The sequence below is a fragment of the Xiphophorus maculatus genome, chromosome 20 (genome assembly GCF_002775205.1).
Source record: "Xiphophorus maculatus strain JP 163 A chromosome 20, X_maculatus-5.0-male, whole genome shotgun sequence".
In the NCBI taxonomy this organism is placed as follows: domain Eukaryota; kingdom Metazoa; phylum Chordata; class Actinopteri; order Cyprinodontiformes; family Poeciliidae; genus Xiphophorus; species Xiphophorus maculatus.
In genome coordinates this window covers 3,507,737-3,629,632 of record NC_036462.1, presented here as the reverse complement: position 1 = coordinate 3,629,632, position 121,896 = coordinate 3,507,737, and the positions used below count along the sequence as shown (strand labels likewise).

General features: G+C 38.7%; 2 protein-coding genes across 8 annotated transcripts; one reads left to right on the top strand and one right to left on the bottom strand.

Annotated features, from left to right (window-relative positions):
• Positions 1–1,603: 1,603 nt before the first annotated feature.
• On the top strand, positions 1,604–39,795 carry LOC102227102 (R-spondin-2-like). Its single transcript, XM_023324581.1, has 5 exons — positions 1,604–2,505; positions 11,500–11,688; positions 15,098–15,235; positions 17,769–17,969; positions 37,997–39,795. The coding sequence occupies exons 1-5, from the start codon at positions 2,421–2,423 to the stop codon at positions 38,110–38,112; spliced, it is 729 nt and encodes a 242-aa protein (XP_023180349.1). The 5' UTR covers positions 1,604–2,420; the 3' UTR covers positions 38,113–39,795.
• Positions 39,796–48,254: 8,459 nt separating this feature from the next.
• On the bottom strand, positions 48,255–114,538 carry chd6 (chromodomain helicase DNA binding protein 6). Of its 7 annotated transcripts, none has more exons than XM_023324714.1 (45): positions 114,062–114,538; positions 106,887–106,936; positions 92,214–92,826; positions 90,487–90,601; positions 87,852–88,005; positions 86,845–86,994; positions 85,444–85,509; positions 85,265–85,323; positions 82,769–82,886; positions 82,106–82,192; positions 81,888–82,025; positions 80,777–80,898; positions 80,455–80,698; positions 79,642–79,818; positions 79,406–79,549; positions 79,220–79,318; positions 77,774–77,930; positions 77,494–77,704; positions 76,542–76,737; positions 75,458–75,622; positions 74,016–74,195; positions 73,819–73,929; positions 69,397–69,599; positions 69,217–69,297; positions 67,830–67,948; positions 67,588–67,747; positions 67,275–67,364; positions 67,060–67,163; positions 65,823–65,952; positions 64,385–64,463; positions 63,998–64,088; positions 62,306–62,678; positions 62,022–62,230; positions 61,722–61,819; positions 60,832–61,584; positions 59,981–60,235; positions 59,038–59,281; positions 57,241–58,506; positions 56,583–56,734; positions 55,641–55,886; positions 52,220–52,846; positions 51,076–51,315; positions 50,363–50,503; positions 49,973–50,077; positions 48,255–49,594 (listed from the first exon to the last, which is right to left on the bottom strand). In XM_023324714.1, exons 2-45 carry the CDS (start codon positions 106,914–106,916, stop codon positions 48,590–48,592), a joined length of 10,107 nt encoding a protein of 3,368 aa, XP_023180482.1. In that variant the 5' UTR covers positions 106,917–106,936; positions 114,062–114,538; the 3' UTR covers positions 48,255–48,589. The 7 variants fall into 7 exon arrangements, with proteins under 7 accessions (XP_023180482.1, XP_023180481.1, XP_023180487.1 ...); XM_023324713.1 differs by lacking the exon at positions 114,062–114,538 and adding an exon at positions 113,443–114,029; XM_023324719.1 differs by lacking the exon at positions 114,062–114,538 and adding an exon at positions 113,443–114,029 and having other exon boundaries at positions 52,220–52,780.
• Between the last annotated feature and the right edge of the window lie 7,358 nt (positions 114,539–121,896).

The following is a 121,896-nucleotide window of genomic DNA, read 5'->3' as shown; positions in this document are numbered from 1 at the left end:
GATAACAAAGAAATATTGGTAAATGTGTGAAATAAATGAAATTTTAAAAATATTTAAATAAACTATTATTATTATTATTATTATTATTAATTAATTTATTTATTTTCTATATTTAATTTTAGAAACTTCATTCTTTAGAAGTCAAGTCTAGGTAACAAATAGAATCAGATGAAAAACTATAACAATAAAAAAGTTTAATTAATAACATTAACAAAAACAGTAATGTATTTCATTTTTGCAGGCAAACATTGCATTTATATTTTCAAATAAAAGAAATAATTTTATATACAGTTTAAAATCTCATTTTAGCACTGAAACTATACTATGATTGCTTACGGTTAGCATTAACAATCAGCAACACAAAACTGTCATAAACTCAAGTTACTTCTTCTGTCAGCTTTAATTTTACCGGGTAATATGGATTAGTGGAAAAAAGGAAAGACTTAAATAAACTTGAACTGTGTCAGAATAAAGCTTTTCATTTACAGATTCAAATCTTGACTGGCTATTTACAGAGCAGTGAAATAGTTCAGTTTAATTAACTAATTAACGCTGAATAAAAGTCTTTTTTTTAAAAAAACAAAGCTGAAAAGGTTTTCAGGAGCAACATACTTATTTCACTTAAAACACAGGGAAATTATGTTATGAATACACTATATAATCAGCCAGTAGAACTAATTCTTTTTAAAATTAATATCATAGAATTATTAATTTAAAACAACTTTTCTTGCTGAAAAGCTAGTTTTGTCTTATTTCAAGTGTACTAAGATATTAAAACTACAGTTAGACAGTAAATCAATAACAATGTATTTCACGATAGACATGTGATCAATATCAATAAAAAGTAAATCTGATATGATAGAATATTCATTATAGATTGTTCACTGAACACCGATCCAGAACCGCACAGCATTCTGGGAGATTTAAACAAAGCAAAGATGTTAGCTGCTTAACTTTTCACTGCTAGCTAAGCTAGGTTGGTGGCATCAGCTAACTCTCTCACTCTTTGGGTACCTAGCAACTCACTCATCATTTGGTTACCTAGCAACAGCTTGTTGAGTAACTTGTGCAGCAGCAATTTAAAAGTTTGGCTTCATAACTGCTTAAAAATAAAAAACAACATTCAGTGAAAACTGGATAAAACAGGAAATATCACACCACCAGTTTGGCAGCATTTAGGATATTTAAAACCAAAAACAAACATAAATAATTATCTATATTGACTGATATGAAACAGTTATATACTGATATGTTTTTCATGCTTCATCCTACTGTAATGAAGTAAAGTTGCTTGTTTTTTTTTTGTTTAGTTTTTTTACACCCAATTTCTACACTATAAAAACACAAAATCGTGAATTGTTTTAGATTCTAGTACAAATATGTTATTACACCTTTAATAAGACAAATCTAACTTACAACTAACTTTTTACCAAGATACATTACCTTTATTAAGTCAATACTGATTGAAGTATTGACTTGGAACTAGTACTTTTTCATCAATATTAAGGAATTATTGACTCATATCTTGCTGTAACATTGCTAATGAGTTAGTTTTGTCTTATTTCAAGTGTGATATGACGTTTGCATTAGAAATAGACCCAAATACTGGGTAAGATTCTGTGTTTTTGCAGTGAAGTAAAGCCAGTTCAGCTAGTTTTCAAGGTATTTTCATGGCTAATTTATCTGATGTACTTTACCTGGAGGTTCGTAAGTCGGGGAGGTAGATTTTTTTTCTGTGCTTACCTGACTCCTCAGCCTAACAAGAACAAGCCTCTTTAGAAAAAACCAGCAGGCTTCAATTAAATCGTAAACTCTCCTCTCTGTTGCTCTCCAGCTGCTTTTCTCTCAGGGTGGTCAAATTAACTTTACTCTATGCTCACATTTAATAGCATCGCCGCAGAAAGCAAACCTGTAGAGTGCGAGCATGAAAAACAAACGTGAGATTGAACAACAATAGGTAGAGCCAGGAGGAGGGGGCTGCAAATGTGGAACCACTTAAGGTCCGAGCGCGCTCGCCCTGCAAAGGGTTAAAGATGGCGATGGGATAAGTGGAGCTCGTTTATCCCAAATTTGACAGTGGTAGTTAAATGTTGAGTTTTCCCTCCAAACTGGCAGTCTGGACGAGGCTTTCTGCTCCCCTCAGCCTCCCTGGTGCTGCGCTCGTTTATGACCGTCTGTCTTCTCTAAATCAAATCCAAGAAACGGAGGACGATTCCGCAAGATTATCTCCTCAGCTTCACCTCCATCCATCCCACCATTCCTTCAGCTTTCTCACAGCCGTTCGCCTCTCCTCTCCTCCGCCCCCACCAACGCTCCGCTTTGTCTTTCACTGTGGAGCTAAATTTCCCAACCTGCCGTCGCTGGGATCCCCACAGATGTCCGGAGCCTGGCGCTGAAGCGGGCGCTCGCCAGTAGCCCAGATGCATCTGCGACTCTTTGCCTTTGGGATGACCTTGCTTTGTGAGGTGATCAGGATGGGGTCGGGCGTCACGCAGAAGCGAAGCGGTGAGTAGACGTCCAAGACGACCAGAAAACCACAACTGGCTTCCTAATTAATGAGTTATTATGAAGGATAAAGTTTAATATGTAATATTTGGCAAATGGACTTGAAGGAAAAAAGAACATTTTACTTCATAAGGTAGGTTGAAGTGTTTTTGTCTAGTTTGTAGTTTAAGTTGTCATCTGTCATGATAACAAATGTTTCTGGACGATAAATTGTCCCGGAAGTCAAGTAATGCAAGAAGACATTATCAAAATTCAATAAACTTTAAGCTCTAATGAACTTTGAACACTGGAACTGGAAGACATTTTAAATAAAAATAAAATAAAAAACAGCAGAAAAAACTAATCAAATACATTATTAAGTGTTTAAAATCAAAATTGTCCTTTAAAAAAGATTTAGTTGAGGCCAAAGCCCTGGAATGCAGACTTATCATCCAGTTTTTAGTATAAAGAGAGAAAAAAGAAAAACAATGAATTATGCAAATGGAAAATATTAAGCTTATTTTAATTTATCATGCAATTAATTGATTAATTACAACAGGCTGAGTTCAAATATCTCCGTCCACTTTAAACAAGATTAAACTAATTTACAAGCAACTTTTCAGCAAGAAATAGGAGCTTGTTCCAGTTTACTTATAAAATGTGAAAAATGTTATAAATGAAATAATCTGCCAGTGATACCAGAACTTTTTATCAATATTAAGGGATTATTAACTTAAAACGAGCTCCTATTTCCTGCTGAAAAGTAACTTGTAAGTTAGTTTTGTCTTATTTGAAGCGTAATAAGATATTTGCATTAGAGGGTAGACCAACAAAACTTTGATTTTGTGTTTATTCTGTATTTTCATAAAAGCCAAGGTCACTTCATATCTATCTACAGCTAACTTGGGATAAAAATCTGAGTTTGTGCTATTTTTTCTCAAAAAACGTTCAACCTGAGCTGTCGCTCAATGTGCAGCTGGCTTCTCCAACACATTTAGAAGGTTTAGATTTGTCTCCAATGATTCTGCTTTTTGAAATCGCTGCAGCCAGACAGGTATGTGGCGACCCTGGCGCTCACCAGCGACCTGCATTTCCTCAAGAATTTGGCAATAATGGAGGAGAATCCTGTCCCAATCACACAATCTGTCGACCTGAAAACGCCTCCATAAAAACACAATTACCTCCATAATGTCATACTAACTATTGTAAAATTAGACGATCGTTAAAAGTAAAAGCTGAAGGCACATGAAGGAGTCTAAAGGCAAACTGCATCCATCTCTTCACTGCAAAAACACAAAACCTTAACATCTACTGTTGTGCAAATATTTTATTAAATGTAAAATAAAATACAACTAACGCACAAGCAACTTTCTAGCAACATATAGGAGTTTGTTTAAGTCGATAATTTATAAATATTGATAGAAAAGAACTACTTCCACTGGATTAGCTCACTTATAACAAAACATTTTTCATATTTCCTTCTTATAAGTGAAATAAACATCATATTTGCATATTTGAATCTAAACCAAAAACACTTGGTAAGATTTTGCAGTGTTCACAAACAACAAATTTACGTTGGTTCACGTTTTCCCTCTCCGTCATCTGCGCCTGACATTTTCTACTTTTCGTCGTCTGCTCGGGTTGCCCATCTGGACCTGGTTCCTCTATTTTGCCTCTTAAAACAGAAACGGAGCAACAGAAGCAGCAGGAGTTTTGTGTTTCAGTGTGAAAGCTGCAGTGCAGAGGTCAGAGAGAGCCGAGCCCATTATTCTGTCCATCAGGGCTGGCTCTCTGTTGCTATGGTTACTGTAGGTAATTGCGAGCATCTGTGGGCGTTTTTTAAAGAACAGGGAGGAAACAGGGAGAAAAATAACTGAAACTGTAGACAAAGTGTTTCCAGTGGGCTGCTTTAACTTCCACTCTGCAAGATGTTAAAAAACATTTTTCTTCTAGTAGTTTCTGTAAAATGTTACTGTTTCCCAACAACAATTAACTGGACAAACATTACTGCTGTTTCTGTTTTTGTGTATTTATACTGTATATATAATGTGTATATAAATATATATGTAATTTCTTTATATTATATATAGTTATATATGTTTTTATATTATATATATATATATATATATATATATATATATATATATATATATATATATATATATATATATATATATATATATATATATATTATATTATATTTATATATATATATTTATATATTTTATATATCTATACATTATATACTGTATATACGTATATAGGCTGTCAGAAACAGCAACAATGTCTGTCCACTATTTTCTTTTTCTAACTTTTTGCTCTTTACAAGAAAAAATATTTTTCATATATGTATATATATGAAATCATGTCCAGAGTTGGGCAGTAAAAAGTTACATTTACTTGAGTAACATTCTGGTTAAATGTTGCCTTTACAAGTGTTTTTGTTCTGTGCTTTTAACTTTTATGTCATTAACTTTATTGTGAAGTACTGTTACTTTTACTCGAGTACAATTTCTGGATACTCATTGTGAGTAATTTCACTAGACCAGACAGTTTTATTTGTTTGTTAAAGTCTCATAAGTTTTATATTTATAAATCTTTTTATTTTTCCTTATTGTGTAATGATGTTATTCATGTTAATTATTTTTTCTTTTAGGACATTTAGCTTTATATTTTGGTCTGTCAGATGATATAGTTTTTAAAATATTAAATTATTGATGCTTTGATCAGTTACCCAGTACTTGAGTCACCTTTTTACTCTTACTTGAGTGATTAAATATTAAACATCTTAGGTTTGAAATATTAAATTTATGCTGTTAATTCGGGAAAAGTCAAATCTTTCTTTAAAATTGTATGACTTTTTGACATTTTTTTCTTGTAAATATGTAAAATTATTCTCAATTTTGTTTTGTTTCTTGGCAAAGATTGAGTTCCTGGTGGCTTATTTTTACATTCTGACCCTAAATATTCAATTGTTGTAGAGTTTAAACTTTATATTAATTTGAAAATAAAGGGTGTTTATAAATTACTATTTTTAAGCTGTTGATTTGATCAAAAATATGTATAATAACACAAATTAACTTTTAAACAAGGTTGATGTAAAATTTGATTTATTCAGAAGGAAATCAGAAAGACGGTATCGCCATAAAAACTTTTGTTTTTTCAAATATAATGAAAATGATCAGAGATATGTGTTCACTTCCAAAAGTTAATTTACACGAATAAAAAACTGTATACTTTGAAAAGAAACAAAATCAATACAATTATTGAATAATATAACGATGGAATACGCTATTTGCAATTAATCTGGTATTTTGAGATTGAACAGTTTTAATATTTAGGTGCGGAACTAAATGCGCAATGCAACGTTCTCCAGGGAAACTTTATAAAGTGACACCAAAACACAAAAGAGAGGATTCCGGCTTATTCATAAATTTGATATTTGGGGACATTAAAGTCCCTTGTGCTGCAACAGTGGAGAAAGAAGGCAAACCGAACCAGATTTTCACTGAATAACTCAGTAACTCAAGCTGAATGTAAGTATGACAGGAACTGAAGAAAATCAGCTTCCGGTAGCGGCCGGTCAACGGTACATTAGCTGACCGGGCTAGCGTAGCGCCTGGTTAGCCCGAACTCCGTGAAGGAGGTTTCCCCAACAGCTATGCATGCTGCATTCAGGTGCAACTGGGACAAAATACCTAAACACTCTTTAGGCATTTTTATTTTAAAATTTGAAAACGTTAACATTGAACGTTGTATTTTTTTATTTTAAAATTTGAAAACGTTAACAGTGAACATTGTATTATTTTTTTATTTATAGTGAGACATTATTCCCATGTTTAAAGTAAAAAAAACAAAACGTGGCATTTGAAACAAGTACTACTTTTGACTATTTTATGAAATCGTTGACTTTATATCTTGATGAAAAGTTAGTTGTTAGTTTTGTCTTATTTCAAGCGTACTCAGATATTTATACTAAATGAAAGCAAAAACACATTAAATATTAAAATATTAACTCTAACCTGGTAAAATAACTTTAAATTAATGAAAACAGTTTAAGCTGTTCTCCTGAGGTAATTAAACTAATTTAGAAAAAGCCTTAAATGCCACCCACAGGAATTTCACATTTCTTTCCACTCTGACATTATGCTACCTCCTGAAAAGCAGCAAACTGCGAAAACTCACATTTATTGATAATTATTGTTAAATCGGGTGCATTTAATCAGCAGTTGCTGGCTCCTTTTTTCCCTTGTTAATCCCATCAGCTTTTTCCATGTAAGCATGAGTTTTTACTGGCCTTTCATCTAAATTAATCCCAAAACACGATTTTAAATCTGCACCTGAAGGGCTAAAACATAGTTTTCAGTAAAGAAACATTCCAGACCCGACTGGCATTAATTGCCTGCAGTTGCAGAAAGGCTATTAAAGACAAAGGACACACACAAGACACACACAGTGAGTATTATTTTAACACGGCAAGGCAGCTGGCACCTTTTTCTTGTTAATACACGCGTCCTGATGCATTGTGGGAATTCTGCTCTAACGACTGCTGATTGATGTCACAGACAGTCTGACCTGAAAGTAAATTAACACTTTTAGCAGCGTGACAGAGGAGGGTGAACCCATCGAAACTCTCATTAAGTAAACTGTTTGCAATCTGTAAAATATTTGGTTGTGGCGCTCCAGTGAATTCAGTTTCAGGTTAAAATTCCTTCCTGTTTTCCCGAAACACTGACTGAGCTCATTACACATGGAGCTTGTTAAAATAAAACACGCGCACTCAAGAAGAAAAAAAAAAGGCCCAGGGTAATCCCATGCAAGTTCAAAGGTCACGGTTTTACGCTACCTAAACCTGCAGCTCCTCTGAAAGTCTGTTAAGTCTGCAGATCCGTAGCACATGTGTGCGGAGCGGCGGTTTAGACGGCCGGCCGGGTTGAGACCTCAGCGGTTGTTCTGGGGGAAAATCCGCCATGAACTCTGAACTCCTTCAACAGATCCGTCATCTTTTTGAGCCCAGATTATTTAAACACAATGACTAACGCAGAGTATCCTAAAGTAATTACAGATCTGCATGAAACTTTTGAGTCGTTTCCAAATGGTTTGGAGAATTTGCCGTTTCTCAGTCATTTGGCGTCCTTCTTAGTCAAAACTGAAAAAAAAAAAAAAAAAAACTAAATTTTTATCTTCAGTTATATTGTTGCAAGCGCTCTATTAGAAATATATCACTTCTGTTTGATTTTCTTAACCAATAAAACCCAGAGGATCAATTTTACGGCACACAAAGATGCAGTTCCTCAACGATTTATTTGCTGTATTCTGTTTTCAGTTCCTTTGTCTTAAAATGGTTAGTTCTCTTCTAAATTGCTTTGTACATAAACCCGGACACTGCAAAAACACAAAGTCTAAAACAATGGTGCACTTTAATTAAGACAAAACTAACTTTTTAGCAAGATAAAGAGCTTTACTTAGGTCAATGATTCCTTCATATTGATTTTTAAAAAATACTATTTCCACTGGCAGATTTTTTTTCACTTATAACAAGATATTTTCCCCATATTATAAGTGAAATAATCTGCCAGTGGAACTAGTATTTTTTCAAAAATATTAAGGAATTATTGACATAAAATGAGCTCCTTTTTTTGCTACAAAGTTGCTTGTAAGTTAGTTTTGTCTTAATTCAAATGTACTGAGATAGTTGCACTAGAAATTAGACCAAAAATACTCTGTAAGATTTTGTGTTTTTGCAGTGAAATAGTTCATAAAAGAAATCATTTACAAAACTGCCAAAGTCCAAAGAAAGACTTTCAGAAACCGCTGCTGATAGAGCGAGGAAGGAAAATATAAAGAAATGAGAACTGGGTCAGGATGTCAAATGTCTGCTTTGACTTTTTATTGTTGTTTGTTTTTGTTTTGTTGGAAAATTTCTCTTTTTTTCACACCCTGGAGAAAATTAACTGTCCAGTCCTGAAGATCTTCTCTCCTGCCACTTCAAGACGCTTCCCTTCTTTAACGCCTCTGAACCGGGTTTTCAGAGCTGAATCACTGGATAGAAACTCTTGAGGATTTTGACGCCACTGATTTTCCTGGTTCAAAACATCTCAATCAATGCATAATTATGTTTTATTTATTATTTTACAAGCGATATTCTTCCTAGAACAGCTTAGGATAAGTTTATGGGTGATACTAAACATGTTCATTACATATTTTTGCACAAAAACATTTTTAGGTAATGAGATTTTAATCTGGTTCTGCCTGTAGTTTTAGGGCCTCTTGTCTCTTTCAATCCAAATAAGCAGCTGCTGGCCTCTGCGCCCCAACTCAATGTTTGCACTCACACCTGAAGATGGCTGCAAACAGATGTGCAATTATACAACAGTACATCTTTGAAAAGCATTAGTGAAGCCTCCTGCACAACCAACAGGTATGCAGCAAGTGGTTTCTGGATGGTAAGTGAACAAAACACTTGTCTTTTCCAGCAACTGTTAAACATAACATACAACACTAAAACTAATCATGCTCCAGTTACGCTGCGGTTGCTAGGTAACGGCGCTGTACGTGTTGAATGTGACTCAACAACCTAGAGATTACTGGACCGGCCAGACCAAAAAGTTATTGCCTATAACCAGCTGGGTGTTTTTTAAAGTGCTTAGTCTGTTTTTAGAAGCAGTAGAGACCCAAATGGAACCGAATCTCTGTGAGATGTAAAGCACACACAGTATGTTTACAAAAAATTAATAGACCTAAAACAACATCACTGGTATTTCCAGTGTGATTTCTGTCCCAGAATCTCAATTTATTCCATAAAAAACACTGTTTAAACCAACATTTGTTCTTAAATTTATAGACATGAACCATTTTCTGTGTTTTTAGTGGACATTCATTGAAAAATTAGTAAAAAAAAAAAAACAAACAGAGAAGAAGTACAAGAGGATCAAAGCAGAAAAGACACAGTAACAGTTGAGGCAAAATGAATTGAAAAAAAAAAACATTTCCACCTGGTTTGGAGTGAAACAACCAGGCTTTGCAAAGCGTCATTTTGTCAGATGTTTACGCTACACATGATGTAATAAAAAACACGTAGAGGCTGTATGCTCAAAAAAGGAGAGAGATTTTCAATAATGTCAGCTAAAATTGTCGATGTTACAATCTGACAGACATAAACAAAGAAATGAAGCTGCAATGCGACAGCAATGAGTTGGCTAATCTGATCCTGAAAATGTGTTTCCATCTCCCATTTAGTCCTTAACGCTATTTCTAAAAAGCCAAAAACCACCACAAGCGAGTGTGAAATTAGCTTTGCACTTACTGGTTTGTGAAACAGCTGAGTCAGACTGGATGGAAAGTGTTAGTGGAAATCTTTCACCCGACTCTTCAGCGAGCATCTGGAGGTTTACCATGAGGAGGGAACACGTGAGTTCACTTCCTGTTCAAAAACACATTTAGATCTATGGCAGAGTGATCAATCAGATTAATCATGATTATTGAAATACTTATCAAATAATTTACTAATCGATTCATAGTTAACTGGATTACAGAGACACAACAAGACAAAAGAAAAACACACTCAGAGCAGTAATTAAGCCAAAACTACAAAAATACATGCATTTTGCATTTAAGATGAAAAACGTTGTTTCTAAATATTAGCTTCACCTAAAGCAAAATCTCAACTCTTTGAAATATTGCCTGAGTTATTTATGGATCTACTCCAATTTCGACACAAACTGATTCAAAAGTCAACACAATAGTGTCCATATGAGGCCGACACGTTTTGTGTTCATTTGACACATTTACTGTGCTAATAATTCAACATAGTAAATGTGTTAAAAGCATTTAGCACCATCGTTGTGTTTATTTACACAGTTATTGTGCTAAATAATTTTAACACAGCAGTTATTAATGTTAAAATTATGTGGCCATTTGATTGAATAAAACGGAAAAATAAAACATTTATGAGTCCTGGAGACTGACTTAATAACTAAACAAAAACAATTCAATCTCCTAATTCAGAAACTCTGCTTATGCTTTATTATCATTTTATTGTAAAAAACATTATTTATCACTTGCTGCTGCGAAGAAGAAGTCCAACCCAGGAACCACAGATGGAAACTAGCTTGAGCTTAATCTGGTGCAAAGTAACTTTTATTAATGTTGTTTTGCACATTGTTTCTTTAATATAAACAGAAAAACAACACTGGCAGTTGACAGTCCTCCTGTGGAAAGTTCAAGAACTGCAGACGTCCAGGAAGTGACATCATTGCTCAGTGGTTTGACTGGTATTCTGTGGGTCCAGTTGTTGGCGTAAAACAACACAAAGTATAGAAAACAAGACAGGATGTGTTTACTGGACAATAACAGAAAATGTGTAACTCTTGCATTGCATGTTTCTGTACCTTCATTTGGGTTTCTGTTGCTTTTAAGAGCAGACCGAGCGCTTTAAAAAAAAAAACAGCTGGCTTTTGGAAATAAGTTAATAGTTTTTAGTTTATGGAAAATGAGACATTTCAAAAAACCTCCAGAATGTAACGTCACAAATCAGTAGGCATTGACCCTTCACCTAGTAAGCCCGGTGAGGAGCAGTCCGGTTTCCTAGCAACCTGAGCAGAATTCCGCCCGTTACCTAGCAACCCAATCTGAGTTCCAGGACATTGAATACACAAAAATTTCAATATCTAAGAATTATTTTGTGAAAAAAATGTAATGAACATGTTTTAAATGGCCAGCAAACATTTTCTAACATGTTCAAGGAAGCATAATGGTCACCTTTAAGAGTACATGGAGTGAATTCGAGGTGCAGAGGAGTTTCACTTCCAGCAGAGTGGAAGCCTTTCAATGTCTACAGTTTAGTATTTCAGACAGCTCTGTCGAGGATTTCCAAGGAGCCCAGATAGTATCTCGGCATCTCGAGGATTTATGGAGTCTTCCTTCCCCCATTGCTTTCCTTTCTTGCCCTCGTCTTATTTTTGTTTTAATATCTCCTGCGAATAATCTGGATCTGTCTTAATGTGCTTCCTGCAGCTCACAGAGAGACGTCAGAAGACTGTCAGAGTTGTCTGGAGTGTTCGAGGGACAACGGCTGCGTACGCTGCCCAGAGCGACTCTTCCTGTTTCTCCAGAGGAAAGGGATGTCTCATCATGGGACGTGTCTCCATTCCTGTCCAACCGGACACTTTGGACAGAGAGGGAGGGACGTGAACCGCTGCATGAGTACGTATTAATGTGTTATAAAGAAACAGCAAAGACAAGACCTTAAAAAATAATAAAAAGACTCGTTTTTTAGGAGGGTTTTACCTTCAATCAGCCTGACTTCCTTGTAATCTGTTGAAGCAGTCTTGATCAATAGTTCAATTCATCTTTTAAAGGTTTTCTTTGATATTCAGTTGCTTCAGCTTAAGTTATTCCTGAGCATGATACCATAATTTTAAAATTATGAAAGGAAACCCTAACTGCTCCACTGTACCACCCTGTCTTATCTTTTAATAAACACCTGCTTCAATTATTCCTTCTCTTTAAATCAACATGAAAACATTTCAGCTGAACATTTTCAGTGCAACAGCTGCGATTCCTTTGGTAAACTTTGGTTCAAGTCTGACTTTATTTCTGTCCAGAACTCGTTTCATGTCAGTGTGTCCGGAGTTGCTGGACTTTTTAATCTTCCATCCAGTTCCCTTTTTATAAGATTTTTTAAAGCATTATGTTTGAATTTAAATGTTTATGATGTAAAACCACTTGCTGCATTCTTGTTGGTTGTGCAGAAGGCTCTACTAATGCTTTTCAAAGATGTACGGTTGTATAATTGCGCATCTGTCTGCATTCATTTTCACGTGTGAGTGTAAACATTGAGTGGTTGGGGGCGTGTGGTCAGCAGCAGCTTATTTGAATTTAAAGTGGCAGAGACCCTAAAACAGCTCAAATTAGACAGAACTGATTAGACTAAAATGTTATCTGAAATGTAATGAGCATGTTTCGTATCACCCATCCAAACCTGTTCAAGGTAGGGCTGAGGGATATGAGGAAAATCTAATATCCTGATATATTTTTGCTATATCACGTTACATATCACGATATTCTTAAATGAGCTCCAATGTTATTTTAAACTATAGATCCCTTGCAGCATGATGTCACCCACGCAAGTTCCCGCCCCCATTCCCCTTTTAGACTTAAAAGTAAGATCATATGAAAAGGGATTCAGTATTTTTCTATGAACTGTCTACACTATGACTACATAACAAGGTGAGAAATAAGTTTTAACTAAGAAAAAATAGCGAGGGAGAAGGAAGTAGGTCAATTATGCTTGACTTTGATAAACTTAACAAATAGATGTGCTGTGGAATAAGGTGTGTTTTGGACAGATCATCAGTAAAGCAGGTGTTTAAATTATCTAATCAACCACCGCTGTGTTACAGTGGCTAATTAGCTAATTGTTTGATTAGGTGCAATAAATTTGCTGTAAACCTTTTGTGGCAATAGTTTCATAACCTGTTTCTCAAATTGCCTCATTTTGTTCAACATCCTTCATATAAAATCCAAACCGCTGCCAGATTATTGATCCTGCTGTTTCTCTTTGGACCTGGACAGTTCATCTGATTCCTCTTCAGTCACCGTCTCCTTCACGGCTCAACTCTCGCTGTCTCCATGTTGTTTGTTTTCTCCGCACAGCGTGATTGGTAGAAAAATTTCAGGTTGGGAGGGGGGAGGAACTAGTGATGCATTCATAGGGTGTCGGATAAACCATACGCACAGTGAATTTGACGGCGAAAGTTTATTATTTGAACGACAATTTATACTCTATAGTTGCGATATAGCAGTTTTAACTATGGTAAATTGAAAATATCGCGATACATCGAGCAATGTTCCCTCTAAGCTGTGCGCCTGCTCAATCGCGCACTGCTCGCATATTCTCAGCACACAAGAAAATCTGTGTAGCGCATAAAATAAAGTCCAGCATAAACTGGACCAATACATTTTTTTCTGTACTACTCTGCGATCTAACTCAGTGAGTGCCAGGTGTCCAGCCAAGGATACGATATGTTCATGGTAGGGGCCCTGGTCATACGCGCTGTGGCACCGTGCAGATTAGCTAGGTAAGAATAGTGCGGCGGAGTTAAGAGACGCGAAAGTTACTTAACACCTTATCATGGCTAAGCGAACGGGCAGTGGGACATCCACTCACCAAGCCAAAGTAAAAAAGAAATGCGCTTCTTTTAAGATGAAATGGCTGTCGGAGTTTGTTAAAATAGCAGAACAGTACAGTGGAGGCAATGGGGACCTCATCAGGTGATGGCAGAGATACTAGTGAGATTACTCTTTATTAGTGATCACACTGATGCTCGTTTGTCCGAGGATGAATTGAAGGAATGGTCTGCATTTGTACATTGAAGTGAGAAGGGCAGATATAAAAAAAACTGTGAAATTAAATATTTTACAAGAATTTATACTGTATCACAAGCTAGAGCGCACATTTCATTGTGCAAAATGTGATTGTTTAAATGTGAACAATAAGTTATGTCTGAAAGGTGCAATGTCTCATTTCTCAGCCTGGCTAAAGCAGGACTCTCACTTATAACATACTACGCATCTCATGAACAGCAATGGTTTTGTTTTTTCATTTTACAGTGGGGCAAATCACTTATATTAAAAGCAAACAAATGAAAATTGCTGCTGTAATCTGATTCTTTTAATAAGCCATGCAACTTACTACAGTCCCAGATTTATAACAGATGTAATACTGGTGCGTGGCCACGGCGTGCACATCCGATGATGCCCACAGTGGTCCTCAGTGTACTCAGGAAGCTTGTGTGTATGCCCAGACACATGACAAATTAGAGGGAACGTTGACATCGAGTATACTCCATACATTGCCTAACCCTAGTTCAAGGAAGCATAATAGGTCACCTTCAATAAACGTCTCTCAGCATCAGTTTTCATGCACCGTTACTGCATTTAACTTGTAATTAGTTTTTGCAGTGGAGAGCCACAGAGGCTATTTTAATAAACACAACAAAATATATTAAGGAAAAAGGAAAAAGAGTTACAATTTAAATGTATCCTGAACAAAAACTATGAAATTTCACCGCTCTTACAGTCTGTGTTTCCTTGAATATTTTAATTGTTCTACTAACTTTAATTAGAGAAATCTTGAAAATTTTAGAATTTCAATGTGTGAGTTTGTGAAAGATAAACCTGCAGTAGTAAGTTGTATTAACTTTATTAAGATTGTCATATCTGTAAAAGTAAACAAGGGTTTTTAAGTTGGCACTTAAAAAAATGAAAGAAGAAAAAAGCGGGATTAGGAAATATTTTCAGGGTGTTTAGCGGCAGGTTATTGTATCTTGTGTTATTGTATCGAGTTTTATTAAAGCAGATATTAATTTTAAAGCAACTGTTGCCTTCTCTCATTATTTAAGCGCTATTCAAAACAAAAATTTGATTGTGATGTTTATTAAAATATATGATCAGATATTTAGTTCTCGTAAGTTGAATCAAAAATATAAATTCTTCTAACTTAAAATAGTCATTTTAAACAACCACCAGCTGTGCCTCTGGAGCTGCAGGTTGCAGGTAAAACTCAGATTTTCAGTTTGTGATGTTTATCCGGCGCTCTGCTGTCTCCCAGAATGCCGCTCGTTGGACTGCGAGCTTTGCTTCAGTCGGGACTTCTGCACCAAGTGTAAGCCTGGCTTCAAGCTGCACAAAGGCAAGTGTTTGATCCACTGCCCAGAGGGAACCTTCGCTCACCAGACAGACTGCCTCGGTAAGTAAAAAAACTGCAATATTTGAAGATATTCACAGAAAACTGATGTATTTTCTTTGTTAAGCAACAGGAATTCCAAGCCAGGTTAATTTCCTCTAAAAACATATCAAGATTCAGATCTTGTTGCCTTAGGAACAACAATAACCAAATGTGTTTTTCTTTTTGATTTAGTTTGCTAAGATATGTACAAATAATCGAGATGTCTAACAATGATATGAATATCACTATTCAGTGATGATCAGATAAGATTAATAGTGATGATTGTGCTATTAATCGCAGTGATGTCCAATAATGATATGAATAGCACAATTAATCACTACTGCTGTGATTAATTAAGATTAATTGCAGCACTAGCACTAGTGATTACTCATTACCTCTAAACTCACTGACTCTAGTGAATAGTGTTGTGATTAATCACTAGCATATTCTCTTAACTAGTGATTAATCAATATTAATCACAGCAATAGAGAGTGATTAATCATGATTAATCATTAGCACTCTGATTAATCACAGCATTAGTGTGATATCACTGTGATTAATCGTAGTTCACATGTGAGTGTAAACTCACACAAATAATGGCTCTGATATTGTTTGAGCTTCTGAGATGCTAATCAGCCACTCCCAGTTGTAAAAAAATACCTTAACGTGGTTACAACTGTCATAAAGTAAAAACGTACAAGCAAAATCCTTGAAAAACCAGACAAATATGAAACGCTTTACAAAAAAATTAGCAAAATTCTAAAAAAAAAAAAGAAAAAAGGAAGAAATCAGAAATAGCCAGCCTTATTGTTGCATAAGGATTGCAGAAAATGACAGACCTGTATCTGCATTGCTAACATAAAAACGTATGGGGTCTGCATCCTGTTCCAGGTTTCTGCAGGCTCTGACCTAATCCGAGCCACCTATAAAAAGATACTCAGAGACATCAGTGAAACTAAAGCTGGTAGCACAATTAGCAGCAGACTCTTTTCTCTGAGAACTCAGAGTGTTCAGCTGTTTTTATTCCACCTTAAACAGCCTGTGTGACTTCACCTGCAGGTTTTTATGTTCATGTTATCGGGCTCTAATGACTCGTAATCCCATTAAGTGACAGCCTAATGGCATCTGTGTAACGTGCTTCTAATTTTGTTTTTGCCTGCTAACGTCACCTGGAAACACTCGTTTGTATTTTTATCGGAGTTAAATCCGTTTGGATGGGGCCAGGCTCTCAACATAACACACGATACACATTAAAGACCTTCAGAGTGGTTTTGGGCTTCATCTCTCCCTTCTCAGTAAGTGAGATATATGACTGAACTCGGTCATTATTTGATGCTTTTCTTTTCTCCTCCGCCGTCCACCTGCAACATCTGCAGCTACGGATCTTTGCTGGCAGTCGAGCAACATCTGGTATTAATGGTGCTGTTGGGGTTTTACGTCCAACTGTTGGTACACACCTTAACAAAGCCTCTGCTTTCAAATCTGACGGCCGCGATGACGATCATAAAGATACTCTGGCGCCGTTTGGCTGAAGCTGCAGAGCTGCATGACATCTCTCTTCCTGAGTAACCGGCTAATGTTCAGCTGGCATTCATCTACCTTAAATAATTGCACCGTTGCTGCCAGAAATCCAGGGAAATCTTTATGTATTAGTCCAATTCACCACTGCTGAGTTATAGCTGCAGTTTATTTTATTGTTGCTGTCACATTCACTCTCTGTAATATGCGATCTCCAACATTTATGTATCCAAGCTTGTTTTTATGTTTTTATCCATATTTAATGGTCTTTTTGTCAACTGCTTCATCTGGATTTAATTACATGATTCTGACTTTAAAAATCATTTAAAGGAAAGTTTGAATAAAAATTAGTGCTGTCAATTAAAAATGTAATCACGATTAATCACTGGGTCCATATAACGCAGCTGTGAACCAGGAAGTCCTCCGCAGGAAAGAGGCTTTCAGGTTAAAATAGTAGTTTGATTAATATGCAGTGTGTAATATCAATGTGTTAATATGATTTTCAGGTTAATCGCATGAATTAATGCGTTAACGTTGACAGCCCTAAAAAAAACAGCTTCCAAGTTTTTTCTAGATCAGTCTTGAAATTTCTGAGCTTTTTCTTGCAAATGTTTCACTTTTGGAGCTTTGGGAGTTTTTTCTTGAAAATTTTTTAGATCATTCTCAAGATTTCACATTTTTTTGGTGGAAATTTACTTGTCCTTTCTTTTTCTACCTAGAGTGGCCCTAATACCCCGTCGTAGATTTTCACTTTAGAATTTAAAAATGATTTAGGGGAAGCTAAGATTAGCTGAACTTTGCTAAAGTGCTAAGCTGAAAATTAGCTCCACTATTAGCAGAAGTTTGCCCACTACTGATGTCCTGAGATATAAAACTAAAGAACTGAAAAGATTGTGCTTTGTTTTAACAGATAAATAGTTTTTTATTTGTCTGAAATTCACCGGTGTTCTCCTCTCTTCCCAGGCATTTTTTTTAATCCATTATTACCACTTTTTCTTTCACGTCTTTTCTTTTTTGCATTATTTGTTTTGTCTAGAGGTCTGTCCCCTGCTTCTGCTGGGAGAGTGGAGCGAGTGGAGCGTCTGCGTCCGTGACGGCGCCACCTGTGGTTTCAGATGGGGAAAGCAGACCCGGGTCCGGGAGAGCAGCCAGAGCTGGAAAGCGACTGAAAAAGCGCCGGTCTGTCCGCCCCAAAGCGAAACACAAAGGTGCAGGATGAAGAAAAAATGTCCCACAGGTGAGAAAGATCCCACAGTGTTAGCAGCTGCGCTAAAATGAGCAAAACATGCAATATGTTTGTTTATCTTTGTTTAGTGAACTGCCCACATCTGTTTTGACACACTCGTGCAATTAATAATGCCAAGTTGAGGGGAATTGGACCTTTTAAAAACATTCCAGTCTCCTCGGCTCAGCGCTATGAGGTTATAGATATCCTCTCTCTGCATCACACGAAACACGGCAGATCTCATCTAACCTTTTAAAGGTCATATTTGGTCATCTGGTACTATAAAACCAAAGTTATAAAGTTTAGTAACTTTAGCATTGAGTGACTGATATGTAGCCATGCAAACGCTCTATGTTACAGCAGCTCCCTCCTTATAAAACGTTTGTGTCCAGCTGGTCTTTATTACTGCTGCACTGTGAACATCACAGGCAAATATAAAGATAATAAAAAGTACTGAAGAATCCAATAACCTTTGTCTTTTTAAAGCCAACTCATAAAAACCTCTTCAAGCTAACGTCTCTTCATAATAAACACCAGAAAACTGCAGTTTGGGCTTCTGTTAACGATGATCATGGCGAGTTAATGCCTGGAAATAAATATTTAGTTACTGATTTTTAATCATTTGTTTTGAACAAGAACTCTGGACTCCTGCCATTCAGAAAGTCGTTACTGGTCTCAACTCAACATTCATCCAGGGGCAGATCTACACAGAAGCAAAGGGGGGGCTACTGCCCCTCTGCAGTTGAACCTTGCCCCCCCAACTGTATTTTATATTCTCCAAAACTAAATCTTAATTCATCAAAAGTATGTAATTGTACAAATAATCTTAGGTTGCTTTCACACCAGCCCTGTTTGGTTCGCTTTAATCGAACTCCAGTCCGTTTCCTCAGAAAGTCCGGTCCATTTAAAGAGGTGTGAATGCGTAATTGGGTGAAAAAAGAAAACTCTGGTCTGTGTAGAAACTTTGGTCTCAGTTTGGTTGAAGTGAACTCTGGGGTGGTTTGAATGCATATGTGAACGGCAAGCGGACCAGAGACCGCTCCAAAAGCAGGAAGTAGACTTTAGCGCAAGGCATTCTGGGTAAATACAACCAAAACAAACACACTAGGCTAGCGCTAGCGGGAGAAATGGTTCCTGGTCTTTAACTAAAGATAAAAGAGAAATCCTAACCGCTAAAATCTGACACCACTCCTTTTTTTTCATTTCGTAAAGAAGGAAGTTAGGATTTATGTTGCTTCCCTCCCCTGCGACTCCTTCAGACTAGCCAGCAGCAATTAGCAAACAATAAAGTTTATGATAAGACACATTTTTATTATTGATTTTTTTAGGTAACTGTATGGCACAGCTTTCATAGAACCACAAACATAAATATTGTTCTTGAAAAATATTCCCACATCCAATCAATTTCTTCAGGACGCAACTTGAATTGCAATAATGGCCGCACAGAATCGTTCCGAGGGCTGCAAATGGCTCTCAAGCCGCATTTTGGACGCCCCTGAAGTAAAACAAACATATTCAGGGTTTAAAAAGTTGACATCCAGCGTCCTGGACTTTTGCATTCAGCTTTTAAGCTGCTAATCGTCTCCTGCAGAGTAACCGCAGGCTGCACATCCATCTGTGTACATTCAGGCTAGCAGCATCGCGCTCCTTTTCAACCGCTGCATTCTTCTCTGGAGCGTCATCTGGAACCAACATCTGTCCAGACTGTTCCCATTTGTGGTTCCATGATGGCAGAACAGCCTACAAAATGCTAGCAGGGAAAGGGATTCCCTCGTTCCCACCCACCTCACCCCCCAAGAAATGCGTGAAACACCAAAAACGTGCTCAGTTTGCACCTCGCTACCTGTTCTGCTACATTAAGGAGCAAACCAGCCGAGGTTTCTTTCAGGTCTGATGCCTGCATGCTGTTTCTCGCTCCGGTTCTGCTTTGATCTTGTTCTCTGTGGTGGAGGCTCCGACTGCAAATATTTTGAAAGCCTCTTGTTGTGTAAATGCTGTCAAACCCAGTTTAGGTTGTAAAAAAAAAGGGAGGAGAAAAAACCAGAATGTGCGCTCGGTGTCTTCAGCAGCTACAGAAGTATTGAAGTGACAGCGCCTGGCTCTGGATTCAACTAAGGATTTAATTAATAATGAACCCCAGACGGATTAAAATTAAACGTGGCAGCTGGTTTTGGCTTTCCATCAAACCAGAACAAGAAACTGTGAGACACAAAGCAGAAGATGAGACTGCAGCAGGTTTTTGTTTTTTTACAGTAATTCCTTTAATAGTTCAGATATGCATTGAGTGTTTGAACTTTATCCACAATATAAGGCGTGTCATTTGAAGTATTTATCATTATCACCAACATATTGTACGTCCTGAAGAGATCTTCTGGGATTGGACACATCTGGGATAAAAGAAGTATCTCCCAGATTACACTGCTTTAGTTTTATAATTTTCCGTCTCCAAAAATGTACTCAAGTAAAAGTAAAAGTCTAAGTTACCGAGTAACTGATCAAATTATCAGTCATTTATTATTTAAAAATTACATCAACAGATGGACCAGATTATAAGGTTTAGTGCAAATTTTTTAAGTTTTAAAGACAAAAATGATTATAATTCATAATATTAACAAGATCAGGCATAAGAAACATTTTCCAAATCAGTTTCTTTCAAAAATAAAACATAAAACTTTAACAAAAACTGCAGGTGTTTTGGTTAAAACATGATTGTTTTTCATTCATTGGGTAGAAAATCCAGAAATTTTACTCAAGTCAGAGTAGAGATACTTTATAATACAATTACTCAAGGATAAAAAGTACAGTGTAGTCAAAAAGTACACTTTTCAAAAGGTCAGTCAAGTAAATGTAATTGAGTAAATGTACTTAGTTACTCCCAGTTCTGCCCGTCTGTGTTATGGTCCTCAGATGAAGTCCCTTATTTTCCTCTAAAACAAGAGATTATCTTCTGCTTTCTGTCAAAGTTTTACTAACCTGGAATCTTGTGCTGTTGCAGTTGATTTTTTAAAAATAAACTATAACAGAACTCGATTGAAAACTAGAACATTTTCAATCGACATTTGAAATTAAAAAATTTCCATGTTTATTAGTAGAAAAGTTCTTATATTAATCTAAAAGTTTGATTTTTTTTATTTTATTTCTGAGATTACTCTCAAATATTTTTGGCAGAAATGAATTACTTACTGCTACTTTAATTTTGCATGTTTGCTTTATTAAAAGAAGGACATCTAGTCTTCAGTTTCTTTTGGGCCTGATTGATTAAATATATTTTCAGTAAAAAGAACCGGATTTGGGTCACTTTCTATCAAATGCTTGCTATATTTAGCCAAGATTAAGAAACAATAAGAGCTGATTTGGGTGCAGCAAACTTAGCTTTTCAGCAGTAGCTGTTTCAACTTGGTTATAAAAATATGAATACTTTGTGTTGTACTTTACATTTTCCTGTATAAGAAAATTATGTTGGTAACAATTTTTACCCTGATTACAAATTGAAAGTCTCCATTTGCATCTATGAGGCAAACTTGTATCATTCTTGAATTGCAGTTAGGGGCCACACAAAATTAGTCCAAGGACCATAAAAGGCCCCCTGGCCACACTTTGGGCACCCCAGCTTTACAGTCTCTCATCTCATAAAGTACTGGGGAAATTGATTTATTGATTGATGTATAGTGAACCAAATAAACCAAAACTCCCTTTGTCTTTTTTTGTATTCGTTGGCCAGAGGAGAAAATCAAAATCAAGTTTCAAATATCTAGTTTGCAAAGTCTCTTTGTAGTTACAGACACATGTTTAGTGTTAGTGTGACAGCTTATTAAGTTGTATTTATGTGGATGATAATCTCCCATAGTGAAACAGATTAACTCAGGCTGTGTTTCACGAGGACAGAGCAACCGTGTGGCTCCCATTTAGGACAATACATTTCCCCTGCTGCAGAACCCAAAGACACTCATGGAGGTTTGTTATAGGAAACACTTGTTTCTCTAATAACTGTGACCGAGCTCTCCAGCAAGTCAATTTTTCATTGTTATTGTGTTTGTGCTGCAATGTGTTCTCTCCCATGTGAAGGAGAAGCGAACCAACATGAGTTATAATATCAAACTGATGTCTCTGGTGGCTTGTTGCCGGGTCGTTACTTTTGTTCTCTGGCTGATCAGAAACAGAGCCGGGATTAATTTGTACAAGTGATTCTTCTTGGATGGGGAAAGCAGGACAACAGCAGCTTTACCTCAGCAGATTTATGAACTCACAAATCACGGTGCTTTCATAGTCCAGGTTCTAAGCCACTAAACGGACCCGAATGGGTTAGCTCATTCCCACGGGACATTAGTGTTTTACCCTTTACACCAGAGATGGCTGTAAGGTACATGTGTCAAATTCAAGGCCCACAGGGTTATTCTCACACCTTCTGATAGTCCAGTAGATTCGGTTCGATTGGGAATTAAAATTACAACATGTGTTCCATCTCAGCTGCACTTTGAGCAACCTGTTCCCCTCCTGGCCTGCGGGGGCGCTGGACCTAGAACCACTGAAGGAAAAGACCCAAAAACCATTGAAGACACTGAGAGCAACTTCCTTCTTCACAAAAACCAAACCAAAATGGAATCATGCCAGATTTTAGTGGCTGCAGGATTTCTCTTTTGTCTAATAAAAACATAAATCCTTTCTCCTGCTAGCTCTAGACGTGCTAGGTTGTTAGGGTTGTATTTACCCAGAATGCCCTGCGCTGCAGTCCACTTCCTGATTTTGTAGCGTAACTAGTCCGCTTGGAACCTGAGGAGGTAAAATAATTTTCCCTTCTGCAATAACTTCATCAAACAAGGTTCGACTTACAAACTGGTTTAACTTGGTTATTTTGTACAAACATGGGTCTAACTAGTACTTGTTATGCATTAGTCTATTTTTTTTTTCTTGAATGTATTTTTGACATGGAGCCCTGTTAAAAAGAATTTCAGTCACATATGGCACAGAGTAAAATTTATCTATCATAACTAGACATCTGGACATCTAGCTAGCTGGCTAGCTAGCTAGCTCCAATTGCTACATTATTTATTATTCATGCTTATTACATAGATAAAATGACCATAAATCTAGATTTCAAGAGCCACATCAAGTGTATTTCTATATCAATACCTGTAAAAAATGACATTACAATAAACAAGTTTATTAACAAATAGTTTAACAGTTTAAGAAGTTAGTTTTATTATCAATAAATTAGTAAAGCAGCTGCAGCTCCTCAGAAATTACATTTTATTGTCTGTTTCATGAAGTTCGCAATTTATTTCCATATATAAATGTTACCTGTGCAGACAGTTTTCAAACGATGAATCCCACTGACTGTTTCTGCAAAATGGCAGGGCTGCCATGTGCTATGACTGATTTGGTCCAGATTAAATAACGATCACTTTGATGTATGGCGTGCAATCTATCTACGAGGGAAACGGATCAGATCAATACCATGTGGAGAACAACATATTCGTTGTACTCACGCCAGCACCCAAACTTTCTTCTTTTCTACCCCATTTCTTTGGCGTCTGTAAGCACAAACACTAGAGTCCCTCAGTTACGGTTGAAACTGTCGAACCAAGAGGCCTCCCTCTGTGATTTGACAACTTCCATCCCATCTGGGATCCTCCAAGAGATTCCTGAGTTAAAATATCAGATCGTCCCTTTAACCTGCAGTCCTGACTGAGAAAATAGTCAATCATTTAACAAAAACTGAACCAGAAATCTCCCATCCCAGAAGACTCAACCTTCCTATTTAACTGTAGTTTTATTTTATTTTAAAGCAAATGGCATAGAGACTAAAACAATGTGGTGTTTCTTTCGTAACAAAGGGTCAGAGTTGAATGAATGGGAAAATCAATGCCAGGACATTCAGAGGGTCGATCTGGTTTTCATTCTGCTGTGGAACGTCGGAGCATCGGAACCGTTCTTTATCTTAATAAGAACATTCAACAGCGATTTGGGACCGGTCCAACAGAACTTCAGATGTTTACTGAAGTGGAGAAACCTCTCTCTCATGGTGGTCTGTCGATATTACTTTGGGTTTTTTGGGCCCCTGCTGAGCAGCATTTGGTTCCTGTGTTACACCTTCATCTGTCACCACCATATATTGTGACCGTAGGAGGCGCTGTTGCAGTTTGACACTTTGCCACACCTCGGCCTGACGCAAAAAGAAAAATAAAGAAAAACAAAGAACAAGTAACATCTTACCACTAATATTGGAATTATTATGGAAATATAAATGGACACAATATGACAGTGGTCATCAGATATTGTGACCACACTGTAACTTAGTGTAAAATACTAAATATTTGAACCAAACTGTTTCTGTTAAGTAATTCAGTAACGCAACAAGTTACTACACAACTCTGTCACTAGACTAGGCTAACGCGCTTGTTTTGTTTGTGTTTACCCAGAATGCCCTGCACTGTAGTCTACTTCCTGCTTTTGGTCCGTTTGGTGTTGAAATATGAATTTGAACCGCACCAGAATTCACTTCAACCAAACTGAGACAGAGGTTTGTAGGTGGACCAAAGTTTGGTTACGGATTCATACCTCAAACTTTAGTCTCTAGGCGAACAAACTGGAGTTGGATTAACGCGGATTAAGCAGGGCTGGTGTGAAATCAGCATGTTTAAATATGGTGGCGTGGGAGTTGGAGATGAATAACCGTGTGAAACAGTTGGGAATAAAATTCCCAGTGAAGCCCAATGGTTGTCAACAACGTGAACAGAGGTCGTCAGTCCATCAGTGGGTTGGTGGCAATGGGTCAGTCTGGGTCGTATTTCCAAATCCAGTCATCTGTAACTGAGACCAAACGTACAGCATGTGCAGTAATCCAGGCGCTTCAAACAACCTGAAATATCCTCGACTTCATTCAAACGTATAAAGCAGAACTGGGCAGAGTAAATCCAAACTCTGCTTTGGATCAAATCTCCTGTTTCTGCTGGCCCTTTTTGGGTTTCGCTCGGTATTACAGATGCCACTTTTGTTATTCGTTTTGCCGTTTGTTTGTTACTCTGACATTTCATACAAGATCACGGCGCCGACAGCCAACTTACAGAACATCCAGACAAATCCCCATAGATTGAAACAGAGTTACTGAAGATTAGAGGCTCTCTGGTACTTTAAAGGGCAGACCTCGGTGTCCCTCTCATTCAGAAGCTCATGGATCAGGATTTAAACCCAACATAAACACGCATCATGTTCACAGACAGACCCTCAGGCACTGTAAAACCCTGGACAACAAGTACTGATTACACAACAAGTTGGTTTTTCTGCCCTCACTTTCACTCCATGAACATCACTAATGTAATTTAGAGGCATGTCTAAGCAGAGAAAGCAGGTTTTTCTTCTTTCCTTTTGGACACAATGTGGACAAAGATGAGAAAAATCTGTTTCAGCAAATTCCAAACATTTTCGCTTGGATGGAGGTTTTCTGCTTGCATGACCGATTCAGTTGGAATCTTTTTATTCGAATTTACTTTTATAACATTTTCATCAACTCATCAAGAAATTGGACAGTTGTTATAGACCACAGCTGCTCGCTGATTTTGATCAGAGCGAAGATGGAGTTTGTCGTTAACCCGTAAAGAGCCGTAATCTCTGGTTTGTTGCTCTGCTGCTAGCTTCAGTTTTGTGCTAATTTTACAAGATATGCCAAGATCTAACAGAAATTCAAGTTTGCACAGATGTGGAATCAAAACGGGATTTTTTTCAGTATTTTACACATTTACTGACAAGCCTCCTGTACGGCTGCAACTAACGATTATTTTAGTAATTCATTATTCTCTCAATTACTCTGATTAGTCGGTTATTCGCATAAGAACTTTTGCTTGTTCTGCAGATTTTTCATTTAACCACTTATGATTATTTGATACATTAGAAATAAATTAAAAGATGCAGATGAACAAATTACACAGATACCACCTTATTGATGCATTTGCAGCTAATGTCCAATATCAACATGTGAAAAATTCAGCTTAACATAAAGTGTATGGCCAACCTGTTGAATATTTTTTGGATTAACCAGTTAATAATTGGGCAGAAAATGATCATTAATATGAATATTTCACAGAATATGAAGCAGGCAAAGCTAAAATTGATGAGTTCTGGGTAAAAAAAAGTTTTACAAACAAATAATGTTTTTTATCTTAAATGCAAAATGTATTCATACTTGTATAATTTTTGCTTAATTGTTGCTCTTAATTCGTTGTTCTTTCAGTAATTTGTCTTCCTTTAAAGTCTTTATACTCCGTTTAAAGATGATTCATTGACAATTATTTCAGTGATTGATTAATCACGATTAATCGTTTCAGACGTAGCCTCTTGTGTTTTCATCTCTTCAGTTTTCTTTTGGATTACGTATCAAGGAGAAAGTTTGTTGTTTTCTATATATTTTGGATCATTGTCCTTCCAGCAGATCCATTTATGCTTCCATATTTATTTGAAATCTAGTCTTTTGTGAAATTCTTGAGCCTTTTATCCTAACAAGGAATATAAACCACCCCACAGCATCACAGATCCTCCTCCGTATTTTACAGTGGGCATGATTTTCTTTCCTACATGTTTACTTGGGCTGTTTTTTGCAGAAAAGCTGAGTTTTAGTCTAATCTGACCCAAGCATATGGTTCCAGTTTAGGTCCCAGAAGAGTTTAGCAAACTCCACATGTTTACATTTAGGACGTCAGGAGAAAAAAGCCTTTCCCTGTCATGCTTCATAAACAACCAGTTATTTTCTATATAGTGACTAATGCTTGTTGTGGATACTTGGTGACCCCAAGGTGCTGCAGTTCACTAAGCTTTGGAGATATTTTCACCTCCCTTACAACCTTGATAATAATGGATCCTGTATATCACATAGTTACAACCCATTCAAACAGGAAGTGGTGGTTCTGATCAGCTTCAGTGTTAATTACATTCATTTAGAGCCGCAACTAACGATTATGTTAGTAATGTTAGTAGTAAATTCTGGCGATTATTCTGGTGACTAATCGGATTTTAAAAATCGGCCCACAGGTTTATTAATTTAACCTTTTTATACAATGTTAGAACTACATAAAAATATGCAAACTATGAGATTCATTTTTAAGTGAGAAAATTAATAATTTTTTTTGTTGAAAAACAGCATTTCTTTAGTGAATCCTTAATCATTTGTAGCAAAAGATTCATCTTCGGCTAAAAAAATACATCTTGCATCAACATGTGACAAACTGAGCTCTTCTGCTGGATGCAACATAAATACAGATTAGGGATGATCTGTTAATTATTTTTTGGTATTAAATGACTAATATTTGATAGAAAATGTTATTTTTCAGTTAGTTTTTTCCAGAATTTGAACCAAGTGAAGCCAAAACTGCCACTTGATGAGTTCTTGGGGAAAACATATTTACAGACAAAAGGTTTTATTGTTTTTTTAAACCTTAAATTCAAAATGTATATTTTTTGGTTTAATTTCTCCTCTGAATGTTTTTTCAGCAAATGACCTTTTTTGTCTGTATTCTCCAGTTATTGATTAATTGATTGCTAAATTAGTTGACGATTATTTCAATCATTTATTTGTCGTGGCTGATCGTTTCAGCCAGAAATTTATTTTTAAATGAACAATTGAGGTTGGAGTAATTATATAACTGAAAATAATTTATATTTGCTCAATTGAAAAAAATGCCCAAATTTAAGGTAAATTTTCTTGCCGTGTAAATTGATCTGCAAAAATATACTGTAAAAGTATTTTTTAAAATATTTTTGCTGTATTTCTGTTCTCAGGAGATAAAATCAGATTTTTTTAAGGGTAGTATATGAGTTCATGCAGTAATTATGTGGAGTTGTGCAGGTTCTTAATGAAAATCCGCAGTTTTTGTCTCAGTGCCACCAAACCGTACGTCTGGCAGATCTCAGTGCCAACCTGGAAACCGCACAGTAAAAGAGGTGAAATTAAAGCAGAGCTACGTTTCGTAGCGCTAACGGGGGCTAATCACGACCCCCGCTTGCTATTTGATAATGTCTGGCCTGCAGCACATTCTGCACTTCAAACGCAGATCCGTTAGTGGCAGCTGGAAATCGGCTGGGCTGTGGTTTTTGTTTTTTTGTTTTAGGGGAAGGCCATCGTTAGCATTGCATAAAAAAGCCTTTAGCATGTTTGTTTTAAGGTTCACAATCAAATAAACAACCAAAACAGACCAACCTGTATTCAGACTTGCACATACTGGTGATGATGCGTGTTCTGGTCTGCGTGACCCGGCGGTCGGTTCCCCTGTTCCCAGTTCCTGCGGCCCGCATGGCTCCATACCGTTTAAAGCTTCATGCTGATTTATTACCTGTTATGCCCATGTACAGTGCTTTTCTTTCTTCCACCGCAACATGTGGTTCTGACTACGACTGTTTTCCAAAGAGTCTAACGGATTGAGAGGATAACACCAGCATTTTTGGAAAATCCTCAAAGTTTTTATCCCTGTTTATGGAGTTCTGGTTGTTGTATTTAAAAAGGTCAGTTTGGGTTATGAAGGCATCGAGGATCAATGATTCCAACAAATTGCACTGAAATACGATTTTTATCTCTGTGTGAGTTTTAAAGTTTTTGACTGTTTATCATGTAAAGGTTAAAGGTCTGAAAAAATCTCCTGTTTGTAAAGTTACAAAGTCAAAATTTAACAATAATTTGGGCTATTTAATCTGTCAAAGCAAACAATAACAAGCTTATGTTATTGATTCATTTATATATTAAATTTCACAAACTAATTAGCAAGTTAAAATAGTTAGTTTACAAACTAAGTTGTCCACTTTCTGTTAACTACGGTGGCCGACAGGTGCAAATGCGCAGCAAAAGAGAAAACATGCAAACAAAAAAGAAGACACCCCCGAATGAAATGCAGCAAACAAAAAGAGAGACGCAAACACCCCCAAATGAAATGCAGCAAACAAGAAGTGTTGAAAACGGAAGTGCTCCAGACCACTAGGGGGAGTCAAAGAAAATAGTATTCATTTCTATGGGACCAGATGCAAGATTCAGAGAAAGAAATTTGAAAGAACGTAAAGGTATCTCTCTGAATCTTGCATCTGGAAAGTGTGATTATTGTGAGAAGTCTGAAACAATAGAGCATGTTATTTTAGAGTGTTGTAAGTATGAAGAAGAGAGAAGATGCATGCTGAGAGAGTGTGTAGGTATTAAAGAAAGGTTTAATTTAATAGAATTTTTGAGGAGAGATTTCGGGAGTAGACATATTCAAATAATTATTCGGTATCTTAAAAAAACAAAGCTATTTCATAGGATATGAGTAGAGCAAGTTGGGTGTGAATGTGTAAAGAATATCAAAGAGGGGTATATAAAGCTATAAGCAAGTTGGATAATATAAGCAGGTGTGTATGTGTGGGGGTATGTTTAATCAGGAGTTAATGGAGGGAAAAGGTAGAAAGTGAAAGTTTATAGACCATCTCGAACCACACTCCATACTGGTAAGTGGCGGTAATGCTACTGTAAGTTTGTTGCCAACCGCCAATAAATACCAAGAAGAAGAAGAAGAAGAATCTTGCATCTGGTCCCATAGAAATGAATACTATTTTCTTTGACTCCCCCTAGTGGTCTGGAGCACTTCCGTTTTCAACACTTTTTATTTGCTGCATTTCATTCGGGGGTGTCTTCTTTTTTGTTTGCATGTTTTCTCTTTTGCTGCGCATTTGCACCTGTCGGCCACCGTAGTTAACAGCCAGTGAATTTGCAAGTTAGGGTTAGCTAGCTAGCTAAATATTCTGATTGGAGCAAAAATATTTAGATTCCAGATTCAATATTCAGATTTCTAATTAAATATGTAGCTTGAGCATAGAGATCTGGATTAAGGAGTAACATTTAGTCTTAGTTCTGGTTCCTCTCTTTAATGTATTTAACCATTTTTACAAAAACAGAAACTACTACTAATGTTTGTGCTGCCAGTCAGAGTTGTCTGAAATCTGTAACCTGCTGTTGTTTAGAGAAAACTGGACCTTAAAGACAATCGTCCAGGTTGTTGCTCCAAAACAGACCCAGTTCTGGGTCCTGCAGCATTTCTGCTAACACGATCAATCTAAGCACATGCTATACAATAACCAATATAGGCATATTGCATATCTATGTAATGGACAAAACCTCATCGAAATGATAACATTTTCAACTCCCAGCTCAAACACTAACAATTTTTTTAAACATAATTAGACATTAATGAGTCACACCTGGTAAACACACAAACTACCAGTCAGTTTAAAACCCAGACTCTGCTGTTTCCAACAGGACCAGAATCACCATGCAAAGTGCAAAACTCACTGAACCAGCAGCCAAAGAAGACAAACGAAACAAAATGTCTATGCTTCAGTTTTTGGAATGAAATTTGGTCCAGTAATTGGTCAGAACCTGTATTGTGAATTGCTAGAGGTTTTGGGTTTCCACCGCATGCTTTTAAGGAAAATCCACATTACGTAATGTATTTTATTAGAATGTATTATTTTCATTTTGTTTTTTTCCCTGTGTGCCATATGTGTTTGTTCTTTCTCAGTAATACAAATGTTGATTTTTAGACCTCTGGAGTATTCTCTGGAATATTACCTTTATTTTGATACCTGAACCAGTCAAATACACCTGGTAGTTCCTGAGATATAGGAAGTTCATTTTGAGGGTGTTATTTTCAAGACCTCTCCAAAAAATTTCCCAAAAAGAGGTTCTGTTCGGAAGAGGCTGAAAACTGGACCTTACAGACAATCGTCCAGTTTGTGATCCTGCAGATAATCTTGTCTTTTCTGATCATTCATGGAGTTCGGCTGAACTAAACAGAAACCAGAGCCACTTTCATTCTCATGTAGCTCCATAAAGTCCTCCTATGTTTTCCTGAGAGTTTGGTTTGAGGTTTGGTCACAGCGCCACCAGCTGGGCGGTTTTCCAAATTTCTGCCTGAAACAGTTATGATAGTCGCTGAGGAGTTTTACGATGTGCATGTTTGGTTTCCTGAAGCATGCATCAAATTGTAAAAACAAGACTGTGTTTACTTCACTGTTGCATGTAAAACTGGGATTTCTTCTTTTTACTGCTGTGGGTTGGAATAAATTTAAATCTGACTGATGTAAAAACCAATAATTGGGTATTTAAGATGCCAAAAAGACCCAAAACAGAGAGAGATCTTAATCGCTGCAGCTGGATACAACAGATAGTTATAAAACATTTGCCAAGATTCATAGTTTTCAGGAATATCCTGGTTTTACTCTCATGTTGAGGAGGTTTAAATTTTAAGGGTTGAGTTGGACTTCACTGTAGAAAGTTAAAAACATTCACAAAATTGTTTACTTTATCACACAACACTGATCTGCTGAGCAATTTTTTAGGTTTGACAAAATTATTGGTTAAATTTTAGGATCTTTACAGGAATGTAAAGTGGAAATGTTGACTTTTCCATCCGCTTCATTTCATATTCTGTCTTAAATTCAGTGTACGAAGTTAATACTGTTTATAAAGATTTAAACCACTTTCACTCTTTTACATTAGACAGTTCATTACATAGAAAGTCATGAAGGTTCGGAAACGCTGAACACATTTTTGTTTCCCAAAACCTGCTTAGTAAATAAACTTCAGATTTATGTCAAAAAAGGGCAGAAATGATTATATTAACCATCTATGTCTCAGAAGGAAAGAATGTAAAATGAAATTTAAACATTTTTCCAGCCTTAACAAGATCTAAAAGACAAAAGTCCCAGGAATGAGAAGTAGTGCTCAGATTCTGGTTCAGGACCAGAAGTGCAAAGGTCAACAGACGAATTAGAGAATTGGACTCGCCAGCTGCGTTTCCATTACAAATCTGAGCAAAACTTTGTTGATATGAAATATCAACATTTGTCCACTAATGTCGAAAAACACAATTTTGTTATTGTGGTCTTTACATTACGAAAGAAACGTAATTAAGGTCACAAGTGAATAAGTTTGTTCAGGCCATAAGTCATTTAAAAATTGCTTCCACTTCCTGTCGTCATCTTTGTCGTTTCCGTAGTAACAGCCGGTTGTTGGTCATGTGACTCCTGTGATACAAAAGAAATGTTTCTGTTGCAGTTTTGAGTAATGCACATCTTTTGATATGGCTGAAAAGTCGCCTCATCCTAGTGCAAAAAGGTTTTGTCGAAAACTGACTTTTTTCCCAAACTGACGTGTTTCTATTTAGTAAATTTAATCCTATTTGCCTAAATTTTTACCAATGGCGAAAAATCGAAGAATTGGTGGGAGGATGATTTCTATTAACTTATCGCATGAACTAACTTGTTCATGTCTGATTTTATTTTCATTCTTATTTAATACTGCAATTGCGAAATTGTGTTTTTCCAACATCAGCAAATATGGACAAAGTTTTGTGCACATCTGCACTGGAAACAAGTTTTTTAGTTTACTTTATGAATAACATTCTGGACGCCTCCTTGCTGCACTTCCTCTGACCATAAAATTGCACCATTGGCTGTAATTGCAATTTGAGCACAAATTTTACGCAGTTTGGCCAAAATTCCGATATAAAATTTTTCTATTGGCTGAATTTTCATTAACCATAAAACTGCACAACTGGTCGTGATTCCAATTCGTGCAATTTCACACAAATTGAAACATAATTCTAATTTTATGGTCAATGAAAACACAATGTCATTTCGATTGACCATAAAATTATGAAAATTAATTTGCTTTATGGAAACACTGCAATTTTGGAAAAACATGATTTTTTGCTTGACTCTTTTTATTAGTTTTTGCGCTTGAGTAAGGTGGGTTTTTGTTGGCTGTATCAAAATTTGTGTAATTCTCAAAAGTGCAATGGAAACACTTTTTTTCACATCACACGTTACATGATCAAGAACCTGATATTACTACTGGCAGAAATGACAAGGAAGACGACAGGAAGTGGTAGTAGGATGATGGCATGAACAACGAACATGTTCTCATGTGATTTTAATTACGTTTCTTATTTATAGGAAACACTTCAGTTGCAAAAAATGGAAATGTAGCTACTGAAAACATTGTAGATGCAGAAATCCAGCCAGGTGAAACTTTCATCCAAAAAAGAACTGAGGTATTTTAAAATTCAGCTGCGTCTCATTGCATGTAAGATAAATAAATGCTATTCATAATTTAACCTACATTTTAAATACAAAATTTAAATGCAAAAAAATTCTCTTGGAAACTCAAACAACGACAAAGAACATGAGGACCGAAATCCTGAAGAGTCATGAAAGCTCCATGCTAGGCGATCGTAACGAAGAGCAGACGGCAACGTCTGCTTGGATAAACTCCTGATCATCAGCAGCATCAATCTGCGACAAATTAAACTTCACCAGGAATCACTCCAGCAGAAAAATCAGGTCAGGGAAAAAGATTTGACATTTTCTGCTTCCTTTGTATCCTATTCTCAAAAAAACAATATACGACTGTTCAAAAGACCCGTAAATGGTTCAAGTTTGATGTTGAGTACTACTGTTTGTATTACTTGATTTCTGTTCAGCGGTACTTTTGTCCCTTAAGGCATACCGTAGTTAGGGCAGTGATGACGTCAGCTCACTGCTGTAACCAACGTTGCTGATATCTGGTTTGCAAGTTCGGTAGCTGAGCCGCTGTGCTAACATGGGAGAGATTTGCAAAAGATGTGTGTTTTCCTTAGAAGTGCGTCAATGATAAGTGTTGAGACGCATATCAAGGACACACACTCACAAGCTTTTACACACCTGGCATGTTTCACTTTCACACTTTGTAGAAATAGAAACTTTAGCTGATGTAACACATGGGGTGACCACTGGGCGTGTCTGAGATATAAGGGATGGATCGTCCGTTTTTGAGCAGATGCTGTATAATTTCGGTTATATTCACTCCACAACAAATTAGCCTGTGAGGGTAAGCGTCTCTCTTTTCTAGCGCTAAAAAAGAATAAAAAAAGTAAACTCTGATTATTCTGTGTTGGCTGATTTCCTGTTCGTGTGCTCACACGCTTTTGGTCCGTCGAGTTTAAATCACAACATAAGTAAGTTGCAATATTTGAGTGTTTACTGCAGCTAATTGAGTGAGTTGAAGTTTATTCGTTTGCTATTATTTCACCAGTTGCTAAGTCCGAGCTATCTGCTATATGTGTGTATTGTAGAGCGTTGTGCTGAACAGAGGCATGGTTATTAGTTAACTTGTCTTAGTTTGCTTATTAATAGTGATTCAGAGGTTGAGATTAGTTAGGTTTTATTTATTTCTTCTTAGGTCATCTAAGGTATAATAACTTGGTGTAATGTCTAATGATAGGACACTTTGAACTTATTTTCTATATTTTTGTTTGTTCTAGGAAACCACACACACACACCCTCACCCAGACACACCGAAACACACATTTATGCCCATCCATGTTCAATTGGATCAAGATCTGTAATACAGTTTGGATTACAGAACCGTTAAAAGATCCTGCCTGGTGTCTTCATTATTCCATCTGCTGCACCTCATCCTGACATCTGGTCCTGAACTGAATCCTGGCCTAACTGGTGTTCTGGCCGACACTCCAGGTTGAGAGCAGTGATAAACACAAACAGTGACTTACAATCCTTCACCCCTAGAGCAAACTCACCTACGACGACACAAAAAAGAAAACCTTCAAATTGTTCTCACTTCTGCAGTAAATCTGATTCTTTTTAAACTGCAGCCAAAGCAGGTGAAGCCAGAGCAGCAGCTTCTCCATCCAAGCCGGACCCGAATCCTCACACCTGACCTCATACATGATTTATGATGTAAAAATGTGAAAATATGTAGCAGTGTGATCTGGAGTCCCTATGCTGTAAAAGCATCGTATAATACGACCTCTGCAGCCAACCATCAAAGCAGCGATACATCACCCAGAATATTTACCTGACACTCCACCTGGAGGACTCTTCTTCTTCTTCTTCTTCTTCTTCTTCTGCTGCTGCTGCTGCTGGCCAAATGATGGATGAGTTCCCAAAAATCCTGCGGGTGGCGGGCCTGGACCGCCATCTGAGGATGGAGAACCTGAGACGCATCAGCAGAGCCAGAAAACATTTTTCTTCCCGACGTTTGAAGAGTCATTAGAGGAAAAAAAAATTTACCATTTCATTTATTTAGAAAATAGGATCTTGTAAAGCCTTATTAAAATAAACTCCTCTTGTTATTGCTTACATCTGGAAATGTTGCGCATGCCCTCAACGCTGGAAGGCGAAAAGACGATTCTTTACTTCTCATCCATAGCCGCACTGCAGCTGTGGAACAAACCGGTCACTGAATGAAAACCTGCAGATGTTGGCATCATTAATTTAGTGCTTTGCGCCACAGCAAAGGGAAAAATAAAGCAGAAAAACTGTTCAACTCAAAACCACTTTTGTCTCGCTGTCTGTGTCGGCTACGCTACACACAGACTTGTTGCCATAGCAACTGACAACAACACTACGGTACTTTATGTTTCAGGATTCAACACCAAAAACCATGAAAACATTTCTCACACTGCTTATTTTGCTATTATTGATAAATGATTGCTGTGGTAGATTAGCTACCGCGGCTATTAGTTAAGCTAACACAGCGGTGGTAGATTAGCTACCGCGGCTATTAGTTAAGCTAACACAGCGGTGGTAGATTAGCTACAGCGACTATTAGCTAACCTAACACAGCGGTGGTAGATTAGCTACTGTTAAAAAAGAGGATAATTTAACGTTAACTTTGGACAAAATGTTTGGCTCTTTCCTCTTTAATTTTCCCGGATCCTCAGCGAGTGGCGGCGGCGTGCTGCTAAAGCGAAAACAACAACAAAGCGTGTTGACGTCACAGATCACAGAGTTTAATCTCATACAAGGCAATCAACAACAAAACTGCAGAGGAACAGAGATATGCATTTTTCTCATAAAAATAAAGAGACAAGGGGAAGACTGACAAACACAAAACAGAGACAAAAAGGCAAAGACGCGTCTTTGGAGAGAGCCGATGCAAAAAAGGCAAAATGGTGGCCGCTCTCTGCATTTTCTCTCCTGACACGTAATCTTATAGTAAAGAGGTGTTTCTCTATTTAATTTATGCACTCAAGGCGTTCCTCTTGTTGACCAACTGGAAACTCCCTTAAGCACTCAGAGAAACTTGGAACTCCCCTCAATCTACGGCCAAGATCAAAGGACCATCTGTCTTCTAGCGAGACAAAGAAGCAAACCGCTGCGCTCTGACCCCCCGTGGCTCCCACGGTCATTCTGGGCAGAACGATCCTGAGATAAGACTTCACAGATACCTGTGAAATCTGAAGTCTCTGTCTCCCAAGGAAAATGCTAATTTTATGGCTTCGTGTGTTCTGACCGCACAGCGGGGGTCCCATTGAGAGATCTCCCTTAATCTGCATTTGGTTCCTGTGTCTCTGAATGCTAACCCATCTGGTTTAGTTTTAAATGCTTAACACGAACCTGTTCACAATAAGAGTGTTCCATATACCTTTTAAGATTAACTGTATCAAGCACTAAAAATAATCATTTTTCCTTAACACTACCGCAGCTATTAGCTAAACTAACACAGCGGTGGTGGATTAGCTACCGCAGCTATTAGCTAAACTAACACAGCGGTGGTGGATTAGCTACCGCAGCTATTAGCTAAGCTAACACAGCGGTGGTAGATTAGCTACCGCAGCTATTAGCTAAGCTAACACAGCGGTGGTAGATTAGCTACCGCAGCTATTAGCTAAGCTAACACAGTGGTGGTAGATTAGCTACCGCAGCTATTAGCTAAGCTAACACAGCGGTGGTAGATTAGCTACCGCGACTATTAGCTAAGCTAACACAGCAGTGGTAGATTAGCTACCGCGGCTATTAGTTAAGCTAACACAGCGGTGGTAGATTAGCTACCGTGGCTATTAGTTAAGCTAACACAGCAGTGGTAGATTAGCTACTGTGGCGATTAGTTAAGCTAACAGAGCGGTGGTAGATTAGCTGCTCTACTGATGATCTGTCAGACTTGGCGTGTGGGTCAGCTGTTTTTTATTTTTTAACTGAACTGAAACACATCAAATTCCACATCACATCTACATGCTAAGGTTGTCATAGTCAAGCTAGCGTAACTGGCATACTTCCCTCTCCCTCACTATTTTTTTCATGATTAAAACTTTTTCCTGACTTGTTATCTAGATGTCATAGTGTTGACAATTAGTAGCAAAGCACTGCATCCCGTTTTCTTTTATATATCACATACATTTTAGCTTTAGGACATTATATTGACAACTTGACGGCTAATGCTAGTCATTGTAGGGTAGCAGCTTTTTGCCCTCCAGCAGGGAGATGGGGCGGGACGTTACGCTGCAGCGGGTCTATAGATCTTTTTTATCATGTTTTCTGTTTTAATGTAAGCAATTCAAGTTCAATTCAGCATAATTTAAACCATCAGTGGTCAAACTGGGCAATTTAAACTACTGACAAGCCAAAAACTATCAAATTAAAAATGCAAAAGTTTTTAATTTACCCCCTTGCCCCTTAGCCCCCCTCCGCCAATTTTTGGGGGTAATCAGCTGTTTTCTGTTTTGTTGGCCAAAATATTGATCATTTTTGACTTCTGGTCAAAGGCCGAACAAAATCCTTTCCTGGGCTAGAAATGGACCCCATTAGGAAAGGATCATGAAATGTTCTGAAATATAGAAAAATTCATAACTTTTAAGACACAGCTAATATAAATCAGTCAATAAAGTTTATTTGTAGAGCATATTTAAGCAACAAGGCAGCTTAAAATGCTTTACATCATAAAAACACAAAAATAAAGTAATAAAAACGTCTTACAGCCACCAATAAAGAAACCAGAAACAAATATTACATTTTAGCAAGTGCTATCATCAAAATCATGTTTCATTTATTATGGCTCAACTATAAACAGGTAAATTTTTAGTATCTGTCTGTCTGTGAGTGATGCTAACGATGCTAACAATGCTAACGATGCTAACGACAGATCAAACGCGGTTTACCTGAATGAGGTGAATCGATGGGAGCCGCAGAGAGAAAAGACAGAAATATTTGACCTTCATAGTTTTCATGTCCAGTTTTTCTCCTCCGCCTGTCAGAGAGAAGACCGAATAAAAAAGGAGGACTTGGCAGAAAGAGGGAGAGAAAACGACTGCGGCTCCTCGCCAGCCTCTCGGCTAACGCAACAACAGACTCCATCAGCGGCGGCGCCTGAACCGGATCCAGTTCCATGTTGGCCCGCCGAACCAAAACCAGAACCACCGAGGACAAAAACAACCTGAACCGACTGTTCAGTTTATCCCCATGATGTGTGAATAAAATATGTTCTCCAAACATTAAATCAAAGTAGGAGCTGCACTGATCTGAATTTACCTCTGGTTCGCTGTTTAATTCAAATTTTGGTCAAATTTATTGCAAACATCATCATCACAAAAGAACCCAAACTGGGTTAGATTACATGAAAAATAAATGTTTGTATAAAAGCGTCAAAGTGAAATATTATCCACTTGATTTGGGAAAAAATGGCCCAGTAATCTCGGGTTGTGATTACATTATTGCTTTGGGTGCTAAAATGGCCCAGTCAAAGTCCAGATTTCAACCTTATTATAAAAAACAAGAACAAAAAAATCAAAGTTAGTGCCTTTTATTTATCACTGAAAGATTGGAGATTAGACTCAGCCTGAGAAATGATGCGTTCAAAGCAGTCGGAAAACTGGAACGCGGATCTGGGAATAACAGAGATTACTGTCATGAATTTAACAGGATTTACTGACGAATAATGTTTCCCCCCCAGAGCCGCCATGTTGGATGTTTGAGGAATGAAACTTAAAACTTCAGGAGGTTCCCCAGATGTTTTTATCCAACTTTGAACTTGTAAATTTTGAATATATTGGAGAAAAAATGGGCAAAAGTGCAAATAGTCTCTTTTTTTGGGCATGAAAATTGAATAATTGACTAATTTTTATTAGGTTAAAATTGACCAAAAATATTTTCTGCTGCAGTATTTCCCACAATCCACCAGTAAGCCAGTAAAATATCTGCAGAACTCCAGCTGGATTATCTTCAAAGGTTTTTATTTTGTAGTTTTGGTTTATTTCCTCTAAGTTTGACCAAAGATGAAAGAAAGGAGTTTTTCTGGTGCATCTTAGTGGCTGATAATAATAAACGCTGCATGTTTAGTCCAAACTATCTCACAGTTTATTCGTTTGTCAGTTTGTGTGTAATATAATTGAGCTGTATACATGATGTAATATTTTGATGCAGGATGATTTATTTGATATTGCACAAGTAAAGCTTGCATGACAACATGTGAGTTCTCTTACTTTTTTTTCTCCAGAGCAAATAAAATCTCTTCTTTTTTCCCACCAAATGAATATTTATCACTTTTTTAAAAGACGAAATGGGAAATTTTTCCACAACATGAATGTGTTGCTCTGTAAATGTGTATTTTTATATTATCACAGATTATTTTGGGTTCAGATGTTCACAAGCTTTAAAAAAATCATTTAAAAAATGCCAAATTTCAGACAATTTGATTAATTTCACAAAAACTGCACATTTCATAACTTTTCTTCTCAAGCATTTTTCCTTGAACATGTAAGATTTTTGATTTTGTTTGTTTTATTTTCTGATCACCACGAAATAATCTGACAAGATTAAAACAAGCTGCTATTGTTTTAAACTTTTGGGATGGTGTGATTTCTTTCTCAGTCATTTCATTGTTGGCCAACAGGGGGCGCAGTTGGTAGCTGTGGCCTGGCAGCCAGTTTCTGATTATTTTTTCTTGCCTGATAACTGCTGGAGAAAAACCTGCGCCATCTAAGTTGTAGTGCGTTTTGGTAATATCACAGAGTAATAGTATAAAAGTATTGTTAGATGTACGCCATTGTAGATTAAAAAAAGTAGGACATTTCTTCAAAAAAAAAAAAAAAAGAAAAAATGTGAAATTTTGAGATTAATCTCAGAAATCATCCAGAAAAAACTCCAAGTCAAAAGTGTCTGACAAGAAACTCAGGACATTTTTAGAGATTCTACTAGAAATGTATATAAAACAAGTTTTTTTCTACACTTTTTGCTGAGATTAATTTGAAAATTTCGGAGTTTTTTTTTCTTGCAAATTCCCAATTTTTGTAGCTCAACAAATTCAAAGGTTTTTCTAGAGATTTTCTGAAATTAATCTAAACATTTTTTGAGTTTTTTGTCACAAATATTCGACTTTTGGAGCTCAGCAATTGCCAAGGTTTTTCCAGAATTTTTTTAGATTAATGTCAAAATTTTCTTTGAAACTTCCTAACAGTTTATCCCAAATTTTCAACTTTCAGAGCTCAGAAATTTCCACGTTTCTTCCAGATATTTTTCTGAGATTAGTCTGAAAACCTCTGAGAAAATTACTCGTTTTTATCTTTTCTATCTACAGTAGCTGTAAAACGCCATCGTAGATCTGAGATACAGAAACCCAGTTGAAGGTTAAATATTCACCAAACCTTAAATTTAGTCACCAAGAACATAAATTAAATGATCTACGACAGACGAGGAGAACTTGAAAGTCATCTTTTATTGCACGATAAAAGATCACACATACCATGTTTCGACTTGTCAGATTGGTCCACATGGGAATATAGAGCGCTATAGAGAACAATAAGAAAGAAAAGTAACCAAATGAGATAAAACCCCCATGAAGTCCAGGTGATTTACGTATTCTAGCTAGGATGGGTTTGCAGCGTCAGGATCAGATGCTTCCTGTGACCTTTGACCTTTACATTGCACTTCGTTCAGCAACGCCAACCTGACTGAGCGGTGAGTTTATTCAGACACCAAACTGCATTTGAAACTATATTCATCACTGACTGAGGTTTTATCGATTTTAAGACAGACCTCTGTAAAGATTAAAACAGGCACAATAAATTGATAAAACTTTCAGATTTGATGTTTTAAAGATAAAATTTACACGGTAAAAATAAAACCAATCTAAACTGGGAGAAGAGTCTGGTCTCTGCTGGGAATCTGGCAGAAAACAACAACCTGACCCAAGATTTTTATCAGAATATTTAAGAATAACCAGGAATATTTAAAGGTGAACGGGACTAAATCTATTTTCTCAATGTGAGGTTTTCCAGATTTTATCCTTTAAAGCCAAAACACAAATAAAAGCTGCAAAATGTTAAAAAGAAAACTCAAAACGAAAGCTGAAGGATGGATGAGGAAACGTACAACCTGCCTTCTCATGAATTTAAAGTCATATTTTAGTTGTTTCTGCAGCCAGTTTTTTTCTTCTGGGTCTGAATAATCTTTGTACAATGGAGTTTAGGGCCAAAATAAAAAAAAATAAAATCTAAAATCATGAAAATAAAGTCGTACAATTATGAGAAATCGCAAAATTACGAGAATAAAGTCAAAATAAAACGAGAAAAGTTGTAAAATTATGTGAATAAAGTAATAATCAAGTTTATTTGTATAGCAAAGTCAAAATAAAACAAAATTTATCTTTATTCTCATGTGAGTTTATTCTCATAATTTTATGGGTTTTTTATTAATATCTTCTTAGCATGGTGCTAATACAACGTCGCATCTTTCTGTATATTTATTATTTTCGGCCATTTTGGTGCCTAAATGCGAACAAGTCTTGAGAGCATAAAGGAAAAAAACCCAGCTGAACATTTCCAGCTTCCAGACTGAGATTATCCGTCAGGCAACAGAAACACAGATCCGTTTCATTTCCATGTGAACCAAAATGTTTCTGTATTTCAGGGTAACAAAAACAGGAATCAATCAGTCGTGAGACAACAATGTAAAGACAAGAACTGTACAATAAATACATCAGAGTTTTACACGTTGAGGTGACTTCCATGAAAAAATAAACACTGTTGACAGAAAGCACGTGGTCGCCACGAGTCCGTTTCAAGTCTTCACACGAGAACAGGAAGTGATGCGCAGCCGCAGCTTCATCTTTATTTAAAAAATAAAATAAAATAAAAAACAGATTGGATGAAACAGAAGAAAACAGAAGGCATCGTACAGCTAAGGAATGCAGTGAGGGCCAAACTACCGACTTAACAGATGCTACTTCATGTTCCTGTGCGGTTTTCCTGCCGGTGTCTGAATTTCAGAGTTGAATTTAACCTAAAAGTGCGATTTAAAATGTGGTTATGCGGTGTAGCTCTGAGCAGTCAGTATCTTAACTGCAGCAAATTCAATTTGAAAAATACTTCACAAGAACTCTGAACATGTATGCATATGATCCTAGATTAAAGAATCAGTAAAGAGCAGGCATGGCAGGACAATAAACGTATCACAATATAAGCGTTTCATATCAGTCAATATTGATAATTACTGATCAGTTTTTTGTCCGTTTTAAATATGTGAAATACTGCTGAACTGGCAGTGTGACGGCTCCCGTTTTATCCAGTTTTCACTCAACTCCGTTGTTTATTTTTAAGCAGTTAAGAAGCAAAACCTTAAACTGCTGCAGCGCCGGTTACTCAACAAGTTGTCGCTAGGTAACCAAAGAGTGAGCGAGTTGCTAGGTAACCAAAGAGTGACCGAGTTAGTTGATTCCACCAACCTAGCTTAACTAGCAATGAGAGGTTGAGTAGCTAAAGTCTTTCCTCTCACTACATCTCCCAGAATGCTTTGCAGTTATGGATCTGAATGATTGAATATTCTATCTATTGATATTGATCATCTGTTTATCACAATATATGTCTGTGTCCGAATTCAAGGTCCTGAAAAAGGACCGGTCTACGTGGGACGGGTCCTTCACAGACTGAACGACGACCAGAAGAGAAAAGCTGTGAATTTGGACAGGTCTGGTCTTCACCAAATGCCCCAACTGCCCCAACTGCCCCAACTGCCCCCGCCCCAGCGCAACTCATGTTGCCTAGCAACCATGACAGCATGAAGCAGAGAGCAGCAAAGACAATAACAACGCAGCCAAAGTTTGTTTTTCAGTCATGCATTACTCCTGATTTCTGTATTATTCTTCACCTTTTATAGTAAATGCTGTTCCATGGGAAAAATTAATCTGTTAGTTTGATTCTAAAATATTCAAACATGTAGTGCACATTTCTACCAGGAATAAATATAAGCAAATTATTCAATTTCAAATATAATACTCTCCAAATCTCGGATAAGCTATTAGTTAAATAAAACTAGTTTGTTTGAAGGCTTAACTTTAATCAATCAAACTGATTTGATCAGGAATAAATTAAATACTTTAGTAAACCAAACATTTTACAACCAGATATTACCTGTGTGAATAATATCAGTGTTTAACTTCCACTCATTAGGGAAAGCTAGTGGGAGTTTTTGTAACAATGTGCCGGGAGTCAGGCGTTCTGCTCCGGTAAACCCAACCTCAACTGCCGGCCAGCTGGCTGCTAACGCAGCAGTTTTGGTGAACCGAGCAGATATTGGAGATTTACACACTGACATTCACTTTATGTCATTTAAAGTGTAAAACAACTAAATCATTTGCCGCTCTTCACCGCCATTGACGCTCTGCCTGACCGCCCAGTTTGGACCCGCAATGAATTATGGGATATGGCGGGCCATGAAGGACACACCGGACCCATCCTTCAAATCGGGGGAAGAGGAGAAATCATTTGGAGGAGTCTTCGAATTCAAACAGGCCTTTTCGCCACGCTATGACATAATCGGCCTACAAATCCGTCCTTCGCAGGAGGCAGACCCTGAATTCGGACCCGGCTCTTATCGGACCTGATTTACTGTCCAGCCTAGGAATAAACGTCGGCATTTATCGTATTGTTTAGCATTTATCGTGACAAATTTTGTGATAAGCATTTTGATTTAACTGTAAATTTCAGTTAATATTTTTTAAAAATGATTTAAAGTGTTTTTACTATTTTCAGGTTTTTTTTCACAAGAACATCAATATTTCTAAACCCAATTTAGATACGCTTATTCTTTCTCCTGGTGAAAAAAAAAGTTTAGATATAAAAATAGAACAAATGAAAAAGAACAAAACTCCTGGAAATGCAGCTCACACATTTATGCTAGATTAGCATAAATGTTAATCTAGCATAAATGTTAATCTAGCATAAATGTTAATCTAGCATAAATGTTAATCTAGCATAAATGTTAATCTAGCATAAATGTTAATCTAGCATAAATGTTAATCTAGCATAAATGTTAATCTAGCATAAATGTTAATCTAGCATAAATGTTAATCTAGCATAAATGTTAATCTAGCATAAATGCCAAGTTTGCCAGTTGAAATAAATCATGTTTTACTTTTGAGGTGTTTTAGATGGTGATTTTATGAATATATTGCTCTGTCTCGCTTTCAACTGCATGTCAGATACTGACTGCTCAGAACTGCACCACACAACCCCACACAATACTGTAAAAAAAATAAAAAAATAAAAATAAAGCGTTAGGTCAATTTGTACGGAAACTACAATGGTGTATTAGGACCGTAAAAAAAGAAGAGTAAAGGGAGTAAATTTCCACCAAAATTTGCTAGAAAGAACTCAAATTTGGAGATTAATCTCAGAATTTTTCTAGAAAAAACTTAGGAATTTATGAGTTTGAAAAGTCAAATCTGAGAGAAAAAAAGTACATTTTGAGATATAAAAAAATATATAGAGAAAACAAAAGATTCTAAGTTAAAAACTCAAAATATTTTAGAACTATTTAGAAAAAAATCTCAGAAATCTTCTAGAAAAAAAACAAACAAGGAACTTTAAGTTTAGAAAGTAGAAAAATTTAGACAATTTTAAACATTCAAAAATTTTCTGAAATTTTTGAATTTTAAATTTTTCAACTTTGAAAAGATGAAAATTTTCCACCTTTGAAACTCGGACATTTCCATGTTTTCTAGAAAATTTCTGAAATTAATCTCAAAATTTATGAGTTTTTGTACCAAATTTCTGACTTTTCAAAAAAGTTTTGTGGCCAAAATTTACCCCTTTTTTTCTTTTCTTTTAAAAAATCCACAATAGCCCTAATGACGCTGTGGTAGAAAAAACAGGTCATTTGCTCCTTCTTCTACCATTATTAACGATCTCTTATTTGGTGACCCTGTCGCCATGGAAACAGGACAAAATGTGCAAGTGAAGCCACACGAGGGAAAGTGTTTTAACTTTAGAGGCACTGATACGCAGCAAACGTTTGTGCTTTGAGGGACGACTGATTGGCCTTTTAGGAGTCGATGTACTGAGTTAAAAACTGTTATGTTTTGTTTCTGTTGGGTCTCCATTAAAAAAATAAAAATAAAAATAAAACAAAACAAAACAAAAACGCCACTGGGCGGTGAGATGTAACAGACCAGCTATACAAAGACACACTAGCTAGAAATAAGGCATTTCACTTTGACGAATACAATGAAACTGAGGAAAAATAATATTTGGTGAAAGTTTGGCAAAAAAAAACAAAAAACAGAAAATATAATAAATTATATGGAGCCACAAACTTGTGACAAGGCAACAACAACGGACTTTTTCTTTTTTTTGTGACCTGTCAGGACGAAACACAGCAGAAAGTGTGCGCATGCATGCACACATCCAAACTTTCTCCCAGTCGCTCGCAAGCCGCCACAGAAAAAAATTATAATAAAAAATAACAGGTTCACAGGATGCTGTGCAAAAAAACCAAAAAAGACATTTTCATGGATGAAAACCGGAGATACGGAAAGCCGTCGACGGAAACATTTCCACCCTGTTGTGAAAATCGGAGTAGAACCAGCGACTTGCATCCTTTTAATGTACAGTACAGTCGGTTTGCTTCCCGGCGGAAACAGGAAAGAGATGCATGGAGCACTTAAAAAAAAGACAGCAATGTACAGCGAGAGATTTACAGATGAAATATTACATGTTTGAACTGCAATCTGAGGAAACAACGAGGCGTTCAGTCTCTCTTTTTCTCTTTTCTAAAATCAGGACAAAACCTCAAATTGGAGCTTCAGATCAAAATTCGAGTCTTTTTGCACTTTTCCCAATGATTTCAGGAGGAAAACTCACCCTCTTCTACCCACTGTTTGCATCTACAACTGCCTGCTGCTGCCCCCTGGTGGCCGGACTGAGCTCCTGATTGGACTGGACCACTTTTTTAAAGGGGAGGAATCTCCCAAAGTGACTCTGTGGCTTGATCCGAAACAAATCCCATGATTGTTCTGTGCTTTTGAATTAAAGAGCAGGAGTTAATTTAGCTTTTCATGTTAGCAGTGGAAAAAATATTAAAATAAAGTTTAAGTTTAAGGTGCAGCCTTTTAGTATGGAAGAAAATTAGTGCCATAAAAAAAAATTCAAAGTTTTTTTTCTCAGAATTTTGACTTTAATCTCAGACAATTAAAGTCAAAATATTTTTTTTCAAAGAGGCACTAATTCTGTTCCGTATTTTAGTGTTATGTTTTGTCACAATATATGTTATAGCTAAAAAAACAATAAGAAAACTCGGTTTTAATTAGCCTTGGCTGCACTTTTAAATGATTTTTTTTATTAAAAATGTTGAATGCAGGAACTTTAGAAGACATTTTTCTGCAGCGTTTTATGGTTTAGCGTCGGTCAAATCTGGTGGGATTATATTTCAGATTAATTCGGATGGCAGTTTTCTTTTAAGTATTGCACATGTTTTACACTGCAAAAACAAACAAAATCAACATTTTCTTGTCTAGTTTCTAGTGCAAATATGTTTGTAGACTTGATTAAGACAAACTAACTTATAAGTAACTTTTCTGCAAGATATAAAAAACCAGTAGTGTCCAAACGTTTTGCCAAAAACGACAAATTTAAATGATTAGTGTTCCACAAATTAATTCAATTAAAAATGCAAGAATTTGTCTTTTTAATTATTTTATGGTAACATTTCTATGAAATTCTTTAAATCATGAAAAAGAAAAATAGAAAATTTAAAATTGTCAATTGTTTATTTTCTTGATCAAATTTTTACCACTCTTGACTAGAGGGCCGAACAAAATCATTTCATGGACCACAAACGGCCCCAGGCCCACAATTTGAGCACCCTGTTTCAATTCCTACATATTGGTGAAAAAAATACTAGTTACAAATGAAACAAGACATTTTAACTCATAACATGAGCAGATTATTTCAGTACTTTTACATCAATATTAAGGAATTATTGACCTAAAGAAATGCTAAAAAGTTACTTCTAAGTTAGTTTTGTCTTAATTCAAACGTATGAATATATTTTCAGTAGAAACCAGATGAAAAAAAATAGTTTTGGTGTGAAGTTTTTACAGTGCAGAGGAACCATTTTGGATCGCTCCCTCCTTTCGGTTCTCCCTCCTGTTTTCAGTCTGGATGCAGGATGACGGGGAAGAATATGGAGATTATTTAACTCTACTCGTGTTTTCTTTTCTTTTTTTACAGTGGAGTGGAGAGGGTGGGGGGCGGGGTTTCTGGTATATAAACAAGTTGAATATAATCATCATCATCATCATAATAAAAGTCTTTACATGGACGTTGACTTACAGACTCGGCACAAACTTTACACGGCTGCTCAGCGGAGAAGAGAGCAACTTACGACACTGCAAAAACACAAAACCTTACCAAATATTTTAGTCTAGTTTATTGTGGAAATATCTTATTACACTTAAAATAAAACAAAGCTAACTTACAAGTAGCTTTTCAGCATAATGTAGGAGCTTGTTTTCAGTAAATGATTCATAAATATTGATAAAATAATCCACCAGTTGAACTGGGACTTTTTCACCATATTAATAATTTAATACTTGGTGTTCAAAGTGTGGCTCAGGGGCCATTTACGGCTCCTGGACTGACTATTTGTGGCCCCAGACTGAAATTCAACGATAATAGAAATCTATAATTGAAATCTTGTTAAAATACAAAGTATTTCCTTTTTTTGCGCAAATGAAATCTATCCAGTTCCAAACCTAAACTGACAAAATTATTAGTATTTCTTCAATAAACACCTGATAAGTATTTATTTTAATAAGAAAAATCTGCAAAACCATAATCAGGTTTTGGCGCTACAATTATTTAAAATAAAAATGGAAATCCGACTACTTCATTAGTTTAAAGTATTATGTATAGAGCTGAACCGATCCGATATTAATATCTGTATCGGCCCCGAAATGGAAAAAATTTTGATCTGTTATCGGTAACAATGTGTCGGATCTAATCAGTCTCATTCTGTGCTTTATTATTTATTTTACATCATATTTAGAATTCCTAACTGCGCTTTCTGATCCATTGAAGGTTTTTGATGTTTATTTTTAAATAGTTTCAGTTTCTTTATTATTTATTTTATATTTTTCTGTTCTACTCCACTGGACTGTCTGAACAAATTAAAGTTGTTTTTACATGCTTCACTAAACGTGTGAAGATATTTATTTCTATATTTCAGTGTCAAATTAATTTGTAATTCAGTACATGCACGTCTGTGTTTTAAAAAAAGAAACTATTCAAGTCAATTCTTTTTTTTTTCTGCCTCTGATCGACTGAACCTCAGATATCGGTCTTGGTAAAAACTGGATTGGTGCATTCCGAATTACACTGTAAAAGTTTTTTTTTGGTCCTCAAGTCCAAACGTTTGGACACCCCTGATGTAAGACAAGCTCTTATTTCTTCCTGAAAAGTTTTTCATCAGTTAGTTTGGTTTCGTTTTAAGAGTGATTGGATATTTACAGTAGAAACTGGACAGAAACATTTGTTGATATTTTGTGTTTTTGCAGTGAGACGCAGGGAGACGATGTCCTACGCCGCCTCGCCGTCCCGTCTGTCCACCTCGTCCCCCGTCTCCTCCGACCCGTCCTCTTTCTCCTCCGGCGCCGCAGCTTTTTCTCCGTGGCTGATGGAGTCCGGTTCCGCCCGGCCGACCCGGCTGTCCTCGCTCGGCGGCGAGGCAGATGAGGACGCGGTGACGGTAACTGTACTTTCTCTCTCCTCCGCGTCTCCTGATTTCCCCCTCTCTCTCTCCTCCTCCTCCCTCACCCGTTTCCTCCTTCTTTTGGGGCTTCCCGGCGCGCCGTCGCCGCCGCCCGGCGTCACGGCGGGCAGCGCCATGATGCCGCCGTGGGGGAGGAACATGTGCGGGTACAGCAGGCCGTGCGACACGCCGGGGATCAGGAAGGGGTTGAAGGTGTGATGCACTCTGCTGGTGGAGGTGATGACGGCCGCTGCCGCCTCCGCCGTTCGCTTGGCGCCCTCTGCTGGCTTCTCCTTGTCGGCGCCACTCTCTCGATCGGCGGCGGCGGTCGTCGATGACGGGCTGGCTGCCTCCGACGCTGCGGTTGTCGTGGTGACGGTGGATGCAGAAGCGGAGGCGGTGGAGTGCGGCGGCGGCGCGTGCGCCATCATGGTGCCGACGCTGAACAGGGCGTGCTGCGGGATGGCAGCGGCGCCATGTGGGTGCGGGATGCCGTGCAGCATCATGGGCAGCATGCTCAGCCCGTTCTTGGCGTCGTCCGCCGCCGACCCGCCGCTCCCCGCGGGGAATCCGTGTGGGAATCCGGCCGCCATGATGGGGATCCCGGGGATGGCGCCGCGGAGGTTCTGCAGGGTCACGATGGAGTCCATGCTGCCGATCAGGCCGCCGTTCATGTAGAGCGGCGGGCCGAGGCCCGCGGAGGCGGAGTCCGACACGGACAGGAGCGGCTTCGGCATCTCACTGCGCGGCCGTCGTCCGCGGCGACGCGAACCCGGGTCCCGGTTGACCGGTTCTGTCAGGATCCGAGAGAACTTCCCCTCAGGAAGGAAACCCTGGAGCAAGAGCCGACATTCAGGAACATTCAAGAAACCTTTTAAACCTCCGAGATAAAAACAATACAAAGAAATTCAGTTTAATATGATGTTATTTATTACTAACGTTTTGTGATAATATCTAGATTAAGAAGGGAAAAAAATTTAATTTAGAAAAAGTTACCCAAATTTCAGAAACGTTTAGCATATAAAAAATAAGATGATCAATAAGTCAATAAGGAATAATAAATATTCATTATATTGAATCAATCCTAAATGTTTTGAGGTAGAATGAGCTTCAGGTTCAAACTGAAAATTAAACACAACAAAGAAAGTTACACGCAAAAAAAAAATCCCCCCCAAAAAATACACAAAAGAAAAAAAAAAGATGAAACTCACAGAGTGTTTGACCACGTCCGCCCAGTCTGGAGCGACGAAATACTCCGAGTTAGCATCAAGCCACCTGGAAAGCTCCTTGATAGCCGGAGCCATAGCGCCACCAAGCTGCAGAGAGAAGCAATGCAGACAAGAAAGGTAAACAATACAAAAAACCCTGAAAACTGATGACTCCTGTATGAAAAGTCAGTTAAAACTAACAAAAAATGAAATTCTGGATCCTAAACTAATGTATCTGAAAGCTGATTTCAGTTGTCCCATTTTTTTGTGGTCAGCTTCTATCTGGATGGTTCTGACCCACCTCTGTTTTAGGGTCAAACTGCAGCCTGACTGAAACATAAACAGTATTTATTCCAGTGTGTGTGTGTGTGTGTGTGTGTGTGTGTTATCTACCCTGCGTCCTGTTCCTCGGTGAACTACAGGAACTCTCTCCTCCCCCGTCAGAGTGTTGATGTCCAGCTTGGTGGGATCTTTGCAGCGATGCCTCCTCTGTTTGGGACGCTCCACAAAGCCGTGCAGGAGACTCGCTCCCGACTGACCACAAAAAACGAGACGAAACAAAGTCATTAAAACATCAACGTCTCCATGGTACGTCTTAAGAAATGGTTTGGAGAGTCACAACAAGGCTGCCTCATCAAGTCAGTGTTAACATCCAGCAGGTTTGTGGTCTGCAGCGCCCTCTGGTGGCCTTCTTCTGAATAACTGCTTTAGTTTGTTTTGTACGGCCGTTGCTCCGATTTTCTGCATTTCCATTAACCAAAAAATTTAACAAATTGAAATTATGAAAATAAATTCCCTTAATGGAAACACATCAATTTGGAAAAATCACATGTTTTTCAGGCGTATCATAACAGATGAACTTTGCAAAACTGCAATGGAAACACTTCCATCGCATCTCAGGAGTCACATGACCAACAGCCGGATGTTACTGTTGGCTGAAATGCTGTTTACTCAAAGAGCCCACAGGAAAACCCACTCCTGCTGCCATACTCTAAACCATCTCCATCAGTCTCCCGTTAGCAGCTATTAGCTAACCTGGTGGAGCTGCAGGTCTGCTGCTCTCCTAAAAGCAGTTAACTTTCATCTGAACCAACAGAGATACATACGTGAGCGAAGGCCGGCAGATCCATGCTGTAGCCCGGATTCTGTCTCAGCCACTCGATCAGGCCTTTGCTGGCTGCTTCCCTGTCGATGGCCACGATCTCTGGCTGAGGAGGCGTCTGAGTGGGGGTGGGGGTGGAGGAGGAGGAGGGAGTGGGAGGACCAGCAGGCCGATCGGACGGAGACGGGGACGGCGAGGAGGTGGAGGACGACACGGAGGAGTGGCTGATGGCCTCAACCCGAGCCTGTAGGTGCAGATGTTTAAAGTGACCCGTTATTCTTCCTTAAACCCTAAATCTGTAGGCAACAATAATAAATAATAATGAGATTTCAGTCTGGTCAGTTATTATGAGCTGTTTTAGAGTCTCTGTCACTTTAAATCCAAATAAGCTGCTTCTGGCCACGCCCCCAACTCAACGTTTACACTCTCACATGAAAATGGCTGCAAACAGATGCCAAGTTATTCAACTGTACATCTTTAAAAAAGAAAAAGTGGTTGGAGGAAAACAAGATGGAGACAACATGAATTGTGGATTATGTCTTTGTTTCCACCAATGGGGAAAGAAAAGCAAAAATGGAGCCTTCTGCACAACCAACAAGACAGGTCCAGGTATATTCAGACAGTTTGTTTTCCATCTGAAACAAAAATTTAAAAAAACAACAACAAACAAAGAAGAATAGTTTTTTGTTTACTAAACCAAAGTGAAAAGTTGGATAAAAACCCGAAACAATAAAACGAAACAAAGATAAACTGCCTCAACAACAAAACATTTGTCTTTTCCAGCAGCCATTATACAACCAACCAAAAGTGCTGGAGTTCTGCCAGGGTTGCTACGTAACAGGAAAGCTTGGCTGGGGTTGCTAGGTAACGGCTGCCTGCTGATCTGTGAGTTTACGTCCTGGACGTTTTTTAAACGGCTCATTCTCAAGACACCAAAAAACATTAATTTATTACCGAAAAATCAGCAGGGTTTCTTTTTTAAAAACACTTGAGTTGCTTTTAGAAGCAGTAGAAACCCAAGTGGAAAAACAAAAACGTACAAATTTTAAATTTTGATTCTCCTTTGAACTCAGATTCTTTTGGGTGTTCCCCGTTTCTCCTCAGTTTTTCTACCTGTTCGGACTCTACGCCACGCCCCCACCACCCACCTGTGCCTCCGGCAGGTGCAGCCCCCGGCTCTTGGCGAACTCGGAGTACAGAGCCTCCACGTTTCTCCGTCTCCCTCTCCTCCTCCTCAGGGAGTCGTCTCCCCTCAGGCTCCCGTTGACGATCTGCCCTGTGACCGGGTGGATGAGCCCCGCCTGCAGAATGCCAGACATGTCGATCCCCACCGAGCCGGGCAGCGGCGCCGTGATGGGCGGCAGCTTGTGGCTGCCTCCAGCGCCGGCGTTGGGGTGGCCCATTCCAGCGGCTTCGTTCGTCCCCGCGCCGCTCGTGGTGCTGATTTCTCCAGAGGATTTTGTCAGATCTATCGCCGCTTCCTGCCAGCCGTTCAGCATGGCGCCGGTGCGGTGGGACGGAGCGGCCACCGCCGCCACTTTCTCTTCGCCGGAGCTGCTGGCAGCGGCGGCGCTCGTGTGGCTCGGCGATGCAGACTTCCCGGCTAAGATCTTTGCGGCCGCGGCGGCTGCAGCGGCTTCGTAGTCGAAGGACCGGCGTCCTCCGGCCCGTTTGAGCTCAGGGAGGAAGGGAGGAGCCACGAGCCTCTCCTGCAAGAGAGGCAAGGAGGTGAGGCGCCAAGCTGCGCGCCCACATGCGGCGCCCCGCGGCACGTACTGTCCGGGTGGGCAGGGTGGGTGAGACAAGAATGGGAGAGAGATGATGGCTTTGGTTAAACACACATATGGACTAGACACAACGCACGGGCTGCTGTGGATTCAGACCTGGGTGAGATTCAAAACTGATTGGAAGCAGCGTTAACGATATTCACATTGCATGTTACTGTTTACATCCGCTGGAGGGCAAAAAGACGATTCTGGTACTTTTCAAATCCTTCGTTTATCTTGCTCTCTGTGTCGGCTACACTACACACAGACCTGTTGCCATAGCAACTGACTGACAACAACTCCACTAATGTTTCAGGATTAAACACCAAAAAACATGCAAACATTTCCCAAACAAAGGACAGAACATCCAGTAAACAACAATTTTATGTTTTTAGGCTTGATGCTTATTTTGAGATTATTAATAAATGATCGCTGTGGTAGATTAGCTACCGCTGCTATTAGTTAAGCTAACACAGCGGTGGTTGATTAGCTAATTTAAACACCTGCTCTACTGATGCTCTGTAAGACTTGGTGTGAGGGTCAGCTTTATTTTTAATTTTTGTAACTGAACCAAAACACACAGGATTCCACATCACATCTACATGCTAAGGTTCTCATAGTCAAGCTAGCATAACTGACCTACTTCCCTCTCATTCGCTAATTTTTTTAATTAAAACTTTTTCCTGGCCTTGTTATCTAGTTCTTGTAGTTAGGCCTGTCACAATAAATTTTGCTGAGCGACCGTCTCAAAAATTATTGCGATAAACGATAATATTGTTTGAAGACCTTTTTACACTGATTTAATGTAAATGACGTAATAATGCATGTGATTTCCTGCCAAAGATAGATACACTTTATTTTCAAAAGATTATTTAACACTGGAGCTGATAAACAAAACAACCAGAAACAAAATGGATTCTCAGTCTCCATTAACAAAAAACTAACTTGAATAAAACCTAAACAACATAAAGCCAAAGTGTAAATAAATACTGCATTCAACCAAGAGTGCAGATTGTGAAGTCTGTATATTATGTTGCCCTTCAGTAATAATTAGATTTAAATAGAGAAGATGGGCACATCGACTACCTGATGCAATAATTCACACTACATGATTTTTGCTTCTATTTTTCCCCTTACAACAATCTTAGAAAGTTGGTCTTTCTCAGATTGTGTGGTGTGTTACGGTAGATCGTCGTTGCCGCTCCGATCTAAATCAGGATTTTCCCCGACTGGGATCTTAACACAGCCTGTTGAATGTGACAGGCAGCCAATCAGAAAGCCTGGATTCTCCTCAGTGTTTTCTGAGGGGAAATTACGGAGGGGAATCCCAAACAGCTGACACGGCGCAACCTGAAGTCCAGTGGACATTGGAGATGATATGTGGAAACAACATTAATGTTTATTCAACATGCAAAGAATATAGAAATGACAAGAGGAGGAGTTGGAGCGAAATTGCTGCTACAGTTGATAAACCTGGTAACTTTTCAGCTGTTCTTCGTTAACGTGACGTAAACAGGTTCTAATGATTTTCATTCAGTCAGGACTTTACGCTGACACTAGCCACATGCATTGCAGGTAGATTGTAGTAAAGCATTGATTAATACCTGGTTTTAAAATTAGTTCACTGAACTTGTAGCCATTATTTTGTGCCCATTGTTGGACACCACACGGCAGGACCGAACCGATGGAACCGTTATACCTAGGATTTCTGTCGGCTAATGTGCGGTCTGTCAGGGTTTGAAAATGGGCCGACAATCGGCCGACGGCTCTAAGATCGTGTTGTGTGCGCTGAGCTTTACACTGAGGAAATGACAAAGGAGGGTCAGTGGAGAGCATCGGAGTTGAGCCTTTTTTCATTGAGTAACATCAACAGAAAGAGAAAAAGGACAGAAGAGACGATAATGCCGATAATTAAAATGACATCGATAGTTTTAATTTATCGTGCGATTAATTGATTTACCGTTTATCGCGACAGGCCTAGTGGTAGTGTTGACAATTAGTAGCAAAGCACTGCGTCAATTTTTCTTTTATATATCACACATAGATTTAAGATTTAGCTCGTTATATTAACAGTAAAACCAATGCTAGTCATCGTAGGCGAGCAGCTTTTGCCCTCCAGCAGGAAGCTGGCAGCAGGATGTAGCACGTGTGTCTTCACGCTGCAACGGGATCATCTACCCAAGACTGATATCCACATATAAAAGCTTTACATGGTACAGAATAAGCAACAAAGCAACATGTTGACAGGAGGTGATCAGTGCTGCAGGACTAACTGAAGATAATTCAACATTATTTCTTATTTAATGCTTTTAAAACACTGCAAAATATCTACATATTTATTAACTAATTTGTGTTTATTGCATTTACAGTGAATTAATTTTGTCAAGTTTCAACAACAGACTTCAGGTTTTTCTGGACCAAGAATACTTGGTAAGATTTTGTGTTTTTTTCAGTGTAGTCACTGGATTCAATGAAAAAACACAAAATCGGAGTATTTTTGTCTCATTTCTAGTCCACATATCTTAGTGCGCTTGAAATGAGACAAAATTAACTAAAAGTAACTTTTCTGGAAGCTGTAGGAGCTTGTTTTGAGTGAATATGGTTTTGTGTTTTTGCAGTGTAACGTCCTCTGGGTTTGAGTTTCTGATTATTCTGCAGCAGATATTCTTTTTGACATTGAGCACTTCTGGGGACACAAACCGGACAGAACCATGGCATGGAAGACAGAAACACGCAGACGGGTGATAGATGTGTAAAACGGAGAATATTGAATTAATTTGCTGGTTTTTGCAGAACGCCTCACCTTGGGAAGTCGTGTGAGGGGCGGCGGGACGGGGAACCCCAGACCGCCCAGCTGGACCCGCGGCTGGCCCGGCGAGGCGCCGGACAGGAACCCGGCTCGGTGCTGGTGGTGCTGCGCTAAACTGTTAGCCAGACACGAGTTAGCCGCCACGGACCCAGGGGAGTCGTATTGCTCGCTCGATGACGGCCATTTTCCTTTCAGGATGGCGTGGCAGATGCTGTCCAGCCGGTTGATAATAACTCTGTCCTGCAGGGGGCGATCACAAACACAGCTGTAGCTATAAATCCCCTAGGACTACCGTTTGTTTTGTTCCATAATGAACTTGGTGTTTTCACGTCTGGCAGGTCTTCTTAGCTGCTGAAGTAAATTTCCACCAAAATTTCTGAAATTGATCTCAAAATTTATTCTTGCAGATTTTCAACTTTTGAAACTCAGACATTTTCATTTTTTTCATAGAAAATTTCTGAGATTAATCTCAAAATTTCAAGGGATTTTTAGAAAATTTCCAATTAAACTTTGAAACACATATTTCCAGGTTTTTTCTAAAAAATTTTGAGATTCATCTCAAATTTTCTGAGATTTTCAGCAGAAATGTAGTCCTTTTTTCTGTCTGCAGTGGCCCTAATGAGCCGTTGTAAGGAGGAGTAAAATAACAGACAAAAATAAATAACATCTGAAATCTTAAGTCTTGAAAGATCCTTCCTGTAAAGGAAGGATCTTTCATGAACTCTAACAGTTTTTGTCTGCACAAAAACTGTTAGAGTTTATTTCCTAACTCGATGAAAATCCATATGAGAAAGGATAAGGAACCTAATCGATAAGTGGAATCGATACTGGAATCGGTATCACATCCCTACGTCTTGATAGAAGGGAAAACAGGGTTTAAAAGAAAATGGCCGCCCAGCTTGCATCCCTATCAGGCTGAGGAAGGGCTGAGCGAACCTTTGGCCACTCAGAGAAGGAGAAGAGCGCCTTCTCCTGCAGCAGCTGAGCGATGGTCGGCTCCCGGCTCTCATGCAGGCCTTCGGGAATCTCATACATGGAAGCCGGAGCTGCAAACCTCGGACTGCCGGGATATCCTTCCACCACAGGAACTGAGGAGACAGCAGAAAAACGAGTCACGGCGAGCAACGCGAGCTGACGATGAAACGGATAAAACGGATGAAACTGTTTTGTTGATTTCATGGTTTCACTTATTGATTTTATTTATTCAGTCATTAAATAATTTATTTATAGTTTAAAAAAACTGCAACAATTTAAACAATTTGACTGAAAAGGTAAAGGTAGAAGATAAAGGATTAAATTTATGTCTGTCCTACACATCAGATTTTATAAACTAACTTAATCATAAATCATTACAGTATATAATTTTGGTTTTTTTAATAAAAATTCTGACTTTTTCTCAGAATTTCAGTTTTAATCTCAGGCCTATGATTTTAATCTGAGAATAAAAGTCAGATTTAAAAAAAAAAAATTCCTAATATTCAAATTCAACCCAGTAATGCTGAATGAATCAGAAGGTTCAATCTGATTAATTCAATCAGATTGATTTAATCTGACTGAAAGGTGAAAGGTGAAATGGAAGGGGTTGCGTTCGTACCCGGGGAGCTCGGCCTCTCCTCCTTCACCTGGCCTTTCAGCGGACTCTCCGCCGCTGATTCTCCCTGCTCCAGCTTCGGCGTCAGGACCGTGCTGTCCGCCTCCAGCGTCTCCCGCTTCATCTCCATCTTGACCTCAGACGAGGTTGTGAACTCCAGAACCTCCGGCTTCACCTCGGCTTTGATCCCAGAGCTGTTCGGGAATGCCGCAAACTCCAGAGCATCAGGTTTGCTTTCGGGCTTGACGACGGACGTCTCCGGAAATCCGGCCAACCTCAGAGCTTCTGGTTTGATCTCCGCCTTGAACCTCACGCCGTCCGGATAGACAGCGAACCGCAGGTTGGCCGGCTTCACTTCCGGTTTGATATTGCCGCCGTCCGAGAAAGCGACAAACTGCAGGACTTCGGGTTTGACGTCGAAGCTCTCGGACTTCATGGAGAGGCTGAGGTCTTCGGGTTTGACGTCGAGCAACGGTGAACGCAAAGGAAACTCCAGTTGCTCGGCTTTGGTGTCCTCGGACTTCATGGGGAAGGAGAGGAAACGGGAATGCTTGATGTCGGAGCTGTCTGGGCAGACGTCCTCTGCTGCCTCGGTTTTCGGAATCACGAAACGCAGTGGCTTCTTCTCTTCATCGATGGAGAATTTAAGATCCGATGACTTCGCATCGACGTCGTTTAAAGTCAAATTAGCCTTGATTTCATTTTGATCCAGGAGATTTTCTCGATCCAGAGAGAAAGACGAGGTTTCGCTCCGGTTCAGGTTGGGATCTATTGAGACGGTACGCTCTCTGGGTTCTGCTAACTCTGACCCGGCCATCGCCATCAGACCAGGTTTATCCTCCATCGGTTCCTCCACAGCGTCGCCCAGAGAGACGCAGTCCAGCCGACCCTCGGAGATCTCGTTAACCTGATCCGCGCCAAAACCGCCACCAGAACTTTCACAGCTCTCCTTCATTTCCAAAAACTCTCCGGTTTCGTTCCGGATAAACGCTTCGGCATCAAGAGAACTGTCCATCGAGCGTTCCTCTTCGGTCTGATACAGGATCAGGCCGTCCACGTCTTCTGGCGGCGCCTCGATGGACGCCGGACACGCCAAGCTGCCGTCCTGCTCCAGCTTCCCCAGGTACGGCTGCACCTCCCGGGACAAATCCTCGCTATCGTCCTGGAGGTCCGGAGAAAGTCGCTGCAGGATCTCCTCCGTCTTATCCAGCTCCCGTTCTCCGTCCTCCATCTGGGGAACGTCCAGGACGCCGACGCCACGGTCCGCACCTTTCAGCAGAAACAACAAAAACACTAATAAATCAATTAGTTAAATTAAAACAAGCTCAATAACTTCCATTTGTATAATTTATCTTTTCTCTCGTTTTCTACCAAAATCTGAATGATAAAAGTTTGCAGTTTGGTCTTTTATTCTGAACTAGCCCTTTTTTTGAGGGTTTTGTTTACAGAGACTTCCTGACTCATTTTATTTGTTTCTCTTGTTTTGTTCATTTATTTTGGATATTAAGAATGTCTTCCTGTTCCAGTGTGAATTTAAAGTTTATTCATCTTTGAGAATGTGTTCTTGCATTTTTATGCCATTACCATTACATTAGTCAAAAATGTCTCAAAGCAACAATATCATAACTTCCAGGAAAATATATTGTCCAATAACATTTGTTATCGTGTCAGGTCCCAATAACTATTTCACTAGTTTTCCTAAGACGGTCGCTACTGTCCTCACTTTCATTAATTTCTGAAATGTGGAATTAAAAGGAGATTTCCTTGAAGTCTAAACTGTCTTAATAAAATTTGACGTACCTTCCTTCTCTGCTTCCTCTTCATCTTTGTCTTCGAATTCAAACCCAGCGCCTCCTTCCTGGTCGTCTCCTTCCTCCGCTGGGTGGATCAAGCTCTCGGAGACGTTGGAGTGGCCGAGTCCATCCTGCGGCTCGTGGGCGGTGATGTCGGGTAAAGAGAGGGGTGGAGGCGGGACGTAGGGGAGCGGCGGACTGGCCGACAGGTCCGTTTGATCCGGACTGGCCTCTTCGTTCACGCCAATGTCCTGAAGGATTGAACACAGAGGAGTCTGGATTACTGCAGGTTTATTCTTCATCTTCATCTTTTCTGAGCAATAATTGGCACCGATTTTAGCACCAAGTGTGCTAAAATCACCAACCTACACTTTGTTAATGACACAGCGACGAGTCGGTTAAAATGGTGAGAACCACTGGCGTATATGACTGGATAGGACGGCGTCTGTCGGCCGCTACAGACACTTATTGTTTACATCCAGAAATTTAGCACATGCGCACAACGCTGGCAGGCGAAAAGACGATTCTTTTACATGCCGCGCTGATAGCCGCGCTAGAACAGTTTACTAAATGAAACCTGGAGATGTAGGTATCATCAGTTTAGTAAAGTGTGCCATAAAAAGGGAAAAAATTGTTAAAGAACAACCACTTTTTCTCATCCTTTGTGTCAGCTACGCTACACGCAGACTTGTTGCCATAGCAACTGACAACAGTGGCACCTCCTGTCTCAGGATTCAACACCAAAAAACATTCACACCAAGAACAGAACATTCAGTCCGTTACCGTTTTTATGTTTTCAGGCATCATGTTTATTTTGCGATTATTAAAAAGTGATCAATGTGGTAAATTAGCTACGGCTGCTAGTAGCTAAGCAAACACTGCGGCGGTAGATTAGCTAATTTAAATACACCAAATTAAACATCTACATGTTAAGGTTCTCATAGTTCCACCTTAAAGAGCATGTAGCTTGACGACAGCGGCTCCACTGAATCCCCCGTCGAAGGGTGAGACGGAGTGGATGAAGGTGGGAGGCCTAAACACTCCTCCAGAGTCCTTCCTTCCTCTCCTCCTCTGTCTCCCCCCTGAGCCTCCTCATCCTCCTCCTCCAGGAAGCCCGTCTCCAGGGCGGCGGGGCCGAGGATGGGGTCAGACTCGTTGAACATGTGCTCAGCTGGACTGGTGTGATCTGCGCTGTCCCAGGGAGCCTGCAGGAAACCAGACAGATTCAGAAAATACCAAGAAAGGAGATTTAAGAAATGCAGTGAAAGGAGCTAACAAAACACTAAAAAGATGAAAATGTGCTTTGGAAAAGGACATACCTTAAGAACTAGTTAACATCTCAAAATTACATGTTTTATTAAGTAAATCCTCCTTTTTTAGCCATAATTACTGAAAAGTTTGAACTTATTGTCAGAAAACTGGGAATCCAAAAACCAAACCAGCTTCAAGTGGTGACTTTTTTCTGCTGATCTAAGTTTTATATCTAATGCTGTTCAACCTGAAACAGAAGCATTCTGAGGAAAAGAATCTATTTTACTATATTTTAAATCTGATTTAATCTTTCAAAAACAACAGATAAAGTGTAACATGAGGCGGCCTGGAGTGGCTCCGCAGGAGGATCGGCACATTCCCGCTGGGCCCGGTCTCCCTCTCTCTCTTCTTCTTCTTATTTCTCTAAAGTAAGGTCGGTGTAAAGTACTCTGAGCTGCCTTGTGCTACACAAATAGACTTGATTGATGTAACATTTTAAGATTTTAATTACATGTTACCTGTTCTCTGACCGGTCTGAGACGCTGCGTACCTGTAGCTGATCCAGCTCCACCGACGGCGCCAGCAGCCCCGTTTCCTCCGACGAGCCCTGCTCACCGACCAGGACGTCGCTCCTCAGGTTGGCGTCCAGGTCGGCTCCGCCCACTCCGTATGAGTTGAGCATGCTCTGACCCCCGGTGGCGGAGTTGAAGGGGAACCCGTTGAGCGCGTCCTTGCAGACCTTCCCTCCGTGCAGCGCCCCCAGCTCCAGCGTCTCATCCAACGGAGCGCAGTCCAGGAAGTCCACCCGCGACCCCGGTACCAAGCCCAGGCTGGGCGAGCCGGAGTCCCCGGCGTCCAGCGGCGGAGGCTGAAGGTGGGGGTGAGAGGAGGAGGATGAGGAAGAGGAGGGCGAGGGCGTGGGCGGCGGCTGCTGGTGGTGCTGGTGGTGGTTGGAGGCCTGGTGCGGATACTCCGGAGGCTGAGGGGAGTGATGGCCGAGCCCCGACTCGTACAGGCAGCAGTGAGGCAGCTGGGACGAAGACGCCGCCATCCCAGGGTGGTGAGGGTGATGATGGCTGTGGGGATGAAGATGAGCGGGGTGCCGCCTGACGTAGTTCCTGTGAGCCTCCAGGAAGCTGAGCTGCGGGTCGTTGAGGATGTAGAAGTCGGTGCGGCTGAGGCCGTGGCGGGCCGCACCGACCAGCAGGTCCCGGTCGTGCTTCCCGCTCTCCCACCAGACGGGGAGGTAGAGGGACGGCCGGCACAGCTGGAGGCGGGCCGACAGGAGCGGGTGGCGCAGAACCTGCAGGTCAACACTAAGCTTTACAGAACTGCTTCAACTACAGAGGCCCAGAAGGGACAAACATCTCTGGACATAAACAGAAAACCGCTTCAACTACGGAGGCCCAGAAAAGCAAACAGTTTCTGCAGAGACCCGACCTGCTCTCGGATCTTCCTCAGCAACTCGATGCGATACAGCGTCCTGGCGGCGCGCTCTTCGGTCAGCGGCTCCACAAGAACGCCCGGATCTTCCAACCCTGAGTAAACAAAGTGGAGATTATCAATATTAAACGTCTTGTTTAGCAAAAGTTCTGCATTTATTCCTGAAAATAAGATTCATTGGAAATCTGCATTTCAAAGCGTGACTACGTCCTGCTCCCAGAGAAATTCAGAAAATTCCACCAAAGTTGGCAGAGCAAAAAGATTGCATTTCCCGGCAGCCATTTTGAGCCTCGGTACCTTCTTCTTTCTTCGGCGGAAGCTTGCAGGCCGTCCTGCACATGTTGACGAACGAGTTGAAGTATCGCTCCAGGCTCTCGTCCGTCTTCCTCTCCAGCCGGGCCAGCGCTCTGAACTGGGACCAGTCGAACACCTTCCTCTCCGGATCGTAGACAACGCCGAAGGACGAAACGGTGCGGTAAAAGTCCGCCTGCTCCCGGCGGGTCCACCTGGAACGGAACCAGGGGGATGAATCCCTGATGGCGGGGAAAACCCGATAAAACCACAATCTGCAGCGGCGTCACCTCCTCTGCCACTCCAGGAACAACGGATCCGTCTCCGTGGAAACCACCGAGCACCTCCTCAGCTCCTCGCCCAGCTGCCAGGCCAGCGGCCCGCCACCGTGGTGACCGTGAGCCGACCCCGCGCCCCCCATCGCCATGCCGACCAGGCCGTCGTGCAGCAGGAAGTCGTGCCGCAGCAGAGGCTCCCTGCGCAGCGTGAAGCGCTGGTAGGCCGTGATCAGGCGGCGGAACCGGGCCGTCAGGGCCGGGCCGGCGGGCCACAGCGGCCGCGCCTGGACGACGTGAAGAGATGCCACGCCCGACCCGGTGCCCGTCGTCGTCGTGGTAACCAGGGGTCCATCTTGGTTGCACGGGTCGGCTGGCGTCTGAGAATCTGTGAAGGGAAAATGGTTTGAAGAAGAATTCAGATGTTGCACTGAACTTTAGTAGAGCTTCAAAGTGCAAAAGTAGAAAATATTACCAAGTTTTTCTGGTCTAGTTTCTAGAGCAAACATCTTAATTCACTCGAAATAAGACAAAACTAAATTACAAGCAACTTTTCAACAAAATAAAGGAGTTTGTTTTAAGGTCTTTTTTTAGGGTAATTTTATTTATTTCTGGATGGTAAGTCAACCACAAAACTCTTGTATTTTCCAGCAGCCGTTGTACAACAAATAAAAACAGCTGACTAAACGTGGTTTAGTCAGCTGGTTATTAAACCAGCTAAAATAAACCACTAAACATGGTTTAGTCAGCTGGAACAGCAGGAACGGTTTCCAGAGGTCTGGATTTTCCAGACACAAAGGGTTTTAACTTATTGTGTTTCTGTGTGACTGTTTTTCTGAAGCGCTTGAACTATTTTAAGAAGCAGTCAGGACTCAACTGGAAGGATAAAAATTAGCAAATTCTGCAGTTGACTCCAGTGACGATTTTAATGTTTTGTTCCATAACCTTTTGGATATAGAATAGAATAGAATAGAATAGAATAGAATAGAATTACTTTATTCATCCCAGCAGGGAAATTATTTCGGACAGAAAATGACATTGAATCCACATTTTTGCAAAGTTTTAGGCTTTTAAATGCTGAGGTCTTAAACTTTTGAACATCTGATGAACAGCACATTTCAGCTTAGTGATTGTTTGCAATAAATTTGTCTCACTGCCATTCCTTCTTTTCGGCTCTTTGAAGCTTTACTTAAGATTCTTCTTAAGGTCAAAATATGAATTGCTGCCATTTTTCAACTGGTCTTAAAGGTTTTAGTCAGGAGTGGAGATAGGCCTGTCACAAATGTTGCTGAACAATAAATTGTCCCAGAAATTATTGCGGTAAGCAATTATTAACGGTAATGGCCTAATAATTCAAGAACAGATTCTCAAAGATCAATAAACTTTAAATTCTAATGAACATTTAACTAATGAACTGGAAGACATTTTAAATATCCTAAGTAAATAAACAAAACAAGAAATAAAATGAATTATGAAGTTTCTCTAAACAAAATTGTTCTTCAGAAAAGGGGATAGTTGAGACCAAAACACCAGACTGAAGATGTTTATCATCCAGACTTTGGTAGAAAAAGAGAAACGATACATCATGCAAATGGAAATTATTGAGGTGTTTTCATTTATGATGCGGTAAATTGATTTATTGCTAATTGTGAGAGGCCTAAGTGAAAATATCCTCTGGTTTACTGGCTAACAGGAAGCGTTTTTCACCTGGAACGTCTTTCTGCTGCTGCTGGTCCGCCGCCTCGGCCTGAGCCGTGCTGTCGGGTATCTCTGATGTGACGATGCTGGAACAGGTTTCCTGCCAGGCAAAAAAGCAGTTTTAAATCAGCTCTTTAGGTCGCAGAGATGCTGTTTGGATTCCAGTTTCTGGTGTTTTCCTGTATTTTAACAGGTTGTGTGTGTTTTCTTAAAACTGCAGCGCCCCAAGCTCTCTCAGCATCCATAAATAAGCAATAAAAAATTGTGAATTAGATTTTCCTAAACAGAACAATCCATTTTAATGAGTTCCATCTGTAAATCTGTTACTTTTACAGCACCCACAAGGCAGATTTCTACCAAATGTGCAACAAAAAAAGCAAAAACCCTGAGCTCTACCTGTCTGTTGTCGTCTTGGTCCTCCTCTCCGTTCGCTTTGCTTTCCGGTTTCTCCTTCGCCTCCTCCGTTTTACAGCTGCTGACAGGGTAAAAAAAAGACATTGAAGGGGGAAATAAGTTAACAAACGATGACGGCGCTAAAGAGGAACAAAGATCTATCATCAGAGCGGCTGTTCAGAGGACGTTCGTCATCAAAACGCTGCTGTGATCTCAGGAGAGAGAGAAAAACGCTGCAACAAATGTCTTTAGCAAGAAACTAAACCTGAAACTGAGAGAATCTATGAGGAAAGTAAAAAGATTCAAATCAGAGTCATTAAGAACCAGGAGTTTATTTCAGACGGAAACAAATCTGACCTTGACTTGAAGGATTTGAACGCCACGTTTTGCTCAAGTAAAGATAAAAAGTATCTGGTAAAAAGGCGACTTAAGGGGCGTGCTGTGGTGGCGCAGCGGGTTAGCACGCCCCACGTTTGGAGGCCTTAGTCCTCGACGCGGACGTCGCAGGTTCGACTCCCGGTCCCAACAACCTTTACCGCATGTCTTCCCCCCTCTCCTCACCCTCCTTCCTGTCTGCCTACTGTAGAAAAAATACGAGCCGCTAGCGCCGCAAAAACTCTTCGGAGAAAAAGAAAAAAGGCGACTTAAGTACTGAGTAACTGACTAGAACAATCATTAATATTTAAAAATTGCCGTCAGATGATCATCAGATGAACCAAAATATAAAGTTAAATGGAAATGTTGGTATTTTAAAGGCCAAAATGACAATAATTCATATATATAACGCATGTAACAAAGTCAGGCAAAAGAAACTTTTTCCAAATCAGTTTCTTTTCTTATAAATCTTTAACAAAACAAGGAACTGAATGTTTTTTATTCAGTGTTTTTATTCAGTGTCTCACAGTGGGAAAAGAATCCAGAACATTGACAAAAGTGACACTTCAAGTAAAAGTACAGCGTGGAACTAGTTCTTTTTCATATTATTTACTCTAACAAGTTCCTATAACTTGCTGAAAAGTTACTTTCGAGCTAGTTTGGTCTTATTTCAAATGTACAGAGATATTCGCACTAGGAACTAGATCAAAATTACTTGATAAGATTTTTTTTGCGTTTTTGCAGTGTAAGGATAATAAAAAAGAAGAGAGGTAAAATCTGGCAGGTGATCTGCTTTGTGGAGTAAAATTCATCAAGCAAAGCATCAAAAGTTCCACTTGTAATTTATAAACAGGGAAAAATGGATATAAAAGTTAATTTCTGTCCAGAAGGGAATCATCTAGTAGCAGTTCTTTACCTCCTACTGCTGCAAGTCAACAAAACTTAATTTAGTTTACCTTTCTCCAATGCTTTATTCAACTTTTTCCTGTCTACATGAAAAGTCTGATGTCTTTAAATGCAAATTAAACTTCTGTTTTTTTGTGTGTGAATTAATCCTAATTTTCACCTGTCCGTCAGTTCAGCAGCCGCCTCCGATCCTCCCTGCTCTGCAGACAGAGCTGTGACGTCCGGCATCCCAACTCTTTCCAGGAAGCAGAGGTCGGGATCGGCCCGCATGGCGTTGTAACGCTCGTATCCTGTCAGCGGACAGGAACAGAAAAACAGAGTTAAAACACACAGCAGGAAGCAAAATGCTGCTCACGTTTCATTAAATTAAAGCAAAAAAGACCAAAAAACTACAAAATGAGCAAATCGAGCATTTTTAAGGGAAGTTTTCAAACATTTCCAGCATCACACAAAAAAATACAGCTTCAGTTCATTACTATATAATATTTATTACAGTTATTAATTATTTATCCGTGACATTATTCTAAATGTTACAGAATGGACAAAGTAAATTAAACTGGTCAGAAAACAAAAAAATAATTTCTTTAAAATATCTCCAAATTTCAATACTGCTCCTTAAAATATAAGACGATCAATAAATCACTGAGCTTTTAGGAATAGTCAGCATTACATTACATAGAAAAAAAATCAAAATAAATCATGCTGAGGTAAAATAACCACAAAGAAAGTTACAAAACAAAAGAGTCTCTAAAAATGTTCTTGCCAAGTTTTCTGTCATTTAGCTTATAGAAATAACTGGTGATTCTAACCGACTTAAAACAAGAAAAGTTTAGTCTGATACAAGGGGAGTTTATTATGCAAAACTCATATTTCCACTTTTTTTTTTACTTCCATTTGAGTCTCAACTGCTTCTAAAAATAGAAAAATCGCTCCTGAAAAATCCAGGCGTTTTTTTGGCAATGGGTTAATGTCCGTTTGGTATCTGGAGACTGAGCCGTTTCAAAAACCTCCCAATTGTTACGTCACATTCTATGGGCATTGTGCCGTTACCTAGCAACCCCCGCCAGGCCAGGCCCGTTACCTAGCAACCCCAGCCCCGCTTAATTCTAACCGACCTAAAACAAGAGAAGTTTAGTCTGATTTGACTTCATACCGTGAGAAAAAAATGTTTACAGTTTTTTATTAGGAGTATGAAACATCTGGTTTCAACTCTAAATAATGTTTTCTAATTTTAGGCTTTAAATCAAACGTTAGATTGCACTTTATTACAGGTTGAACATCAAACTCTTTCAAGGATTTGAAGCAGCCTCTGTGACGTAGAAGTTGAGTGAATTTCAAACCTCAGCAGTAATCTCAGTGTTACTGGGATGAAATGACAGCAACTTTCCGAGTCTCACCGTGTTTGTGGACTCCTATGAGGAGAGACTTGTCAGCGTCTGCGTCCCACCAAGTCACTGGAATCTCAATGTAGTCGATGTCAGGTAGCGACACCTCCAGCTTACTGTCGATGCACAAATAATCAAGCTGTTACCGTCTGGATCTGGACCATTTATTGACTAACAGAGTCCTTTTGTCTTGATTTCATTCTACATCCGCCATGTTTGCTACGTACCTGGCAGGTACCCCCTCCTGAGATTGATTGGCAGCCTCACCCAGAACCTCCACCTTCAGGTAGTAAAGCATCCTCACCCTCAGCAGCACCCTGTGGCATCAAAGTAAAAGTGGCAAAGGTTGGAAATGAAAACTGAAGCTAAAGCTAATTTATCATGTGAAGTGCACTGAGAGGAGGACACCAGCTGCTCAAAATGAGTTTTATTTAGCTGGACTGAGAAAAGGTTGCAGCTCTTCCATCTTATGTTTCTTTAAAACTATCTAAGATAGAGAAAAACCTTCTAGCGTTACTCAATCTGAGCTCCTATACTGACTTGTTGCAGTGCTGTTTGAGGTGTTTCTTGTAGCTCTCGTCCTGAAGCACCACCTCAGGGTTACAGTGGACCAGCCAGTCAACGTTTTTAACGTCGGGAACGTTCAGCTGATTCTTCAGCTTCTTCCCCTTCCTGCCCCGAGGAACCGGAGCAGACAGACCTGCGCACCCAAACGAGACGCATTAACCTGAACTGGTAAAAATAAAGCAGAGCGCGTTGCATGTGGGCGGAGGAAATCTAACCCGAATGGTTGAGCAGCGCCTGGTCCTGTCCGTCTTTAGAAGGAGAGATCAGATCCCAGATGAAGCTCTTGATCTTGTCGTCACCTTTGTAGTGTTTCAGGCAGTAAACCAGCAGAGCCCTAAAGGATAAAACAGTCAAACTATGTCTGAATGCTTTCACTTAAAACAAGGAAAGTTCAAGCATTAACAAGGTAAGTTTTCAGACGTTTCCAGACTGTGGAGATAAAAACAATGCAAATGAACCAAAAAGAAACATATTTGTTATTACTTATTAACGCAATTATTTTTGGGACAGTTTTCTACATTCAACAACAGGGACAAGTTAAACTAAAATATAAACAAAACAAAAAACATCCCTCAGTTTCAACAACTATGTTTAAAGTACAGAACATAAAATGATCATTAAGCTACTAGTAATAATAAATATTCATTACAAATTGTGTTAAGGGAAATTGCTTTCCTGCTCAAATTAAATATATCACAATATATCAAGAAAGTTGCGAAACATTTCCAAAAAACTGAGATTTTCTTTCATTTAGCAAATAAAAATAACTACTGTTGATTCTAACTGACCTAAAACAAGAAAAGTTTAGTCAGATTAAATCAGACCTTAAATGCAAAACTCACGTTTTACGCGTTTTTTTTTCTTTCTTCCATTTGGGTTTCAACTGCTTGTAAAACCAGTCCAAGTCACATTCTATGGGCCTGTGCCGTTACCTAGCAACCCCAGCCAAGCTTAGCCCGTTACCTAGCAACCCCAGCCAAGCTTAGCCCCTTACCTAGCAATGCCAGCCAAGCTTAGCCCATTACCTAGCAACGCCAGCCAAGCTTAGCCCATTACCTAGCAACCCCAGCCAAGCTTAGCCCGTTACCTAGCAATGCCACCCAAACTTAGTCCGTTACCTAGCAACCCAAGTTGAACTCCAGAAAGTTTGGGCAGCTGGTTTTACTGCTACAAATCACACACTAAGACACAACATTCAAAAAGGTTGTAAAAAAGCGCCGCCATCCTACAACGACTTCCTGCCGTCGCCTTCAGGAGTAACATCTGGTCGATGTTCTGGCAAATCTTCTGTCATTTATCAAATATTAATAATTTTGGTAATTCTAACTGACCAAAATCAAGAGAAGTTTACTCTGATTTAACTCACAGTGAGAAAAAATTATCTGTCTTTTTCTTAGATGTATGAAAATATTTGGTTTCAACTGTAAATAATGTTTTCTAAATTTAGGCTTTTAATCAAAAATTCGATTACACATTAGTACAAAATTGTTCTGTTTGAATATCAAACACTTCCAAGGACTTTATTAAGAACCCAAGCTCTTTCCAAACCTTGAAACTCATTGAAATTCAAGCACTTTGAAGGATCCCAGGAGTTTTTCTTACCGACAGATCACCTCCATGTCTCGCTCCGCCAGGTGCCATTTAAAGCGACCGTGGTTCAGGATGTCCTTCCACCGACCCCAACTGGAAACCAAGATTCAGATAAACAACAAACACGCCGCTGCAGATCTCACACGCTCTGAAGCGTCAGCAGGAAACATTGGGAGAATTTGGGCGTCGTACCCGAAGATCAGGAGATTCTTCTCGACCCTGAAGCATTCGGCGCGGAGGTACCGCCGGGCGCGTTCGCCAAGGCGACGGGTCCGACACGGCCGCTCCTCCGAGTCGCTGTCCAGCTCGGAAAACTCCATCAACTCGTCGTCCTCGAAGGAGTTGTAGTGGCGGGTTTGTTTCCTGACGCGCGGCGTGTCGATCACCAGGGACTCCTGGACGGCCAGAGAGAACCGGAGGAATAAAAGAGGAGAAATCTGGGCTGGGAACAAGACTTGCATCTCAAAAGTCCAGACTTTGTCGCAGTAAAACTTCCAGAGGATATGGTTGTTTTTTATTGATTCAATTTTAAAGCACAAATACAAAAGTTGTTCACCATAAATTCATGGCAGATCTCCCTACAGTGTCGGAAAAACAGAGACTATTAAGTAAAATTCATATTTTTTATATTTTGGTTCTCACATTTACGTTTCAACTGTTTCTAAAAAACAGCCGAACATTTAAAGGAAAAAAAGAAAAACTGATGTTTTTTTGGCAACAAGTTAACGTTTCTGATTTCTGGAAAATGAGTCAATTCAAAAACCTTCTTTTTCAAGAAAGCATAATAAATAAGATAAGATAGATAAGATAAATCTTTATTGTCATTGTCACAAGGACAACGAAATTCAAAAGGTGCCATCAGTCGGTGCACATGCCCAAAACCAAAAAATAACTGTCTCACAATTCACACACAACGCAAGAATCAACAAACAACTGGCAAAAAAAAGAAAAATAAGAACAGCCACATTCTCACATCCATCATTCATGATGATTAATGTTTGTTTTTGATTGCATTTAGTTTTGTTATTGCTATCAGGTAGAAACTGTCTCTGAGACGTTGGTTCTGGTTCTGGTTGCTCTGTATCTTCTGCCTGAAGGCAGCAGTGTGAACAGAGAAGGTCCGGGGTGAGAAGTGTCCTTTGTGATGTGTTGTGCTTTTCTTAGACAGCGGTCGCTGTGCAGGTCCTCCAGTGAGGGGAGAGGGCAGCCAATGATTTTTTGGGCTGTATTCACAACCCTTTGGAGAGCTTTCCTTTGAGCCGTAGTGCTGCTGTTATACCAGACGCAGATACAGTAGGTCAGTATGCTCTCTATGGAGCACTTGTAGAAGGACACCAGCAGCTTCTCCTTGATGCTGTTCCTCCTGAGAACCCTCAGGAAGTTCAGTCTTTGCTGGGCCTTTTTTATCAGCTCCAAGGTGTTCATGTTCCATGTGAGGCCCTGCTCAATGTGGACCCCCAGGAAACGGAAATCAGCTACCCTCTCCACACATTTTCCCCCAATGGTTAGTGGTGTAATGTCCGTTTTATTCCTCCTGTAATCTATTATGAGTTCTTTTGTCTTTGAGTTGTTGAGGAGCAGATTGTTCTCCCTGCACCACTGCAACAGCCGCTCCACCTCTCCCCTGTAGGCGGACTTGTCGCCTCCTGAGATGAGCCCCACCACTGTGGTGTCATCAGCAAACTTGATGATGGTGTTGCTGTGGTGGGCAGAGGTGCAGTCGTATGTGTACAGACAATAGAGCAGGGGGCTCAGCACACAGCCCTGTGGAGAGCCAGTACTAAGGCTGAGGGCAGTGGATGTATGTTTTCCCACCCTAACTCTCTGCTGTCGGTTGGTCAGGAAGCTCAGGATCCACATGCAGGTGGAGTGAAGGAGGCCCAGGTCCCCCAGTTTGTCTACCAGTCTGTGAGGGAGGATGGTATTAAAAGCAGACCTGTAGTCTACAAAGAGCATCTGCACATAGCTCCCCTGCTGCTCCAGATGTGACAGCAGCATGGAGGGCCGTGATCACAGCGTCCTCTGTGGATCTGTTGGCTCTGTAGGCGAACTGGTGGTGTTCAAAGCCAGGAGGGAGAAGTGCTGTGATGTGACCCCGGACCAGCTTTTCAAAACACTCCGTCACCACAGGGGTTAGTGCCACTGGCCAGTAGTCGTTGAGGCAGGAGATGTGAGGTTTCTTGGGTATGGGGACTATGGTGGAAGATTTCAGGCAGGATGGGACTGTAGACAGGGCTAGGGACTGGTTGAAGATCCTGGTGAAGACTCCAGCCAGCTGATCGGCGCAGTCTTTCAGGACACGTCCAGGGACGCCATCAGGTCCAGCAGCCTTCCTTGGGTTGACAGCCCGCAGTGTGCGCCTCACCTCGTGCTCCTCTACAACGAGGGGTGTGGTGTTGTGGGTCGCTTGGTGTAGTGTGGCTGCCTCTGTTGGCTTCACCTCAAAGCGGGCAAAGAAGAGGTTCAGCTCCTCTGCCAGCGTGGCGTCGCCTTCCGCAGCTGCGAGGTTGGTCCTGTAGTTGGTGAGATGCTGGATTCCCTGCCACACCTGCCTGCTGTTGTTGCTATCAAGGTAGCCCTCTATCCTCCTCCTGTAGTCAGACTTAGCCATTCTGATGCCGCTCTTCAAGTTAGCTCGGGCTGTACTGTAGACGGTCCTGTCCCCAGACCTGAAGGTGACATTCCTGGTCTTTAGCAGTCGCTGGACCTCCTGAGTCATCCAGGGCTTCTGGTTTGGGAAGACCCGGATGCGTTTAACCACAGCTACAGTGTCAATACAGTTCTTGGTGTAGCACAGTACACTGTCTGTAAAAACCTCCAGGTCCTGATGTTCAAAAACATCCCAGTTTGTCGAAACAGTCCTACAGCTGCTGTGTCGCATCCTGGGGCCAGGATTTGATGGTTTGGTGATGGTTGGAGCAGTTTTCCTGAGGGGGGCATAAGCAGGAATTAAATGCAGGGACAGGTGATCCGACTGACCCAGGTGAGGAAGTGGTCTAGCCCTGTAGCTTAGCTTGATGTTGGAGTAGACTTTGTTCAGAGTGTTAGCCTCTCTTGTAGCACACTTTACATCTGGTGGAATTTGGGGAGCGCCGTCTTCAAGTCTGCATGGCTGAAGTCCCCGCTATGATGTGCACAGCATCTGGATAGATCCTCTGCTAATGCTGCCATGCAAAAGTCCAATAGCTGTTTTAGCATTAGCATCCGGGGGGATGTAAACAGCGGTTACCATGACTACGGTGAACTCTCTGGGGCGGTATATTGGTCTGCATCTAACAGTCACATACTCCAGGTCTGGGGAGCAATGGCTGATGACAGTCGCTGTGTTAGTAACCAGGTGTTGTTCAGGTACACAGAGCCCTCCTCCTCTGCTCTTACCGGAGTCCTTCGTTCTGTCGCGGCGCTGTACTGTGTAGCCTGCTAGCTCAATGGCAGAGTCCGTTACGTCTGGATGCAGCCAGGTCTCCGTGATCAGAAGAATACAGCTGTCCTTCACTGCGCTGTGAGATGCAGCCTGTAGTCTCAGTTCATCCAACTTGTTTGCCAGGGATCTGGCGTTGGAGAGAAACAGGCTGGGGAGCGGTGGTTTGTGTGGTTGCCTCCGTAGCCTAGCTAGCAGGCCGGCCCTGCAGCCCCGCTTCTGCCTTCTCTCTCTACGCCGCCGTTGCTTCCCCCCTGCTGGGATGGTAATCCACGGCGCGCCGGGGCTCCTCGCTATGTCCCCCGGAATATTGAACAAGCGTTGAAAATCAGCTGTAACATCTCGTTCGTAGCGGGAACCGATCGTCAGGAGATCGTCCCGACTGTATATTTTGTTTATCCGACATGACGGAACACAAATCAACACGTACACAAGCAGCCAAACATAGCATAGCACCGACCGAGAGAGCAATGGGCCGCTGCAACTGCGTGCGCCGCCATCTTGAAAATCACCTTTAAGGAGAGTTAGATGTAAAAATGTAGGAATGGCTGAACTAAAGGATGGAAGTACTGTTGGATGTATGAATGGTTAGATGTAAGAAAAGGACAAATTTACTGTTTGATGGACGGACATACGTATGTATTAATGGATGGATGGGTTGTTGGACGTACGGATGGATGGATCTCACTGAAACTCCTTAGTAGATTCAAATATTTCTCATATAGTCAGACAGACGGTGAATACAATCCTGAAAACTAAAACCTTTTTGCTCTTTCTTCTGTTCTCTAAACTTCTCCAAAGCTGGAAAACAGTTCAAATTTTCCAAACTGCAGAAATCCAGCCGGTCTTGGGCCTTGAATTCCCAATATTTCCATCCAGGTGAAGATGCAGGACGTTTTAAAATGCTGGTGGCTTTAATCTCTCCTAAATTATACTTTAGCCCCACTGGGTTTTCTGAATTATGTGTTTTAAATAATTACATTTTTTTCAGTAAGTACCAAATCTATTCAATAATGCTGGTAGCAAAACAAAGCTAACACTTGGCAGAGTCTATCAGAAGTTTTAAGTGTTGCAGCAGCTGATAGCGTTTCAGAGAAAATGAGGATCAAACATAAAATTATTTGGATTTTTTTGACACTTGCCTGAATTTGTTTTGCATTACACAGGATATAAACATTTTAGAGATATCATACCTTCTCTGATCTGGAGTCGATTTCCACCTCAGCGATTTTTGCCCATTTCTGCCAGAAGTTTGGATCGTCTAAAGAAATGTCCGTTCTGTTGCCGGACGACACAAAGCTGGCCTGAAGAAGAAGAAACGAAAAAAAATCTTAAAACAGTCTTATAAGCAGAATTAATAATTTTAGCAGAAACATTTGAAGTGTCAGACCTTTGCAAACGTGGAGCCTTTCCCTTCAGACTGGATGGTGATGGTCTGCGTTCGCCTCTGCAGGATCTGATCGATGTCTTCCTCGCAGAACTTGGAGCCTTCGTCTTCTTCGTCCATCAGCGCGCCGTACGCTCCCTTCTTCAACAAATCCTCCACTTCCAGCTTAGAAAGCTGCTGCACCTGCAGCACCAAACAAAACACTGAAATTCAAGAACTTCTCAAGCATTTTCAAGGTAAGTTTCCAAGCTGTTACAGCACCACACTTTGGAGACAAAAATAAATCAAATAAACTAAAACACGGTCTCAATTCAATATTATACGGTGTCATTTATTACTAGTTTAAATAATGTACTGAGACAGTATTTTATATTCAACAGCAAGGACAAGTTGAACTAAAATATAACTAAGTTTTACGCTTTGAAATGTCTTTCTTATATCCTACACAGCTGAGAAAAAAAACCCTCATTTAATTTAAAAAATCCTCAATTTAAATATTGTTGTTTAATGTATGAAATACAAGTCAACCTTTATTTCAATTACTCAGATCAAAAAGTCACTGAGCCATTAAGAATAATAAATATTCATCACATAGAAACAATCCAAGCAAATCATGTTAAAATAACCTTGTTGCTCAAATGAAATGCTGGAATATGGAATGAAGAGGAAGTTACGAAAAACATTCTAAAAAACTGGGCTTTTCCTTCACTCAGAAAATAAAAATAATTGTTGTTAATTATAAATAACCTAAAACAAGAAACATTTCGTCTGATTCAAAGGGAGCCTTTTATGTAAAACTAACTTTTTACATGGTTTTGTACATTTGGGTTTCACCTGCTTCTAGAAACAGCCCATTCTATGGCCATTGGGCCGTTACCCAGCAACGCCAGCCAAGCCAAGCCCCGTTACCTAGCAACCCAAGTGGAACTCCAGAACATTTGGTCAGCTAGTTTTACTGCTATAAATCACATACTAAAAGACAACATACAAAAAAGTTGTAAAAAAGCGCCGTCAGCAGTAGCAGCTGGTCGATGATCACATGAACTGTGTGATGAGGAAAAAAGCGTTTTGTGAAACACACTAGTTTCAATATGACAACAAATTTATCCCAGCGCAAAACTATTGTATGGAGAAACAAGATTTTTTTTTTATATTGTGTTTCCATTAAACACATTTCTTATCATAATTCTAATTTAAGTGATTTTACGGTTAATGGAAAAGTAGCTAGTGTGGAAAAAATTATTTTTCTTAGTTGTATAAAATTATCTGGTTTCAGCTGTAAATATTTTTTTTCAAAATTTAGGTTTTCAAACAAATATTAAATTGCACTTTATTACAAAACGGTGTAGTTTGAATGTCAAGCAATTTAACAGAGAACAAGCACTTTCCAAACCCGTCGAACCCTGAGCTTTTCTTCCACTTCTTTTGTCAATTCAGACTCTCACCCCGTTGAGGCTTCCTTTGCGGTTGATGTCCTGAAGAACGGCTTTGTCCAAACCCAGCTTCAGGCTGGCCTTGTCGAACATTTCCCTCTCGTACGAGTTTCTGGTGATCAGTCTGTAGACTTTCACCGCTTTGCTCTGTCCGATCCGATGGCACCGAGCCTGAGCCTGAAAGAAAACCAAACATAAAAAACCCAGACAAATCAACATTGGTTTTGCAGAAATGTAAAAAGAATGTGGTTTAATTGAATGGACCAATGGACCAAAAATAAATTCCAGCCTACTGGGATTTATGAAATTCTGATTTTTTTCTCAAAATGTTGACTAAACTCAAAATTCGGACTATTTTCTCAAAATGCACACTTTATTGTCATAATTCATATTTTTCTCTTTCCAAATACTGAGTTTTTCAGTATTCTAGATTGTTTCTCAAAATTTTAAAATTTTCTCAAAATACTAACTTTTTTCTTCAGAATTCTGACTTTTTCTCAGAATTTCAACAAATTTTAAAATTCAAAGTTTTCTCAAAATTCTGACTTTTTCTCAGAATTCACACTTTATTGTCATAATTCATATTTTTCTCTTTCCAAATACTGACTTTTTCAGTATTCTAGATTGTTTCTCAAAATTTTAAAATTTTCTCAAAATACTAACTTTTTTCTTCAGAATTCTGACTTTTTTTCCCCTCAAAATTCTGACAGTTATCTAATTTTTTTTTTTACTAATTTCAAGATTCCGACATTTGTCCAAATTCTGACTCTTTTCAGTGGCACTAATAGTCTTCCATAAGCCATATAAACATGTCTTAAATAAAACAAGTAGCAACTAAAGCAGCAGTTGACATCAGAACTTCTCTCTCAGGGCTTCTGACTGCCCAGATTCAGCCGGTCCGGTCCAGTCTGACCCAGTCCAGTCCAAGCCGGTCTAGTCCAGTCTGGCCCGGTCCAGTCCAAGCCGATCCGGTCCAGTCCCAGCCGCCGGTCTAGTCCAGTCTGGCCTGGTCCAGTCCAAGCCGATCCGGTCCAGTCCCAGCCGCCGGTCTAGTCCAGTCTGGCCTGGTCCAGTCCAAGCCGGCTCGCTGACCCACCTGCAGGTCGTTCTGCGGGTTCCAGTCCGAGTCGAAGATGATGCAGGTGTCGGCGGCCGTCAGGTTGATCCCCAGGCCTCCGGCCCGGGTGCAGAGCAGGAACACGAAGCGGTCCGAGTCGGGCTTGCAGAACCGGTCGATGGCCGCCTGCCGCAGGTTCCCTCGCACTCGGCCGTCGATGCGTTCGTACGTGTAGCTGAACGAACCAGAAGCAACGAGCAGATTTACACAAACTGTGGCTGTTATTACCTGTGGTTTTCTACACTGCACTGTGAAAGTTATCGTAGCTTAATTATTAAATTACATTTTTAAAATTAAAAATAAAATGTCAATAATCAATAAATACTCAAATTAAGTAAATAAATACCCCCATAAAATAAAGTTTCTAAAAATAAAAATTGTGAGAACTTATTTTGTCAATCTCAATTTTATTTATTTCAAGATTTATATTATTTTTTTACTGTTTATTATTTTATTTTGTTAAGCTACTTTACATATTTCATTACTTTATTACTCCATTTTTAATTTATTTATTTATATACACAATAAATAAATAAAAACTAAACACTACATAAAAAAAAATATTTTTTTCCCCACATATATTTAGCTCTATTTTTTTCATTAGGACATTTAATTGTTATGGCTTGATATTAATAAAGTTTGAATTCTAGTGAACATGTAACACTGGAAGACATTTTAAATATCCAAAATAAACAAAACAACAAATAAAATGAATTATGAAGTGTCTGTAAGCAAATTGTCCTTCAAAATAAAAGCCCTAGTTGAGACCAAAGCACCAGACTGAAGTCTTATCAACCGGTTTTTAGTAGAAAGGGAGAAAAATAATAAATCATGAAATGGAAACTATTGAGTTTAATTATTTATCATGTGATTTATCGATTCAGTTGGACAGGCCTGTTAATCAGAGTCTGCCTGTGATGATCCGGCTCACCGCCTCTGGATGAGGTAGTCCTCCAGGATGTCCAGGCAGCGGACCATCTGGGAGAAGATCAGCACCTTGTGGCCCCCCGACAGCAGCTTGGGCAGCAGCTTGTCGATCAGAACCAGCTTCCCGGCCGCCTGGATCATCGCCTGCAGCTGGAAGTCGGGCGCCTCCGGGCTGTGGCTCTTCCTGAAGCTTTCCAGAATCTTCTCCTCCGCGCCTGAAGGAATCGGTTTGAATAAAAACGTTGTGGATCTGAACTAAACTTGCTTCATAAACGAGGCACTACCTGTGATCAGGTACGGGTGGTTGCAGCACTTTCGGAGCTCCATCATGGTGTTAATGAGGTTCGGCATATTGTGTTGGTTTGCTCCTTTAGACAGGAAGGAGAAGTTCTTCTCCAGGATGGCCCGGTAGTATTTCTTCTGGATGTTCGTCAGCTCCACCTGGACACACAAAAAAAGCTCTGAAAACGACCAAAATAAGGAGAAGACTTAAACCGTCCTCAATAGAAACCCCACAACTGCAACAAAAATGTACCCATCAGGATGTGGAGCCATAATAAAGTTTTAGGCTTTTGATACTCAGAAATGTCCTTGTTTTTCTGAGATTTTACTCCAAATGTTTTGTTTCAACTTTTCAAACTCTGATATTTCTTTGTTTTTTCTAAGATTAAACTCAGAAATTATCTTGGGAAAAAAAAAACTTTAACATTTCTGAGTTTGAAGAGTCAAATAATTTGTATAAAAAGCAGCAACATTTCTGAGCTCCAAAAGTAGTAAATTTGTGAGAAAACACTTTGAAGAAACTTGAAAATTTCTAAGTTTCACAAGTTGAACATTTTAGACTTTTGAATCTCAGAGATTTCCCTTCGTTTCCTAGTAATTTTCTGAGATAAATGTCAAAATTTCCTCATTTTTTCTTACAATTTTCAACTTTTCTAACTCAAAATTTTCCTTGTTTTTTCTTAGATTAATCTAAGAAATGATCTAGGAAAAAAACATGGAAATTTTGGAGATTCACAAGTTGGATTTTTTTTTTACCCTCCAGGGGTTTTTTGTGGCTCTAGTGCCCCTTATATGAAAGTAGGCCGACAGGAAAGGGGGAAGAAAGGAGGGAAGACATGCGGCAAACATCGTTGGGTCCGGGAGTCGAACCCGCGACGAGGACTTAAGGCCTCCAAACGTGGGTCGCGCTATCCCCTACGCCATCACGGCACGCACACAAGCTGGACATTTTTGACTTGAATCTGAGAAACGTTCCAAAAATTTAACATTTTCAACTTTTTTGATCTCAGAAATTGTTTTTTTTTTCTAAAAAATTATTCTGAAAATTTCTGAGTTTTCTCTCACAAATTTACAACTTTTCAAACTCAGAAATGTTTTTGTTTCTGTCTTGAAAATTTCTGAGCTCAATCTCAAAATGTCTTGGAACTTTGGCAGAAATTTACTTTCTATCTTGCAAAAGTGCTACGTAGAGGGGTGAATTAGCAGCTACTTAGCGTTAGCCTCAACCGCTTTGAGTCATAGAACGTAATGAAGACGCACGACAGAAAAAAAGTGATGAAATAGTCCTCCATGACAAAATTTACAGCACAATTACATTTTTTAAGTTATTTAAGACATTTTACAGTCTTAATGTTAGATACATGAATTTAAGACGTTTTAAGGTACACTAGATGCTAGGTTTGTGCTAATATTTCAGTTTGTTTTTCTGGATGCAGACAGATCTGAACCTCGATGATGGTTTCCTCTTTAGGCGCCAGATTTTTCTCCACATCGTCCTTCAGTCTCCTCAGCATCATTGGTTTTAAAATTGACTGAAGCTTCTTCACCTGTCGAGGAGCAGAAAGGAGATAAAACCACAAACGTCAACGTCGTCCTGGCGTCCTCGGTGCCGACCCAGAACCGTGCGGACCCACCTGCTCGTCCGTCTTCAGGTCTCCGAACTCCTCCAGGAAGGAGCTCTCTGAGGGAAACTGCTGCGGCTCCAGGAAGTTCAGCAGACTGAACAGCTCCTCCACCGAGTTCTGCAGCGGCGTTCCAGTCAGAAGCACCTTGTGTTCCTGTCAGGAAACGGACCACAACATGTTTCACAACTCGCATCACTGCCGGAGCAGCTGGAGACGCTACTGAGCGTGTGCGTGCGGACGCTGACCAGGTTCATGAGCTTCAGTCCCTCCAGCAGCTTGCAGTTCCTGTTCTTGAGGCGGTGGGCCTCGTCGATCACAACGCAGCGCCACTGCAGCTTCTTCAGCTCCGGGCAGTCGGCCATGATCATCTCGAAGGTGGTGATCAGGCCGTGGAACTTCAGCCCGCCTGAGATCGTGTTGCCCTGCAGCAGAGGAGCCACGGCTCAAATTTAGGACTTTTAAAGACCAACATTAATGAAATTTAAGTCAAATGTTTTGTCATCAGAAGCGATTCCATTACAAATGTGCACAGAACTTTGATGGTCCTGCGCTAATGTTGAAAAAACACAATTGTCATTAAATAAGAAATGCAATTAAAATCACACATGAAGAATTTTGTTAACGTCATTAAAAAACTTCCTGTCGTGTTTTTCATCATTTCTGCCAGCATTGACATCCGGTTGTAATGTATTAAAGTCAACTTTTAAAAAATGAAATGACGGCGTTTTAAGGAAAATGGTGAAGATGAACGTCTTCGCCAGCCAGTTTGCTAGTTCAGCCACTTGGCTAATTTATCAAACTGGCTAAACTAGCTAACTGGCTATGGAGCAAAAACCATAGCTAACTGGCTACTAATGTAGCAAAAAAATCTCATAGCCTAACTGAAGCTAATAAGCCAATAGTTAGCAGCTAGTTAGCGGTAGCCTCAACCGTCTGCGTGCGACTCAAACTTCTGCCTGACTGAAAAGTCCCGTGACATTTTATGGCTTTAGTTTTAGCTGGATGAATTTCTGGACGCCACAGAGGCACAGGTGACCTTTCACCTCCTGGTTTCCTACCTGCTGGTCTCTGTAGAACATCTCGTACTGCAGGATCATCTGGCGGCTGATCTGCGAGCCGTGGTACACAATGACGTTCATGTGCGTCCACGTGCGAAACTCCCGCTCCCAGTTGGTGATGGTGGACAGCGGGGCGATGATGAGGAACGGCCCGCGGATGCCCATGTTGAAGATTTCGTACAGGAACGTGATCGACTGGATGGTCTTCCCCAAACCCATTTCATCTGCCAGGATGCAGTTTTTCCTGAAAACGAGCAGAAGGTGAGCGGGAAGAAAGAGGCCAGAAACTGGAAATGGCTTCCCAGTGGGTCTGGGCGCTCACCGGTTGTACCAGTTGAACATCAGCCAGTTCATTCCCTCCAACTGGTATTCTCTGAGCTGGTTTCCATTCCGGTAATCTCTGGAGCGATCCAGCTTCTGCCATTTATCTGGAGGTGGGCGTTCCTGCCAGACGAAAAATGTAAAATAACGTTTCCAAGATTAGTAAACAAAATAAAACATTAGAAGAACTTTAATTTTACACATTTACACAAGTAAAGAAACAGTTATTTTATCACATATTGGTATTTTTATTTTGTATTAACATTTTCTATTATTCTAACCATCTTTAAATTCATTTAGTTACCTTTCACTTATTAATTAATTTATCTATTTTATTTGTTTATCACGTTTTATGGCCGATTAAAGGAAAGTTTTTATTTATTATATTGAATGGGCTGATTAAGAGGACATTTGGGTTTATTTTTTGTACTTATTTATTAATTAATTTTTTATCTATTTGTCATATTCTGTGGGTTGGTTAAGAGACATTTTAATTATTGTTTTTATTTATTTATTTTATTATTATATTTACATTATATAGACTGATTAAGTTTTTATTTGCTTATTTATTTCTTTATTTTTATTTATTTATTTATCATATTTTATGCTAAAAATAAGTTTTTATTGTGTTTATTTTTACTTATTAGTTTTATTAATTTATTTGCCATATTATATGGGTTGGTTAATTACAAGAAGGTTTTTAATTATTCACTATTTATTAATTAAATGGTTTTTATTTTCCATACAAGTTTTTATTTATGTTTCTTATAGGTATTATTAATTATTTTGATAATTATGCTGTATTGTAATATTTTTCATTTATATCTTTTTATATTCATCAATTTACTCTCTTTATTTTGACTTATTTCTCCATAGATATATTTTGTACTAATTTTTGCACTTATATTTTGTTCCTACAGTTATTATCTGCAGTTGATGTAAAACGATGGTTATTTTAGCCAAACAATGTATGTAAAATAAAGCTAGATAAAATAATAAAGTGTATTTGAGGGCCTGAATCAACAGAGATCTGACACAGCTGTGCTGATGATATTCACGCCGTCACTCGTCAGGACTTGAACGTCGTTCCTTTAAATTTCCGTTCCTCTCACCATGTGCCTGAGGTCCGCCGGCCGCTTCTGGATCTCCTCGAACTCCCGGATCTTCTCCGGGTCCAGGTCCTCCTGCAGCTCCCAGGTCGCCTCCTCGTACGACAGGCTGCACCACTTCACCAGGTAGTGGGTCACCTCCTGCAGCCGGGCAGAAGCACACGCTGCGTCGCCACCCTCAACAACCTCCAGGAAATAAAACTGCCTGTCTGGGAACGTACCTCGCCCGTCTCTGTATCCGTGGTAACGGCCACTTCCAGGACGCGGTCGACCTCCACGTAGTCTGGGTTGAATATGTCGTCGTCGGGCTGAAGGAGAAAAACGGAGACGAATGACAGTTTGGTCGCTGCAGCCAACGATCAACTCAGTGATCAAATATTCTGGTGATTAATCAATTATTTGGAAAAATTATTGATATTTGGCACTTTCATTTCAAATGCAGTTGAACTAATAATTAAAATGATATTTTAAACAATAAATGCAGTAACAGTATTCCTTTAATAAACCATCATTTGTAGCTTAAAACAATACTTCTACCATCAGAGCTCAGGCCTTTCTGCTTGACTTCACATCAACACATTGTAGGGATTTTCTGTTGATTATTTTTTATTATTAACTGCAAATGAAGAGGAGATTAATTTACAGAATCTGAACAAAGTGGAGCTAACTCTGCCACTTGAGGAGTTCTGGTTAGAACAGATTAGTAAGACTTTTCATCTTTTCCTTATTTGTACAGTTTTTGGCTTAATTTCTGCTCTGAGTGTGTTGTTCTATACAGCCTTTTTTGAGTTTGTATAGTCTCACTAATGATTAATCGAATACTAAATGAGTTGACGATAAATTCAACAATTGATTAATCTCTTCAGAAAGTCAGGAAGTTTCACCTCAGTGAACAGGTGCTTCATCTGAGCCTGTTTGGTCCTGAACCGTTTGATCTTCTGGTGGATTCTGGGATCTTTCTCCAGCTCTTCCAAAGTGGCCCATTTGCAGTGCAGGTAGGAACTACAAGCGTAAAAAATAAAAACAAAATTATGATTTAAATCATGCAGCTTTCACTCTGTTTTTCTCCATTTGGACACAAAATCAATCAAATTCATTATGAACTAATGGCAGAAACTTACAAAAGAGGAAAAACTCTAAAAAAAAATAAGAAATCTGACCTTTTTATCAGAAATCCAACTTTTGATCTCAGAAAAAATTAAATCACAATTCAGAGAAAAGACAGAATCCTGAAAAATCCAAATTTTAATTTTTAAACTCAGGATTTTGAACCAGCTAACTAGAATTCTGAGAAAAATGTCAGAATTTTGATAAAAGTCAGAATTTTTATTTTGATTAAAATAAAATCAGATTTCTGAGGTTAAGATGAGAATTTTTTTCAGTAGCTCTATTCCCCTTCCATAGATATTTCTACATAGATTCCCCTTTTTAAGTTGGATCATGAAGCAAACAATATAATCTGGACGGTTGGAGCAACTCGTTTTTATCAATTCACAGATTTTTCATGCAGGAGGAATAAAGTCTGGAAATCAAAAAAACTTTACATTTTAAGTCAGACGTTGAAAAAAATGTCTCAAACCGTAAATGCTTTGGAAAGGCATCAGCTGTTGTAACTACAGCTACATTTATTTGCATGATTTCATCCATAAATGACAGCCTATAAACATGGCCACTCATCATTATGAATAATAAAGATTTTTACAAAAACAGTTTTCCTGCAACTTTATGATGCACAAATAAATTATTCCTAACAAAGTGGAGGAAAATGTAAAGTTTGAATCCATCCAGTTATGTTTTATTCATTATCCTGTGAGAATGAATTACAGAAAACAGAATAACTGCTGAACAGAGGAGTCTCCAGAGGCGCTCTGACTTTGGGAGCTAAAACGTTTCCTGAAGGGATAAATAACTGCTGCCTGGGAACAGCAGTCCCCCAAAACCAAAAACCACAACACAGCATTTCTAAACACAAACTGCTGTTAGTGGGCAAAAGCCAAAAAAATGTCATAAAAATGGTTAACGAAGGAGATTTAACGGAGCTCAGTTCAGGTCTTAAGGTTCCAGTCAGACATAGAATATCCACATAAAAACTGCTTGAAATGTTTATTTTTTAATGAATTTATTCAGGAATAACTCGGGATTCGCTTTGATTTGTCCAATCCCTCAAATTCAACTGATCGCTGCAGCTAAACTCAAACATATTCACAATGGTGGCCATAATTTCGCTAACAGCAGAGCTAATAGCATTTGGCGCTAATGCTAACTTTGAAAACTTTTAGCTGTACAACATTTACTACTTTCGCTACATGGTTGAATTTTGTGCTTTAGCATTAGCTTCCGCTAAGTACCGTGTTGGTTTAGAGCTTTAGCATTAGCGGAATAATGTTTGTGATCAGTGCAGCCATTTTCAAACTATGTAATCTGTAAAGTTAAAGATAATTGAGGGACACCTTTTTTCTTCTATTCAAAAGTTGTTGTTTTGCTAAATGTTTTCACTTTCTAAAAACTAAGAAAGTGAAAAAGTCTGAATTGTGCAGAAAACAAGAAGCGTAGAACATTTCAGATCTGAGACAAAAATTTTAAACTTTTTTTATGTTTATTCTACAAAGCAAGAAAAATGGTTGATTAAAAAATTAATACTTTGTGATTTTAGACTTTGTGTTGTCTGTTTCTTTTTTGAAAGTGAAATTTTTTTACTGCATCAACCTCCGGGTGGAAAAGCAAATCTGTGCCGAGTTTGGTTGGAAGTCGAGGACCGCAAAACATCACTTCAAGGGCCGCAAACGGCCCACGAGCCACACTTTGGACACAACTGGATTAGTGTTTGATATTCATGAATGTCATGTCCTTTCAAGAATAACTTTAACTGGGGCGTGTCGTGGTGGCGTAGGGGACAGTGCGACCCATGTTTGGAGGCCTTGAGTCCTCGATGTGGCTGTCGCGGGTTCGATTCCCGGACCCGACGATATTTACTGCACGTCTTCCCTCCTGTTCTTCTCCGTTTCCTGTCAGCCTACTGTCATATAAGGGACACTAGAGCCCACAAAAGACCCCCTGGAGGGGTAACATAGAAAAAAAGAATAATTTTAACTGGCATTTTCTCCGTTTCTTAGTTGAATCATTAAACAAATATTTTAATATTTATTAAATCTGAAGAAGTTTGGATTTATTTTGGATTTTCTCAAATATAAAGCAAAAACAAACTTACTCAAAGGCACAAACCCCCACTGGTATATAGTTAAATATCCTTAAATGTGGGTTTTTAATACTTTCTTAATAGAGTGCAGTAAATTAAGTCAGCAGAAGTAGATAAATAAACCATAAATCGGAATATTTGTTTTTAATATTGAACAAAATCAAAAGTTGATAAAGAGACTCACAAATTTCTGTATTTGACATAAAACTCCTCCATGTCCTCCGTTTGGTCCTCTGATGAAGTCTTAAGATACAAATTAAATGCACATTCTTAGGAAAATCAATCAACATTATTTCTGACATAAAAGTAATTCAAAATCTGGATGTATTCAGGATTTTAAGTAAAGGTAGATTTTTTTTTTACCTCTTTCTTCATTTGTCTGACAGCCAGAATTTTCTCGATGATGTTGGCCTCGTCCTCTGGAGGTTCCTGAGACACAGAAACAATAAAACTACATTCAAACGGAAGAAATAAGGAAGAACCATAAAATAAACTGTAGAAAACAACTAGAAACATTTAAACCATTAAAATCCGAAACCAGGATGAATCTTTTTAGGGCTGAAACGATTCCTGGAATGGTTCCAGTTGCTCGATTATTAAAATTCCTTGAGGAAAATTTCCCTGCCTCGAAGCTTCGTTAATTTATGTTTTATTATTTAGCGCACCGTGTTTCGGCCGGGACATTATTTGCGTTACGCGGAGCTCTGACTTCCTCCTCTGAGTTGTTGGCGAAAGCTAAGTGTTAGCAGCAAGTTCAGCCCGTGGGGATTTTATTGATCCATGATAATGTCCAGGTTTTCATCGTTTTTTGGGAACCAATAAGCATCTTTAAAATGACTGGCGCCATGCCTGGAGTACGGCAGCCTTTCTCCTCCTGGAGCTGCTGGTTCAGAGCGAACAGCAGGAAGAGCTGCAGGTATTAATACAGGTGAGCTGATAGACTGAACACGGCGGGCGGCTGAGTAGCTGATGGTTACAGTGTAAGTGTAGCTTTACGGACGAACCGCACAATAAATTTCATATCATCCCGGTCTGAACAAACGGCTGGCAGAGCGTCATGGCGGTTCATGGCTGTAGACGAGTTTCTGAGTGTGACGAACGAAGGTGCCGTAAAAATCCTGCAATATGTTTGTCTTACGTTCGTCTCCTGGTCTACCGGTCGTCTTTACCCCCAGACTTACGTTCGTCAGTCCCCTGGTCTATTTGCTCCCCTCCACCCCCATCTGTCGTTCGCCTGCCCCCCCATCCCCAACATCCCAACTCCAGGCGACATTTCCCGTTTTCTCAAACCCAAAGCTTGACAGGTATGGGGCAAGGTGAGCATTCATCTATTAAACATAAACATAGAGATGAATACATAAACTAAAAGCTGGAGCATAGACATTTTTTATAAGTGTATTTGTGAGCCTGCCTCTTTATTATTAAATTTAATATAATTTCAGATTTTTGTATTACTTCAGGTTAACTTAGAAAGTGATCTATTATTATTACAGGTTAGTTTTCTAAACTACAGAAAAGTAACTGTTAGGGAAGCTCAAATATGAAAAATTGGACTGATATCGATATCCGATAGTAACACTGGTGTTGTGCCAGATTTACCAATATTTTATTTTATAAATTTTTTTATCCAATTACTCGATTAATTGAAAGACTAATCGATAGATTACTCGATTACTAAAATATTCGTTTACAACAGCCCTGATCGTTTAGTTTTTTCCAGGCAGATTTTTCCGGACCGGACCAGAAGTGTGAGCGGTGTCGTACTTCTGCCTGCCATGCCAGAGCCGTAGCGTTGAGCGCCGAGATGCGTCCGGCTCCCAGAACGGCGATCGTCTCTCCGTCGTCGTCCACCACCTTGAAGTCCAAGTCTTCGTTGTACTTCCTCCTTTTGACCTGTCGACCCGAACGCCGCTTCTGCAGAACGGGCCGAGGACAAAACAAATAAAGCTAATTCAAAACACTTACTGGACACAGCTCCTTCAGACTTTCGAAGGTTCCTTGATCATGGTAGGAATAAATAAACAAAACAACAAATAAAATGAATTATGAAGTCCCTGTAAACAAAATTGTCTTACAAAAAATGTAAGCATGTTGCAAAAAGCATTAAATCAATTAACCACATAATAAATTAAAATAAGTTCAATGGTTTCCATTTGCATGATTTATCGTTTTTCTCTTTTGTCTCTTTTTACCAAAAACTGGACGACTAAAGTCTTCAGTTTGGTGTTTTGGGCTTTATAAATCATTTTATTTGTTGTTTTATTTATTTTGGATATTTAAAATTTGTTCCAGTTCCAGTGTTAAATGTTCATTAGGATTCTAAGTTTATTGATCTTTGAGTATAAAATGTTCTGCCATTATGGCGCCATTACCATTATATTACTTGAAAATGGTCTCAAAACAACAATATTATAGTTTATCGTAATAAATTCTGGCACAATTCAACTAAAAGGCCTAGTTGAAACCAAAGCACCAGATTGAAGACGTTTATTACCCAGTTATTGGTAAAAAAAGAAAAAACACTAAATGACACAAATGGAAGTCATTAAGCTTGTTTTAATTTATCATGCCATTAATTGATTAATTGCTTATTGTGACCCGTCTATTAGTAACCAATTCAGTATTTCCAAGTAACTTGACCAACACTAGAAACAGGTTACAAAAAGTCATAAAACTTGACTTTGGAATATTCTTATTTTTAGTTTATTGTTTAGTTTTACTTTATGCATTTTGTTGTGTAGTGTTTATTTGTGTGTTCCTCCTGAACTCACAGCGTTGTCCAGGGGGTCCTGGCTGTCGTCGCCTCCCATGTTGAGCGCCGACGTTGAGGTGGCGTCGTCGCTCTCCGCCCCCTCCTGGACAGCCAGGTCCTGGTTTCTCCTCTTCCCTTTCTTCTTCTTCTCCAGTGGCGCCGCACCTGGGTCTCTGAAGGAACAACAGCATTGATTCACAACCGGAACGTTAAATAAGAGCGTAAATCTAAATATTTAGCTTTGTCTTCAGTTCAAAAGCTGGGATGAGAAAGAAGAAACGAGACTCACCACTCTGAGCATTTTCAGCTAACTTTGATTTGCCTTGTTGCTGAAAATGTGCTACATAAATGAAATTACATTTCCTTACCTTAACCCTAACTCACAATGAAACAGTATTGTTATTATAGTTGGGGTGTGGAGGTAATCCATCTATAGACCATCCAGTACAGTTTACATTTTTGAGTTTGTTTTGGTATGCAAGTAATTCTTCAAATTTAAATTTTATTTAAATCTTATAAAAATAATAGCACAGATGCATTTTTAAACATTTGACCAAATGTTCTGGAACTTTGCTGGGTTGCTAGGTAACGGGCTGGGTCTGGCTGGCGGTTGCTAGGTAGCGGCTCGTTACATTCCGGAGGTTTCTAAACCGACTCCTTTCCCAAAAAACATTAAGTTATTTCCAAAAAGCTGAGTTACCTAGAATAAATTTTTTTTAAAAACCATGTAAATAATAATAATAATAATAATAATAATTGAGTTGGCAACAGAAGTGACGACAATACATTTACACTTATTACCACTGATGGACGCTAAGAAGCTAGTTAGCCAGCTAGCTAACAGGAGTATAATAGCAGCTAGTTACTGACTGCCTCACGTCACAGAACACGAGTCAAACTTTTGCCTGATATAAAAGTTTCGCAAGAAAAACTACGTACGAGTTCAAATAGTCCTGCCACAATAAAATTTAAGACCTGTGATTAGCATATTTAAGGCCAACCTGTTTGGCCTTAATTATGCTAATTTAAGACATTTTAAAGCCTTAGTTTTAGATGGATCAATTTAAGACTTTTAAGACCTGAATTTAAGACTTTTCAAAAGACTTGCAGACTGCTTACTGATATATATATTTTTTGTGTAAATATGGCAGCAAAGTTGCTAAGTTGTGGTGATTCTTGTTAACCATGCAGACGTGAGCTGGTGGCCAGATCTCTTCACTTTATTCTCTGAGGTTTGCTTTGCTTTCATTCCTTTATTTTTACTTCATTACTGTCTTTCATGCTTGAACCACCTCTCTGCTCCTGATAAGATTAGTCATATCATGATTTTAGGTTGTTAAAGAGTCGACACTCTCAAATCCAAGGTGTAAAACTTAATTATGAAGTTGTACAAATATTAGTTTCTGTAGCCTGAGGAAACAAACAGCTCCTAAATCTGTTAGCAGGCAGCAGCTGGCTGAACCGGGTTGGTTGCATCTTTTAGGATCCTTCGGGCGCTCTGAAGACAGACCATAATAGTCTCTGATGAGTTTAATGATGTTCTGAGCAGTTTAATTTACCTGCTGTAAAATCTGCATCTACATTCAGACCCAGTTCACGACTTTATGCAGGATGGGTTCTGCTCAGGAGTTTGGCTCCTTTAAGCTTCATTTAAAGTCGAGGAATTAGGCTAGTGACAGGAACTGACTGACCAAAACACTCAGAAATCTGATCCTTTTCTGATCACTGAATGCACCACACCGAAGCTCTGTCAATAACACTTTTTTGAGGGAAGAAAATACACTTAAAGTTTGGTATTTTCAGTATTAGTGAAGTTTCTAATAAAGGGGTATCTGCAGGTTTTAGCAAGTCAAATTTAAGACTGTCAATGTAGGGATTGGTTGGGAGACTGCTGCATTACAATCAAGCATGGCAAAAACTGTCAATGTTTGTGGCTTTTGACAGCAACTTTAGGTTTCACACACTGAATATTGCTCTCTTAAAGGGGTAGTAACATGTAAAAATAAACTTTTACATCATGTTATTCTGTCATCAAAAGCATACCTGGAGTGTTGCTTTCATTCTTTCACACATGTTTGAGAAATCCTTTTGTCTCCATAGCAACCATTGAGTTGTGCAAAACACCTGGGTGGACCTAGCCCCGCCCACGAGGTGCAGCTCCTCCCCAACTCAGCTCCTTCAGACTAGCCAGCAGCAATTAGCAAACACCTGTTTGAAGTGCGTATCAGCTGAGCTCACTATAGGAGCTACTTCTCAGTGAAATGCTGGTAAAGGCATCATTAAAGGGTTAATAGAGGAGCCATGTTGTGACAACGTCCTGTAGGTGGAGCTTCAAAAAGGGCAGGAGTTTTTAATTATCACACTCATTTTCATTTATCATGCGATTCATTGACATACTTCTTATTGTGACAGGCTCACTACGACCTGTCTTATTTAAGCAAGAAGATAATTTGCTTTTAACTAGATGTAAATATCATTATAATGAGTTTATGAAAGCAAAACGCAGCAGACTGAGCTATAAATGCACCATGTGTCACCAGCTTCACTCTGAAGCCCTGGAAGCACCTGAAACCAACCTTTCCAGTTGTGCCCTTTGTTGGTTATTTGAGTCATACAGCTTGATTCTGCTTTTCCAAGCTTGTGGTTGTTCTTACTTGGGTTTGCGGCCCCTCTGCTTTGGCGCCGTGGGGGCTGCAGTCTTGCTGTTGGCCTGGCCATGACTCTTCCCGTGGATCTGGGCGGCCTGGCTGTTGTTTACTTGAGGCCCTGCTGCAAGAGTGGGACACTCGTTAGTCCAATAAAATCTGTTTTTGGACTGGAGATGCTGTAATTTGAATTTCTAATTTTGAATTAGCTGAGTTTGAGGAGAATGTCGCCAATTTAAAACATTTGATAGTAATCTACATTCTAGGTAAAGTAAAATAAAACAAAATATTAGGTTTTGAAATGTCTCTCAAATACACCCAATACACCTGACTGGTCTGAGAACAAAATATTAACTTAGCAAGAAATTCCCTAATTTCAGTAACATTGTTTAACATAAAAAATATACGGCGATCAATAAGTCATTGAGATGTTAAGAATAATAAACATTCATTACATTGAAACAGTCCAAATAAGTCATGTTAAGGTAAATTATAATGGTAATGGTAAATGACACTCAAAAGTTACAACAAAATAAATAAATCTAAAAAATGTCCTTGCCAAGTTCTCTACTAATTAGCAGATAGAAAAAAATTTGGTTATTCTGACTAAACAAAAACAAGAAAATTGAAATTTAAACACTTCCAAGGATTTCAAGAACCTGTACAAAACCCTGCAACTAGGGCTGGATGGCATGGCTGAAAAATGACGATGTAAGCGTTTCATATCAGTCGATATCAATAATTATTGATTAGTTGTTTTATTTAAATACCTGAAATACTGTCAGACTGGTGGCGTAACCTTTCCTGTTTTATCCAGTTTTCTCTCCACGATATTCTTTATTTTTTGTCAGTTATGAGGCACAGTGGCAAAACCTGAAACTGCTGCTGCGCAAGTTACTCAGCAGGTTGTTGCTAGGCAACCAAAGAGTGACAGAGTTAGTTGATGCCACCACCATAGCTTAGCTAGTCATGAGAGGATGAGTCTTTCCTCTGCCTCCTTCCCAGAATGCTTTGCAGTTCTGGATCAGAGTTCAGTTGAAATTGTTGAATATTATATCTGACGAATAATCAGATGCAGATGCAATATTTATGGTTTAGATTTTTCCGGCGCTAATTACGATATAAGAATTTCATGTCAGTAGATGTAGATAATTATTGATCTGTTTTTTTATTTTAAATATCTGAATATCTGAAATACTGCCAAACACTGCCGTGACCTTTCCCAGTTTTATCCACAGTTTTCCCTCTACACAGCTGTTGCTAGGTAACCAAAGATTGAATGAGTTGCTAAGTAACGAAACGATTAGTGAGTTAGCTGATTCCACCAACCTAGCTTACTTAGATAGCAGTGAGAGGTTGAGCGGCTAAAGCCTTTCCTCTGTCTACATCTCCCAGAATGCTTTGCAGCTTTGGATCAGCATTCAGTGAAATTATTGATTATTCTTTTTTTTTTTTTTACCCCTCCACGGTTTTTTTTGTGGGCTCTAGTGTCCCTTATATGGAAGTAGGCTGACAGGAAAGGGGGAAGGAAAGGGGGAAAGACATGCGGCAATCGAACCCGCGACGGCCGCATCGAGGACTCAAGGCCTCCAAACGTGGGTCACGCTATCCCCTACGCCACCACAGCATGCCCGTTTATTGACTATTCCATCAGATATTATTGATTTATTGTTCAACTGTAGCTGCAACCTAAACGCATTAATAAAAATGAAGCCATTTTGGACGTTTCTACAAACCTTGGTTCGCCGGGACAGGAGGGAGGACCTTAACCTTCGGTTTCCGACCTCTTTTCCCAGGAATTTTGACCGGGACTGGAACCGGTCCAGAAGCCACGGGCGGCTCCGAGGTTTTCCCACCTGCCGCATTTCTGGGATCTGCACCGCTCTCCTTCCGGCTGCCCTTCCCCTTGGTGCGCCGCTCCTTCCTCTCCTTGCCCTCCTTCGGCTCTTTGCTCCTCCTCAGCGTCAGCACAGTCGTCTCCTTCTCCTCCTTTTGTCTCTTTGGTTTGCTGCTCTCCTTCTCCTCCTCTTCGGCTTCGACTTTCTCCCACTGCCTCTTGTCCTTTTTCTTTCGTTTCTTCTTCACCCTGCCCCCACCTCCTCCCTCATCTTCCTCATTCAAGGAGGCATGGGACCTGGCGGCGTGCAGGCCGACCGCCGCACAGTGATTGGCTGTTGATGTGCTGCCCACTGGGGTGAGGATCCGGAGCTGTTGCCTGGAGCCGACGACCAGGTGTCCCCGAGGGATTGTGGGAACTGCGGTTTGTGCGATGCTGCCTTGGTCCGAGGCGGCGACGGCGACAGCGGGGGAGGCTGGAGGCGGCGTGTGCTTCGGGAGGCCAGTGAACATCTGGAATCAGGAAAACAAAAACACAGATGAGCACCTGAGTCAAGTCGACCTCACCACCTTCTTCAAATTTAACAAAATTGGTGTTGAACATTGACCTGCAAAAATTTTAATTTGTGCCGCTATCCTTTTAAATTTATTAATAAATGTTTCCAGAGGTCATGAAAGGTCATCCAGCCCAATTTCTAAGAATCAGATTTATGACCTCCTGTTATAAAAAGCTGAGGTTTGTCACTTAACAGCAAATGTTTGCTTCCATGTGAACTTCAAAGTTGGGAAATTTCACAAAACATCAATAAACAGTTTAAACAGAAAAATAACATGGATTTATTTGCTTGAGTAAAAAAAGCTTAGTGGGACATAAAGGTGTAAAATTCAGCAATAAAACTAGAAACAGTCAAGATTGAAAAATGAAAAGTGACAGGAGGAAGGATCACTATATGCTATAAATGTCAAACACTCAAAATTTAAATAAACTAATCCAAATGATTATTTATTACAGAAAGCAGTAATGCCTATAAACAACAAGCACAAAATTGAAAAAAAATGAACGTTATTACAATAATCCACAGGGCAGAAGGTGAATTTAGGGAATAAAAGCAACTAACAGTAATACAGCTTCTAATTAAGTATCATCACCTGGTGTTACGATAAATCAATTAATCGCACGATAAATTAAAACTATCGACGTCATTTTAATTATCGGCTCTTCCAGCCCTTTTCTCTTTCTGTTAATGACACTCAATGAAAAAAGGCTCAACTCCGGTGCTCTCCACTGACCTCTGACCTCATTTCCTTAGTGTAAAGCCCAGCCGATTGTCGGCCCATTTTCAAACCCTGACAGACCGCACATTAGCCGACAGAAATCCTAGGTATAACGGTTTGATCGGGTTCGTTCCTGCCGTGTGGTGTCCAACAATGGGCACTAAATAATGGCTACAAGTTCAGTGAACTAATTTTAAAACCAGGCATTAATCAATGCTTTACTACAATCTACCTGCAATGCATGTGGCTAGTGTCAGAGTAAAGTCCTGACTGAATGAAAATCATTAGAACCTGTTTACGTCACGTTAACGAAGAACAGCTGAAAAGTTACCAGGTTTATCAACTGTAGCAGCAATTTCGCTCCAACTCCTCCTCTTGTCATTTCTATATTCTTTGCCTGTTGAATAAACATTAATGTTGTTTCCACATATCATCTCCAATGTCTGCTGGACTTCAGGTTGCGCCGTGTCAGCTGTTTGGGATTCCCCTCCGTAATTTCCCCTCAGAAAGCTGGAGGAGAATCCAGGCTTTCTGATTGGCTGCCTGTCACATTCAACAGGCTGTGTTAAGATCCCAGTCGGGGAAAACCCTGATTTAGATCGGAGCGGCAACGACGATCTACCGTAACACACCACACAATCTTAGAAAGACCAACTTTCTAAGATTGTTGTAAGGGGAAAAATAGGAGCAATAAATCATGTAGTGTGAATTATTGCATCAGGTAGTCGATGTGCCCATCTTCTCTATTTAAATCTAATTATTACTGAAGGGCAACATAATAAACAGACTTCATAATCTGCAGTCTTTTGGTTGAATGCAGTATTTATTTACACTTTGCCTTTATGTTTAGTTTTTTTTTCAAGTGAGTCTTTTGTTAATGGAGACTGAGAATCCATTTTATTTTTGTTTTTGGTTGTTTATCAGCTCAAGTGTTTAGTGTTCTTTTGAAAATAAAGTGTATCTATCTTTGGCAGGAAATCACATGTGTTATTACGTCATTTCCATTAAATCAGTGTAAAAAGGTCTTCAAACAATATTATCGTTTATCGCAATAATTTTTGAGACAATTAATCGTTGAGCAAAATTTGCTATTGTGACAGGTCTACCTGGTGTTTATATTTCCAACATAGATGTTAGGAAGAAAGCTTGTAGTAAAGTATATTTTTATATGACATAGAGGATGATTTGTGTGGGGATAATAGTGGTAAAACTGGAGAAAAGTCCCATTCTGAGCACGCGCCGTTGAATCATGCTGTGACTAAACACTTAACGGGCAGAATATTCCTCTATCGGCCTGCAGGACGCTGCAGCCTTTTGGGCTCACGCAACACAGACGGCACGAGTGTTAAAACGATTAAACCGCCTGCAAGACGTAAACAAACCAAACATATGTGAACCAGGCCAGACTGCTCTGCGCAGAAACATCCAGGATGCTTAAATATTCTGCTTCTATGTGTTTCCCAGACACATGTTACAGAAAAAGGTTATAAACATAAATTTAAATTGGACTCTGTCTCTTTAAGAAGTTCCTGCTCTTTCTGAAACTCATTCCAACATGGCTCCTCTTTAACCCTTCACGTTTCTACCAGCGTTGCTCTGACGAGTAGCTCCTATAATGAGCTCAGCAAATGCACCAGGTGTTTGCTAAAAGCTGCTGGCTAGTCTGACGGAGCTGAGTGGGGGAGGAGCTGCACCTCGAAGGAGGGGCTAGGTCCACCCAGGGGTTTTGCAGCTGAATGGTTGCCATGGAGATTGAAGGATTTCTCAAACATGAATTACAGAATCAGGTATGTTTTTGATGAGGAAATAACTTTAACATGATGAAAAGCTACAAAAAAAGAAGTCAATTTTATGTGATACTAATACATAATAAAATCCTTTAAGTAATGAACGTTACTTCTATCAGAAATGTCAGATTTATCTACTACAAATGAATAAATAGATGAACAACAACAGATGATCAATGAGGGTGAACAAGAAAACAAATGAAAACCTGCAGATGTGTTCTGCTTTGTCTTCTTCATGTTTAATTCGTTCGTTGGTTGAAAAAGTGCTTTCCCTTCCCGACGTCCTTTTTCCCCACATTAGTCACATTTCAGTGTTTCAGGACATAAATGTATTTAAATATTTGTCAAAGTTTGATTCCTTATCTGTTTTTTTCCATACTTCATACCTGAGACTGTATGTGAAATGTAACATAAAAGCCCGTGTTTAAAAATCTCTCAATGTAAGTTTGATTTTTAATTAAAAGATAATGTGAAATGTTTTATTTCTCATATTTTTGCACTTAAAAACTTGAGACTAAAAGTAATATTTGAATCACTTTACATTTTAAGCAATAAAATGTTTTTTTATTTGAAAAAGGAAATTAATTGTTTTTTTACAAGCATTTTCTCTCATGTTTCTTTTACTGTTTTATTTTCTTTTCTTCTCCCTTAAGTACAGAATAATGTGTTGGGTAAAACATAAAAGAAACGGTGTTGGATCAAATAAGTTTATGCTTCTGCCTAACTCCTTTTCAAACAGTTATTTAAACATAAATAATGGTATTTAACCTGTGAATGTGAGATAAATAAACTTTAACTAGCTTCAGTAACTGCTGCAAAACATAAATTTTTATTACATTACTACAGTAGCTTAATCATCAGAATAATTAATAAAATAATTCATTCATTCATTTTATTAATAGTTTACAACAGCTGGAGAGTTTGTGATATATTATGCAAGAAAGAAGATGTTTGCAGTGAGAAAATGTTTCCCTGGATGAAGTCAGTTTAAAGTCGTAGTTAAAGCTGCAGAAATGTTCATAAACCCGGGAAGTTTTCTTTATCTGCTGCAGAAGACGGAGCGAGTTTTCCCTGCAACCAGCCAGGGATCGATGCAGCCTGCAGGAACTCCATCCGTCTGACTCCGATCGCTACGCTGCATTGTCTCAGTTTTCTGCATAAACGCTTGCAGTCATAAATATTCATGACCGGTAGGCGGACCTCAAGGTCAGTGCAGCATGTGGGTAAAAATCCATTTGGATCAAACATGCAGAGAAGCCTCAATAAACAGCAGATAGATGATTTCAAAGAGCTCAGATGTGCAACCACTGAGGCAGCAGCACTAAGAAAAAAAACTGATGTTTTGAATCAACCACAGAGTCTGTTTGTATTATTACAGTTTGATTCATTTCAGTCAGCTACAGACATTTAAAACTTTTATAATGCCACTTTGAAGGAACTTAAGACAGAAAAAACTATAAATATAAGGGATTTCATTTAAAGTAAATGTTTAAATTTCCTTTGGTATCAATATAGTGTCTTAATTGAATTTTGGGGTAACAAGTTTGCTGCACTGAAAGTAAAGGGGCTGAATAATATTGCACACCCCACTTTGCAGTTTTTAATTTGTTAAAAAAGTTTAAAATATCCAATAAATTTTGTTCCGCCTCACGATTGTGTTCCACTTATTGTTGATTCTTCACAAAATAATTAAAATTTTAGATCTTTGTGTTTGAAGCCTGAAAAGCGGCAAAAGGGTGAAAAGTTCAAGCTGGCCGAATACTTTCGCAAGGCGCCGTATGTCTCTCTGAACCCATGGAGAACCTAGCTTACAGTTTTGGGGGGGTTTGCGCATAGCATCGTACAATTTAGCAGCAGAAATGAGCCGTTGGCAAAAACGAACGTCGGCCATCCAACTTGCAAAATTTTTTCACTCAAAATAGACATAAAAAGCTAGCTAGCTAGCTAGCTAGCAAGGTATATCGACTGCTATTTAGCGATAGCCGCAACCACTTCAAATCACAGAATGCAATAAAGATGATTAAATTGTTGCGATATGCCAAAATTTAAGGTCAACTTTCATTTTTAAATGAATTTAAGACATTTAAGACCTTAATTTATCTAGCGATGAACTCTGATCTGAACCTTTAGAGTCACATAACGATGGTTACAAAATCAGCCTTCTGTCATCTGGAGAACATTTCCAGGATTAAAGAACTAATGTCTCAGCAAGTTCCAGAGTAACTCATCCAGCGTTTATTTTTGCATTCTGCATCAGAACCAGAACCAACGACGGAGATGCAGCATTCAGCTTCTATGCACCACAAATCTGGAACAAACTCCGAGGAAACGCAAAACAGTCAAAAATCTAAACTAAAAAAGCATTAGAGTTGCTTTTGATTAATGATAACTGAAACATTGACCAACATATTGATGAATATTTGCTTGATGATTTGACAAAATGTAATATTTATTGCTTGTTTAATAATTGGTTACTTTGTGACGTTTTAATGATGTAAAGCACTTTGAACCGCGATCCTGCTGTGTCTGTGTTTAATAGCTGTTAAAACCTGCACACACACACACACACACACACACACACACACACACACACACACAGAGTACCAAGCATCAGATGGTGAGCGTGAGAGATAGGACTTTATAACCGTCTCCTCGATCTCGTGACTGCTCTCTGAAAATCCCGGGATGCGTTTGTGACGAAACAGGGGAGAAAAACAGCTGCACAAAGTGAAGCCAGCTTTGCATATTTCCATCACCTCTACATATTTGGGTTCAGAGACGCTTCTTGTGGGTGTAAATTACTTATTTTTAAGTTTATTTGATCCATAAACAGGAATTTAAATTAGTCAGGAACCACCAAGTTTCCGAAAAGCCACATTTTCACGGTCAGAGGAAGCAAACATTGAGTTATTTGGTGAAGAATATTGGAGAAGGCTTTTATACCTAAAGGCACTAAACCAACCATCCAGCATGGTGGTGGCAGCATCATGCTGTGGGTCTGAAATGATTGCATAAAACAAAGAATACATTTTGTATTCTTCAACGTCCCTTCAGATCAACCAGATCAGGGGGTCCTAAGTGTGGAATGTTTTTTTTGGCCCCTGAATACGTGTCAGAAATTATTTTAAAAAAATTAAAAATAAAAATAAAAAGATGGTCAAGGTCAAGATGACTGTTTTTTTTTTTATTAGGGCAGCAGCCATTTTGATGTTGTGGATCTTTAAAGAGATGCAGATTTCATAAAATAAAAAATAAAATCACAATAAACTTATATATTTTATATAAAATATGAACTTATATACAATTATAATATTTGCCTTTTTATTTCCATAAATGTTTTGTGCCAACAGTCGTTTAAATTTGCCAGTTTTGGTGCCCAGGACTAAACGTTTGGACACCACTGGACTACATGATTGAAACTTGGACAAAACTGAAAGGATCTCCTGTAGCAGTCAGTATTACAGCGATTCTGAAAAAGGCTCTGACTGAAGACACCGTCTCATTTTCATAGTTTCAGCAACAACTCTTAAAACAAAACATATATATATAAAACTTAAATGCTGCAGCTACTTTTCCCAAAAATCCAAATATTTTTCCAAAGTTATTGCAACAAGTAGAATCAACACTAGAAATAATAATTTCCTAATAAAAACCTTTAAAATTTGTGAAATACTTTTAAATTTTAGTTCAATGTGAAATAGAAACAAAGAAAAAAATCCCCAAAGTGAATCAATTGGGTCAGATTGTGTTCTGTTTGCTGTTTGTGCGCTGCGTCCATCTGCATGAAGTGAGAGGCGGCTCTTTGTCCGTATGTTTTCTGCTCCAGTGTCACCAGCACAAGCTGTGGCACATTTCTGCGCTTGGCAAAAGAGGAGAATCTGCACTGAACACGAGCCAGAAGCGGCTCGTTTCTCTGATTATGAGGAATATTCAATCAGAAACTTCTGAACATGGCTGACAAGTTTTTAAAAAAAACTGTATCCTGAAGGGATTCGAGAAGGTTTTCATCATCATGGAAGCTTTTTAAAACTATTTCTGTAATATAATGTGGATTTACTTATTCGTGGATTTTTCTGTGGAATGCAAGTTACAATTTTTCACAACAAAATCAGCCTGTTCGCTGATTTATTCTTAGATTAGATCTAAAAAATGCAGCTTGGGAAGCTAAAATATGTCGCAATGCTAACTGAGATGCTGTTAGACCCACTGATTTGAATCCCCAAGAGTAAAGCAGATTGTAGATCAGAGGTGTCCAAAGTGTGGTCCAGGGACCGTTTCTGGTCCTTGAAATTATTTTGTTGTGGTCACAAATCAAGAATGGTAAAAATTTGGCCAAGAAAACAGAAAGCAATTAATTTTTATTCTACTTTAAATAAAAATAATTCAATTGTCATACGAGTTTATCTTAAAGTACTTTGGTACCAAACTGTGATGTTAGGAAGGAGCAGGACTTTTCTCAAGGTCAAAAAATGTGACAAAAAAAGCACCTCATATTGAAAAGTTAAGAAAATACCCCAGTAATATAGATAAATAATTTTCAACTAAATTAATTAATTGATAATTAAAGCAAAATTTCTTTAATTATCAATCGTCTGGTTGATAATCATCCGATGTAGCAGCTGGATGATTGACGAACGGCTGCATTGTGAGACTGCCTGGTGTCGTGAGACCCATGCAGATGCACAAACAGACGTTCACACAAGTATCATAAATCATCACACACACACACACACACACACACACACACACACACACACACACACACACACACACACACACAGGCTTGTAAAGGCAGCCATGTGTCAAACTGTTCAACCCAAAGTTGAACCTTTGTACCAGCAGCCAGTTCATAACCAATCAAAACATAAATACGTATAAAAAACAACAAAAATACGAAAATCTGAAAATGAGTTAGACTTTCAAAAATATTTTTTAAAATCTCTTGCATTTCATCAAGGCCAACAATTTAAAAAAAGCAACAACATGACGTGGTAATGAGGCAACATGAACAGAAACGCAGGCACACACACGGCGAGCTGCGCCGCCTCATCGTCAGTCCGTTTGAGGAGCGGGTATCAAGGCTGTTGCCATGGAAACTGGCTCCCAGTGCCAGTGCTGCTGCTGCTGTTGGGATACGGGACAAGTCAGACGTAAACACGCGGTCACCACGGTAACCCGTTCGATGCCATCTACGTGAACAGACTCCCTCTTTTGTTCACCTCTGATGTGAAACTGGATGTCAGAAGCTTCATGTGATTTTTTTTTCAGTCGATTATTAAACCATTATTTATAAAAACTTACTTCAGAGAGATATTAACAGGTAAGTTTAGTTTATATTAGAACACAATAGAAACATCCTTTATTGTCCTGCAGAGGAGAAATTCAGATGTCACAGCAGAAAGTTAAGGTAACAGAAAATATAAAAATATGAACAACAGACTGCAAGGTACAGAGAAATTATAAAAAAATAAAATAATTAAAAGCAATGTGCAGCTGAGGTGGTTCAGTTAGGGAAGAAAAATGTACAATATGTTCATATATATATATATATATATATATATATATATATACTGTATATATACAGTACAGACCAAAAGTTTGGACACACCTTTCTAATTCAATGGGTTTTCTTTATTTTCATGACTATTTATAAGGCAATAAATCCCACTTATTAACCTGACAGGGCAGGTTGACCTATGAAGTGAAAACCATTTCAGGTGACGACCTCTTGAAGCTCATCAAGAAAATGCAGAGTGTGTGCAAAGCAGTAATCACAGCAAAAGGTTTGAAGAAACTAGAATATAAGGGCTATTTTCAGTTGTTTTACACTTTTTTGTTTAGTGCATATTTCCACATGTGTTATTCATAGTTTTGATGCCTTCAGTGTGAATCTACAATGTCAATAGTCATGAAAATAAAGGAAACTCATTGAATTAAAAGGTGTGTCCAAACTTTTGGTCTGTACTGTATATATATATATATATATATATATATATATATATATATATATATATAAAGCACAGCTGAAACAATTAATCGGTTTAATCGTGATTAATCGTTTATTTATTTATGAATCGTTCAGAACGGATTTCACCAAGAAAACGACCAAATCACAGAGTAAGAGTCCGACTCAACTCTAATCCAGACACAACAGGTCAGACCTGGTGACCAAATTTAAACCAGAGTCAAAGACACAAGAGGAAAAAAATGATGCTATTTACTCTGTAAATTACAAATTACATTTTATATATTAGAAAAAAAAAAAAAAAGAATAAATTTCCACTGAAAAACTCTAGATTCAAAAGTAAAAAAATTCTGGCAAATTTTTGAGTTCCCAACTCAGGATTTTCAGAATTTTTTTCTCACAAATGTTTGACTTTTGAAACTCTGAATTTCCATGATTTTTCAACAAAATCTCTTAGATTAATCTCAAAATTTCTTAGTTTCCTCCCTGGTAATTTAACTTTTCAAACTCAAATATTCTTGTATTTTGTTTTAGAAAATTTCTGAGATTAATCTCAAAGTAGTTTTTTCTAGAAAATGTTCAGCTTTTGAAATTCAGGATATTTCCATGTTTTTCTAGAAAAAATCTGAGATTAGCCTCAAAATTTTATTCCATCCTAGAACATTTTCAACTTTTCAAGCTCAGACATTTCCAAGCTTTCCTACAAAATTTTCTGACACTAATCTCATATTTCTAGTTTTTTTTCTAGTAAGTTTTCACACATTTTTTTTAGAACATTTCTAACAATCTCAAATTTTGATTTGTTTTTCTAGCAAATTTTCAAGTTTTCAAGCTCAGAAATTTCAAACAAATTTTCTAGAAAATTAATCTAAAAATTGTTTTTTGGTGGAAACTGCCTCCTGTTTTCTACCTACAGTGGCTCTAATGCATCATTGTAAATCTTGCAGAAATCCACATTTTAAGCTTTGATCGGAACTGTTGATTTGAAATTCTTGTTATTTTTGGGGGTTTTTTTACCCAGGTTTCAGAGTCAAACATCCACACAGGCTGCGGTGATGAGCTGCAACGTTGGGCCTGATAGTCGGGAGAAGTCGAGCAGACACGACCGAGAGGGGCTGCCCGCAGTCACATCGGCTATGAATCAATAATCCTGCCTCACAAAGCACCAAACACACACACACACACACACACACACACACACACGGTCCGTCTCTCCTTCACAAATATAGACCATGAACACTGCAGTTCCATCGATGCTGAAACCTCCTTTCACAGTCGCTACGGAAAGCTGAATTAATGAATTACTGAATTAATTTGTGAACGCAGGAAACACGTCTGACCTCCTTCTGACTGAAATGTGAACGCCAAGCGGACCAGAAGCCGTACCAAAAGTAGGAAGTAGACTACAGCGCAGGGTATTCTGGGTAAATACAACCAAAACAAATGCGCTAGGCTAGCGCTAGGCTAGCACTAGCAGGATAAATGGCTTTTGGTTTTTATCCACTGATAAAAGAAAAACTTACAAAATCTAACGCTACTCCATTTTTGTTTCCATTTCTTGAAGAAGGAAATTGTGCTTAGTGTCTTCCTGGAAGACAGGTTTTTGTGTTGTTTCCTTCAGTGTAGCGCCCCCACAGGTGAGGAGGGGAACCGGTTGCTCAAAGGGTTTGGTTGACTCAGTGTGAAAGAAAACCACAGCAGCTGAAAATGCAACAAACGTTGCAGTTTTGATCCCCAGTTGAACCGAGTCTCTCGGACTATCAGAAGCTTAAACCTGGAAGCCCGTATTTACCATCACTGTTACTGGTGTATAAAAAAACTTAGAATAATTAAAATAAACAATGTAGATCAAAAACTGGAAAAGAATTTTACGTGTTAGCTGTGCTAAAAGAAAGGCATGTGGTTTTTGACTGAATACATTTATTCTCAGTATAACAGCAGCAGTTGAGTCACTTTCTTTCAAAATGCCATTTTCAGCCAAGTTTAACGAAATAGACAGAAAAGTAAGTTTTCAGTGAATGCTGATTATTTTCTTTGGATAAACGTGTTTCTGCTTAGCTTGGTAATAAAAAGACGAATACTTTGGGATGTACTTAACATTTTCTACTTAAAGAAAATTATTTTCCAAATAAAAAATCTCCATCTGCATTGTGCTGGACAGGTAAACTTTGTATCATTCTTGAACTGCCGTTTGGTGCCGCATGTTAAAGTGCTGCCAATTAGCTGTTGCACTATGACGCAAACATGGGACTGCTGTTTTGTTCAGTCTGTGGATGTGTGTCTGTCCCTACCAAATAAACTCAAATAAATAAATTAACATCAGTCCAAGGGCCACAAATGAACTCAATACTTAAAGAATACAATAAAGAATATAAACTCTAACGGCCAGTGGCTTCAAACAAAATGTTTAGCAAAGCAACAGCTGAATCCAGCGGCTTCAGTTAGAACCAAAAGATCTGCTGCGTTTCTGATAGAAAGGAGCCACAAAAACAACATTAATTTTGTTTGTTTTAAGCGGCGGCCATCTCTGCACGTTTCCACGCTCAGATCGCACAAAACCGCTCCGTTTGAAGACGCTGCAGGTAGATAAACAACCGAACAAACGGTGCAAACAAAACGAGACGTCAGCTGAAGTCAGATTTGCACTGTAAAAACTCAACAGTGCTGGACACAAACAGAGGTTCACGAGAAACAAAAACAAATCAATCCGTCTGTTTTCAACTAATCAAAGAATGAAAAAGTTTTGGGGGTTTTTGCCAAAAACTGTTATCTGTTGAATCTGTTAGAAAAAGAAGAAAAAAGGTTTTGTTTTTCACATTTTCAATTTCAGTTTAAGGATCAAAAATAAGAATTGAAAACTGAGTTTGATTTGAATATTTTCTGCTCAGATCTTTGTGACCCAGAAATTATTCTACAAACTGAAGATTAACTGAAAATCCTGTAAACAAGAAGTGGGCAATATGAATGTTTAATTTTATCCCAACAAATCACAATAAAAATGATTTAAAAAACATTTCTTAACTTTTTTGGTGCCCCTTTATATTAAAATGGCTAAAAAACAGTTCACAGATGTTATTAACTCCACTCTAAGCACATTATAACTCATTAATAACTGTTTATTATGCATTAATTAGGGGAGACAAGGAGACAAAATCTGCCTGTTCCTAACCGAATATTGAAACAAGTCTGTTCACCTATATATTTGATCTAAAGTTGTTATTGATTTATTAACTTGTAAGCACAATAAGCATTCATAGATGTATTTTTTAGCATATAGTCTCATTCTCTCCTTTAATTAATGCATAATAAACAATTATTCATGCTATATTAAGTATTTATAGATGAATGGATGACATATCTATAAACTATTTGTTAGGGGAACCTTTTTGTAAAGTGGCACCGTGTTTGTTTTAGCTAACTGTGAATGTCTGTGAATCCATGGCACAAAAACTGCTTTTGGAAAATATTTCCATTTGAAATAAGTTTCTTCAGAATGCCATTACTTAAAAAAGTGTGATTTATACCACTAAACTGCACACAGTAAATGCATTTAATTCTTTTCTAATTTACTATTCGTTAATAATAATGGAGAAAATTGTAAAAAAAAAAAAAAAACTACAATAATACCGTTTCTTTTTTTTTTTAAAATATCAACTGAAATTTATTGAGACCATGACAAATCAAAACTTATATCTTTTCACAATACAATAAATGCCTAACTATTCAGGAGGGAGAAATTTTCAAAAGCAGCTTAAATAATCTTTATTAAGTGATATTACTGCCAAAATGTAGTTTTATATATGTTGATACCAAATTCTGCATGCATTTAAAGGTAATGTTTGCAAAACAAACTAAAATCTTAACACAAATTTCCTTCTTATATGAATCCAACCAAAGCGTCACCAGATAACTCACACTTTGCATGCAGAACAGATTCAACATCTTAAAATATTAAAGTCAGATTCGGTTCTCCAGCCCATTTTTCAATTTCTAATTTTTGATCTGAGAATAAAACTGAAAATGTAAAGAAAACTTTTTCACGTAATTTTGTAGCCAATTCAAAAGCCAAACAAACCAAACGATCACTTTTTCATTTTTGGTTATCAACTGAAAGTAGAAATAAATTTTTCAGACAGAACTTTTACAGATTTTGAAGGTTCCCAAAACGCCTAATAATGCAGATTAGTTAGGAAATGATTGCTATGAGTCATCTGGTAAATTTCATCCACTTATGCCTCCAACAATACAACATTGGTTGAAGCAAAACTTTATCAGAAATACCAAAATACAACTTATTTAGTGATTAATGTGCAACATCACACATAGAAATCAGTTTTAAACACTTCAAAATGCTAAATTAGTGAATATTACCAGGTTTAGTTTTCATATGGTGCTGTAGGTCAGATGCAATAAAAATCCAGATAAATATGTTGGTTGTCCTGTTCAACAATAAATACAATCAATCAGTAAATGACACTAAATCAATCAAAAGCAATTCATGTATGTAGTCCATATTTAATCCACTTAAATGAGTAAATAAATAAACATATTTAATGTAAACAAACGTTGTTATGATTATTCATTTTTGTTGAAACTCTTCCGCTAATAGTGAAGATAAGTGTGCTAACATTAGCACACTTAGCTTCCACTAAAAGAACTTTTTCCAAATTAATTCTAAATGATAATTTAATTTACTAATTTAAATTTTCCAGTTGAATGAAGTTCGACATCTGTGTTGACGTTTTGGTAATTAATCATTAATAATTCTTTATGTAGTTAGATGTTCATAGTTATGCTCTTATTTTGAAGTCTGTTTACACAGTTCTACTTCCTCCATTAAAGTTCTTTTTTCTCCCAAATAGTTTATTTCAAACAAGATATTAACATAAATATAATATTTAAAAGCATTAGAGAATGTGTAAATTATAATGTTAATGTATGATTTTGAATTGAAGCTAATGCTTTAGCATTAGCTTCTGCTAACTACTATGCCAGCTCAGTGTTTTAACTACAACTAACTTTGTAGCTAATCTTATAAATTATCATTTGTTTTCTTACTTTTTAATACATTTTGTTTCTCTGTAGTAGCGCATAAGCCTGAGCTGCAACTTCTTCGAATGTCTTAAAATAATTGTGAGTAAATAAAATAATAACCTGGTGGGTAAAAGCATTAAATAAAGATTAGTATGAGCGTGCTGGCTAAAAAAACAGAAGCGTCATCTCCAGAAAACCCACTAAAACCTCTGACTCATCTTTCAGCTCAGCCTGACTCATAATTATAAACAAGCATCATCCAAAGCAGAGCAAAATATCAAAATATATTTTTTTAAAAAAACAGTGAATCTGATGGATCCAAACAACGCCAAGCTGAAAACATCCCTCAGATGATTTCCCATAATCCTCTTTAGGAATTAGTTAGGAAAACTCACACAGCAGTAATCCAGGTTTAACTGGGTGTTAAACTGGATTAAACAGAATATGTGTGAGATTTACCTGATCATTCATATCAATCTGGAGGTTAAATTCAGTAAAGTGGAAGTACAAACCTGCTGCTTGTCCTTCTTGAGGATTTTCATCTTCTAACCGTTCACAGCATCTGTCAACAGAAATAAATAAATCTGATTATTAAACATTAAGAAACCATCTGAGAGGGAGAAATAAAGCAAACCTGGGTTAAATTAATTTTAAAACAACAAAAGTTTAGAAATGTGAAATAAACCTGAGTACAAAATACTATAAAATATTAATTTTGCATAGTCGGCCCCCTTTAAATCCACTTTTAAATCTTTATTGTTGAAAACTGAGCTCCTGATTGGTTTGTAATCTGCTCCATTGCTCAGCCCAGTGGTGCCCAAAGATTTTCTGGGCCCCCTATGGATTACAATAAAATCCCCCCAAAAAAGAAAAACAAAATCAACTGGTCCCTCATGGTTCAACCAGACATAAACCTTTACACATATTTTGTTTTCAAACTCCCCTGAAGTTTATTTCACACTTCAGGTTGCAACAAAACAAACTGCAAACCATCTTTACAGTGAAACACTTTTGTGTAACTGTGTTTGTGGCACACTTGATGTGATAGGCGTGTGCATCAGACATTTATAGAAATACGGAACAAATGGGTTCAATATGGAACGCAACACTTAACAGCCAAATACGGGACCAGTCTGTATTTTACGGGAAGGATGGCAACCCTAGTTCCAGAGTGCAATGGTTCTAAAACGTACCGGTGTCCGTTGTCTTGTAAACAGAATAAATGGACATTTTCTGTCAGAGAATCCTTTGCTCATGCAGAGTATGAAACAAAACATATCTGCTTTCTACAAGCCACAGAAAAAAAAAACTACCGACAATACTGGTGTTAAGACGATTTGTGTTTCCCCATGAGATACGGTTCCCCAGCGTCTCCTCGCCGCTCTGCACAATTACAAACTAAAACATTTCTGAAGAAATTTAAACCAGGCCTGCCAAAGTGTGACTGCCGGTTGGAACCCAGCGTTCTGATGCTAAAACTTAGCATCAATGCTAAAGAAAGCTACAACCTAGTTAATAGCATTTGGAGTATCAATATTTTGTTGACCAACATGAACTCAATCCATTCAGTGTTCAAACATTAGTGTATATGCTAAAATTATCCAAAATGCTAATATTAGCCTAAACGCTATCAGTGACATTTGGGGTATCACTAGCATGACTTGCTCCATTCAGTATATTAAACATAGCTAATAAATAAAAGGCTAAACTGCCTATTTAATGGAAAAGGCAGTGCTGCCACTAGTTACTGCTAATGCTCGGCTGCTCAGGCCTAATAAAGAAAGATTTTTCATGCACTTTTCCTTTGAGTTTGGTAAAAATCTGATAAATATTAGAGACACGTGTGATGCAGAAACAGAGAACATCTGCTAACCCTTACCCTTTCTGTTGAAAACTGTTCTCACATCAATGAACTCAGCGCTTTTTAAAAACATGATTACATTTATAAGCTTGATTTAAACAAAGTCTACACTACAAGTTTCCAAATTCCATATTAAATCAGTCTTATTAAAAATGCTAAAGTATTTATTGTGATTTGTTTTCTGATTGGTGTAGAAATGGGATCCCTAAATTAGATCCATTTGGGGGGAAAAAGCCTGGTTCAAAAAGAGGCCTACACGTTTATGTGTTCAACACTTGAGCAACAGGAACTGGATTTGGGTCACTCTTTCTTTCTTAAAAAACATTTGTTGCATTAAGTGTAAGCATTTGTGATCGTAGTTTTCTTAAAATTAACAAAAAGCATGGTTATATTTACCATTAAAGAGAAAACAGAAAAGGTGGGTAATGAAAGAAAAATACTTTATGTTCCATCTTGTGACAATTTTAATTTTTCTTTAAGGTTGTTTTCCCACCTGGTATATTCTGATTGATTCAGGTCTAAATTGGAAACATTTGTTACATTTCCAGCTGCTGTGAAAACCAGTCAAACCAGCCAAACCTTTGGAAAACCTGTTCCCCTCCTGGCCTTTGGAGGCGCTGCACCAAGAACAATTAAAGGAACTAACACAAAAAACCTGTGAAGACGACGACGAGCGCAACTGTCTTCTTTACAAAATGTAAACAAAAATGGAGTGGCATCAGAGTTTAGCAGTTGCAGGATTTCTCTTATGTCTCTGGTAAAAGCTATTGCTAGCCTAGCGCGTTTGTTTTGGTTATATTTACCCAGAATGCCCTGTGTTGTAGTCCACTTCCTGCTTTTGGAGCGATCTGGAGTTCACATATCCATTCAAACGGTAGGAGAGTTCACTTTTATCAAAAAGAGACTGAAGTTTTTAGGTTAACCAGAATTCGATTATGCATTCACACTTCCTCAAGCGAACCGACCTTTGACTAGGCCAGAGGTCTGCAACCTTTAAAATCAAAAAAGCCGGTTTTACCCTCAATCCAGCTAAATAAAACTAATTTAGAGCCAAAAATGTTAAACATTTTGTGAAAACACTGCTTATAATTTTTTTAAACGTCTATTAGGGCTAGGCGATATGGAATTTGAATTTTATCCCGATATTTTGTATCACTACTGTGATAACAAAAACTATTTAGGGAACTGCATGTCGCAGCATTCATAGCGCCACAAATGTAAAAGCTGCTCTTGAAAAAATTTCCTATTTAAAATAAGTTTCTTCAGCTTCACCGAAAGAAGTGTGATTTGTATCACTAAACTGCACATAAATACTTAATTTAATTCTATTTTCCAGTGTCACACTGCCGGATAGGACAAGTATTAAAAATAGTAATAATGATATTTTTGAATTTACTGATATTCATTGATGCTCTCGTGGAAAAAAAACTGTAGAGAAAATAGTAAAAATAACATTTTAATAAGTTTTTTGAATATTATATGAAATTTATTGTGACTTTAATTAAAATTCTTAACATAAGGAATTTTTCCACTATAAATGATAAACGATTTAAAAAATTTTTAACACCCACCTTTAATGTCAAGTAAAGAAAATTTGTTCATTTTATTTATGTTTTTAGATTTTAAACTAGAGAAAAACAACTTTTTTGCAATCAAGTGTATAGATATATTTCCTTCTATGTTATATTATATTTGGGGAAAATATTCTCTATTTTATTTCCTCTAAAGTTAATACAAATAATTATATTAATAATTAATAGAAATAATTATATTCAAAATGTTTGTGATTTTTATAAAGGTGATTGTGAAAACACACAGTTTCCAACCTAAAGACAGTAAATAAACAAATAAATAAACATTACTGTTTCAGCTCATGAGGGAAAATCTGTTGGAAGGACAACTGTTACTCATGCACTCCACAAACTGTGAACGATTTGCATGATTAAAAACAACTGTCTGCCACACGCCTCAAGTTTTCCACCGCTCAGAAGTAGTGGCGGAAAACGCCCTGAACATGCCATGCTAACTGCAAGAAAAAAACAAAAGGGTGATGGAAGCACCATGCTGTGGGGACGACCTTCAGTCTTCAGCAGTCTTCTGCTCCTCTTTTGACATCTTTTCTGCATTTGTTATGATGTGTAACCATGGAAACAATGTATTTTTTACAGCGAATTAGCATCTCATTAGCTCAAATTACACCTAAGCTAACAATCCCAGAGGAGTTGGAAAAAGACGCTTCGTGGATGCAGAGCAGAGAAACATCATCTCCCCGACTCCAACGCCTTTTTCTACCTATACGGACAGAAAAGATGTCAAAAGAGGAGCAGCAAAAGCAAATGAAATTGATTAGCAGTTGGTGGTTTCATCCACAACAGGTTACTGTCATTCAGCAACCATCTTAAGTCAGAAACTTCTTTAGATTCGCTGCAAGACTGACTGCTACTGGAGATCCTTCGTGACCACAGCATCACCATCCATAACAACTGTTTCAGGACACAAGTTACGGCAACATCCAAGGCTTGGCAACATAACAAATGTTATAAATGACGATAAACTGTCCCAGAAGTTATTACGATAAACGATAATATTGTTGTTTTGAGAAGCATAATAACAGCAATGACATTATAATGCAAAAACACATTCTAAAAGATAAATAAAATTTAAATTCTAGTGTACATTTTACATTGGAACTGGAAGACATAAGTATACAAAATAAACAATAATAATTTAAGACCAAAACAATATAGTGGAGACTTTTGTCATCCAGTTTCTAGTAGAAAGAGAGAAAAACGATAACTCATGTAAATGTAAATTATTAAATTTATTTTAATTTATCATGTGATTAATTGTTTTATTGCTTATTGTGACAGAACTGGTTAGAAGCCATGAAGGATACAGCTAGCATGTGGAAGAATGGAGAATCCTTCTGTCATTTTGTTGGATTAAAAACAGACAATATCTAGAAATTATGATACAAGATATCGGCATCAACATCGATATAGGCCGATTTCCAACATTTATTTCCATCTTCTTGCTGTTTGTTTCTGGAGGTGGAGCAGGGAAGTTGCCATTTGTCATGTGACAGCGGTAGTAATGCAGCAAAGGATTGTGGGTAGTTTAACTGAAAAACCGGAGAAGTGAGCAGTGCAGACATTTTTTTTCTAAGTTGTCAAAAGGTTAGCAAAATATAAGTAATATAGGTAAATATCAGTTATGAGTAGGTCTGGGCAATAAATCAATAATAATATGTATCGCAATGCATGATAAATATCAACGGGCTATTTGCACCTGCCGCGATGACGTCACAACCGCATGCGCAAATGCGGCTCTTTTTTCGCTTTGAGTTACCATGACAGCTAGAAAAGACAAAGTCTTATTTCAGACGCAAATAAAACAATACTATGAACATTACTGTCTTCCTAATATAAAGGGCTTTTAAGTTTTCATGGATTTCCAAACAGTCCTGAATTAAGAAGACGGTGGCTTGTAAATATTCGTCGCTACCAGTTAAAGCTAACGGTGCACAGCAAAGTTTACAGCCTTCACTTCACTCCGGATCAACTTGTTCAGCCTAAAGCAGAAGGTAAAGGAGCCTCCTGTGTTATTTCCATGGACTCACTTCTGTATTCAGCCTGAAAGAGTTTATGGGAACCAGAGAGCAGACCAGAGCCAGACAGCCGAGCTACTGACCCGCCTGTACACACTGCTGGAAACACCGTCCTGCTTCACAAGAACATGCTAAACTAATAAAGCGAAATAACACGGAGACTTTAAGGAACACGGCCATATTTTTCTAAAAGCAACAACTGAACCTGAACCGTCAGCTGAACTAGAACTCCGACACCAGAGCTGCTCTACTGTTAAGCTATGGGCTTGTTGTTCCTCAGGCTGCAGAAGCAAAAAGCCTGAACCGTAAAATCCCCGTTACTTGGTCTCTGACACTAACGACAATAAACCACGTAATATACTTGAACACAAGGTAAAACATTGTCTGTTAGAATGGATGAAAAATGTTTAGATACTTAAATAGCACATTTTTACAAGACAAATGTCAGAGAATATTGCCTACTAGCATAAGCTAAAGCTAATGTTAGCCACAAAGTTTAAAGGAAGTAAAACTCACCTTCGTATCTGTGAATAACGAGGCGAACATCTTAAAACCTTTCTCCAGCTTATTGTTGGGGCTTCAGATCGATGTTCATCATTAACTGTTACCTTGGACAAGCCCTGCAGACACCCAGTGTGAAATGCCATTTTCAATAGACTGGAAACCGAGCCGCTTTGCCCCGAACGCTGAAGCTGAGGTGCAAAGAGCCCATAGATAAAATATTCAATATTCACTTAACTCTGATCCAGAGCCGCACAGCATTCTGGGAAATGTAGGCAAAGGAAAGACTAGCTGCTCAACTTCTCACTAGCTAAGCTGGTTTAGTGGCATCAACTCACTCACTCTTTGGTTACCTAGCAACAACCTGTTGAGTAGCATTTAAGATATTTAAACCACAAAACTAATCAGTGATTATTGATATCCACTGATACGAAATGTTTATATCATGATACATTTTTCCAGCCATATCATCCATTACGGTAATACAAATATCGGCCCAAATTTTCAAATAGAAAACAAGCTTTTTTCTCTGTTTATGCATAATAGGAAATAAAAATGGCAAACTGGATGAGTCTAGTAGCATGTAACATAACATAAATATGCCTGCATGCATTCAGACGGGAGTGAGGTGTGTTAGCATTCAGCTGCCATCCTTTGTCTCCAACACCTGGTCAGGTGTGCGTGAGCTCTCCCGCACACCTGGCTGCTGTAAAGAGTCAGGAGGCTAAGAGGCTAATAAGAGCCTAGCCGTCCTCAAACCTCTTTTTAACGAAGGCTAGCAGCTGCGGGGGCTAACGCGGCTAGCTGCCACAAGTTGGGAGAGCTGGCTAAGGATGGGAAGAGAAGTTGGCGGTGAGGAGAACCGAAAACCGGGAGGGAGAAGCAGCGGATAAAACCGGGAGGAAGGAGAAACGGAGACCGAGAGTCCTGTTTGGTGTTAGCCCCCGCAGCTAGCTCAGAGCTAGCTTCTGTAATGTCACTGCATCGCTGCTGTAAATACATCCAAACAGCCGCCTGTCTCCTTTACACGTGTGGACAGCCGCTAAAAACTCCGTCTTCCCGGGGAGAGAAAAGCCTCTCCCCACGGCGGACAGCTCACCTGCTCCGGACTCCCGGCCGCAGTCTCACCCCGGCGAGCCCGAGAAGCGGAGAAAAAGAGGCGCCCGCTGCTTTTTTTATTTCCAAGGACACAAAATCGCCATGACAGTTTAGAAAAATGCATAAAAAATTAGCACGCAACGGAGAGGGAGGGAGGGAGAGAGGGATGGGGAGGGAGGGAGAAAAGAGGAGTGGAATATCTATTTAATCCACATAAAGCTTCCAGCAGCCCGCACCGCGTTCAGCCTGGATGCGGGACTCCAGCTCCCGTCTGCACCCGCAAACATCATCGCCCCGCATCCCCAACTTAGAGGACGATTCTTACCTAAAATGGCCTCTGCAGCAGCCAAAACACAAACAGCCTTTTTTTAAATTTCACTGGGAAGTTTGGCTGCTGCAGCCAGCCTAACCTCGGCTCTCCGGATCTCACATTTTCCATTGGCTGCAGCCTTTAGCGCAGCTGGCTTCCCGCATGTTTCCATTGGTCCCGCAGCTGTCACGCAAAGCAAGCCGAGCCGGGTTTGTCTGAGAGCTATCGCGGCACCCCCGGGCTGTTTCTTTTTTCCTTTTTTCACATTCTCACTGAATCGCATTGCTGTGTGTCTGGGTTTTGTTCTTACCGCAGAGCTGCGGGAGGATCCAGTCCGCTTCCCACCGCAGGATCCGGCGTTCCCCCCTCTAATGCAACAAAGCCGAGGGGTTTGCATTTCTCCGCCGCTGCCTGCTGCATCCACCAATCATGTCGCTTTTTGCTGCTCCATCACTGCCGGGTCTGAAGGGCGGAAGGAAAGAAAAGCAAAGCGGCATTCCAGGTTCCGCTTCCCGGATGCTCAGCCTGGCTGCGGGGCTGGAAGCCGCTGGGAGCTCCGGCTGACGGTCAGTGTAGGTAGGAGAAATGGAGCTCAGTTTAGATTAGGGTCAGACTTTTTCTAGAAAAAAAGTTGGAGTTTCTCTGAGCTCAAGAAGATGTAAATGCGCAAGAAAAAAACTTTGTAATTTTGAGGTTAAATTCAGAAATTTCAACTTGGAAATTTCTGAACTATGACAGTTGAACACGTTTGAGAAAAAACTGAAGCTTTAAGATTAATCTAAAAAAAAAAAACAAGAATATCAGCAGAGCTGGAAAAGTTGTAAATTTGTTAATAAACAAAATTCTAAAATGTTTAGATTAACGAGTCTCAGAAATATTTCAAAAAAACTTTGAGATTCTTTGAGTTCAAATAGTTTGCAAGAAAAACCATTCAAATTTTGAGATTTCTCTTAGAAAGTTTCTAGAGAAATGTTGGAGATTCTTAAGAGTTCAGAAAGATGTACATTTCCATGCTTATAATAATTTAGTGTTTATTTCACAAAATTAATGAATCTCAAATTTTCTAGAAAAATCTTGGACATTTCTGAGCTCCAAAAGTCATAAATTTGCAAAGAAAATCAACATTTTGAGCTCAATCTCAAAAAACCTGGACATTCTTTGAATTAAAAAAAATTGTACATTTGTGAGAAGAAAAAAATTTTTTTTTGATTACTCTTTTTCTTTAAGTTTCTGAGTTCAAAAATTGCAAATGTGATTAATCTTGAAAATTTTCCAGAAAAACCCAAGGAAATTCTCAACACTAGAAGTTGAAATTTGCAAGGAAAAAAAATAAATTTACATCTTTTAAATTTTTCGGTTGTCAAAAATTTTTTACCTTTGAAACTCAGAAATTTTCTAGGTTTTTCAGGAAGATTTTTGAGAATTACTAATTATTTCTGGAAAACATAACATTTTGAGCTCAGAGAATCTCCCAATTAATTTTTTTTGTACTAACGTTTTTTTAGCTCAATCTAAAAATTTCTGAATTTTTTTGGCAAAAAATAGATTTTTTCCTCCCGTCTTATAACTACGATGGCCCTATTGCCACTTTTCAAGGGAAATTTTAAGTTTTTTTCTACCTACAATGTGCCGTCTGTGTGCCTAATTACAGGAAAACATTTCTTTGTCTCTCAGTTTCACCTGTGGAGCAAATATTCTCCAACCAGTTCCTGTCATTAAAAACATAAAAATCAGCCCTCATGCATTGGTTTTGCATTTTTACATTTCTTGACAGAAAAACAAACGAATTCTAAGTGTCAAAGTTGGATTTCTATGACCAACCCTTGTATCAAAATCTAACATGGCTGCCACGTATCATCTGATATTGATCATGTGTCTGTTGTTATTGATTTATTGCCCAGCCCCAAAGTTAATCAAATGTTTGCTCTGTCCATGAATCTCAAGACGCTCCGGACCTCTGAATTTTATTATTTCATTTTAATTTTTAGGTCTTTTAGACCTTAGACAGGAGAATTAAGACATTTCTTTCAATGGGACATTGTTTTTTCCAGTCCAGTTTTATTTATAAAGCACTTAAAAAACATTGAAAAATAAGAATAAAATACAACATTTGATCAAAAAGACAAACAGCTAAAATTACAATTGCAAATATTAAGAATAATTAACGGAGAATGACATGATAATGAATTCAACAACTCACATGGCATCATGTTTTTGTTGAAAGTGACAAAAAAGCACATAGTTGCAACAAAAAATATTTTTTCAACTGTTGATGTTAAAAATATAGTCTTTCTATTTTAAGATGTTGCTTATTCATGAACTGCACCTCAAACCAACAGTTATATTGGTGCAACTAGAATTAATCCCAAATTACCTTGGTAACAAGAGGCTAACATTATGCTTCTATTCCCAACCTGAATTAATCTGAAAGTTTGTGGACTATGTTTAGAAAACGAGTTCAGTAGAGCAACAGTTAGCAACATTTAGATGTAAAATTAGCTAAAATGCACAACATTAATAAGTTAAAATCATAAAGAAAACGTGACAAATTACCACATGGAACCCTGTATGTGATTACATTTGTCTGAAATAGACGCTAAAATGTGATACTTCTAAAGAAAACAGAGCTGATCCTAATGCGTATACTGCAGTTAAACATGGCAACAGAAAAAAAGCTGTCGGTTACAGGCGGTTGCTATGGTAACCACCAATGTAACTTAATTCAGCAATAAATGTGTGGAGAAAACAATTTCTCGACTAAACAAAAGAAACAACTTTTAGTATTGCTCGACCTTCTCTATCAGTAACATCTACTGAGAATTTCAGTCACATTCTTAATTTTTTATGTGATTTTTACTTAACCTTGCTGTTTTTCTCACTTATAGTTTCAGTTATATTTACTTAAAGGGGCAGTTACTCATTTGCCAGGCAAATAATCAAGTAACTATGTTACATTCAGTTATTATAAAGATGCTTTATATATGACTTCCTAATTTAATGCCTTGAAATTGGGCCTCTGTCTCTTTAAAAGCTCCTGCTCTTTCTGAAGCTCCGCCTTCAGGAACTGAATCAGTGTTAGTAATTTTTTTCAGTGCAACAGATCATCTTTTGCAGAAAACACATTTTAAAACAAACTTCCACTGGAGACTCAGCTACAGAAATCGACGAATGAATTTCATGGGTGGAAGGATTTCAGAGGGAAAAACTGGATCACTGCAGACAGAATATGAAATAAAAACAGTGAAAGTTGAATGTGAAGCTGATTGAATGTGGATTTAAACTCCAAATTTTTGTTTGAAAAGCAACTAAAAAACTGTTTATTTAGTTGTCCTGATCTAATTTACTGTAGAATATTGTGGGGGGAAAAACCAACTAGTTACCAAAATGTGATGTTTGAAGATGAAATCTCAGAGCATACACTGCAAAAACTATGAAATCTTATCAACTAATTTTTGGTCTAGTTTAGTGCAAAAATCTTAGTTCACTAAAAATAAGACAAAACTAAGTTGCAGTGGCTGCATAGGACCCCCACACCACCAGAGGGCCCCCAAGAGCATCAGGCTAGCATGATAAAATACATGTATAAATTTAAAATAACAATGAATAAACTAACTGCTACTAAACATGGAAAACCAATTTCTATGTTATTTTTTATTTTTGATACACAATCAATTTAATTCTCCCTGGTGTTGCCACTATTGGGGAAATAAAAGTTATTAATCTTGTTTACTGTAAATTTAGTGTTTATCGGCTGATATTACCTTTCAGATTATTATGGATCAGTAAATTCTCCTGTCCTGTTATGAGAGACCACTTGTAATAATTTTGTTTTATGTAATATAATTTATTTGTTGGTTAACATGGTTTTTTAATTACAAATGTCTGATAAGTATTGAGTGGGTAACTGATGTGTTTTATTCAATTGAGATAAAGGATGGGAGTAAATAAATATTCACTTCTTCCTACAGAGTAAAGACAAGTTCATTATTTTCTTCTTGGTTATGCATTCATGATTTCTCTTGTCCTAATGGTGACTTATTGTTTTTGTTTTTAAAAATCTGTTTGATATCAATAAATAAATCATTAAAACTACACTTAAATACCACTCTGACTTTAACCTTGCACTTGCTACATAAGGTATCTTAGGAATGATGAAGAATCTGATGTTGACATGTTGGAGTGGGGGGCCCACAAACGAAACTCGATGGGGCCCCAAAAGGTTTTGAACCAGTCCTGGATTTTTTAAAAGTTATAGATCAACTGGAAGATTATTTCACTTAAAACATGAGAAAAATGTCTTCTAAGTGAAATAATAATAATAATAATAATAAAAATCAATATTAAGAAATTGTTGCCTTAAAACAAGCTCCAATATCTTTATGAAAAGTTACTAATTAGTTAGTTTTGTCTTATTTAAGTGTAATTAGATAAAATAAGTGTAAAATAGACCAAAAACACTTGGTAACATTTTCTGCTTTTGCAGTGTTGAGATGATGTTTCTGTTTGAAATTCATTTGTTACTAATAAAGAAAAAATTTCAGCGTTGTTCAAAGTTATTTTTTGCTTGTTTACTAACATTTTACAGTTCATAATAGCTGAAAAACTCAAAGGTTCCTCCATATTTTTGGTCCAAAATCATCTCCTTCTCCTCTTCCTTTGTTCTCAAATTGAGGACAAACAGTTGCTCATAATTGCTGCAGCGCTGCTAAAAACCAGCAGGTGTTTGCAGATTTTTACAAGATTTCACCCTCTGAACTCTGATGTCCACTACAGTTTCAGTTTTCCTTGTGAAGAGGGGACGTTTTAATCACCAAGTTGAAGGAAAATGTAATCGTAAAATGGGGGAAAACTAAAAAAGAGGAGATGTTCTGGTCAGGAAAGAGTTAATGTGCTCCTGCAATCCCTGCAGATCCTGTCTGCTTTCTCCTTCCTCTCCTCTTCATCCCTCCTCCTCTGCCTCGCGCCTTCCTTCCTCCAGTCACTTTGGCCCTGAGCCCAGAAAGAGCTGGAAGACCCAGCGCCGTTTTTTCTGTTTTCTTTTTCCGTTCACCACACTCCCAAAAATGTCCAGATTAGTTCAGAGTTTCCTTTTGAACTTCCTCCTCCTTTAGCACAGAACTCAGCAGGACGTCCGTGTAAACGACCAAATAAAACTATTTCTGCATGTTTGTGTTTGTAGTGGTAGTCGTCTGAACTAGCGCTGTTCCACCTAGTGGGCTAATGATCCACCATGCAGCAGCAAACCTCCTCCTTTCTCTCATTTTGTGGTTTTAAAGATGCCTAAAACAAAACCCCACTGCCGTTTATTTAAAGGTTTCAGATTAAAACGTAATGTTTAAACTGAAAAATTGTTCCCTCACCATAACGACTTCTTCTGGGCTTTTTGTTTTTTTTGGCAAAAGAGCGTGTTTCAAATTTTAATATCAGAAAAAAATGCTGTAGTCTGATTATTTCATTCATGAAAAGACAAACTATCCAAAAAAACCTGGCTTTAAGTTAAATCACCAGTTATTTTCCCCCAGACTCTGCTGGGGTTGCTAGGTAACGGGCTGAACTCTTCTGGGGTTGCTAGGTGATGGGCGGAACTCTGCTGGGGTTGCTAGGTGACGGGCAGAACTCTGCTGGGGTTGCTAGGTGACGGGCAGAACTCTGCTGGGGTTGCTAGGTGACGGGCAGAACTCTGCAGGGGTTACTAGGTGACGGGCAGAACTCTGCTGGGGTTGCTAGGTGACGGGCAGAACTCTGCTGGGGTTACTAGGTGACGGGCAGAACTCTGCTGGGGTTACTAGGTGACGGGCAGAACTCTGCTGGGGTTGCTAGATAACGGGCAGAACTCTGCTGGGGTTGCTAGATAACGGGCAGAACTCTGCTGGGGTTACTAGGTGACGGGCAGAACTCTGCTGGGGTTGCTAGATAACGGGCAGAACTCTGCTGGGGTTACTAGGTGACGGGCAGAACTCTGCTGGGGTTACTAGGTGACGGGCAGAACTCTGCTGGGGTTGCTAGGTGACGGGCAGAACTCTACTGGGGTTACTAGGTGACGGGCAGGGCTTAGCTGGAGTTCATAAGTTTTTGAAACAGCTCATTTTTCAGACAGCAAAAAACATGAACATATTGACAATATTGATGTTTTTTAAGCGCTTGGGTTGTTTTTAGACACAGTTAAAACCCAAATGAGGTACAAAGATGTGCAAACGTGAATTTTACTTATTATCTCCCCTTTAAAATGAACATGTTTGACAACAAGAAATAGGCTTAAACTTCTTTAAAGGGGCAGCATAGCGTGAAATCAACTTTTTTGATCTTTCCATCATGTTATAATGTTATCTAAAACAAACCTGGAGTGTTGCCTTGATTATTTCATGCATGTTTGAGAAATCCTTTCATCTCCATGGCAACTGTTCAGCTGTGCAAAACGCCTCGGTGGATGTAGACACACCTTTGAGGTGCAGCTCCTCCCCCACTCAGCTCCTTCAGACTAGCCAGCAGCAATTAGCAAACACCTGGTGGATCTTTGAATCTAATTATACTATCCACTTTTCAGTGAAATGCTGGTGAAAATGTTAACGGGTTAATAGAGGAGCCATGGTGGGATGACTTCCTGAAGGTGGTGTTCCTGTAAGAGCAGGAGTTTTTAAAGAGACAGAAGCCCAATTTCAAGGAGTTAAATTACAATGTTATATTTCTTTTAAGTCATATTTAATATTTAAAGCATTTTTATAACATAGTTACTTGATTTTTGCTATGTGCCTGCAAAATACAAAATAATTCCCCTTTAAGAAACAACATATTTTACTCTGAAAAAAAATGTTTCCATTGCTAAAATATATGAAAAAACTAGAGTTTTTTTCTAAATTGAGGTGATTCCTTTCAGCAAATTTATTTTGGAAATGTCAAATTGTGCAACTATGTGCTGAATGGAACCACATCTAGTGAGAATAACCGAACAAACAGAAGATATAAGAAAACAATCAAGAACTGATCGAGACAGAAAGAAAACAGAAAGTAAAAGTTGAAACATCTTCGGATCATGAGGTCCCTCATGACTCGTATGAAGAGAAGTATAACATTGACATTTCTGCTCATTTGCTCCTTTAAGCTGCTGATAAAATTTAAGGAGGAAAATAAAAAAACTGCAGATGTCATTTGAAGTAATCCTCTATATGTTCAAGTGCATCATGTTTTGACTTGACTTTGACTTTAGGTGATCATTACGATGTTTAAAACATCTGTACATCTGTAATGTTTATGCAAAACCTGCACAAAATGCAAAGTGGATAAAAGTAAAACCTTTTCATAAAATCTTACAAAGACACATCTTCATCTCCAAAGGTTGAACTTTTATTCATTTTCAGGTATAACCAGTCATATTTCAGGGGGAAAATAACAGTCAGATTCTGTCATGATTTGTTCCTTATCATCAAAATAACAGGAACAGAAAAACATGGAGGGATCCCAGCTTAACGGTCGATAAAGTTTCGGTTTTCTGCTTCATGAGGATGTGAGTTGCAGCTACAGCTTCAGCTAACATGCTAAACCTGCGCAGATGAGCTCTCATGTTCACATGCTAAAAATGTTTGCAGTATTTTTAGTTGGCTGCTGCAGCTTTGAGCATCAACCTGGTGGCCTACTTTATTTTTACTCTCTGCAGCAGAGCGTCAAACTCATTTTCAATTTGGGTCACATCAAAACCATAAATGTTCTCAAAGCGCCGCTTGTGATAACATACAACAACTAACTGTTAAAATTTTAGCAAATAACTGTTTCTGCGGTTTGATCGGTACTTCTTAAAAATTAATTTTATTGAACATATTTTCACACTCATCAGTCCCTCCAGGATTAAATATGTTTTGGTGAGTTTTTGCAATAAAAATGTCTGATTTTGTGGCGCTAATTTAGAAATAGTTGCAAGGCATTTTGTAATATTTGTGCTCATATAAACAACAGAATATTAAACTCATTCTAGATTTTAAAAAATCTACATTATTTAAGTTTTATAAAAAGAAATTTAATTAAATTTCTGAGTTTGAAAAGTCAAAAATTTGTGAGAAAAAAACCTTAAAATTCTTTGAAATTTCTGAGATCGCAAGTTTTTAACTTTTGAAACTTTTGCTGAAGCAGCAGTACAATTAAGAAATACTGACA

What these genes read in the sequence shown, in the direction of transcription:
- LOC102227102 (XM_023324581.1), top strand. Translation starts at nt 2,421, where the DNA reads ATGCATCTGCGACTCTTTGCCTTTGGGATGACCTTGCTTTGTGAGGTG. An exon ending in CGTCACGCAGAAGCGAAGCG is followed by an intron (nt 2,506 to 11,499) that starts GTGAGTAGACGT and finishes TGCTTCCTGCAG; the next exon opens with CTCACAGAGAGACGTCAGAA. An exon ending in GGACGTGAACCGCTGCATGA is followed by an intron (nt 11,689 to 15,097) that starts GTACGTATTAAT and finishes GCTGTCTCCCAG; the next exon opens with AATGCCGCTCGTTGGACTGC.
- chd6 (XM_023324714.1), bottom strand. Translation starts at nt 106,916, where the DNA reads ATGAAAATCCTCAAGAAGGACAAGCAGCAG. An exon ending in GGCGCTGCTCAACCATTCGG is followed by an intron (nt 67,748 to 67,829) that starts GTTAGATTTCCT and finishes TTGGGTGCGCAG; the next exon opens with GTCTGTCTGCTCCGGTTCCT. An exon ending in ATCTGCCGGCCTTCGCTCAC is followed by an intron (nt 50,504 to 51,075) that starts GTATGTATCTCT and finishes TTTTGTGGTCAG; the next exon opens with TCGGGAGCGAGTCTCCTGCA.